This window comes from Brassica napus, chromosome C2 (genome assembly GCF_020379485.1).
Source record: "Brassica napus cultivar Da-Ae chromosome C2, Da-Ae, whole genome shotgun sequence".
NCBI classification, from domain to species: domain Eukaryota; kingdom Viridiplantae; phylum Streptophyta; class Magnoliopsida; order Brassicales; family Brassicaceae; genus Brassica; species Brassica napus.
In genome coordinates, this window is record NC_063445.1 from 56,580,773 (window position 1) to 56,693,409 (window position 112,637).

Here is a 112,637-nt window from a genome sequence, read left to right on the forward strand (position 1 = left end):
TTCAATCAGAACAGTAACAGCTCAAAGCCTCAAAACACGTAAGAGATATTTGATTCGGTTTTATGTGCGGTTCGTTTCGGTTTAATTAGTTCAATTTCAACCTTTTTTGTCTTTTTGCGCTTCTGTTAGGGTCAATTTAATTTTTTTTTTTTTGCAGTTCGGTTCGGTTCAATTTCATTTTTTGTCTTTTTCGGTTAGTTTCGGCTCGGTTCAATCAATTCAATTTCAAATTTTTGTTTCATAGAAATTAGATATATAAATCAAAACCGTTTCAAAATCGGTTCGACCAAAAATTAAATATTTGAATCCGGCTTTTCTCTTTAACATTTTGCTTTTGTTTGTACATATTTCACTTCTATGAAACACTAGATTTTTTAACCGCGCTACGCGCGGATAAGATATTATATGTATTTCTCAATTCAAAAAAAATATAATGTATAATACTGTATTACATTATTTAAAGAATATAAAATAAGACTACATAACATAAATATATTTTTTAAATTTTCTTTGTGGAAATCATTATGTTGTTTGATTGTTGTACTTGATTCACATATTTGCATAGTTATTTGTGATAGATGAATAACTATATTTTTATTATCAGTAAATAATATATATTTATTATATAATATAAGAAAAATAAAATTATATTCTTCTAAAACAAACTTGTCTGATGTAGGGACTCGGTTATAGACATATCATATTCAAATGAGACATTTTACAGTTATCAATCTTCTTAACAGTCAAGAAACAAATCTGAATATCAAAACAATATCTCATACGATCTCTTTGTGGAATAACTGCTATGAAGAAATTGAATTTAAGCATCAAAAAGGACTGAAAATGGATGTGCATATGTGTTATCTAAGTCAGTTTTACAAAGTACTATTCATAATTCATATATCATTTATGTCCATCCTATTTTTTGTCCATATTTTCTTAAACATCTTGAAATAACTGATGCTAATTAATAATAAACTTTTGGCTGGCAAAAAAAGAGTCAAAATTGTCTAATTATTGCTTAATTTGTCTAACTGATATATATGTATTTCTCAATTCTAAAAAAATAATGTATAATATTGTATTACATTATTTAAAGAATATAAAATAAGACTACATAACATAAATATATTTTTTAAATTTTCTTTGTGGAAATCATTATGTTGTTTGATTGTAGTATTTGATTCACATATTTGCATAGATATTTGTGATAGATGAATAATTATATTTTTATTATCAGTAAATAATATATATTTATTATATAATATAAGAAAAATAAAATTATTTACTTTTTAAACAAAGTTGTCTCATGTTGGAGATTCGGTTATAGACATATAATATTCGAAGGAGACATTTTTACAGTTATCAATCTTCTTAACATTCAAGAAACAAATCTGAATATCAAAACAATATCTCATACGATCTCTTTGTGGAATAACTGCTCTGAAGAAATTGAATTTAGGCATCAAAAAGGATTGGAAATGATGTGCAGATGTGTTATCTAAGTCAGCTTTACAAAGTACTACTATTCATAGTTCATATATCATTTAAGTCCATCCTTTCTTAAACATCTTGAAATAACTGATGCTAATTAATAATACACTTTTGGCTGGCAAAAAAAAATTAAATTTGTCTAATTATCGTTTAAATATTTTATTAATATTGTCTAAGAAGCTTTCAATTGATATCATAGTTTAATTTTTATTAGTTTTTTTTGTTAATTTAAGGATTTTTTGTATTTAAGATTTTTTTCCATATTAAGCTTATATTTCTTTCACATAATATATATATATATGTGTCATAAAAATTACCATCAAATCAGTTTTACTTTTTTATTATTTTATTTTTAATGAAAATACACTTTTAAATAATTTAATTTAAAATAAAATTATATATTAATTTATTGTATTCTAACAATTTGATTGATTTAATTAATTTGCTTTGGTGGATAACTTAAAAAGTTTTCATATGAATCGGGGAAAGCAAGCTTATGTTGTTATATTATATTTATTTGTGTATATAGAATCTTGTGTATATAGAATCGGGGAAAGCAAGCTTATGTAAACTTACTTTTACAAAAGTCTTAACTTTGTCACGAAAACAAAAATCTATGCTTTTTCATATTTGTCAATGTTCTCACACTTTCAAAGAATATATTAGCTTAGTCACTTTCTTATTTTTTTTACAAAACAAAATATCGAAGGCTTGAAAGTTGAATCCATATTATTGTAAATGTACATAAGAGTTTGTGATTATATATTTAGTGATTCTTGTATATGTGTTCAAGAAAGTTTCAATGGCTTAGCGGTATATGCTCTATATTTATGTCATACTAACCTGGGTTCGATCCTGTCCTTTGCATTTTTTTTTCATTTTTTACGAAAAAATAAATGAGATGACGTGGCAACTTCGGGCTCTCTGATTGGATGATTATATATGCTGATGTGGACACTCTAAGAGGGGTTTATATCTCCCTTTTAGTATAGTATAGATTTTAACCGGCACTTATATATTTGGCTCGTCTAGCTTTGAAATCCTCTATAAACAATCTTTGTTCTCAAGCTTCTGTGCTTGACTATACAACATGTCTTGGATTTCAGGAGCTAAATTCTATATTGGGAGAGAATTAGCAGAATATGAAAACCTAGAAAATTAGGTATATTTCATGTGTCAAATTAATTAAAACAAACTTTTTTATAGTCTCATCTTTAATACAGAGATAGAGACTGATGATGATGTCTGTTTTGTTGGAAGCTTGTTGTTAATGAGATGCCTGACGTGCCCACAACTCAAGACATGTGTTTGGTTGGTTCTTTCCTTGAGCTACAAGAAACTGTTCAGCAAAACTATTTTATCATTTTTTTAGCACTTTTTCTTTACTGCTCTTAAAGTTTACTGTGCAATCTTGACGTCTCTGCCATTTGTAAAGAACATAGTATTTGCGGGATCCCACTGTGTTCGTCACTAACTCCTATACTCTTTTGGTTCAATGATCTTAGTTTTTCAGCGGAAACGGTCCAGATTTTGGTAATGAATATCCAAATCATGACAAGAGTATTACAACACCACTTGTATTATATCATCAAACAATCTAAAGAAACCAAATTCGATAAAATTACCAATCAAAGATAACCAACTATCCCTCTTTATTCTAGTTCGATAGAGGCAACAGTAACCTAGTAGCAGCTACGGTGGTGGTGCTACTTCGTTATGTAGAGGTTGAAAAAGGTCGTGAAGAATTCTATTCTTTATCACTTTCAGAGTCTGTGTTGCTTCATTATTAGTTTCTTTATTAAATAGAGACTTCCACAAGCCGAAAAAGCTAGGCTCTATCACTTCCCTTCTAAACCCATTGGCCTCTGAAACAACCTTCCCACACCTCAACTTCTCTTCTACCTTCTTCAGTTGTTCTTCCATACTAGACATAATGTTTCGGCCACATGCACATCTTCCTTCTTGTCTGAGAACCAGTACAAGGACATTCAGAGATAAGATCACATCATCAAAATTCTCCCATGTTGGTATAGCAAGTCTGATTTGGACCGACAAGCCACCATTACGATATACTCCATTCTTCGGTTCGATATATTTGAAGTAGACATAATGAATGACACGAAGCACTCTTTCCAGTACGAGACTATTAGGATAAATGTACCTTCGTCCCGCATCTCTCCATAACTTATAGCAAAGCCATAACATACTACGAATGTCATCACATAACAAAAACATCGCTTGAGCTATATATAATGAAAGCTCAACTCCTAGTCGCACAACCTCGTCTTTGAGCTCCTGCTTTGCAAAATTTCTTCCTAAAATGTAAGGAGAATGTAAAGGCAGTGACTTTATCTCTATATCCCTAGTCTCACCATCAAGAGGCTTAAACAATTCCCTAAGCATCCTATTTTTTATCTCTCTTGGTATTTCTTCTTTACCTTGTTCATCAAAGAGAGACTTCCAAAAGGGAAAAATGTTAGACTTTATTGTCTCCCTGGCAAACCCATTGGCCTCTGAAACATCTTTAGCAGACCTCAATTTACCCTCTAGATTCTTCAGCTCTTGCTTGTATTTTGCAATAGCTGACAATAGTAGCCTATCATCATAAGAGCAATCTTTTACTCTGAGAACCAAAACAAGGCGATTCAAAACTATGATACCGCAAACGAAATCATTCCACGTTGTCTTGATAAGATTCCATTGTGCTGACTTTCCTTCACCGTTCTGATATAATACTCCATTTTTCGGTTTGATATCTTTTGAGTAGATGTAATGAATAAGGAGAAACAACCTTTCTACCACAGGATTCCCTTCTGGTAGTACATATTTCCACAACGTCAAGGAGATGAACAACATAGTACGTATATCATCACACAACAGGAACATCGATTCAGCTACAGAGACAGAGAACTCAACTCCTAATCTTATAACCTCATCTTTCATGTCCTTCTTTCCAGAGGCGCTCCTAGAAAACAAAAATATTAAATATTGTATGACTGAGCAAGCTAAGTAGGCTCTCAAGTGGAACTAAGTAACATCACTGACCCTGAAGTGTATGGATAAAATCTGAACGACGGTGGCTTGCGACTGACAACGCCGGAGGTAGATTTTGATTCCATTTAGGGCTTTATCAATGATCAAAACAATATAATAATACACAATTCAGAACTATATAATCAAATACAAATTTTAACAGTTTCCCAACTATAGAATCATAAAAACGTTCACTAGAAAGGCAACTCACGTCGTTGTGATGTAGACAGCAAAATATCTGGAGAATCGTTTCAAATACCTATTAGGGCTGATTTTTTGTTTTTTGCCGGAACTTAGGGAATGGATGGATATACAAGAAAAGGACTTTCTTTGTAGTCGGCAAAATTTGTAAATATAATGATGTTGGGTTTGATTTTATTCTATTCGCATGTTTCGGCCCATTTAGTTATGGCCACTTGGTGATAGACATCATCTAGCATTCTATTCTACTGATGTGGCCGAGTGAAGGGGAGATTGTTATCGGAGAGATAACCGGGTTGAGCCTTTTGACCAAAACCAATTATCCAAACTGGAATCAACCAAGTGGTCTGGTTCGGCTCGTTTTACGACCTAGGATCTAAGATATTTACCTATCAGTTCTCAATATTAGGTATCATAGATATCAATTTGGTTTCGGGTTCAGTTTTGGTTTTGGTTTTTATATAAACCGATTATGAATATTTTTAGAAGATGCTATTACTACTCAAAGTCTCAAACTTGGGTTGAATAAGGAAAAGTGATAACCACATTAATAATGAACCACTTCAACTTACATTAAAAGCTTTTAAAGTTGTATAAATACATATAATTCCAATACTAAACAGTTACAAAATTGATATTGTCGCAACTCGAACTTAGATTGGATAGGCGAATAAATAACCACATTACATTATACCACTTCATTTTAAATGTAATCATTATCTTATTGTATAAACATTATCGACCAAAAACCGTAGTACCCGATCCATAACCGAACCAAAACTACTAATTACCTATATGGTATATAGAGACTCAAATCCGACCCTAATATCTTAATGTCTAGTCTTACAAAAGATATTCATTTTAGTCCATGAGTTGACTTTCTCTCTCTCACTTACCAGTTCTTAATTATAGTCTTAAACCATGTTGTATATGATTAATTAATATTTTTAGTTAATTACATTTTCTAATTACTAATACTAGATTAAGATCTGCCTTTTTGTACGGGATGAAACATTGCAAAAATAGATAACACAAAAGATAACTAATTATTGGACCAAGCTTAATGATGATCTAATTTGTTGGGCCAATAACAAAACTGACTCTCTAACATGATGATTCTAAACCACTTAATGATGATTTACATTCCTTTTATCTTCGGATGGAGTAATGAGATATTAATTAACTTATAGACTCCTTTTCAAAAAAAAATTAACTTATAGACTTGGATGCAAAGACATATATTGACAAATATTTGTTATTTAATATATATATAATCTTTTTAATTTTATGGAAATTTTACAAACCTGCCAAATATAGATTACGAAAACTTATTTATCAAGTATAGTTAAGACTAATGATATTGCTAATTCTGCATTAACATCACCTTTTGCTAATTCTGCATTAACATCACCTAGAGCAACAACTTTTACCTCTAAAAATATGATACCATGAGATTAAAAACGTTTAATAAAATCTTATCCGGCATATCATCTAGAGAGCAAAAACGTTTGTTTATAGATTAAACTATATCAAAAACTCACGCAACACCTAGCTTACTATTTTAGTACGGGTCACTAACAGTCTAATATACAACTTTATATAATTCAATTACATTGGTATGAAAATAATAAGGCATCAAGATACTGACAAAAAATAATGAGAAAGTTAGAGTTTTCGTTGGTGTGTCTACGTACCGTCTACGTGCAGGCCAGATGAAGCTTTGAAGTTAGCTTTCATGCTTTACATTTGTGAAGCTTTGAAATTATCTTTGAAAGGATCAGTCTTGAGTCTACGATGGATTTTGTGTTTAATTTTATGATAGTCATACGACAATATGGTATATTGCCAGTGTTGTCGAGGATGATACAATTTGTGTAACAGGTCTTACAAAAAAATTTGGATTTATAATAATGTATAAACGTAGACAGCTATTAAGTTAGGTAATAAATTTCCCTATAAAAAAATATTAGTCTAAAGTTTGTCCAAATTTATTCCAAGACTGCCACCTAAGCATTAAAAAAATGTAAGGTGATGACAACTCAACAGATTTAAAATTTAATTATTACAAATTTGAAGGTTATATCTTTTTAAAATATCTTCAAATAATATATAACTAGGATAAGACTTGCGTATAGTGAATTAATTATTTGCATACAATATTTTTTGTTGTTATTATATAATTTTTTTTGATAGACTGGATCAATTTTTATTAAAAATGGTGGAACTAAATTATAACTAATATATCATGGGTTAATTGGATTGGACATTAAACAAATTATGACACAAAAACCTTATTTTTTTCCACGGAACACATTCTTGAAAAAAAGTTAACAATATTGTTTCTACAGTTGAATTATTTTGACCTTAATCTTCCATATGGTTTTGAAAGGTTTCAGATCAACCATCGAATTGATGTCATTTTAATGCTTTTAGTTGTATGCTTAAGGAAAACTTACATTTTTGTAATTTAAAATTGTTTAAAAAAATTCAAAATATAACATATAAGAAAAAATCTAATATATAATAAAAATATAACATATAAGGTTTCCTCCTCCTTTTTGTAATTTAAGTCGTTTTAAAAAAATTTAAAACATAATATATAATGTTTCTCCATTTTTGTAATTTAAAGTCATTTTTAAAAATTCAAAATATAACAAATCTAATTTTTTATTATATGGTTAATGTGATTGTTTATTTTTTTTAATAATATAAAATTAAACAAAAAAGAAGAAGGATGCAAAAATTGTTATCGAATATTTATTACTCATAGTCATTAATTGCTATACGTATGTTAATTATATTAGGTAATTCTGTAGTTTTATTTTAAAAAAATAATACACGTTTTTCATATTTTGCATTAATATAATGTTTTTACTAATTTGATTTAGAACAAAATTTTTTATTTGATTCTTAAACTGCATGTATGCTAAATCTTATATATTAAAAGAGAAGTCACAACATTGATTCATGTGTGATTTTTTTAAAAATGGACCTAATGGATTTATTACTAGAAAATCATGTTACATTTAATTTCTAATCATATCATTTAAATTTTGGGCCTACTAGAAATTTTGATTGGGCTATCAATAATTGAATTTAAACAATAGATAATCCATTAAATTTATATATATATATATATATTATAAATTAAATAGATATAATTTAATATTGTAATACTATACCTCCATATGTTAATTATTTAAATATTTTTTGATGTTAACTTTTAAAATTATAAAGATTTTTTTAAATAACAAAAATTATATTATCTAATAATGATTAATCTTTACTACCTTAAACCAATGAAATTTTTTTAAAATTATAGAGTTTATTTTAAAAATTAAACAAAAACTAATTATTTAATTATTTACTCGATAATATAAATCTACGAAGCGAAAAATTTACTTTTTTAAAAACTTTCTAAATTTGTGAAATGTTACAATATTTTTGAATATGACAATAAAACAATATTTTACTAATCCTTACATATATAGTTACGATTTTAATAATGAAATAATAATCCGAAAATATATATATAGAAGAAGATACAAATACATGTGAAAGTTTAAAACAATCTATTTAACGAAAAAATTATACCGTAAACTAATTATGTTTTAAAAATTGATAGACACATATATATTATCATATATACCAATTTAGAATTAAAAACAAAATATTTATATAAAAATAAATGAAAACAAAAACCCGCGCGGTTGCGCGGATGGAAATCTAGTCTATCTTATTAAAACTCAAGTACAAAATTAGAGTGTTTGGAGACTTGAATAGGACTATTAAAAAATTTGGAGTGTTTGGAAACATGGATTGCAGTCTTTTAAAAAAAAATATTTTTGTTTGAAAACAAGGATAGTAGTTTTAAGAAAAAAAATAATTGGCTTATGTTTTTTTAAAAAAATTGAAAGTTATCTAGGCCACTTTTAAAATATACCAAAATGGGTCAATCTAATTGCCTAAATTTTTTTTTTCTAAACTAACCATAAAACAAAATTTAAACTTTATATACATATTTTAAATCAAAATAATAATTCAAATTTGATTTATATCAAAAATTGATTCAAAAATATACATATATTCAAAAATGGATTTTTACTAAACTATTTTTCAATAACCATTATAAAAAATATTGTCAATATATATAAGAAAAATATAATACAAAGCCCAATTTGTAATACCAACTCAAATTATGGTTTTTATATTTCATATTAAGTTTTAAAAATATAATATACGTAATTATTTATATGATGGTATGTATAAAATACTATTAATTATATGATTACTTATATGATGGTATATATAAAATACGATTAATTATATGATGATAAAATACAATATATAATAATGACTAGGGATGGGCTTTTGGGTACCCATACGGGTTTGGTTCTGATCGGTTTGTATTTCGAGTTTTCGGGGTCAAAGATTTCAGCCTTATTAGAATGTTTCTAAATTTTGGTTTGAGTTCGATTTGGATCTTTGCGGGTTTGGTTTGGGTTTGGATAACTAATTTAAATTATTTTTAAAGTCTTAAATCATTATATATTTTAAATTTCTCAAAATGTATAAATAAAATAATATATTACATATAAATTTGAATAACATATGTCATAATACTTAAGCTTAACATATCAATTGGCTTGATTTAAAATTTTGGATACGGAATTAATAATTATTTTAAGTATTTTTGGTGATTTGAGTATACTTTAACTATTTCAGATATTTACTTTTGACTATCTATATATATTTTCAAGTATTTAAACCAATTTAAAAGTATCATTTTTGATGTTTTATATACGTTAAATCTAAAAATAATTAATATATATAAGTATATAAATCTATTTTTAGATAAATTCGGATACCCAAATACTTCGGTTCAGATCAGATTCGGTTCTCTAAATAACAAAATTTTGAATAATTAGAATATTTAATCAATTTATGTTCGGGTTTGGTACTATATTTTTGGATCGGTATCGGTTATGTTCATTGGATTCATTTTTCCAAATCCTAATAATTACATGAAAAACAAATATTAACATATTTTTCAAAATATACAACCGCGCGCCTGCGCAGGTCAAAATCTAGTTGACATGCATTATAATTAAGTTATAATTAATGTTACAACTTTTCAAACGATCATCGATAAATATACATGCCACATGGGGATATATAGGAGATTCAGAAAACACCATTTAAAAATTTGGGTCTTTCATAAAAGGAAAAACTTTGGGCCGGGCCGTAAATAATATATCAAAACCCCAAATGGGTTTATTTGTAATTTGGTAAAATCTCCGTTAAATATCGTAAATTAAGACCTTGTGTTGATCAAAGTGACGTCCCGCTAGTAGAACCTCAAGGGCGGGAAAATTCGCCTCCTAAAAAAAATCGAAATTATTAACCGTTTAGGGCTTTTCTCCGGCGATGTCGCGGCGAGGCGGTGGTCCCGTGACGGTACTGAATGTGGCGGAGAAGCCGTCGGTGGCGAAGTCAGTGGCCGGGATTCTATCCCGTGGAAGTTTCCGGACTCGGGAAGGTAGGTCTCGGTACAACAAAATCTTCGAGTTCGATTACGCAATCAACGGCCAGCCGTGCCGTATGATGATGACCTCCGTCATCGGTCACCTGATGGAGCTTGAGTTCGCCGATCGCTTCCGCAAGTGGCACTCCTGCGACCCGGCGGATCTGTACCAAGCTCCGGTCATGAAACACGTCCCCGAGGTATTCGATGCCACGTCGGATGTAGCTAGATTTGATTCGATCTTATGTTGAAGTTAGATTTTGCTGGATTTCAATTTTTTGATTGATTCTGGTTTTGAGTGGTTTAGGATAAGAAGGATATTAAGAAGACATTGGAGGAGGAAGCAAGGAGGAGCGATTGGCTTGTGCTGTGGCTTGATTGTGATAGGGAAGGTGAGAACATTGCGTTTGAAGTTGTGGATGTTTGTAGAGCTGTGAAGCAGAATCTTTATATACGGAGGGCTCATTTCTCTGCGTTAATTGACAGGTTAGTGAGTGATCTCTGCTTACTCTACTTCAATCCACTAAACCTAGTTTAATGGTGTGTTTGGCATTTTGAAATTTCTAGGGAAATTCATGAGGCAGTTCAGAATCTCAGAGAGCCTAATCAACTGTTTGCTCAGGCTGTTGATGCTAGACAAGTAAACTCCTGTAACTTAGTATTCTCTAGAAAATTTGTTAAGCTAATATTTAATTTTGAATAATTCAGGAGATAGACCTACGCATTGGAGCTTCTTTCACTAGGTTTCAGACTATGCTTCTGAAAGATAGGTTCGCTATTGACTCCACGGGTGATGAAGAGAGGAGTCGTGTAATAAGTTATGGTCCTTGTCAGGTAATTTTTCAGATCTATCAGTCTCATTATGTATATCAGAGTCAGGGTAAAAGTGGGTAACCCTTGTTTTTATGCTTCAACTGCAGTTTCCTACACTTGGCTTTATTGTAGAGAGATACTGGGAGATACAGGCGCATGAACCAGAAGAGTTTTGGACAATCAACTGTTCTCACGAATCAGAAGAAGGCCTTGCCACCTTTAATTGGATGTACTTTTACCAACTTCAATGCGTATTGTTGTTTCCAGGTCTATTGTCCTTGAATGTGCCGTTGATGTAATTTTTCTATTGCAGGCGTGGTCATCTCTTTGATTATGCTTCAGCTGCGATATTATATGAGATGTGTGTCCTGGAACCTACTGCCACCGTGAGTAAAACAAGACATATCTTTGTTATCTGATAATTCATACTCTACTTAATATTGTGTGTCCTTTCAGGTTATGAATGTCCCGCATCCAAGGGAAAAATTCAAATATCCTCCTTATCCATTGAACACAATTGAACTTGAAAAACGCGCTTCAAGATACTTCCGCCTGAGTTCGGAGCATACCATGAAGGTGAGAACGAGTATTACACTGGTTCACTTAAGTTTCACATGCTTTTTTTTGCCTATTAGGACTGCATGTTTTCCAAAATTATCTAAATCCTACTGTATGTCGGTAGAGTTTTCTGCTTTCGCCTAGATTGATTGTCTTTCTGAAGTGCTTAATAACATCAACAATGTCTGGATAGGTGGCAGAAGAGTTATATCAGGCTGGTTTCATCAGCTATCCTCGTACAGAGACAGATTCTTTTTCAAGCAGGACTGATTTACGTGTGGGTATTTTTTTCTCATGAGGAGTTTATGATTTATTTTGTTGCTTTGATTGTAGTTTTAGTCTCTTAGGATCTCTAGCTGTGTCTAGGCCATGGTGGAGGAACAAACAAGACATCCTGCATGGGGTCCATATGCACAAAGACTATTAGAGCCGGAGGGGGGACTCTGGAGAAACCCGGGGAATGGTGGTCATGATGACAAGGCTCACCCACCCATTCACCCAACAAAGTTTTCTAGCGGAGAGTCTAACTGGAGTAGAGATCACCTTGTAAGTATGGATGTCTATTTTTTTAACATATCCAAGGAAAGGTATGAAATTGTTTAATTTCTTTGGAGTTAAAGGTATTTTTTTTTCACTTTTCCAGAACGTTTATGAGCTTGTTGTCCGCCATTACCTGGCGTGTGTTTCCCAGCCAGCAGTTGCTGCTGAAACTACAGTAGAAATTGATATTGCTGGTGAGCGTTTTTCTGCATCTGGGAGAGCAATATTAGCTGTAAGACTCGCTCCTCACTACTTCTGTCTCGGTACTTTTCGCTTCAGAAATTAATTGGATACTGACATTATTTTTCTTTATGTGACTAGAAAAATTACCTTGAGGTGTACCGCTTTGAATCTTGGGGAGGTTCAGTGATTCCAGTATATGATAAAGGGCAGCAGGTTTGTGCTTCTCTTAATATCTCTCGGATTTGCTTTTAGGAGGTTTTTTATTTCTATCTCTCAGCCTAGCCTCATTTAAACTACGTTGTCCTTGTGTGCAAGTCGCATTCCTTAACTACTAAAGTATAAGGCAATGAAGGGCATAACTTTCCACATTGTGATTTCTAGTTAGAAGTGAAAGGGCATAACTACTAAATTGGACTATTTCTCATTCATGATAGAATCTATTTAAGTGGTTTACCTTCAATTTAAAACAGGAGGCTACCTGAACTGCTGGAAATTATGTTTTAGCGTTCACTCCTTTGATGTTTTTTGTGTACCTTTCTACTTAGTTCTTACAGCCAGGACGATTGACGATGATTCTGAATGTCTTGGTATTGTGCAGTTTATCCCAACACGTTTGACTCTGGATTCAGCGGTAACAAGGCCACCACCGCTATTGTGTGAAGCTGACTTACTGAGTTGTATGGACAAGGTGAGTAAAACTGTCTTCCCCTCTTTTCATGGTGGTGATTGCATATTCTTGTTCACCAATCCCTAAATTTCTCATCTAATCATGTTTTTGCATATTATGTGTTCTTGTGAATAATAGGCAGGCATTGGCACTGATGCGACAATGCACGACCATATAAAGAAACTCCTTGATCGGGGTTATGCTACAAAGGATGCTAATACGCGCTTTTCTCCAACCAACCTGGTAGTTGATAATACTTGCTTTCTAAGAATTTCCCCACTGTTTTTCTCAAATAAAGTTTCATAATCACCTTACTGTTCTAATCTGATTTTACAGGGTGAGGCGCTTGTTATGGGATATGATGACATGGGGTATGTGTAAACTTAGAGACTCCTTATATTTGTGGCTTTCAATCATATTTTCCCTTGTAGGTAGAGGAAACCTGATGTGTTTATGTTAAAGGCTTATCTATTTGGAGAGACCTAATTTGTGTCAATACCATGCTGAAGAGCCCCCTAACAATTTGATGTGTTCGTGTTACCAACCTTTTAATATCAGGTATGAACTTTGGAAACCAAACCTCAGAGCCATCATGGAACATGATATGAATGAAGTTAGTGTTGGCAACAAGACTAAAGCTGAAGTTCTTGAAACTTGTTTGCAGCAAATGAAAGCTTGTTTCTTAGATGTGAGTGAGCTTTATCATATATATTATGTGTCTTCTCTCTGTGGCTGTTGGGCTGAAACTGAAGTCCATGATTTTATATTTGTATTTCGCAGGCAAGAGTCAAAAAAACAAAGCTCCTAGAAGCAATGACAATTTTCTTTGAAAGGTGTTATCATTACTTTGCTCAAGTACTGTGTCACTTAAGCCTTTTCTGTCATAATATAATATATGATACTGTATGTGCAGATCTAATAACGCCGATGAAGGTGAAAATCAGACAGCTGGTGAAGTTGTCCGACGATGCAACCTTTGCCATGAATCAGATATGGCGCTCAGGAAGAACCAGGTACTTATATGATCCATCCAAATCATTTTCCATGTTGGATATGAATTGATCTTCTCCCTCTTGTTAATGAGAGCAACTATTTAAACAGTCTAATCCATTTTCTTTGCAGGATGGCAATTTTATGGTTGGATGCATGAGCTATCCTCAGGTCAGAATCTCACAGCTCTGTGAAATATACTTTTTCTAACGTTATTTCTGATAATTATTTTCTAATAGTTTGACATTTCAGTATTTCTTCCTTGCTTGCAACTATTAATCTAACACATTCGCCCATTATTCAGTGTCGGAATGCAGTTTGGCTTCCCGGACCTACATTGGAAGCATCTGTCACTACTGACACTTGTCAATCTTGTGGTCCAGGTAGCGCCCACGCCCCAGTAACACAGTGAATAGAAAAATCTAATAACTATACGTGAAACGTTCCTCTTTATTGTTTAATGATGTTTTTTTTTTGTGATGTAGGTCCTGTCTACAAGATACGTTTCAAGTTCCGTCAGATCAGAATTCCACCAGGCTTTGATGTTAATCACTTAGGTATGCAAATTCTTTCAAACATGTGCAACCAACTCTGTGCTTATCTTTCAATACTTCACCATGCAGAATCGCTGCTGATTTCCAGTTTGTTTCATCGTGTTCAGGCTGTGTTGGTGGCTGTGATGACGTTCTTAAACAGCTGATAGACATATGTGGAACTGGATCCCGTTCTCAAGGTTAGTGCTCGTAGTTACACAATACGTAGTTCGACCAAACAGTCAGATGAACTTAGTGTGGCTTGGCTTGTGTATTGGACATTATACAATTATTAATTTCTCCTGTCCTAAGTAAGAATACAAGAATTTTTATTGTGGCTTGGTTTGTGAATAGATAACATTGAACTAACAAGAAACGAACATTTGTTCTTGTAGCAAGGGCAGCCCCGGGTGCAACCCCAAACAATGTCCGAGGAAGCAACATAAGACAGAACAACGTGTGCATACACTGTCAACAAGGAGGGCATACTTCTGCCAATTGTCCCACGCGAGCTTCAGGATATCGAAATCCTCGTGCTACTGGAACAGCAAATCCGAGAAACAGTAATTGGACCCTTTCTTTGAATGTTTTAGCAAACAAACATCATCTCATTTCTCAATGACATCGTTGTCAATAATGCAGATGAAACTACAGTTTCATGTACCACTTGTGGAACACCATGTGCTATTCGTACAGCCAACACAGAAGCTAACAGGGGAAGGAAGTTCTACTCATGTCCATCACAAGGCTGCAACTTCTTCACGTAAGCAGCATCCATCACCGTCGGTTACCCTTTGATTATTCCATTGTTGTTCTTTTTAATCACTAAATTCGCATAATGTTTTGTGACAGATGGGAAGATAGCATCAGCAACGGTACTGGGAATGCAACAACAGGTTCTAATAGCGGCGGAAGCGGTAGGCGCGGCCGTGGTGGTGGCCGGGGAAATAGAGGCGGTGGCCAAAGAGGTGGAGGGCGTGGCGGCGGTGGAACAAGCTTTGTTTCTGCAACTGGAGAGCCAGTGAGTGGTAGAAGGTGCTTCTCATGTGGTGATCCTTCACATTTTGCCAACGCTTGCCCTAACCGTAACTCTTAAACGGTAACTTCTAGTAAGCAAGCTAATTTACTTTCTATATTTAGCATGGTTGATTAGTGAGTACAATAATTATCCATGAATTATAAATGATTTTTCCTAGTGATTAGGTTCATAATGACCACTACAGTAGTAATTAACGGCCACTTCTGCTCTGGAATTCATTATTTGCGTTAATCACGGTTAGCTGGATTACTCAAATATAATTTTTCACGTGCTATCGTGTCCACAAAATTATATCTAAACTCTAATGATTTTTTTTTTTAAATTTAGCTATGATGTAGTGAGTTAATGTGGATCCTTTTTCTTGGTTCTTTTTTGTTTAATATATATCTCCTCTTGGTCTTCTTCACCCTTTAGGGATATGATTTTAAATAAAAGATTCGAGTCATGTTAGTACACCATGAAAGTTTGAAAGGGTATATTATTTCTTTTCGCCCAACTCGATTTCAAAATAAAGAATCGAAAATGTAATCGAGAAGATCATCTTAAAGACGGCTCTTTTCTGAAAAGAAAAAACGATGACTCGTCTTGTGAAAATATATGTTTAAGTATTCTAGCTTTTGAATCAAGAGGGTAACGTATAGCGATACTAATGACATGCATATGCTAATCACACCTAAACTTCAAGATTTACAAATCTATCTAGTGATATCTTAGTGGAAGGCTGATATGAAAGATTTTACACGTAACTCGACCGTACACTTTTAAATGCATTGGAAACAACTAGTTAATGTGAATTAGTAATAATTAAGTAATGATTTTACGACACAATCTAAAGAATTATTCGTTCTGCTTTGTTTTGTTGTTCCCAAATCCCAATGTTAACTGAGATAATACATTACTATAGTCGACATTTGATTACAATATAATTCAAACTTGTGGTAGTTCCAAAGAACCTCTTTGTACCCTGTAAACCCATCCAAATCTATAGTACAAAAGTATTTGTTTTTTTCTTTCAATGTGATTTGCTCAGTTCTTCTAGAAAACAATTCTCAAACAATTTCTTTATTTCTCTAAAAAAAATTTTAAAAAAGATTTTGATATCCTGTACTAACTAAATAGAAACATTCTTCACATGATTTGGCAAGACCTACCAAAATGGTGGGGCAAGGTTATAGAGCAAGATCAAATTAAAACCATATAAGAAAGACATTTTTGGTCCTCACCGACGGATCTATTACGTCCTCTACTTTAAACTGCTTTTTATATATAGAAATAAAAAGAGTTGGCTACACCTTTACTGAAAATGAATCATGCATGAATTTTTTGGTGGATGAGATTGTATGATAATGACATTTAATGCAGTTAACTACTCTAATGTTTAAAGAATTTTATTTTGTTGCAAAAAAAGTGATATTTTTATGATTAGGTAAAAAGTTAATGATGTTTCAAATTAGTGACTAATCACATAATATTACATTTTTCTTATTGGTTGATTTAGTTTTATTTAATGATGTTTTTATTTAATCAAGATAAATTATATAAAAACCTGTATTTTGTCTATGTGTATTTTACTTTAATCACAACTAAAAATGAGAAGATTGAATATAACTAAAAAATAAAAAAAATAGTATAGCGTTACTTTACTGAATTACAAATTCAAAGAACGAAGTTAATGCAAAAAAGTGGGGGGATCAATAAAGAGAAGAGATTCTTTAGTCCTGCGTGAAAGAGAATGAATGATAGCGATGTACATGCTCCATTCATAATTGTTCCCCTCGTGCTTATTTAATTATTTTCCTTTTTGTCATAATTATTAACACATAAAATAAAAGGAATAGTCATTATGATCGGATCATCAACGGCCGAGATTCATTCAAACCAGAGGACACAAAACATCGCCTTCTCTCTCACTTTTCTCCCGGAGACAGTTAACGTGATTCTCTCTCTCCTCTTCCCCCAAGAGCTAAACGACAAACCACGCGAGAGAGCTAGTGCCAGCGATTAGCTACTATGAGAGCTTGAAAGAGATATAGAGTGTGTGTGTGGATCGCAAGTTTTCACCGCGGAGAGATGAAACCTACCGGAGGAGGTGAGAAACCGGCGACGGAAGGTTCGGCGTTAGTAATCGTCGGTGTAAATCCCGACGAATGGAGCAGAGAGGTGCTTACGTGGTCTTTGGTGAATGTAACTCGCCCTGGAGATCGAATCATCGCTCTCCACGTCCTCGATTACTCTCTCGGTTCGTTAAACCCTAGTCTTGCTTCTCCTCTTCCTTCCTTACGATCTAAACATCTTTTGTTTCTTAATGTCGTTTTAATTTATCTTTAATTTCGTTTTAATAGAAGGCTCCACGTCGCTTATCTCGCTGGTTAAGACCTTCGACACGATGCTTGGTGTATACGAAAGCTTCTGCAACTTAAAACAGGCAAGTTTCACAACATCCTTTAATTTAATGTTTTAATATTAAGTTTCAAAAAAATAAAGTTGATGAAATTCGATGATTGTTGTGAACAGGTTGATTTGAAGTTGAAGTTCTTAAGAGGGAAGTCAGCTAGGAAACTTCTTGTACAGGAAGTGAAATCGTGTGGAGCTACGAGTTTGATCGTTGGTTCTTCTAAGAGACATCATACAATCCGTTCCTCAGCTTCTTTAGCTAAGTATTGTGCTAGGAATCTTGCCAAGGATGTCTCGGTTTTTGCTGTTAAGAGTGGGAAGATTATGTTCCGGAGAGTACCTAGTAACAATGGTATGTTACTGATTAGCTTCTGATAGTTGATTGCAATGTTCAAAAAAAAAACGATAGGCCTTAACTAGTTGTTTAGTAAAAGATTAGCGACTAGTCGGATTATTCAGGTTTAGTAGCTACATTTTTATTAGATATTATAAAGTTATTTGATAAATTATAAAAATTACATATAGAGAAATGAAATAAATTAGACAAATTTGTGGATTTGAACCAACATTATTGTTAATTTTAGAGATTTAGACTAATTTAGATTTGATTTAAACGGAATTAAATTGTTTTTAACTGATTTAGAACGGTTTAAACCCACTGATTCGAATGCATGAATCGAAAGAAAATTGTTTCTAACATTGGTTGAATGTGTGTTGTTCTCTGTTAAATGTATTGTAGTTTTGTGCTTTGCAGGTGCAGAAGGTTCACATATGAAGCTTCCCTCTTTAGTGAGCGCATCCCCCAACGTTGCTATTGAAGCGGCAAAGATTGGTAACACATTTAGCCCTGCAAGAACTAGCTCACGCTGGACAAGAACTAGCCGCACTTCCTCAGTACAGTCTCCCGAGAGTTTAGGTGTAGACAATTCATTGGCTTTAGTGCCCGTACCAACGAACAAGACTGATTCAGGTTCCCCTGAGTCAGGACCAGGTTGGCATTTTCTTCGGAGAAACTGGACCAAAGTGTCTGCTAAGAAGGCTGTACTTCAGTGGGTTTCGAAGCTCCGTGGCCGGGACTCAGCAGCTGTAGCTTATCTGGATAGGAAGCGGAGTGACTCTGGCTGTGATGAAGATTGCTCTTCTAGCATCGATGGTTCTGAGCTTATGCAGTCTCCTCTCTCTCCCTGCGTTGGATCAAACAACGTTCCGGAGGAGCTGGAGGGTCTACATGAAAAATACTCTTCCACGTGTAGATTATTCACATACAAAGAAGTTTTGTCAATTACCTCAAACTTTGCATCTGGTATAGTAATCCCTTTCCATGTTCTAACATAGGTTTGGGTTTGGTCTGATTCTTTAGCTTATGGAAACATCCTTCTTTTTCTGTTTCTAGATAACTTGATTGGAGAAGGTGGTAATAGTTATGTTTACAGAGGAGACCTACCAGATGGAAGGGAGCTAGCTGTCAAACTATTAAAGCCTTGTCTTGACGTGATGAAGGAGTTCAAACAGGAAATCGAAGTCATTACAAGTGTTAATCACAAGAACATAGTGTCTCTCTTTGGTTTCTGCTTTGAGAATAATAATTTGATGCTGGTGTATGACTATCTACCAAGAGGAAGCCTCGAAGAAAACCTTCACGGTATATAAAAACTACCATCTGATATTCATTCTCTCTGGATAATTCTCTCATGTCTAATATTGAATGTACTCGTTTCTTGACTACAGGTAATAGAAAGGATGCAGCAAGTTTTGGCTGGCTGGAGAGATATAGAGTGGCGGTGGGTGTTGCTGAGGCGTTAGACTATCTACATAATACTCATGACCCAGAAGTGATTCACCGAGATGTGAAGTCTTCTAATGTTCTTTTGGCAGATGATTTTGAAGCACAGGTACAGCTACAGTTCATCCATAGATGCAATGCAATGAAGCAATCTTCTAATGTTTTTTTGTGATTGTTCAGCTCTCAGATTTCGGATTTGCTAGCCTTGCTTCAAGCGCTTCACAGCATGTGACGTGTGGGGATATTGCCGGAACATTTGGGTATATAACTTGTTCCTTTTCCCTTAGAACCATTATCACTCCATCGATCATCCATTAACTTTTTTTTTTTTTTTTTTTGCAGTTACCTAGCACCGGAGTACTTCATGCACGGTAAAGTAACCGACAGGATTGATGTCTATGCTTTTGGCGTTGTGTTACTCGAGCTCCTATCTGGTAGAAAACCAATCTGCGTCGACCAGAGTAAAGGCCAGGAGAGCCTTGTCTTGTGGGTAAGCAAGCATGATCTGTCCTGTCCATAACTTCACATATTTTCCATGTCTAACATGAAATGACTTTAAGTTGTATCTCTTTCACAGGCAAACCCAATTCTAGAGAGTGGAAAGTTTACTCATTTACTGGATCCAAGCCTAGAAACTGATAACAGTAACGATCTAATCGAGAAACTGTTGTTAGCTGCCACTCTATGCATCAAACGGTCACCTAATGACCGTCCACAAATGAGCCTCGTAAGCTATATATTATCTTTATCTTCTCAACCTTTCCCTTAGTCTTTGCTTCTAATTCATTAATTTCACAGGTGGTAAAGATACTACAAGGGGACGAAGAAGCAACAGAATGGGGAAAGCAACAAGTAAGAGCGTCACAAGATGCAAGGGAGTACTTGACAAACATAGAGTCGCATATAAACCTAGCGTTGCTTGATTTGGAAGATGATGCAGCTTCTGATAGTAGTCCGGAAGCTAATAGTATCTCCGTTGAGGATTACTTGAAAGGTCGATGGAGCCGCACTGCTAGCTTCAACTTCAACTAATATATTAGTTATATATTAGTTTTAGCTGTAAATTGGAATCGAGTTTCTGATGAGGTTTTCAAGCTTTTTAGATGTGTTCTTGTAAGGTGTAACGTTCTTTCCAATTTGGTTGGTCTTAGCTTTAAATTGTAAGCGGTTCGGTTTGGTCTAAGATTCGGTTTCCATAGATATTGTAATTTTTTTTGTTTTGCTTTTGAAACAGTATATAGTAATAATACATTTTGTTTCCAAGTAAATAATAAAATTAAATATGAAGATAAATTCTCTTAAATGTAACGGTTATATCAAATTACATATGAAAGACTTGGGTATCATTATTCTTTTGTTTGGACTGTACAATATGCTACAGGAAGCTTAAGTTCTTTAACACCATATGGTCTTTCCCTCATCAAGTGTACAGCCTTATCCTCGTTGTTATAGGTTCTCTGCACATTGGGCATATCTTGACAACCACACCACATTCCTTGCACGTCTTCATTATGAAAAACAAAAGCAACAAAAAGATATCAGAAAACCAATCTTGTTCCATGGGAGCAAGCAAAGAGTTTTCTATATATTTCACTTACCGTGTGACCGCAGCTAAACGCCATGTCCTTTGGGTTCGTCAAGCAAATGGGACATACAGGTTGTGTTACTGGAGCCGTTCTGTCACTTTTCTCTGCAGTTTCTGTAACTGGATTCGGCATTTTTCTAACAGCATTGTCACGCTCTATCACCTCTGGTGGTGGTGGTAGCGGCTTGTGACGCAAACGGGAACCACTCACTTGTTTTCTACTGCTCACACAACACACAATCAAAAGTCCGTTTCAAGAAGTCTATTCAACAGTGTGATACAAGAAGTTTCACCACTTACTCGAGACTTAATGTGGCTTTGTACTGAAAAGGAATCTCCATGAGAGCTGCTAATGCGAAAGCAGCCTCCTTCTTAGCTGCATCTTTGTGCTGTGACATTATCTCTGTGAAGTTCACAAACTGTGGAAAGGAAACAGAGTTCTTCACTGATCCATCATATCCAATAGAAAAGAAAACAATAAAACTGTTATCTTATTTACCTGGAAGTTATCGAATTCGCGGTGAGGAATATTGTCATCAAATTGTTTCATTGTGTCCCATGGTCCATCTCCTACTCCAACCAAGACTATAGACAATGGGTAATGGCTGCATTAAACAACATCAGAACCGGTCATGAGCATAAACTAGTGAAGCATCAAACATAAATTAAATATATATATATAGACCCATAAATTTGTAAAAATATTAACATAAATTGTCTATATCCCCCAAAATCTTATAACCGGTCAGACAATATTAGTATGATGAAACCAAGACCATGAAGTTGAGCTTGTTGACTAGTTTTGTGTTTTACCTAGCTGCCATTATGGAGTTGATAGTAGCTTCTTCCTGTGGACTGAGCCTACCAGGTGGAACATCTGGATTCCTTGTCACCTGACCATCTGCTATAATGACAAGAACATGGTACTGCATATTGTTCTGCTCCACTATGTCGATGGCTGCATCGATAACCGGGGCAAAAGAGGTGGGCCCAGACAACTTCAAATGAGGAACAATCTCTCTGTATCTTTTCACAGCTTTGTCTAATCCCTCGCAGCTTTTGTTGTCAGGGTAAAAGCTGAACACATACTGATCTCTTGTTGTTGCTGTAAGAAGAAGAGTAGAACACATTTAGAGTTTTTATCGATCTTCATCTTGAAAATGAAGGTAAAGTTAAAGAAACTAACCATCGCCAAAACCGAAACAAGGTATAAGATCATCTTCATCAAAGGGAGACAAAGTGCGGCCAATGATGGATATAGCTTGTTCATAAGGGTTCTGTCTTTTACCAATGGCGTGAAGGCTTTTTCTATTGAATGAGTATCTTCCTGCAACGAGATTCATAACATTAAAACACTAAAAACCAATTGAAATAGTCTTTTATTGATAATGAATTCATAAGAAATCACCTGTCCACTCATTGCTCTTGGTGAAGTCAATTCCTAGTATCAAGTTTGAAGATTCAAGTCCAGCTTCCCTTAGAGAAGTTATCACCTAAACAAATCACAATAAGACCGTTCTTCTTATGATAAACAAATAAATAAAAATAATCAAATCAAGAAAGTCATGAAAAAGTTGGTGAAAGTTTTTTTGGAAAACCTGATCTAAGCTGTTGAAGTGATCAGCAATATACGAAGGTTGCGGATTACGTTTATTGCATCTACTCATTGCTCCACACTAGAAGATCCAATATTTGAGGATATATATAATATGAACCTTGACTTTTTTTTTTTCAAGAACAAGAAGAGTTTCAGAAATATTGTTGTAGAGAAAAGGAGATTCTCTCTGATGTGAAATGACGAGAGACTATAAAAGAAGAAAAAAAAAACAGAAAGGTATAGATTAGTTGAATAATGAAAGGTATAGTGGAACGTGACCCTTTCTAGTTTCTTTGCTTGCGGCGGAAATTAATCAAATGCGTATTTTGCTCTTACACGCCTGATCTATTATCTCGTTGTCGTCATTAATGATGATATATATCCACAAAGACCAAAACCCAAATTCTGTAACCAATGTCCACAAGAAGTATTATTTATACATGTGGACAACGTGGCAGAGCACGTATTGGTGTAATGGTCTCTGAAGATTTGATTTTTTGGGCTTTTGACCCCCTAAAAATGTTTAAATCTCTAGACACCATTTTCTTGGGCTTCATAATCAAGAAGCATTTTCGATACCTATAATTTCACACCACGTTCGGTAGCTATCAGCCCAAACTCAACTTCTCAATCTATCAACTTTGAAGTTGAGTTTTGAGTTTGGTCATTCTGGTCTTTGTTGATAGGAAATAAACTTTAGGGGGTTCATTCAAAATAATAAATAACTCTTGATGCCAAGTTACACAGTAACATTCTTCATTTTTATTTGATTAACAAAAATAAAATCAAAATAGTAATAAATAAACTTTAAGATAATAATATTGTGTTAATTTTAGATATTTCTGATGTCTATTTAAGTTTTGGATTAAAATATTTTGGTTTGTACCTTATTTAGTGAGATAATAGTTATCAATATATTTGATTTTTATCATGTAACTCTTATAAATAATTATTTCATATAAACACTTATGTGACATCTAATCTTTATGTTGTCTCTCATGAAATCATGATAAATATAAATGCAATATAAAATAGTATAGAAAATATTTAGATGAATTATGGTTATTACTCAAATGGAATATCTAAATATAAAAAAATGGCATATATAATAGGGAACCATTTTAGTAACTAAATTATAATAAATATATTTACAAATGTTTCATATATTGTTACATGTCTTGTTAGACCATTTAAAATAATTTTATCAGTAGATAAAGATAGGATTCCAAATTAATAGAGTACTAGATTCTAATCTGTCCTTAAAAAGACGGATATATTTTTTTGCTTTACATTTTTTTCAAAAAATTAATTTTTATATTTTTGTGTTTTTAGTCATACTTTTATAATATTTTTCTTAAATGACTAGTAAAATATTTTAATAATTATATTAAAATAGTTGAACCACATCTATATCAATAGGTCATGTTCATGTTTTAATAGAATATATATATATATATGCATAAAAAATTATTTAAATATAATATAAATTTATTAATATAAATATAAAATACACTGTAACTATAGTTTCATTATATACAACATAAAATATTAACAAATAAGAAAGCTAATTTCATTATATACAACATAAAATATTAACAAATTAAAAAGTTTTATTTACAAAATTGTAAACGAAACCAGTACAAACGCGCAAATCCAACTATAGTTTTACTTATTTTCAATATTTTACTAAAAATGTATATATAACACGTAACAAAAAACACTTAAGAAGCTATTTTTACAAAAAAATTATCATATAAAAAATTTAGGAAAATATAAGAAAAATATAACAAAAAAGGTAAAGTTACCATGCTATCTTTTGATATTCTCTTAAATTTAGCGTTCAAAATAAAAAAAAACCTAGACATTTTTGCTTTTGATCTTAAAACATAATCTATGAAGACCATTTTCTTGAGCTTCATAGTCAAAAAACCTTTTCTATCTTCATTACCTATAATTTCAGACATAACAAGAGTAAAATGGTGGGTCTTAACTCTTATTTGATCTGATCTTGTTGTGTTGTGTCCCCTGCAGATGGATTACATCATTGGTCGAAACCCACAAAACATGAGCTATGTTGTGGTGACGCATACTACCTTGAGCGTGTAACCAGTTACGATTTGGCTGATAGAGCTGGTGTTGAAACTGATTCTGTAACCTCTGTTTTTGTTGAAACTGATATATTTGTTGTTTTTTTTTGTTAAAACTGATACTGGATTTGATTATGTGTGTGTTGTAGTTGTTGTTGACGAGGTTGAGGATCTTCCCAGGCCCAGGGTATCTGTATGAAGAGATGCTAAGCGAATTCCATAACCAAATAGGAGTGGTTGTGTGCTCTTATCTGCCCTATTTCAGAAATTTTAGGAGAAGCAAAGGTAAAGGAACACTAAAGTTTTATTACATTCTTACTTTGTGTTTGATGGTGGAGCCTTGGATTTTGATTTATTGTTGATATCATCTATCTCTATCTATACAACCACTACAGGATAATGCTGCTTTCTTAGCGTCTCTAATACTTACGTGATTTCTCCAGATCACAAGTAAATCATCTCATGCTTAAAACAAAAACATGAGTAAAATGGTGGGTCTTAACTCTTACATGATTTTTGTTTTGTCTCTGCAACAGGTGAATTACATTCTTGGTCGAAACCCACGGAACATGAGCTATGTTGTGGGTTTCGGTGAGAGGTAGCCGACACACGTGCATCATCGTGGAGCTTCCATTCCGATGAACAAGAAAGAGACTTGCAAAGGAGACTGGAGATGGAAAGACTTGAAAATGCATAATCCCAACATAATCCAAGGAGCCATGGTTTCTGCAACAGACAAGGATGACGGGTTCCAAGATGTCCGGACAAGCTCCAACTACACCGAGCCCACTCTAGTTGGAAATGTTTGTCTGGTCGCGGATCTTGTTGCCCTGGGAGAAGGAGGATCTTTGGACCATGAGCGGATCCACATGCATCAAGGAGGAGGCAACTGCCCCCAGTAAAATCAGATTTGAAGATTCAAGTCCAGCTTCTCTCAGAGAAGTTATCACCTAACGAAAATCACAATAAGACTGTTCTTCTTATGATAAACAAATATACAAAACCAATCAAATCAAGAAAATCAAGAAAAAGTTGGTGGAAATTTTTGGAAACCTGATCCAAGCTGTTGAAGTGATCAGCAATATACGAATGTTGCTGATTACGTTTATTGCATCTACTCATTGCTCCACATAAGGAAGATCCAATCTTTGAGGATATATAATATGAACAACCTTGACCAAACTTTTTTTTTTTGCATTTTCGTGTGTAGTTGGTGCATTGCCAAAGGACAACAATGTTACATGGAGAGGTATGTCTTGCATGCAAGACGGTATTTGGCCAGCGAATTTTCACGCAAACCTTCCATTGTTAAATAAGTTCCGATAACAAGAAACCATCATTATACTAATTATAGAAGAAGCTTAACATTTAGATGAAGAAAAAAGAAACCATCAAAATGTAAACTATTTGTTTTTAAATGTTTCATTGATATATCATTATACTAATTTTTTTTAATAATTGGTTTCTCAACTAAATTTAAATTTTGTCTTTTTAAAGATGAAAGATACCCAAGTATGATAAGTATATGCATAAAATAACAAAATTAATATAAGAACAATTTTTAACAAACCAAGTATATTATATATAAAATATATGGAAAATATAAGCAAAATATAACAAAAACAATTAAAATTATCAAGTTCTCTTTTGATGTCCTCTTAAAATTGGGGGTTCATAGATTTATTTTATGCAAATGAATCCAACAAAAGAGATGACGTAATCAATATGAATAACTATGTTTCAGAATTTTAATATCACATCAAATATATTTATAATATCTTTAAAATATTTTTATTTTATCAAAAAATGACATCAAAATAATAAGACATAGGATATGCCATTCTCTTCCAACGTCTTAAAAATAGTTAAAGTTTATAGAGAAAATTTTTAACTGTTTTTATTAGATTATTGATGTGTTTTATTTATGATGATTACATATCATAGAATATAAATTTACTTTTATATGTAATTCGATAAAACTATAAATAAAATTATAGACTCTAATAAAATATATTTTGAAGAAAGATAAACAACAAATAGTTTTGTGTATGTTTATAAAAATTACATATGATAATTATTAATTTATTATTTTAATGGGACCATATATTTACTTAAAAGTTTTCAATATATTATTATCTTATTATCTTATTGAATTATGTCATATTTTACACTGGTCAATTTGGAACCAAATTTTTTTTATTAATTTATCGTGTTTATTAGTATAAATGATATTAATTTATAGATTTTCTACTGTATATATTTTATAAATAGTAATATTTGATATAGAATTACTATATACTTTATAAATAGTAATTATCTGATCAAATGTTGGATAGTACTATTGACCCAAACCAACATTATCTGATCAAATGTTAGTAATTTTCTGGATCCAACATATAATATCCAACAAAACTGAACCTATATTTTCTGACTGGTTCAAGGTAAAATTTTCAAATCTACTTTATCCCAATCAGGATAAATTGCTGATACCAGGTTTCTTATTGCAATTATCTCTTGTTTATTGGCCTTATGATCAATTCCCTTACATACACAAAAATGTTCAAATGTTATATTGGTTTTCTATTTAAGCAATTTAAATCGTTTTTAATTATTAGTTCTAAGCAAATAGTGAACTAGGGTTTAGAGACTCTTGTATAAATATCCTTGTTCACTCGTGTAAAATCTTCAAGCCGAAAGTAATAAAGAAATTATTCAAAGTTCTTTTGTCTTCAACAAAATTTGTGTTATGCGTACAGCTTTATGTAGAGGAGATGGAGAGGTGTACTTGAGGTTTACACGCAAACCAAGACCTGAATCAATATGGAATCACGCCGCTGGATCCATCCTAGTTTCAGGTATTCACCCGTTGTTAAACTCTTATCTACATATCTTTTGGTCTAATCTTCTTGAATGATCACACAAATGCTTGTCTGATGTTGTGTCTTTCAGAAGCTGGAGGCAAAGTGACTAGCGCAGAGGGGAATCCATTGGACTTTTCTAAAGGGAAGTATCTTGATTACAAGAGAGGTATCGTTGTTACAACTTACAACACATAAACTACTGCCAAGGCTTTTGAAAGCGGTAAGAGAATCCATTAAAGAAGAAGAAGAGGAAGCTGATTCTTTGAAACTTCACTGACACGCAGCTGTAATATACAATACTCTGTTTCTGTGTTTTCTTTACACAGTGAGACTATTGTCATTTAAAAAAAAAAATTCAACTTTGATATTATAAAAAACACTAATTCTCTTTGAAGATTGTTGAAACATAATCATAAAGTACACGTTGATCATCTGAAATACTACGTGAATGTAATTTGGAAACTTTTGGCTAAATTTTGGGGAGAAAACAACAAATGTTTACGTAACTAATTGATTGCTACGCATAATAATCTACTTTAAACTCGACAATATAAAAAAAGATAAATGCTTCTTTCTCTATCATATATAAAAGAAAGACCAATGGAAAAGACTTTTCTCATAAAAGAAAGAAAAAGAATAATTGACAATCATGACAAAAAGATTACAAACTTCTGCGAAACTTCTTATACAAATGTTATCTCATATAGAGAAGATTAGTGGATTGATTAGGTGAAATATTATTTATACCTGATTTGTTTAGTGTTTAACGATTAATGATAACTCTTGTCTTGTTAAGAGTAATACTTTAGTGTTTAATAATACTTTAGTGTTTAACGACTAATGATAACTCTTGTCTTGTTAATAGTAACACTTTAGTGTTTAACGGCTAATGATAACTCTTATCTTTGTTAAGAGTAATATTAATATATGATGACTGATAACAAAAGTCCCTTAATATTATATCTTTTCTTGACGGACACTGGAACATATTCAATTAATTCTTATTCTTTTAATTTTCTTTCGTAAACGTCAACTTGAAACGTGAAAAATGGTCTGCACCATCTGCCACGAAACCACCTCTAAAATATACAGTCAAAAAAACAAATATGCAGTTGAATAAACAAAGAATGCATACGTAAACTCTATATATATGTAACAAACGTCTATGTATTGGTGCACTAAAAACTATATAGTCTAAGGATATATATATATATTCTTGGAGCTTTGTAATGTCTTACGAGAAGGAGCTAGGCGCTGCAAAGAAAGCTGTTTCTCTAGCTGCTCGTCTCAGCCAAGTAAGAAGTGCAACCATCTTTTTTTTTGTCATCTGTTGTTATATTGATTCGAAACGGATAAGCCAAAATGCAAGTTACAAAGGCTGTCGTGCAACCATCTATACTCCTATATGTTGGACATAATATTCTCTTTTTGAATCATAAACTAATAAAATGAATATTTTTCAAAAAAAAAAAAACTAATAAAATGAATACTATCTTACATAGGGAGTTCAGAAGACTCTCTTGCAATCCGAAGTATGGACAAAATCCGACAAAACTCCTGTCACTGCAGCTGATTATGGTTTGTACCTCAACGTTTGCTTACCATCGAGTTCACTTACCTTCTAACACTAATGGATTATTTCTTCAGGATCACAAGCTGTTGTTAGTCTTGTGTTAGAGAGGGAGCTCAAACCTGCAACCCTGTCATTAGTAGCAGAAGAGGTGGTAATAACTCTAAAAGCTTATTGACGAAAAGGTCTTGTTTATCGAGTTTTCACATGAATGTTTTTACAGGATACTAGAGATCTACGGAAGAAAGGAAGTGAGGAGTTTCTAGAAGATATAACAAAGCTTGTGAGAGATACTCTAGCTTCTGATGAATCATACGCAGGCTCTTCTATAACCACAGAGGATGTGTTGAATGCCATAGACTGTGGTAAATCACAAGGAGGAAGCAGTGGTTGTCACTGGGTTCTTGATCCTATAGATGGAACCAGAGGGTAACAAATTAGCTTTCCTAGCACTTAGATAACAACATAGTACTAAACTTCTCTGCTTGTTTTAGATTTGTAAGAGGAGAGCAATACGCTGTGGGATTAGCGTTGCTTGTGGAAGGCAAAGTGGTGGTCGGCGTTATGGCTTGTCCTAATCTTCCTTTGTCTTCTGCGGTTGTTGAGAAAGACGACAAGTCTTGCCAGGATAATGTTGGATGTCTTTTCTTTGCTGCAACTGGTTCAGGAGCTTATGTGCAACCGCTCAATGGCAATTCTCCACCACAGGAGGTATCTATCTTTTATCTTATCCAAAGCTAAACTGTTGATATGTGGGGTAAGAGAGTGAAAGAACTGTGTTGACAGGTGAGAGTGAGTAGCAATGAGAATCTTGAAGAAGCAAAGTTCTTAGAATCATACCATATGCCAATTCCCCTCCATAGTTCCATTGCTAAGGTAAGATATTGCTTAGTGTATTACAGTGTGCTCTCATGTTGCCATAACCCGGCTCAATAATTTCATGGACCTTAGGACAAAAAGATTTGAACCTTTAAATTTTATATTTATTTAGAATTGGTAATAAATATTTTTTTATAAAATTTATATTGAAAAATGTTTATATAAAATATTTTTGGACTCTTTTTTAATTTGTTGCATAAAAATACATATCTCTTTTCTTTAAAAAAATTCGGATAATTAACTATTAAAAATCGGAGGATCCGGAACGATCTTACTGCTTGTCCCCATCTAAGCTGGAACTGGCATAACCAAGTGGGATTCTTACGATTTTACGCAGAAACTTGGGATCACAGCGTTACCTGTAAGGATCGATAGCCAAGCAAAGTATGCAGCTGTGTCAAGAGGAGATGCAGAGATGTACTTGCGCTTCACTCTTGTTGGATACCGTGAGTGGATATGGGACCATGCAGCTGGTTCAATCATCACAACAGGTTTATAATTATATATACAGTACGTAAACACTCTTTAAACACTGACAACTGTTGGCTCTAAATGCACGTCCATTGCAGAAGCTGGAGGCGTCGTTTGCGATGCTGAAGGGATACCTCTGGACTTCTCAAAGGGAAAGCGTCTTGATCACAACAGAGGGATCATAGTTACCACCAAGAAACTCAAGCCATTGATTCTGAAAGCTGTTAGAGAATCCATGGAAGAAGAGAATATTCGTGTCTGAGACTGAGACACAACTGAGAAGCTACTGTATTTGTATTTGTATTTTGTCTGAACTGGTAACTTGTGTGTGTATTGCCTAGTTCTTTGTATTGTCTACGTGTTAGATGTGTAATATATGTGTGCTTGGAGGTCAAGATTCTACTTTGTTTCTTTGAGAAAGCGATTGATGATCACTTTTGTCTTCTTGCGAATATTACTAGAAGGTGATGATGACTTCGACATATATTGTATTACTAAACCTCACTTTATGCCATTACGTGAAAGACGGTCTGCACCAAACCCGACTCACACGTAAACTTTTATTTCGATGTTTCTTGTACAACCCAGTTGTAACCATTACATAAATAGTGTTTCAATTCAAAAAAAAAAGGTGTTTCAAAAAAAAAAAAACCATTACATAAATATAAACTGTGTAATCATATGAATCAATCATCTGTAAATGTATATCAGTCGAAATGTCAGTAAAAGACAAACAAACTCAACTGTAGCCTTTTGTTTTTCTCCGAGAAAGAATGTAAAAGAACAAAACCAAAACCTTTTCTATAACAAAGAATCAAACAGAGCCAATCCACTGAACTACCTATAAATGGTGTTTGAGTATTTTTTTAAATCTGAGCAATGAAAAGTTCATTCCAAGTATCTGGGACCCCAGGTAAGCACCAATGCAAACAATCATTAATCACTGGAGCCGTGGATGTCACGTTACTCTTCACTTTTTTAGGTTTTCTAGGTTTGAGTTTAGACCCTGAGATATGAGCTTCATCTCTCAGCTCAGAAAGCGCAGTTATGTCAAGAATCTTGATCCTCGTCCCATTCACAGCACTCTCCACCGTTGCATCAACCGACCCATCATCACCATTGATTTCACTTCCTCTAGACAGAGGGACAGTATTGTTACAGTTCCCACCTGTGTTCCAATCTCCGTTCCTAAAATGCCTCGGAGATATCGTCCTAAAGAAAGCTCTCAACCGCGGATGCAACGGAAGCTGCGCGTCTAGCCACTTCGCAACGCTGCGTATTGTAAAAACCTTAGCGTGACTTATATCTTTAAGAAACTCGCCTTCTACCTTTGTGCCGTTCACGTGCATCACCCAGTGATTGCCTTCGATCTTGCCCCTGTTCCAGTGGTGGCCCGTGTTAAGAACCAACACATCGAAACGGTGAAGGTACTTCCTCATAAACGCTGGTGGACGGTCCAGATGCATTGCGGTGAGACGAGGTGAGTCAGTGTTCTTCATGGGGACCAAATCTGATAAACTAGCTGACCAATAATACAAGATGGTTGTGTTTGTGGTGGGGAAACGATACGCCCAACCATCAGGACGGAGAGCTCCTTTGGGTTTGACTAAACCGTACTCCCATCCCACGTTTTGAACCTCTGGGCTGTCTTCACCACCAGTGGCCATACACATCAGAGACTGAAACTGTTGCCGTCCCAATGAGTCTCCTATAAACGCTATCGTCTTATTCTGCATTCTAAAAGAAACAAAGTTGCAGTAAGCAATATGAGAGACGTTTAAGAACTTGCTTCACTACAACCAGGGGCCGGTCTGAGATTTTGAGAGCTAACTCAAGTAAAAATTTATATAATTTTTTAAAAACAAATTTGGAGGCTTATATATATATATACGCGCACTGACTACAACATATTCTTTTTTTTTAAATTATATACATGGATATGATGGCTCCCACGGAAGTGGGTCCACACTAGCCACGTTATTAGCCCACGTGTCGGTCCCATATCCTTGGCAATGCCAAAATTTTAATTCTTCAGTGACCGGAACTCGATTCTAGGTGGCCGGGACTCAAACCGAGGTGGCTTCACCGTATTGGGCTTCGCCACAAGCCCCGGTTGACTACAACATATTCATACAGTAACCCAATCTATGTACATCACATTAAGTAAGAAGGCCAAGTGAATCACTAATGGTTCAATAAAATTGGGTACATACCTTGTCAAGAAGGTGAACCTGTCAAACTGTGGCATGTTGCAACCTTGCGGTTGCCACCGGTAACCTTCAAATGAGAAGTCAGGTCTGCCCATTACTCTACAGGCCCACATGGATGATAGCCACTGCTTACATTCAGAACCAGAGTACAACGGTCGCTTCTTGTCTTTAACCCATTTTCCTTTTGCATAGTTACAAACTGAACAAGAAACCAAAACGTATCACAAAACCAGACTACAAGATTGCACAAAACAAAACAAAAACTGAATACTAAAAGATGGGAAAAGTAATGAAAGTACCTGAAAAAGAAGAAGAAGGAGGAGGAGGAGGAGGAGGAGGAGGAGGAGGAGAAGCTGAGAACTGAAGTTGTACATCAAAGAGAGAAGAACGAAGTGGGTTTTCCTCAGAAACCAGGAGTGTTAGCATCAAAAAGATGAGGATAACCAAGGCAAGTGATACACTTCCTCCTCTGAGTATGCAACTTTTCCCACCAAACATTTTAGATTAAGTGCCAGGAGGTATAACATCAAACTCTTTAGCAACAAAGAAAAGCTCCTATGCTCTGCTGTCAAAGTTCAAGAATCAAGATCACAGAGTGTTATAATACATTAGTCAGGCATTCATTAAAAAAAAAACATAACAACTTATTAAAAAAAGCTTAGTCAGGCATTGAATCAAAGAACATAGAAAACAAGAAAAGTTATTCCGCAAATCGAGCTGGTGAGGATAGAATCGTTACCTGAGAACAAGAATAAATGGATTGATGATGATGATGATGATCGGAGCAGTGTGAAACCTCTGTTGGATCTGGAGAGAGGGAGAGAGCGATTTATAATATCGAATTTGGATCCTTTCACATGTTCGTGGTCAATAAACAATTATCCATTGCAGCGAGCACAGTGACTCAACGTTTTGATGCGTTTTGTTTGATTTTTCGGCGCAATAAAGTAATTGCTTCGTTAAAAGTTAAAACACAGTTAGCTACCGTTTAATTCTCTTAATGACGTAATTAAAGTCTTTTTTTTTACAAATTTAATTAATTTTCGACCGACATTGGTTCATGGTTCACTTTCCTAAAATGCGGTACGTACTAAAATATAATTATTTTGTTTATAAGCAAAACATATACTTATTCTCTCTCTTTTAGTAGTAGTAGTAGTTGACAAGTCTCTTTTTTTTTATGGGTTTAGTAGTGAAGATGAGAGAAACAGCGCACATGCCTTTCATGGGCTTTAAGTTTTAACATATAAAACAAGCAAAGACGTAGATACTGGGCCACTGCTATTTGGGGAAAATTATAGGGCCTCAACTGTATCTTACAATTTACTACTTTTCATTCCAAATTCCAAATTTTATAGTATCTATAATTCGAATGATTACATTCATAACCTCATCTAATTGATTTTATGGTTTTTTTCACTCATCTAATGATTTTATGATTACCTTCAGCTTTTTTTTTCTATGGCTATGCTGTCCAAAAAGAAAAAAAAAATTGATTTTATGGCTATATGCCACTTGTAATAAGTAGTACAACAGGGAAATAACCAATAACAAAATTTGTCACATGTGAACGGAAAAGAGTCAAGTGTGCGAAAGAGTTTAAAGTTTTAAAAAGTGTGATTTTGCTTTTAGCTAAAATCATGCTATGTAAGTAACCACCCCCACGCGGAGAGAGAAAATAGATCCGCTTTTGGCTCCGGCGGACGGTCAGCGCGTCAGCGCGCGTGCCGTCGTCGGAGACCATAGTCCTTCCGTTTAAGTTGTCCCTTTTGCTTCTCCATCGTCTCCTCTCTCAGATCGTCTTGTCTGAGCCCTGGTCCAGGCTATATATCGTCGTTTATCTCCGGGAGGTAACGGTCTCAACGGTGGCTCCGTTTCTGGTGTGAAGGCGCGGTCGTGTGGAGAGGATGGTGTGGTGAAGTTGTCTGGTAGTTCCAGTTTCGTTTTCGGGAGACAGAGGCTCAATAAGCTCTATCGCCGCCGGCTCTTGCTTCCGGGAGGAGGAGGCTTCCTCAGCTCCTCTTTCGCTGACTTTGTTTCCGGGGTGCCAAGGCTTCTATAGCTCGGCGCCGTCGGCTCTAGGTGTTTTATGTCCGTCGTAGACTAGGGTTTGTGGTCCGATTTTGGGTCGGATTTGGTTCTGAGGTTATGTGGTTCATGGCTTTGATCTTTTGGAGGAGCTCTTGAATAGATCGAGAAGGCGATCCATGGAGAAGATAAAGCGGGGACAAAAAGAGGTGGTTCGGTGGAGGCTCGCGAGTGAATCGAGCTCCGGCGTTACTAGGGTGCGATGGATGGTGCCGGCGGCGCTTCAGTGAGCACTCGGTCAGGTTGAGGCGGATGGGACGCGTGTCGTCCCCGAGGAGAAAGTTCTCATCACGTGTTTGGGCCTCTTTGATGCGGGCCTGCTTAAGTCGTCCGGGCCTCTATCTGTTTGGGGCGTAGGCTTATGTAGTTGGGAGTAGTTGGCCATGTGTTGTTTGGGCCTTAAGTGTTATATCGTTTGGGCTTTTGCCTTTGTATTTGCTGGGCTTGGATCCTTAATTTCTAAAAATAAAATCTTGACGGAAAAAAAAAAAAAGTAACCACCCCTCAACAAATTTCATATCATGATGATATATAATTCTAATTAATAAACAAAAAACATGGATTAAGGTCGTTAGTAATTGACTAAACTAGACTTAACCTAACTAGAAATAATTTTAAACATATTTTATATATAAAAAAAAAATTAACAGATTTTATAAGAAAAAAATCTACCACTAAATTCACGCCAGCTCCGTAGTTCCCTCTTTCTCTCCGCTTATTGATGAATTATCATCAAAAATTAAAAAAAAAATGATTTTAACCCCCAAATTAAAATTAATTAATACTAATAAATAAATACCAACTTATGTTCATTTAAAAAGTGTAAATTAAATTAAATCAAGAGCTAATTTGCTGAATATACTAAAAATGGTAAGATATCATAGAATGGGGGGAAAATGGTAATGATAGAGGGAAGAAAATTGGAGGGATATAGTGTATGGAGTGCAAATATGAGATATTTGGTGGGTAAGGAATACAAATTCTCTTAAATCAATATCTATGATTCTATCACACATATATATATATATACATTTATCTCGCAATCGCAGACCTCTCTTATCCCGTGCCATTCGAATTTTCTCGAGAAAGTGACGACTGAGAAAGAAAATGGCTCCGTAGCTGCAACTCTCGCGATTTCGATTCTCCCTTCCTCTCGCCTTCTCGTATTTGCTCATCGCCTGTATCAAGGTATACGCCTCACGCACATTCCTCTCTATCTCTTCTCGCTATGGCGATTGTTGCTTTTAAATCTTACGTTACTCAGTGATGATCGCGACGATGTTCAAAACTAGTTCCTCTACCTAGATCTGCTTCCGATCTGCTATTTTCTCATCGTTATTAAGCTCATAGATGACTTCGTTTGTTGATTATATCATGTGGATGTCACCACTAGCCACTCGATAATCTCGTTGTTCGTCTGGTTTACACTGTAATCGCTAGGGTTTAAGCAGATCTGGTGACATTACCTTCGTCTAGTTACATTGAGAATTTAACTAAGCAAACATGAACAAGGCCTCGCCAATATGATTTTAGAGTTTCATTAGTGATTTCGCGGCGCCGTTTGTTCATTTGATTGTATTTTCTCGAGATTCTAGCCACTCGATATAACTCGTTGTTCGTTCTGTATCTGGTTTGAACTGTAATCGCTAGGGGTTTAAGCAGATCTGGTGACATAGCCTTTTGTTTATATCTCTGTTGCATCTTCAGAATTTCAATTAAACAAACATGCGCAAGGCCTCGTCAATGCTTGCCTAACATCTGTTTTCATTGATTCTCTATCTGTGTAGGTGTGAAAACGTTTTGTTATCTGTGAATTGTTGGATTAGGAGTGTCATGGCACAGCCAAGGTACACTAGGATAGACAACACCAGGAGGCCGGCGTCGAGCTATTGCTCTACGGTGACTATAGTTGTGTTCGTGGCGCTATGCTTAGTCGGGATTTGGATGATGACGTCATCCTCTCTTGGACCAGATCAGAGTGTTGATGTGGTTCCTCTTGACAACAAAGATGGGATCAAGAACCAGATGACCCCTCCTGAAGACGCAGCTGGTGAAACACCCAAGGAGGAGAAAAAAGGAGATGGTGATGAGAGCTCAAGCAAGGAAGAGAAGACTAAAGAAGAGTCTACTTCATCTGGTGAGACGAAAAGTGAGACTGAAGGTTTGAAAGACAACCCGGAAGAAGAGAATCCTGACTCTAATGAAAAGCAAACTAAGCCGGAGACGGAGGATAATGAGTCCGGTGAGGATGGTGAGAACCAAAAGAAGTTCGAGGCTGATGGAATTGAGAAAAAGTCCAGTGACGATGAGACAGGCAATGAAGGTGCTGAAACAAAGCCTGAGAAAGAAAACTCCAAGACAAATGTGGAGCAAGAGAGTCAACCTAAAAACGAGACCTCAGGTGGGGCACAGTTAGAGCTAGTGAATGAAACTATTGCGCAAAACGGTTCGTTTTCAACTCAGGCCACAGAATCCAAAAAGGAGAAAGAAGCTCAGAAGAGTTCTGGTGATCAAATTGATTTCAAATGGAAGGTCTGCAATACAACCGCCGGGCCGGATTACATCCCCTGTCTTGATAATGTGCAAGCCATTAGGAGTCTTAAGAGTACTAAACATTATGAGCATCGTGAGAGGCATTGCCCAGACAGCCCACCCACCTGTCTCGTTCCTTTGCCTGAAGGATATAAGCGGCCAATTGAGTGGCCGAAAAGTCGAGAAAAAGTCTGCTGACTTTCACCCCTCTATCATATATATATATATATATATATATTTGTGTGTGTGTGTTAAAAATCTAATACTATTTTCGTTTATGCAGATCTGGTACACCAACGTCCCTCATACCAAGCTTGCTGAGTATAAAGGGCATCAAAATTGGGTTAAAGTGACCGGTGAGTATCTAACATTTCCCGGAGGAGGAACCCAATTCAAGCATGGTGCTCTTCATTACATCGATTTCATACAGGAGGTTGGTAGTCAGATGTAGTTCTTTTGTTAGAAAGTTTGAACTGGTTTGTACTTTGATCACTTTAAAAGTAATATTTGTGCTGATGAAAAATATGCTTTACAGTCTGTCTCTGATATCGCTTGGGGTAAACGCTCGCGTGTGGTCTTGGATGTTGGGTGTGGTGTTGCAAGCTTTGGAGGTTTCCTCTTCGACAGAGACGTGATCACAATGTCCCTTGCACCTAAAGACGAACATGAAGCTCAAGTGCAGTTTGCTCTTGAGAGAGGCATTCCTGCTATTTCTGCAGTGATGGGCACTACGAGGCTACCTTTCCCTGGCAGAGTTTTCGACATTGTTCACTGTGCTCGCTGTAGAGTGCCATGGCACATAGAAGGTAAGTTGCATATAACCGACATAGTCTCATAGATGTAGTCTTTGGATAGAAAACTCCTCCTGGATCCTTACCATCTATCTATTTCTGTTGATTGGTCAAAATCTTTGTTAGCTTTCTGATGTTTGTGTGCACTATACATGGATAGGTGGAAAACTCCTTCTGGAGCTTAACCGTGTATTGAGACCCGGAGGCTTCTTTGTGTGGTCTGCTACTCCTGTTTATCAGAAGAAGACAGAAGATGTTGGAATCTGGAAAGGTAGTACAAAGCGTTATCCTCCATATATAATTGCTCTGGAACATCCTTTTTCTCACACCTCATGTTGGCGAATTTGGCAGCTATGAGTGAACTCACTAAGAAAATGTGTTGGGAACTCATATCTATTAACAAGGACAAGATCAACGGAATCGGTGTAGCTACTTACAAAAAGCCTACTTCAAATGAATGCTACACAAGCAGATCAGAACAAAATCCTCCAATTTGTGCCGAATCTGATGACCCAAATGCATCTTGGTATGATCTTTTTTCTTTATAATTGTTTTGGAATTGGGCTCTAAAAATCAGACAGTTTACATTTTTATCATATACATGTTTCTGGATGTGGATTTTAACAGGAAAGTCCCACTTCAAGCATGCATGCACACAGCACCAGAAGACAAAACGCAGCGTGGATCTCAGTGGCCGGAGCAATGGCCAGCGAGATTAGATAAACCACCGTACTGGTTATCGAGTTCGCAGACCGGAGTTTATGGAAAAGCGGCACCAGAGGATTTCAGCGCTGATTATGAGCACTGGAAACGAGTAGTGACCAAATCATACCTTAAAGGCTTAGGAATCAACTGGGGAACTGTTAGAAATGTCATGGACATGAAAGCCGTTTATGGAGGGTAAGTAAAAAAAAAAAAAACACAGAGGTTCTAAAGGATACCTACTTAATGTTTGTGTGTTTGTGTTCATTTTGCAGATTTGCAGCGGCTCTAAGAGAAATGAAAGTGTGGGTGATGAACGTGGTTCCAATAGATTCACCAGACACGTTAGCAATAATCTATGAGCGAGGACTGTTTGGTATCTACCACGATTGGTGTGAATCTTTCAGTACTTACCCGAGATCATATGATCTTCTTCACGCCGATCATCTTTTCTCCAAACTCAAACAAAGGTATGTCTGTTGTCTCTGAAAGAGTTTCTCTGTTTCCAACAGAAACATGATAAATAACTAATACAAACTCTGTTTTTCAGGTGCAATCTGACGGCGGTTGTTGCGGAGGTGGATAGGGTACTGAGACCGGAAGGGAAGCTGATAGTGAGGGACGACGCGGAGACGATACAAGAGGTGGAAGCGATAGTGAAAGCGATGAAATGGGAAGTGCGTATGACTTACTCGAAGGAAAAAGAAGGTTTGCTTTCTGTTCAAAAGTCAATTTGGCGACCCGAAGAGGTAGAGACTCTCACTTACGCTATCGCCACTTGAGATTAAAAAAAACTTAGTTCGAGTCGGTCTCTTTTTGTACGTAAACACACGCTCTTGTCTTAACTCCTTGTTATGATCATCATCATCATCATTTCTTTTTCAATCTTTAGGAAATTCCTTTTATTTTTTAAGGGTCGAGTATGAGTTTAGTTATGTGTTTGTACTATTCAAATTTTTTTCTTCGTAACGTTCTTGAGGTTGTTCTATGGTAAAGTTAGAATAATGTGAGATGTAATTCCTAATGGCTCTTATTAGTGTTTAACACGGTAGATTCAAATGGATATGAGAACTTTGATGAACAGCTAGATAGATAGATAGATACATTGTTGGGTTTACATAAGAATGGATACAAACATGATCACCATTTCCAGAAAACATTGGAACCACACTTGAACTTGTCTTTGCCTTCGCATTCCAACGCCAAATCTTCTGAGATAAATAGTACCTTCTGCATATATTAAAAAAAAAAACATGAAGAAGAACATCATAATCTATTGAATCGTCTATCTCTCAAAGAACGAAAAGGTTGAGTTTTAAGAATAACCTTTTGCTTGGCAAGATCTTGACATCCTGTGAAATTCTCAGGGAACTTGCAGCTTCCGAACTGAACGGTGAATGCTCTCGCAAAGTTTGCCCCACTTGTTGCCAATCTCTTCTTATCATTCAGTTCTTATTAACCATAATTTTCAAAAAATAAAACCATTAATTTGCATTCTTAGAGATTTCAAGATTCAGAACGTTTCAAGACTTTACTTTGTTGGCTTTGCTCTTCTCGAGGTATTCATCGAAGACGCTAGCATTAGCAGAAGCAGAGACAGCAGCGGTGGAGAAGAGTGTAGCAGCTAAGAACATCATGGCGGATCTTCTTCCATTAACATCATCACCACCACCAACTCGTTGAGCTGCTTTGATCACAGGAACAGTCTGTTTCTTCTGGCCAAACCCAACCGATGAATTCACCAAACCCACTTTTTGGTTTAGCTCTGATGAGCTAGCACCAGAGATTGCGTAGCTGCAGGTGAGAACACTCGAGTTCATGGCCGCCATTAAATCTGTCTCTGTTGCTTCTTCAGAAAGTCAAGAGCGTTTGAGTTTTTGATTGGTGGCTGAAGGATAAAGGAGATTAGAATTTAGTATTAGAGATGAAAGAGGATGATGATGACGTGGACGTGTGAATGTAATAAAGGATTGTGGTTGGAGAGTGGTGGATAAGGTGAGTTTTCACTTATGTCCTAATTGGCAAAAAGTCCAAATCTTTTCTTACTACTTAAAGAAAGTTTTAGGTCTTTCATATTCTCTGAGTGTTTATGTGGTTAGCTTTTCTTTAGTCTCTACACCTCAGATCCATAATCTCTGCTTCAAACTCAGTTATATCATGTTATCATGAGCCTGATCAGGATTAGCCCACTGACTCCATTTGGCATGTCTATCTTTCATACAAAGAACAATGTGTGCTTCTAAAAAACAGAGCTTCCATCATTGTAAGATTGTCTTAATAGAATAAAAAGAAATGAACAACAAGAAAATGTACAGAGCATAGAAAGCAAATTAAAAAAAAAAACTGGCTTTATGATGTTCTTGCTCCCTGTGGCTTCCATCAATGTGTTTTCTGTTTTAAAATTTTAACATTTTTATTAAAAGATATTTTTCTGTAAACAACACAGTATATATAAGAATTATCTATTTAATTTAAAATATATTTTTAGATTTTGGATAATTTTATTATTATTAATTTTAATGATTTATTTGGCAAAATAGTTTAAATCCATTTTTATTTTGTAGTTAATATATATATTTAATCTATTAAAGGTATAAACGATATTACCGTGAAAACTCGAATGAAAAAAAATATTTCAGAAATAATAGTAACTTTTGTTACCTTGACTTTATATCATGTATTTTGTCTTTGATACATATAGACACCCATTCTAACGCAGAGTTAAGTAACTGTGGCATTTGTAATCGTTGACTTTACTCTTGTATCCTTTGATTAGAGACTAATAATAATGACAGTATCATTTCAAAGGGAAGAATCCATGGAAATACACAACTTCAAAGGAATGTATCTTATATGTTCCACAAATTTCTTTTGGGTGCTCAGATTCTAATTTAACAAAAGATAATACATGATTTATACAATAATATCACATCATCAGTTGTCATCTCTATAAAAGGGTTTTTGTTTTGGGAAGAGTAAGAAAATTGAGGCATTTGCCCTTTTTTCTTTTCTCTCTAGTAAGCAAAGTAAAAGATAAAACAATCAAACCTCTGCAAAAGTAAAATCTCTCTGTACACAAACTGTAGTGTGCGACTGGTTTGTTCACCCACTCACACTGATCTACTTCTCTTCAGGTTAAAGGCTTTTTTCTTTCTTCTGCCTTTTGGGAGGATTCTGCTTTGCTAGTATAGCTATGAGAAAAGGGTTTCCTCAAAACGCATGGTTTTTAGCCGTTTGAACCCAAGGGTTAGCCCTTTATTATGTTGGTTACCTCTGTAAAAATCGCTGATGGAACATCACAAGATTCCATTTAAGACCCTTTGGTAGTAATCATACTGCCGTGTTCGCCATGCATCTAAGCTACTGCTGATGAGAGATAGCACCAACGAGACACATTGCTGGTTTCGTGACCCCAACCAAATCAAAAGAAAAGAAAGACCGTTACCAACAGTGGATCATGCGAGAAGTTGAATTTAACAGACATAAAACAAAAGGCTTTACCTCTTCGGTTAGGCTTAGATGGAACCGTTTTCTTAGGTTTTGAATGGTTCTTGGACCACCTTTGAAGCAAGGATAACCCGAGTCCTGATCAAGATGTTACCAGAATATGTAATTTCACACGGAAAATAACTAGGCTTGTTACCATATTATAAGTATGTAGGATTCCATGTTCATATAAAGAAGGCAAGAGATTATGATGATACCTGTAACATTTCAACTAAGAGAATAATTCGCTCAGCGTGCTTTCTACATGTAAGGAATCCTTGAATACATAGCACCTAAAAACAATCGACAATTAGATGCTCTTCTTCAACATAATTAGCTATACGCAGAAAAGGTTAAGAGACTTAAGAGATAGAATTAAGAGACAAGAGGGAGAGAGCAACGTGGATACCTTGAAATAGTCAAAGAACTCACTTGGAACCCCATCGGCATCAGAGTCCATGACCTAGTTGTGACGAGAGTGTTTTTTTGGGTATAAATTTGGACTAAAGGATTCAATGAAATTTAAGCACAAAGGAGTTTGAAGGGACGAAAACCAATCTGTTATTAAGAGAAAGAATGAATCTCTTACCTCAAGAAGTTCACGAGTTAACTTAAACGGAGCACTCTCAAAGTTTACACCACCAGGAGAATTCGAAAGCATAAACCCGAAATCAATGTGTATGATATGACCCTCTTCATCCAAGAGAAGATTCCCATTATGACGATCTTTTACCTACAACCAATTGAAAACCATGGGCAAATGAGCCTTTAAAACCACCTTAACATGCTATTCATGAAACATAAAAACGGCACCAGGACATGTAAAACCTATAAATCCCTTTGTTTACAACGCACTAATATGCCCGTATAGGTGAATAAACATTGTACTCAGAGAAGGGGCCGCTAAGAGATGTACCTGCAGAAGGTAACAGACCAAAGAGTATCCGGCCATACTCTCAACAAAATTCCTCTGCAAAAGAAGCCATCTCGGAAGGTTATATACATAAAATGGCATACGGCACAAGAAGCTAAGAATTGGTCAATTATTATATGAAACAAAATAACCAACATCCTGGTTGAATTGAACTATTACGATCTACCTCAACAGTACATTTACCTGGGCGAACTTAAAGCTAGGAGAGTTTTCTTTATACTTCGCAGCAAAGAAATCACGTAGGCTAGTGATGTTGGGGTATCTACTTTTGATAGAATGAATAGAAGCCTGCAGGAATGGAAAATGGCACTTATTACATACGCTTCCATTGTAAGAAAATGATGAAAGAAAATGATGACAGGATACAACGTAGCAACTAAACAGGGCTCTGGTTTCAAAATTACCGTGTCTGGAATTGTTTCTATAAGGGCAGTATACGAAGAAGTAACCAAGACCTCATAAGGACGTAACCAGAGGGGTAGACCTGCTTCCTGGAATATATCTAGCACATGGACAAGACAATTCTCTATAAGGTGGAAATGTAATCGTCTTTAACGGAATAAGAAGACATAAAAACAAAAATGAGGAACCATACCCTAGGAAATAGGATATTAACAGACACTAGTAGATATAAGAAAGTATCACCCACCATAGAAGTGAGAAATGAGTTGCACAGCAAGATGTTCCTGCCGACAGTCATCACCGCTCTTCACAATGATCTGCGAAGATCTACAGCCTTTTAAAAACAGAGGTAGAAAGAAGTATCGTATGGCAAAATGGTCAGCACACAAGGACACAATTAAGTAAAGATTACGCAAGGAAAGTATCTAAATCCTTTGACATCAGCTTTTCAATGTTAGCAAATAAAAATAACATCAAATGCAGCTTTACAGAGAATCGAAAGCAGAAGCCTATCATGGGCCTCTCAAAGAGTCGTCGAAGACTCATGCATCAGTCAATACTTTGATGTCTACACTGTTGCAGGTTTAAAAGAGAAAAATGATATGGTCAGGAACTTAATATCCTTTTAAAAATCTGGAATCACGAGTTATGCTCCTCTACATATGGAAGATCAACAGTATCAACCCCAATAACAGAAAACTTCGGTTGCTATATCACGTTAGTTGACACAAATACCTATTCTAGTCATCATCAACGAACTTAATTTAGAGGAATATACTTGATAGGGAACCCCATGTACTAATACTAAAGATAAAAGGGTATGGTTTTATGCAGCACTTACAGAACGCAGGTCCCAACCAGGTAAATTTCCATATATTGAAGCTTTACGAATTCTCTCTCGCTTTCCATCCCAAAGTTCACCAGATAAGGCATCACCCTCCTTTAGCATTCCACCATTGGCCTGTGAACATCACAAAAAATAGATAGACGGTTCAAAATTCAGAACAAGAAAAGGAAGATCTGTTAAACATGCATTTACCCTTGGTTGTGCATCTGAAGAATCCTGACCAGCCCCTTTGAGAGGAAGGCCTGGAGGTGCCTCACCCTTTGCTGCAGCAGCCTGCATAAATTATTAAACTGAGGATTAATGACGGGTAGAGGAAGAATAACAAATAGAACACATGCAACAATTTCAAACTGTAAGTAATTGAAGTGCACAAGACAAGAACAAGTACATGCACTAAAATAACGACTCAATTGAGTATCAGAGTTAATTCCACCACTAGAAAAAGTACATCATGTATCATAGAATTTAAATGGCAAAAGCATACAAGCAATTGCCTTCTACAAGTTATCGATCCAGAAATACTCACCCTTACTTCCTCCATGGCAACAGTACTTGGAACACGGCGATGTTCCTTTTTACGTGGGACTGCTGGATCAGGAATGCTTTCCATTCGAAGTCCTGGGTCAGCCGTCACGACCACCCTTACCCACTCAAGATCAGAGTTTAGCCCAGTTTTTGGGGCCTCAGCCAGGACATCATCAAATGGATCACTCAGTGATTCAAGAGATGCAGTACAACTCTCCACTGAGAAGCTTACACTGACAAGTTTCACCTTCACGTCGGGCTTAGGAGTCATTGCCTGGTCAATTGCTTGGGCAGTGGATAGCGACATTCGGTCAGCACTGTTGCGATAAGCCTCCTGAGTAGTCCATAGTGGATAAGCCCATGCAGGTTGCTTTTGAAAAAATGCGTCCCCGTTGGCCAATGGTATGCCCCCTCTAGAAAGCTTCTGGGAGATCGATGTATCTTTAGCACTGCTTCAGAAAACAAAAAAAGAACAATGAGAGATGGCTATCATATAAATTTTTACACTCGGTATGACAAACAGGACATAAAAAGAATAACTTCCCAGTAGAGGTACTAGATAAGTATTACTCTTAAGAAGCAGTGGATAAGTATTACTTTTGAGAAATTTTAACTTTCTCAAATTTACCTGGGTGTTGCCGCTTTCAAAACTTCTACGGAGATCATGTACGGCGCCTTTTCCCTAGAATTCAAAAGAGTGGATTCATCTTCAGGAATATGAACGACACGATAAACTCCTCTTCCCATTGGAAAACAAATTCCTGGAAGGTTATTGAGGAAAAAAAATTAGTATCTGGTAAAAAAAACAGTTACACAACAGAATTAACGTAGATGGAAAAAAAAGGAATCTAAACTGCTTCTAAAAGCTGAAATCATAAGATTGTAAAAGAGAAATCAAGAGTGTGAGAAAAATCTCCAAACAAGAGTGGAAAGATTGCAATATGTTCTGAAAATCTAATCAGCCAAAACAAGGACCAACATCTACCAGACATTGGACTTATATAAGCAGCAGAAACATGATAAAAAGGATATACTACTTTTTTTAAGACAAGATACATGATTTAGATCTCAGTAACATTAGAACGGGGTAAATTTTTCACATACTCTCTCAGAGAAAATCATACGTGACTGAGATAAAGCATTCCGGCTAAGTAGATATGAGCTACACAAATAAAGTAAACCTCTAAATAATATCTCCTCGTAAGATCCAGTTTCAGAAAATACCTCCGGTGGTTTCAGCTTCAGATAAATGAAAATTGATCTCTGCGAGAGACTAAAACCAAACAGAAGAAACATGAAGTCTGGTCAGTTGCTACAAAGCTATAATTTTAACAGTCTAAAATTATTCATCCAGACGGAAAGTCAAGTGTAATAATCACCTCCCGAAGCGCAATTTTCCGATCTTCGATGGGAAAGACATCTACCAAACCATACGATGTTTCACATAACGCTTGTACAAATTCTAATGACTCATGGTAAGCCCCTTTCCTGAACTGTGAAGCGGTATTTTTTGGTAGTGGGGGCTTACCAGCTGTAGTATCATCCTGCTGCTTAGGTGAACCTGGCCGCTTCTGCAATGGTTATAATAAGAAAGATTGGTATGCGCAGAATCAAGAACACATAACAGTAAAGAATGTCCAGTATAAGATAAGTAATTAATTGCAGTCGACAACCACCCTGTTTCAGCCAACATTTGCGTCAAGCAAATTTCACAAGAAGCAGATATTTATGATTATATCCTACAAAAATCTTGGCAAATGAATCTAAAGATATGAATCGAAAGAAACTCGAATATCAAACAGTGCAGCTAAACCCAGTATTTGCAATAAGATAGAAACACAAAGGACAAGTCAAATGAGAGCAGACCTCTTTGTGCTTCTTTGATCCAAATAGTTCAGAATCTTCAACAGACTGGTCACGATCTCTGAACAATTTACGGAAAAAGTTCTCTGTCCCAGGACTGCTTTCAACTATGCCATTGCTCGTATTTTCAATTTCTGAAGTAGGTTTCGCGTCTTCTGAATGTGTACGGAATAATCTTTTGAACAGAGAAAATTCTGGAGATTCGTCACCCTCGCTTTCACTCCCGTCATCGGCTTTGCCAATATCTTTCTTGTCGTCAGGCTTTTCCTTAAATAACTTTTTGAAAAACCCCTCCCTTTCATCCTCTTCACCAGATTTATCATCAGCAAGCACTGCTCCATCCGTATCATTCTTTTCATCAGCATGTCGTTTGTCATCAACTTTATCCTTGAAAAGTTTCTTAAAGAATCCATCTTTGTCCTCATCATCAATTGCCTTAGGAACTTTATCTTCCTCAGTTTTGCTGTCACGGAATAGTTTCTTGAAGAACCCTTCTGAGTTTGCATTTGACTCTTCATCATCCTTTTTATTCTCTCGCAATAACCTCTTGAAGAAACTCTCCGAATTTGCACTCAAATCCTCTTCATCACCCTTATTATCTCGTAACAACCTCTTAAACATCCCATTCCCATCTGAACTCGATGTCAATTCCTCGTTTTCTCCTTTACTACTTAACAGCCTCTTGAAGAACCCCTCGGAACTGTTCGTCATCTCCTCGTCTTCTGATTTATTATCTTTCATGAGGCGCTTAAAGAAGCCCTCAGAGTTAGACGTTGCTTCATCCCCCTCACCTTTGCTGTCCCTCCTCAGCCTCTTGAAAAACCCTTCCTTCTCACTCTCTTCATCATCTCTCTCACCCGACTTTCTAAACATCAAAGCATCTCTGACTTTAGGACTCGGGATAAGCTTCTTAAAAATCTTACTGTCCTCAGCAGGAAACTGACTACCATCATCCTGAACGCTGCTCCCCGGTGAAGGCGAGAATGACAAAGACTTCTGCATCGGAGGAGACAACTTCAACGAGAAGAGCTTCTGTTTCGACGACAAAAGCCTACTCAAAACCTGATTCTTACTCCCAGGGGTCGAAACCTCACTCTGCACACGCATAAGAGGAGACCACTCACCCATAATAGTAGCAGCAATCTGACACTTCTCTTGAATCCTACCAATCCCTTCACTATCCTCCGAATCCTCCAACTCAGCCAACAAAAACCAATGCACTTTCAACGCAATCTTCAACGACTTAGCGCAGATATCTATCACAAACTTATCAAGCGAGGGGCTCGGCTTGTGCACCATCATATAACAAATCTGGAAGAGATAACTCTCGATGCCTGATAAAGGAAGCGTATACATCCTATTGCATAAGTAATCCCTAACTCCAGCGTGAGGATGCTTGTAGAGGTAACTAACAGCGATCCACTCACAGAAGAAAGCTGAATCGAAGAACCTAATGAGCCAACCATTGGAGCCAGCGGACTCGCCGATGAGGTTACTCGGTGAGGTGATCTCACGAGGCGACTCGGATGAGTCGCCTCGGACGAGTGATAGAAACCGTCCCATCGTCATTCTGATCAGCTTAGCGTAATCATCCGAGAGACGGATCTAAACGAATCGAGTCTCTAAACCCTAGGATGATTCTCAGTAAACCTTCACTCATAAAACCTAATCGCTTCTCTGTAACCAACTCAAAGCTCAATCGAAGGCCTTAGGCTAACCTAACCGAGATAAACCGGATGGAAATAGAGATTACTCGTATCTTACTCGATCGAATCGCCGTAAACCGGAGGCGATCGGGAGTTTGAACCGGAGATTGAACTGATCTCACGGAGAAGGAACGTAGCGATCAGCTGATTCTAGCGATGATCTGGTCTTCGTCGTCTCCGAGATTGTCAGCTTGGAGAGAGATCAATTCGAAAGAAGTAGCTGAAACGGCGAGAAGCGATCGCCGTTGACTCTGCCGGAAGCGGTTATCGTCGTCGTCGTCTGTTGGTGGGAGAGAGAGAGAGAGAGAGAGAGAGAGAGAGAAAAGTAATTATTGTTTGCAATACTTTTAAATTATTTTTTAACTTCTTCTGGTTGTTTAATTATTTTTTTAATTATTATTTTTTTTTTTTTGTCTTGGTGAAGGAAGGGAACTAACGTGCGCTGGAAAGTTCGCGCGAGCAGAGTTGAAAATTTACGTGGGAAATAATCGTGTGATTACGGACAGTTGATTAATCATTACATGCTTTTGAATTTCGAATCTGATAAGCTATTATTAAACTAATCACTGCAGTTAGATTAAAAAGTTCTGCAGCCCAGAAAATGAAAGATTAATGTTTCCATTTATGCTTATTGAATTATTTGAACATGGTGCACAATGCTACAAACCAATTATAATATATAAGCAAATTTAACCAAAGAAATTGTTTTAGGAAAACTAAAAATTTAACAAGTAACCATCAATATAAGACCAATGTGAAACATAATTAAAGAGTAAAACTACGAACATAAACCCGACATGGTCTGAAACAAAATACTCAAAAGACACGCAAAACTAAAGTCATGAAAACCCAAACCCAAAGCCATTTCACACAACCAAATCGGGCTGGTGAATAAGGCTTTCTTAGACACGAGACAAGAACAATACTAAGAACATAGCACTGAGTGCGGTGGTGAAGGAGATGGGAAGCAAGGAAGATCCGTGGTTCCCTGGAGATGGGTTTGGAGCTAGAAAACTTAAGTCGGGTCCAGCAGCTACAGCAGCTCCTCCTGGAGCAAGACCTGGTCAAAATAATGATTCCAGGTTAAGAAACTTTAATTAACTAATCACATAAACACCTTGAAATAAAATTATGACGACTAGTTATAATTGTGGTCTCATGTTTACAAGTCTATTAAAGATTTTTTATATATCCACACAATCCTTCGTCATGTCATGGTCACATGTATAAGCTAGCGACTGTAGGTGTTCTAAAATATAAACGGAAGTACAGAACCCAGATGGTCTCAAAAGAATCAACTAATAAAATAAAATAAAAATTCATTTAGCATTTAATAACAGAAAACAACATTGCATGAGACAAAAATTAAGAGTAAAAAATAATCAAAATCAAACAAAGGAGAAATATAAAATACCTGGTGCCATAGTAGGAGCGGCGGACACTGCCAACAAAATAAAAAACAAATGAAAAAAACAGTATCAGTACAAATTCACAAAAAAAATATTCTTAAATAAACTAAAAATGATGAAAAAATAAGGATACAGAACATAGATCTATAAAATCAGTTGAACAAAAAAAAAAGATCTATAAAATCAAAAAGAATCTAAGAAATGAAAAATGTTAATAAATTAATAGATCTTACATCCACAAGCAGCCATAGAAGGAGCGTGAAGCTTGCATGCAGCGGGGAGTGTTGCTGCTTTAGTCATGTTCAAAGTAACGCCTAGAGAAGCACTACTTTTAAACCCCTCACATAGACACTCTGCGTCGGTCTTAAGCACCGTCTTAAGCCCGTTACAACAAGAACTAGCCGGCTTAGCCTCCGTGCCTCCAGCGGAAACAAAGGACAAACAATCAGCCATGTTGAGTATGAGCATCGAACAGTCTACAGCCGGAGCTGGAGCCGCCGTGTGGTGATGAGCTGCTTCGAGAACGGAGGAGACGGAGAGAAGGAGGATGAAAAGAAAAGGTGTCAAGGTAGAGAATGAAGTGGCCATTGTAGGTGTTTATGTGAAAGATGTGAGGAGTTTCAATGGAGAGAAGTGTGTGGCGGAGACTTTGAAGAGTAAAGAGGAGGAGGAGGAGGAGGAGGAGAAGAAAGGACAAGGGGGTATTTGTAGGTCGGTTGCTTTGGGTGTTGCTGTTGCACATTAACGATGACGTTTTGTATATGTGTCATGCATTTTCATATGGATGCGTGATCGTGGGGTCTATACGAAGAGAGATCTGGCCTTTCATATTTCCTTTCTTGTTTTCTTACTACTGTATGTCACTTTATTTTTTGGTATATTTCAAGAAACTTGATTAGCTTTTTTTCTTACTACAAAAATATAAATGGATTAATTAAAGATTTCAAACCCAAATCCAGTATACTTTTTGCCAAAATTTCCATCTGTGTGTACACTATTTTATAATTGAAGTTAAAGTGCAAAATAATAATTAACCATTATGAAGAAAATTTTGATTAGTTTGTGTTTCTTCATACTTTCTTGAAAATGTCAAACTTCATTGGAGGAAAGGTTTTATTTTCAAAACTCTGAATTCAGTTGAGATTAGATACTTTCAATTTTTATGTGGTTGCGGGTGGATATTACGTGATTCCATGTAATGGTGAATTATTGTGTCATTTATACTTAATCATTTATTATAGACAATTTACTGTTACTTTAGTGGCTGAAACAAATGTACTTACTAAGTTCTCAAATGGGTATTGGACACTGGACTAGTGGAGATTTTCATGACTTTCCACCTCCCTTAACCCCTATAGTTCAATTCAGGGCCGGAAAATAGGTTGATTTACTCATCGAGATAATCACAAACCAGCTTCTAAAGACAAATTAAACCCATGGGCGGTTTTAATGGATAGGCTATTGCAAACACTGGTTTATGATCCTCAAAATTTAAGAAAAGTTATATAAATATATATATATATATATGTAAATATCCAAATTTATAAAAAAAAAATGTATATAATTTTTCACTAAATTGTTTACAATCCCTAAAATTTTAGAACCGGCCATCACTACACTCCAAAAATAACAAATAGAGGTATACGTTACTTAATTTGCACGATTCACCTAAATAGAAAAGCAATTTAATTTGGAAGGTGGAGGATAATAAATGTGACATATGTATTGCGTTACTCTTTACTCTTTACCTCAACACATGCATCTGTACACATACTTGTATAGGATGATTTTCCATTGTATGTTAAAAGCATCAGATCTTATTTCCCAAAGTAAGAGATTCTTGTTGGTGATCTGGTCGACGTGTAAAGGTTACAGTATCGAAACTATGCGGATCTGTAAGAAGAATATCAACGGCTGAAATAAAAAAACAAATGTTCCTTCACTTTTTTTCCATGAAGTCAAGCTATTCTTAAATATAGTTGTGTTAACCTTTGAGTACTAGTATCTAAACTTGGTACACATTAGTTACATCTTCAGTGAGTCTCTTTGAAGTTTCTTCCTATGTGATTATGTTTTGAGCTAATATAAGTTCATTACAGCTCTTTCACAACCTACATAATATCGAAAAGATAGTAGACATTGATTAATAGGTACATTTATATCACTTAGTACTAACCGAATTTTACCTTCAGTTGTTATGTTTAGATTAGTAAATCGCTGAAATTTTTTATCCATATGTTTTCCAGATTTCGTGTGCGAACATGATCACTCTCTTTTTAAATCTACATATAAACTAAACAATTTTGTAAAAAAGTCTTCATATAAGTTTTGCTATGGGATTTTCTGGTTATAAAAAGTTTATAGCATTATCAATAGTATCATTAATAACGTCTTGGCGGAACCTTTTTCCATGTTTGGATGGTTTCATTTTCTTAAAGAATGTTTTGTTTGTATCTATCAAATTTAAAGTGCAATGAAGTTATTATGTGAAAATAATGATTATTATTATCTTGATTGGGCCGTATGTCGGAAGATCACTTAAATTGTAACTCCCTTCGTGGCCCGTTGAAAAGAATACAGAAAACAAATCCACCCCATAACTTCCATCATCTTTCCAAACTGCCCCATAATAAACAAATTGTTAGTTCTGAGATTCTTTTGGTTTACGTAGGTTTATGTGTATATGAATTAGAGACAAGCAATGTAGAATCGTTGTGGTTTTACACTGTTGTATGATGGTTGAGTACGTTGATCATATATAATGACCGATCACAGGCTTGATTGTTTGGAGTTAGGACTTTCCGGGTTCCAAAAGTCTAAAAGAGACTACAATATAAGGAAGCTGTTAACTTTGAAAGTTAATTATGAATTGATAATCATTGCTAAGCTTAGTTTCCATTAATCTAACGTAATCAAAATGTTCATTCCTTTGATAATTCGTTCATGCAAACCACCTTACGTTATAGAGTGAAAAAAAAAACAAATGACAATTTTATTTATTTCATTCATGTTACATAATATAAATCTTACACTTGAATAATTATAACGTAACCATCAACCACAAAATGCCAATCACAAGCTTATTGTATCAAACAAATTATTATTAAGCAACCAAATCATTAATTAAAACCAAACCACACATGCATGTTGTGCTTTAATTCACTTTCTTAGTTGATCGCAGAGCAAACCCTACGAATCTCCCCATCTGATCCTGTCTTAACTTCTATAAGACTCATCTTGACCATCGAGTTCCCGAACTCTGTTCCGAACCTCAAGGGTGGTCGGCGTAAGCCTAAGAAGCGTTCTATGATGGCTCGAGTCTCGGTGTCATTCCACAAGACGAGATCGGACTGGAGAACCACGCGGCTTGACCTCACTTTACTTAGGAACGATGTGTCAAAGCTGCCTGCACTACCTTCGTCTAAGTCGACTCGGGCTGATGCGTCTCCGGTTTGAGGGCATCTAGCCTGAACCAATGGTACAAAACTTGGATCGATTGATGGGTCGGGTTGTCCTGTACCGTTGAAGTTGAAGAATCTGCCTCTTACCAAACCGCAACCAGCAGTTCCTATTGTGTGCCCGCCTAGTGAAACCAAAACTCGTTAAATTAGCATGAGCTAGTTGGAATTTGAATGCGTCCAAATCAACATGAAATTTATTTACGATTTGATACGTACCAAATGTTTTATAACGATTCAGAACTTGTTAATTATGAAGTGACTTATATCTTGGTACATTCGTTCGATCGAACGAGTATAGATTTTTCTAAAAGCTTACACGGTATAATATATCTTTTACGATAAGGAAAACCTTTTATATTAGATCAAAAAAAAATTCGTAAAAGTATAAACTAATGAATTTTGAAACTATATAAATATGGATCTAAGAGATTTAAAATTATTTATTCACATAATTTAAATATGCATTTGTCTCAATCATGTTTTTTCTCTAAGTATTTTTGCTTTGTCAGTGTCAATTCATGTTTGTTGGCAACAGAACTGCATTAAAAATTGAATGTAATGACAACATACCAACAAGGGTTACGAGATCTAGCGTGTTGAGAGTTTTAGCAGCAAAGTCTCGCTTCTGCTTGTCCACGGCATCGTTTGGTCCGGGTAAGATCACGTCCGAGGCTTGCGAAATTCGGCCGTCTAGACGTCCCAATGGCACTCGCCAGCCTTGTCCACCAGTCTGCATCACCCAAGTTTCAATACGTTAGATATTTATATATTTATACGTGCGTGTAACTATTTAAACCAAAATAACTAATTTAAAAATGTGTTACCAAAACAACGGCCTCACGAGCAGCAAGGGTAAGGATATCAGCACAAGAAACCATTCCAGGACACTCAGCCTCAAGCCTAGTCTTAGCCTCTTCAATAGCTTCAAACCCTCTCAATGAACGGTTTGGACCGGCGGTTCTCTCCGTGTTGTTACCAGCGAGAAGAACCGAACCATCGCAGCCACGGACAAAGCAATCGTGAAAATGCATACGCAAAATCCCGGGTGCATTAGCAGGGTTAGACTGGACATGTTTGCGAACCACCGATGCCACAATGGACTCTACGTTTCGGCATCCATTTCCATAGAACCCAACACGCGGTCTCTGACCAACACCACGTCTCGAGCCACTGTTTCCTTGTGCAGCTACTGCTGCAACCAATACTAAAAACGTTACTAGAATGAATAGTAGATTATAACCACGACCCATTTTGTGTTATATTACTAATCAAGAAAGTGTTTAAGCTTTGTTAAAGTTGTTATTGTTTGTTGTGTGTTGTGTGTTTTGAATTTCGGATTAAAGGGTTGTATATATAGGCCAGAAAGTCTTGGGAATAAGAATTCTGACGAGCAAGTTCGGCACACGACGCCGGAATTTATGGAAATTATATTAGTATTATAAGTTGATATAGTTAATCATTAAATAACAGTTAGTTGCATTATGATGTAGACGAGTCGGTCCATTGAACAATACATATTTTCATTGTTCTCTTGTATCCTTGTGAGCGAAGCTATCTTCGTTATAATCAGATGATATGTAGCTAAGTAAAGAACTCGGTTAGTGTTTTTTCTGATTCATTTAGTGAGATTTGCAAATTTTGTAGCTGATTAATGGATTTACAATTAACCTAAAATGTGACTTAAAAAAATGTGACTTTTGTTATTAAAGAGCAACTAATTTATTGAAAATATATAAGCGAATTGGCTTAAAATGCAAATCTCCTAGACCCGTTGGTACTACAGTGAGATGTTTTATTTGGGTCAATGCAAATAATATATAGATTAGCTCGATCAATTGTGTGAGGATAATATTGGATTTAAATCTTTTTTGGGTCAGAAGTTCAAAACATTTCTATAGTTAAAAGGATAATGAAATTATATACTAGGCATAGTTGACCTTTTAAAATGATTAATTTTGTCTGGTATGTTAGTTTTAAAATAATATTTGCGTAATTTTGGATTAGCACGTATACTATTAAGAGTGTGATGAAGAATTAAAAATTTAAAAGTATTCACCGCCACGGAATCTTTGAACTATCGGACAAGAGGCTTGTGCATGAGGAAGGTGCAAAACAAAGAGGATAGGGTTAACGTTGGCTTTAGTTAGTTAACCACTTCCATTTAAATAAAGTCATTACGAGGATAGGGTTAACGTTGGCTTTAGTTAGTTTTTTTTTTTTTTTTTTTTTTTTTTTTTTTTTTGACGTCGAACGGCCATTCTATTACTCAAGCTTGAGGTGGTCTGGGTAACCAGACCGGAATAGAACAACCAATGAAAAGTAACTCTCTACGAAAGGTCTGGCTTTAGTTAGTTAATCACTTCCATTTAAATAAAGTAATTACGAGTAATACCATTACATTATATCATTATATTATACTGACAGCCGGCTGCATTTATATATGTAGATTTTCTGCTGACGAAATTCCTTTTTTCTGCTGATGAAAAAACGTGTTTGGCCGTATATTACAAGTTGTATGGATATTTAATTTGTATTTTTAAATGAAATTGTGGTCTTTGATTTGCTTTTATATCAACAGAGTATTTTTCTAAAATATATATTTTATTTAATTGAAAAACGTAAGAAATTAACTTGAATTTGAATATGTTAATGTCGGTCGCAATATCAGGCTTTTGTTATTTAAATCATTCAAACAAACCGCATTTGGACTATCTTCGGACCTGTACTCTATATACTAGCACACACTATTCATATTTACAAACCTGTTTTTTTAACTAGGCTTATTTACAAAACTTCCGATTCCAACTTTTTTTATTTCTCTTGTTATTTTAAGATTTGAACTTTAAAATTTCTCATGGTATATATAGTTAGATTAGAAAAGTTTTACACATTATTTTAAATAGTTTGAAACATTATATATCATTTTCAAAATATAGTTTAACCTATCATTCAAATTCACCAATTGTTTGTATTATTTTCTAATCGTTAATTTGGACTATCTTCGGAACTGTACTCTATATATTAGCATACACTATTCATATTTACAAACCTTTTTTTTTAACTGGGCTTATTTACAAAACTTCCGATTCCAATTTTATTTTATTTCTCTTGTTATTTTAAGATTTGAACTTTAAAATTTCTCACAATGGTATATATAGTTAGATTAGAAAAGTTTTACACATATTATTTTAAATAGTTTGAAACATTATATATCATTTTCAAAATATAGTTTAACCTATCATTCAAATTCACCAATTGTTTGTATTATTTTCTAATTATTAATAAATCTTTATAATAAATTAAGTATTCAGGATAATAAAAATAAAATAAATCAACTTTATATATTTATTATTTAATAATGATCTTTGATGTAATTAAAGATAATATTTGTATGTAAAAAGAAGATATTTGTAAGTTATGAACTAAAAGACCACTAGTTATGGTAAGTCAGTTGGTTTAAGCGCATGTATTGGTGATGTTGTGTTTTTATTCAAAATCCGGTAAAAAATAATTTATGCTATAAATGGTATCAGTAAAGACCGGTTTCGGATTGTGGAAGAGATTATGATCTAAGGTCCAAACTCCCTGTAATTAACAGGTAAGAAAAGAAGTTATGGATAATGGACTACATGTTAAATGTAATACGTTGAGGATGAATAAGTGTTGATTTTTTTTTTTGAGAAAATATAAGTGTTGAAATTATGAATGGAATAAAAAACCGACTATACTGTTATGCATACTTTTTCAAAGGATAATCAAACGGGAGAGCAAGATAACGATGCTTATGGGTTTAAACTTGGTCCCTTTCAACAAAAGAATTTACTGACCACACAATAGTATTAGTCATAGACTCATAGCATTTACAAAATGTATACAAATGACACTACAAGAAAACGTAAGTTTAACGAGGATAATTAACGAGGAAAAATAATCCTCGTAAAAGTACGTTGATTTTACGAGGAAAGTACGTGGAAAAAGAGAAGCATCGTTATTTCGTCGTAAGGTAACGACAAAACAATTTCGTCGTAAAGACGATGTAAATTGACGTGGCTTTTACGAGGAAACACTATTTCCTTGTAAATACCACGTAAACTTCGCGAGTTCTTTACGACGAAATACTTTACGTGTACTTAACGAGGAAATTTTGAATCCACCAACTTGGTAGGTAGCTCACGTTTTTTTTGGCCATCCAATTAATTTTCGTCGTAATTTCACACGAGGCTATACTTTTCACACATATGAGTATGGTAGACAGCGGACGACTAGTAACTATGGAATATGTGTGAAAGGGGAAATAGATTTCTACGGGATCTTGACGGAGATTATTGAAGTCGAATTTCCAGGGATATTGAAGCTGAAATGCGTCCTCTTCAAATGTGAATGGTTCGATTCCGTCGTCAACAGAGGTGTTCGGTCTAACAAATTCGGTGTAGTTGATGTCAACGGTGGACGAAGGTACAACAAATTCGAGCCTTTCATCTTAGCTTCACAAGCAGACCAAGTTAGCTTCCTTCCATACCCTCGAATGAGAGATTCGGGTATAAATTGGTTAGCTGTGATCAAAGTTACACCTCGAAGACGAATTATCAGTGGAGAAGAACCACCATTGCAAGAAGAACAGATAAATGAAGTCGAGGAACCTGAACAAGAAATTGATGACATCCTTCTCATTGATCCGCGTAATCACGAGTACGAAGATCTTACCGACGATGCCACAGACGAAGCTGTTGAAGACGAGTTTAATGAAAATAATGATGTTTCTAGTGATGACGAGAATGTTGATGTATCCGATTGATGTATTTGATTTTATGTAGTTTGTTTTGTGAATAAGATAATGTGGGAGTTTGATTTATGAATAAGGTAATGTGAAAGTTTATTTTAATTATGAATAAGGACTTGTGGTTTGGGGTTTGGAATATTTTATAAATAGGGTTTGAGGTGAAAGAATAGATTGAGGTTCAAGGGTAGATGGGTTTGGGGTTTGGAATATATGAAGTAGAAGATAAGGAAGATGGGGTTTGGAGTTTCGGATTTTAGGGATTTATACGTAATACTCGTTAATTCCTCGTAAGCCAAAATCGTCGTAAGGTTGTCGTAAGGCCACGAGGAGTTTACGACGAAATTAAAAAAATAAAGAAAGCAGGGCACGCTAATTCCACGCAAGCCAAAATCGTCGTAAGGTTGTCGTAAGGCCACGAGGAGTTTACGACGAAATTAAAAAAATAAAGAAAGCGGGGCACGCTAATTCCACGTAAGACTCTCTGAGTGAATGAAAATAAGGAATTGTGGTTTGGAATGAAAATAAAGATATGGTTTGGAATATATAAAGTAGAAGATAAGGAATATGGGGTTTGGGGTTTTGGGTTTCGGGTTTTAGGGATTTAAATGGAATACTCGTTAATTCCTCGTATGTTAACGTCGAACTTACGACGAATTCCTCGTAAATACCACGTAGGACAGATTCGTCGTAAATACCACGTAGGACAGATTCGTCGTAAATTACACGTAGGACAGATTCGTCGTAAATACCACGTAGGACAGTTTCGTCGTAAATACCACGTAGGAGAGATTCGTTGTAAATACCACGTAAAGTAAATGATGAACGCGGCCCACTTTAATTCCACGTAGGACGGAATCGTCATAAACACCTCGTAACCAAAATCGTCGTAAACACCTCGTACCGTAAAAACTAGAAAAAAAAAAAAGAAGAAATATACTGGATTTACATGTGGCAAGACTTCCAGCAATTATATTACTTAAGTCTCACCAACATAAATTCCAATATCTTCTTCTCTTCCTTTTTTTTCAAATTTTTATAATTTGAATAGGATTGGATTTGAGAGTATGAAGTGAGATAGGGTGTGATTTGGGAGTTTGGGTGTGGGTTGAGAAGGAGAGTTACGGGTATATTTATAGGGAAGCTTTCCTCGGTAATTCCACGTAAGCAAAATCGTCGTAACGTCCTCGTACCTAAAAAACACGGGCCTTTGTAATTCCTCGTAACTTCCTCGTATAATAAAACGCGGGCCTTTGTAATCTCTCGCTGTTTCGTCGTAAAAAAAAACACGGGCCTCTGTAATTCGTCGTAAAATTACGAGGAATTTGCGACAGAATGTAATCTTATATATACACCCCGAGCGCTCACTCTTTCTTTCCTCTCTACTTCCTCTCCACTTCCTCTCCACTTCCTCCCTGTTTCGTTGCAATGGTAAGCCTCTCTAATTCCTCTCTAATTTGGTTAGTTTAGGTAGATTAGGTGGTTAGTATAGGGAATTTAGATAATTTTACGGATCTTATGTTATTTAGTGTTGATTAGGTGGATAATGTTGGAAAATATACTGTTGACGGAAATTTAAAAAATTAAATTTTTTTCTCAGGTTCGAAAAGGTAGACTTACTGCCCATTACAGAGAGATGTTCGGTGAGCCAGGTAGTCACCAACCGACGACTCACATGCCGAGGCGGATGTAACGGCGAGGAGTGATGAATTCTACCGGGCGATTAACGACCCTTAGTTCTTTTTAATTTCGGTTCTTGTATTATGAATTCAAAACTTATTTATATATAAAATATTTTGGTTTTGATTTTTTTAGAATTTTAATTTTATTAATAATTTAAATAATTTTTTTAATTATAATTTTTTTTATTTCTGTAAAATAACGAAACGAAGTAATTTCGTAGCTATTTTGCGACTTCTTTACGTGGAAGCTTAACGAGGTTTTTACGAGAAAATGTTTACAAGGAAATGACGTGGAAAATTCACGTGGTCTTTACGAGAAAAGCTATCAAGATATTTACGTTTACTTTACGAGTATTTACTTTCGAGTTATTTACGTGGCTTTAACGAGGAATGGCTTTCGAGGTATTTACGAGGAAATTTAGCGACGTCCTTACGTGGAAGCTTTACGTGGTCTTTACGACGAAATATTCTTCTTCGCTTTTACGACGAAATTATTTCCTCGCTACGTTACGACGAATTAGCGAGGATATATGCGTTACGACAAACGTATAACGACGAAACGGGTTTCCTCGCTAATTCCTCGTAACACTGCTTTTACGACGAAATCACGAGGAAAACTGCCCTCGTAAAACTTGTGTTTTCTTGTAGTGTGAGTATTTTCACCCAAAAATGTATACAATTAGGAATATTTTATTTGATGATTTGAAAAAAATATGATGTCATATTTTAACATGCTGAAAATAACTCCACTTCTCGATTGTAAATTTCAAACAAATCACCCAAATTCAGACAGAAAGATAACAAAATTTTAAATAAACCGAGTTTGAATGCACATCAACACAATTCGTGCTACATGGATATGAAACAATGTTTTATGTTTCATTTGAATATTTAGAGAAAGAGTTTGACTGATGTCTTTTTAGAAATTAGTTTGGGTTCTTTTATGAATCTGAAATACAATATAAAAAAGGGAAATTGCACCCTATATACATAAAAAAAACATAAATACACTAACTAACCAAAATTTTCCCCTCTCTCCTACTTTTTCTTCCTATCTCTCTCTACTCTCTCTCCCAAAATCTAATTTTCATTTTTTTTGGTTATTTGGCAAATAAGCCCTATAAAAAATTCTTACCAAATAGATAATTTTGTTATTATAATTTTAACTTGATAAGAAATTATAATTATTTAAAAGTTTATTAATGAAAAAAAGATTACGACAAAAGTACAAAAATCTTAACAACGTTTGTAATATTTAGTTGTGAAATAAAGAGTGAATGAAAAATTATACTGAAAACAGATAGCTAAATTATTGTTTGTAAGATCATTGACTCGCTTTTTATTTTATTTATTGTCAAAGTCCACAACAATGTTATTATTATTATTTCACTAATCATTTCCACCAATGATTAGATTCATTTTTGAACAGTGTATTCAAAGTCAAACTGATTCTTTGAGCCTTTTTTGACTTTCACAATTTTTTATTTCGTTTGTGGAAGTCATATTCAACTTCATTTACAATTTTATTACTCAAATGTTATAAATTAAGCTTCGTTTTATTTTTTTGTTAACGGCAAGTATGCTCCGTTATTTCAAGATATTTTTTTGCATAATTGTACTATATACCTTTTTAGCTATAGAAGACGATTAAACATAAATAAGCAAAGAGAATTATACATAGCTTAGTTTTATTTTAAACACTTGTTACATTCGACACTTATATAATCAAGCATAAAATCGAATGATCATAGAAGATGTGCGGACTATCGGGATCATTCCATATTTCCACAGCATACTATATATTATCGACCTTTTTAGACCGCATTGATTCTGACTCCTAAAACAACTTTTAAGATATTATATCAAAACTAAACTAGTGTAAATAATACGCATTTTTGTATAATTGTCTTGATATGATTATACTCATACATTAAGAACATCATAATCGTCCACCGAAGATTTATGGATCTATGGTTACATTGCTTAATTAATAGTCACTATGCGTTAATTTAAACGCAACGCAAGAGAATGAAGAACTAATGTTTGTTTGTTAATAGTCACTAATGTTTGTTATGAATATTTGACTACGAGAGTGGTACAGCTCTATCTGTCTTGTTAGCTAATGTTTGTTTACGGAATAATACTACGTACTTTTACGTTCTGTCAGTAAAATATTTGTTCATAAACTCTTACAATACCGTAATAAAAACAATCAATTGCATTTGAAGATGTATAAATTAAAAAAAAACAGGAGCATATGAATAAGACGATTTTTTTTGCCATTTTCTCTGGTAATTACTTCAAAACTACATCTTCCACGACAGTCGTCACTGGTCAACATCAATTATTCAATCACTTGCATAATTATTGATGGCACAATTATTGTTTAGAAGAAGTTACCCAAAAAGTAATCTTTCTGGATAATCTTCTCAATTACCATTGTCCTTTCTAGTCTTGAAATCTTACTAAAAACATACGAGTGAAAGGAATTTCTTGTTTGGTTAGTCGATAGAGATTTCAAACATATTACTAAATAAACATAGTTATCTTTGAAAATAAGTTAACTGATTTGTTTTGCTTCCTAAGTAAATGTATTATAGATTAAATGAACTTTTATCAAAAAATGGTCGAAATCAAATGATAATGTTTAAAGCCGTAAACTATACTTCATGAGCATGACTCTAGAACTGCTCTGGTATATTACTATTTAATCGGTAAAGATAATACTATATGGCTCTGTGGATTAATTATGTTTTATTGTATCAATTGCCAGTATTAATGTTGGTACAAATCAAGAGAAGTACTAATCAAAATTAGAAAATATTTACCAAGATATTTATGATAAAATATTAGGTTAACGATAATAAGTACTCCTATTCATAATAAACTGTTGCCACAAAATAATAGGAAATAAATTTATGGAGTAGCTCATAGCAATTTGATTGAAACACATGAACGCATGGTTTTTTGGATATTTTTGGAATTCTGTTTTTCAAGAATTTCATAATTTCTAGCGACTTCTATATTTTAGATGATAAAAATACTTAAACAAATATATATATATATTTTGGCAACAACGGAGTAGGGTTCAGTGGCTTCAGTGTGGAGATAGAAACACCGGTTTTTTCCATGCAGCAACAAGGGGGAGACGTGCTTTAAATAAGTTTGCTGTTATTGAAGATTCTTTAGATAAAGCTGTTTATAAGGAGGAGGAGATCGTCCACTGCATCGCAGACTACTACTCCCGCATTTTCTCGACCCAAATGACTGACTCCTCTCAGGCGGTTTCCGATGGGATCTCCCCCTTAGTAACCGCAGAGATGAATCAAACATTAGTGGCTCCGCCTTCCACCCTTGAAATCAGAGAAGCCCTTTTCTCTATCAATCCCGATAAAGCGCCGGGACCTGATGGCTTTTCGGCGAGTTTTTACCAATCCTTTTGGGATATTATTGGAGATGATGTAGTTAAGGATATCAAGTCCTTCTTCTCCTCTGGCGAATTGGACCAGCGACAAAACGAGACGCATGTGAGGCTCATACCGAAGATCACCGGACCGTGGAAAGTTGCAGATTATCGTCCGATCGCCCTCTGCAACACCCACTACAAGATTATTGCCAAGTTACTGACCAGAAGACTTCAGCCGCTTCTCCCGGAGTTGATCTCAGACCATCAGTCTGCCTTCGTTAAAGGCCGAGCGATTTCGGATAATGTGCTTATAACAAAATGAGATTCTCCACTATCTCCAACACTCCGGGGCAAAAGTGCGTTGTGGTATGGCAATTAAGACAGATATGAGCAAGGCGTATGACCGGATGGAGTGGGAGTTTCTACGACAGGTTCTTGCTCGTTTCGGTTTTCATGAGACTTGGATCTCGTGGATCATGACTTGTGTTACTTCCGTGTCCTATTCGTACCTGATCAACGGGTCTGCTCAAGGCAGAGTGGTTCCGTCTAGAGGGATCCGGCAAGGCGATCCTCTCTCTCCCTACCTCTTCATCCTGTGTACGGAAGTTTTGTCCGGACTCTGCAAGAAGGCGCAAAGGCAAGGGGATGTGGTCGGCGTTAAGGTGGCACGGAACTGTCCTACCATAAACCATTTATTGTTTGCTGATGATACAATGTTTTTCAGTTGAACTGACCCTCGCAGCTGTGCGGCACTAGTGGCGATCCTAAGAAAGTATGAAGGCGCTTCGGGACAGTTCATAAATTTGGATAAATCCGCTATCACCTTTTCGGCAAAGACACCAGGAGCTACGAAAAGAAGAGTCCGCGAGCAACTCCACATTCTCAATGAGGGTGGTTTGGGGAAGTATTTGGGTTTACCGGAGAACTTTGGCCGTAAAAAACGTGATATTTTTGCCTCCCTTGTAGATCGTATCCGGCAAAGAAGCCATAGCTGGACGGCCAGATTTCTTTCGGGAGCTGGAAAGATGGTTCTATTGAAGTCGGTGCTGGCTGCAATGCCGACATATGCAATGTCGTGCTTCAAACTACCCATGTCGCTCTGTAAGCAACTGCAATCTATCCTTACGAGGTTTTAGTGGGACGCTTCACCGGACGTTAGAAAGATTTGTTGGGTTTCATGGCAAACACTTACAAAACCAAAGAACTCGGGGGGCCTTGGATTTCGAGAGATTGCCCAGTTTAACGATGCCCTGTTAGCGAAACTTTCTTGGAGAGTTTTGAAGGATCCATCATCACTCCTCGCTCGAACCCTCTTAGGGAAATATTGTGTGCACACCTCCTTCTTAGAGGTCCAACCTCCATCATGTGCCTCTCATGGTTGGCGTGGACTGTTGGTGGGGAGAGATCTCATTTCTAGAGGTCTTGGCTGGGCACTTGGATCCGGAAAGGAGGTTGGAGTTTGGACCGAACCTTGGTTATCAACGTCTGAACCTTTAGCCCCAATGGGTCCGCCAACAGAAACTACACGATTTTGGAAAGTGAGCGATCTCCTCAGGCCAGGAACAAATGAATGGGATGTTGAAAGAATCAGAAACACATTACCTCAGTATGAGGAAAAGATCCGAAGCCTCATCCCTAGCTCGTCTCTGCTACAGGATGTTAGAGTCTGGTTGTTTAATGCGTCAGGAGAGTATTCTACAAAGTCTGGTTATGCAGTGGCAAAACTCAACAATGGTGATCCGCACATCCAAGAGCTCAATTGGAAAAAGTGTATATGGCAAGTAGCCACATCACCTAAGATTCGCCACTTCATGTGGAAGGCGACCAGCAGAGCTTTGCCAGTTGGTTCTGCTCTAGAAGCCAGAGGCATTGCGATCTCCCCGCTTTGTAAGCGCTGTGGAGAACGGGAAACTGAGATACATGTTCTTCTGCAGTGCCCTTTCGCGAGGAAAGTATGGGAACTAGTCCCCTGTTTGTTCAAGCCATTTGCGCAGAGTATCAACTCAGTTGCAGCGCTACTAACTCAATGCCAAAGGATGGTTTCTTTACCACCAATAGGACTAGGAAGCACTCAGCTGTTTCCCTGGCTCCTTTGGATCCTTTGGACTAATAGGAACCAACTTGTGTTTGAAAATAATTTTTTCTCAGAGGAAAGTACAGTTCTTAAAGCTGTACGAGATGCAAAAGAATGGAAGGCTGCTCAGACGTGTAGCATTAAGCATTCCCTACTACAGTATGTGGGCGTTTCCTCACTTCCACCTGCTGATAATTCGTTTACTTGGTCTTCTTTTTCTGATGCAGCATGGGATCAAGCAACAGGAAACTGTGGACTTGGATGGCAACTTAGAGATTCTGAAAATTCCATTACAGAATGCTCCTCTTCATACCGGCGTTTTGTTCCTTCGGCTCTTGTGGCTGAAGCGTTGGCGGTTAAAGCTGCAGTCACAGCTGCAGTCTCTTCACATGTTTGCTGTCTCTCGGTGAACTCTGATTCAAAGAACCTCATTTTGCTCTTGAAGACTCAAGGACAGGATGTTGCTCTGCGAGGGGTGCTGCATGATATTCATGTTATGTCCCGCTCTCTCGCGTCTATCTCGTTTACTTTTATTCCGCGTTTATTGAATGTTCAAGCTGACTCCTTAGCTAAAGCAGCTTTGTCTTCTATGTCTTCCCCTGCCTTTGTTGCTGTAGACAGAAATTCTATTTCTTAATCAATCTTTATTTGCTCAAAAAAAAAAAAACAAATGTATTTTAGGGGTGGTGGTGGAGATATGCAATTTCGATAGACTATTGTGACTCGATTGGATTGTGGCGTTCTTTTAAATTATTATCAAAAATAATTGGACAAAAAACTGTAGAATATAAATGGAATCGTTGAAATAAGTGACCTTTTACACGGAAAAATGTTTTGGAGTTTTTAGTTTCGAATCAAAATATTGAGTTGACACAAGACGCGTGAAGCAGCCAACCAGGCCATCTTACCGTTTCTTTTTAAAATAAATTGCTAGGACTAAAATAGAATTACAGTCATATGCAAAATCACTGTTACATATAGAAAAAGTTAACACACACATACGAGTTTTGAATATCAAATTATCTAAAATAATCTCGTTCTTCTCCAAGTCACTTTTATTGAACATGGTGATAAGCATCAGTTCAAAAATGTAATAAATGATTAGAAGTGTGAAAAGAATTGCTTGCTCGGTCTTATCTCAATACAGCTAATACATTCATTTAATATATGTCAAACTTAATACGCGTACATATACCATACTAAGTTATTAATTATAATAACCTATATAGGATTGACAAAGTTTATCAAAACATCTGCATGGGAAAAATGTCAGTGACAAAGATGAAGATAAAGCCTAAACTGCCTGATCATATACATGATTTAAAAACATCTCTTCTTTGGCTCTTTTTGTTGTTGTTATTGCATTGACTTATTATGCTTTAGTATTTACCTTAGTGAATGAATTCATAAAGTTAAACTTCTTTTGTTAGCAAAAACAGTATTCTCTATTTATTTTATTTTCAACCATACATATATATATAACCTAAATCAGAAATCCTTGACTGGTTAACACGAGAGTTTAACGAATCATTTGATATTATGCACGGGTTTCATTTCTGACTATGGTATATGCATGTGCACCACCGTAAATGTAATGATATTTTATACAAATTTCTAACAGCCGTGCACAAAATTGCATCAAAGCAACCACGGCAGAATTTATGCGTATGCATCGATGTGGAGTACTAAGACCGCATAAATTTTTAATGCAACAAATAATTGGGGTTTAAAATTATAGAGATCGTGGAAATTTGACCAACAAATATGTTTTGTAAATTTATAAGAGACTAGAATATTTGACCAGATTTAATGATCGTTGATTATTTCTTTTTCTCCCAACAACATTTTATACAAAATTAAGTTTGGATAGTACGTAACACAAAAGGGACATTCAAAATTTTCTTAAAATATTTATGAGAATACATAGTTAAGAACGCATCATTCTGAAATATATATATACATCGAATGTGACTATACATTCAATACAAATGCCATTTCGTAGTAGTCCAAAATTCTGTTTAATTCAGCTCATTTTTTCTTTACCCTTAGCCTTTTACTTCTCCAAAATATAAGAGAACATGTAATCAAAAGAGACACAATCTAATGAAGTAAGTTTCATAAGCTTAGCGAAGTTTGAAAAAGAGGTACATGAACATTACCATCGGAAGTCTACTCGTTGTTAACATAAATTATAAAATACTAGGGTCGGCCCGCCCTACGGGCGGGATATACTTTATTTGTGATCTAGATTATTATTGTTTATATGATTTTACCGTTTGTATTTTAAGTTTACATTTGCAAGATATGTATATGAAGTATACTATTTTATTAATTTAAGTGTTTCGTTAGTTTGTTTGTAAGTAAATTTTGTTTTGAATTTTTGCTTCTATGGCATCATCATGATTGAGTTGTTATGTCATTCTCAGTTGAATAATTTGTATCTAACAACTAATGTATATGACTCTTTTTGAGGTTCTCACCTATGCATAATTTTCCAAAAAAAAAATATCAACTTTGGTGAGAAACTGGCAATCAAAAAGTTAGCCATCCAATTGGGTTGGAAATGGTGTTCCTAGGTTGGGAATGCGGTTCCTGGTGTTCATTGGTCTCATTTCTTAAGTTTATTGTTGGGTGATACTCGGTTTTGGTAAAATAAGCTCTATTGTTTATTAGGAACAAATATGAGCATATCTGGATCATTTTTTGCTTGGTCTTAACTCTTAAGCATATGATTTCAGTCGCTGCATATGATTTGAGAAATGAAGTTGGCCAATCATATATAAAAAAGATTAACAAAGCGACAAAAAATACTCTAAGAGCACAATACTTTGTATCTATTAACTCCATCTTATACAGATATTCCAAGGTCGTTATGCCATATGTCCTGCAATTTCGTGAGTAAGAAACATGTGTATCATAGTAACTTTTGCCGATATAGGGGTGGAAAAGAATCAGAACATGTCATGCCCATATATTCAATACTTGGCACCATCGAAAGGAAAACATAAGGTCGTGGAATCCTTAGCTTTTTTTGGAGTGGAAGAAGAATTTTGAACCTTGAGAATTTTGTTTGAAGCTTGAGAATTTTGTTTGAATAAAAACAATAATCGAAAAGGTGGAGCTCAAGACCATAACCAACATCCGTGTAGCTATTTAAAGCTGATTCTTATGTTTCAAGTCGGAGATGATGGAATAGAAAATCAAATTAAAAATGGCAGCAGCAGCAACAACGTCCGGCCTTCAAATCAGCAAGTAGAACAGAAGAGTTAACTATTATACTATTGGAATTGTAAGGATGATTTTCAAGAGATGGGGCCTTATCTTTTTATAGGTGGAGTTCCACTGATTTGATGAGGGATAAGGATTATTGAATGAGTGATCGGATTGCATTCATTGAATCAAAGAAACTTGTAATGTTTATGAGGCGAAAGTTTTCACTTCTGTGAAAGCCTATTTAAAACCAAAATGAAAACATAGTATTTGAATGTGAGAGAAACACGTGGCAGCGTCTGGTAACCATATTTAATGACGTGGCAACATGAAGAATAAGGAAATGCCTCTTTTAAATATATAGATGTGATTACCGGGTGATCTATATCAGTCGGTCCTCGCTTCGCATAAAAATTTTACTTTTAAAATATTTATTTATAATAATTATATTTATTTTGAAAATATGTAAATATATTTTTCATAAATCATAATGTTGTTATTGTTTTTCTTTGTTTCTATTTTGGTGCGGTAAAGTAATTTTTAATATGATTATTGTGTTTTTTTTTCCTCTGTTAAATTTTTAACATATATTTTATGAATTTTTGCTAAATTATTTTATATTATCTCTTACACAGTGAAATTATATATATTTTCTTTTCATATCAATATTAGATTTATGTTTTCTTAATCAGTTTTAGATTTATGTTCAAGATTTGTTTTGGAATTTGTGACACTAACTTTTAAAAATCTATTACATTTAATTTTATATATGTTTCTTGTTTTATTTTATATTTGTTATATATTTTGTGATTCTCTATTAATTTGGTTGTGATTTTGTATCAATATTTTGTTAACTTCATTTAATTTGAGTTTAGTGATTAAAAGAGAAAAAGCTATCAGATTAAATTTTATAGTTTGATTAACTTGATGAAATGTGGAAAATATTGTGAATGGATTATATTTGTTATTTTTATGATTATTTCTTATATGTGTTTGAAATTTATGCTTTTTATATTACTTATTTCGGGTTATCTTATAAGTTTTTAATAAATTTATGTTTTCTATTTCTGTTTGCATAATCTTTATGATTCAGATGACCCGAAATATTAAAAAGGTCTATGAGAAAATAACAAAAATAATAAAAATTTATCTATGAATAAGTAAAACATATATAAAAAACTGATAATTAAAATAATTACTTAGTTTTGTGCTTTTCTTCCCGAGTCTTGAAAATTTGAGGGAACATGTGCTTTTTATTTTTATATATAAATCGTTTGTATATATATTAAAAACGTTGAGCAGAAAGCAGGGGGCTCTCTTAACTAAACCATAAAGAAACACACATAAGTAATGCTTCCATGGTGACAACTGGATCCACAAAAGGCTCTCTGCATATGAAGCAGATAAAAGGGCTATGTATCTTTGTCCATGTTGATGTTGATGTCAGTACTGTCATAATTCTCATCTTAAACTCCTATAGCTGTATTTATCTTCCCACTCTTTCTCTATGTTCATCCCACTTTGTAACACCCACGGTCATGTGAGGCTAATCCGCAGTATCCAGTATCTTTGTAATCCTTGCACATATCTGGCTTGTGTGAGCCTCCAACATTCTCGCTAGATATTGTTTCCTCTCTTCTCAGCCCAACTCTTTGATCCCCTGAAGCAACTCATAAGACCGGTTGAATACATAAAGAGACCCACATGAAATGTATAACATTAACTGGTTATGTAGATAAATCATAGTGTTAATCAGAAAAAGACATTGTACCTTCGAAGAACTGTGGTAATCTATCACTCCAAACCATTAAAAACCTTAGTAAGTAGCATGCATAGAGTTTTCAGTTTTCTGCATTTCTCATTTCAAACACAACCCACTTACATCATAACGAATGTAATAAATGAAATGTGTGAAACACCTTTCAGCTGTAAGGAGGTCATTGGGGTTAGAAGACAATATTTTCTGGTAGGTGAAGAGAAAGGGGTTCAGCACGTGGAAACTCATGTGAGAAAGGAATAGGCTTCTTCTTCCACATGTTCCTCAGGTACCTTTGAGCTTTACTATTCCCAACCTGTCACATTGAGGGCACACATTTCAGCCAAGAAAAGTAACAATGCAACTGTGAAAACTGAAAAGGGACACTGGACCTTCCAATGGCTTATGCAGAAGGAGTTCCTCTCCTTCTCCTTTTCATCTTCTCTAACTTTCTCTCCAAGCTTCTTTATTTCCTCTTCTTTTCTCTCTATCTCTTGCTTCATCTTCTCCTTCTCGTGATTCCTCTCTATCACCAGTGTGTTGCAACCCATAGTAATTTAGATGCCTCCATTACCGTTTTCTCGTAACATTTTCTGTCTCACTCGGGATGTTTGTTCTGTCTCAAATCCGAGTGTATCATAATCAAAGATTCTACAATAAAAAAAAAAGACTCTACAATAAAAAATTATTTGAACAAAAACTATAAAAGGAATCCAAAGATATACTTACCATAGTCAAAATCCAGTTCACTGCAACTCATCCAAAAGTCTCATAACTCATTAGTCATAGTTACCTGATTCATGTTGTTCACCACTACTGCTGACGTTCTTATAGTGTAAATATAGTATATAATGCAGATGGAAGAAGAATGCAAGAGATGAGAAACTAAACTCTGCTTTCTTTGTACTATTTCCTTTATGTCTTGATGCCATCAAATTTGAGTAAATGCGTCATGAGAAGCTATGCAGTCATGTCAGACTTCTCGACCGCAAGTTTCATTCATCCATTTACAAATACTTCGGAAGAAACAATCTAATTCTTACAAAATAAAATCAACTTTAACACAGTCCTACATTCCCCTTTTCTTATAAACAAAAAACATATGAATGATAAAAAATGAAGTGTGAGCGAGATAAAATCTTGAAATTTGGGGAAAGACCTGTAGATGAAGCGTTAATATGCCTTGCACGATCATTGCAGCTTCCCAACAAAGCCTGAGGCAGACCTTCCCAATGTCTGAACTTCAAGCAGAATCTGTTTTCTGCACGATCAAGTTTCAAGTAAAAAAAAAAACGATTGATCAAAAACTCATTATGCACATAAACAACACTGATAGAAAATTCCTAGAACATAACATCTGTGTTTTTGTATATTCAAACGATCTAGATCAATTTTAAAAAGAATTTTACGCATTGAGTTTGATTCCAGTTGATAGGATTTCACTTTCTGTGTCTTTCTTCATTAATATACTTGCAGCTCTTATAAACTCACCCTGTCTGAGAGCCGATCAACCTCCCTTGTGCCAGATAGAACTGTAACAATTACCTTTGCTATCTCTCGTCACATTCTCCGCTACTTTTTCCGTCGTTCTCCGCCGAGTGCTCCGTTGCTCTCCGTCGATCTCCTTTGCTTGCTCTGTCAATTCACTGACAACAATAATACAGTGTTTGCTTTATATTAGAATCACAAAAAAGAATTGGCCAACTGTGAGAAAAATATCAACGAAGAACAATTGCAATATCTGAGAAAAGGGCGTATTGCGATTTTGTTTTAAGAACAACCTTAATTTTGGGAAAGTCTCAATTCTTCATCTTCATCTTCCTCAGTTTCAGATTTTGTGTCTAAATATTCGTGTAGACGTCTCGTTTCGAAGTCGAACTTGAAATTGGAAAATAAGTTTCTAATGTTTTTAGAAATTGAGAGGATGATGCTCATGAGATGAGTACTGAACTTTTTATAGGTGATATACACCACCTAGAGGAGGAGTAATGATGGTTCTTAATGTCGATGAATCATTGAATCTGTAACGTTTTGGAGTAGAATATTGTCAGACGAACGGACGCGAACAAAAATCTGACCTAAAGATTCTTCACGAAGATTCGTCTCACCTAACTTCATGAAACTCTATTAATGGCGAAGGTTGTAGCGTAGATGGATTCGTCTGATAATGAATAGGTGAATCCTATATGAGGAAGTCAGATCGAGAAAGACGATGAATCCAAAGGTCGTGAAAAATCAGTTGTTTACCTTTCATTCGGGCTGGGCTCTTATTTTTCAGAAAACATAAATAACAAAATATGAAGCCCAAATAATGTAAATGCAAAACCTAAATTCAATGGAACAAAAACGTACGTGTGATGAATTAAAGCCCAACTCACCGGAATACTTGAATTAACGAAACACTGAGTACTTAGGAGGGACACGTGTCAGAACGGGAGAAAGTCATTTGATGACGTGGCTCTCTCTGGAGAGAGACCAACATTACTTTATATAATATACTAGGGTAAACCCGCCCTACGGGCGGGTAAGCAAATGAACATAAAATATAAATATTTTAAATTTTGATGAGTATTTATAACATAAGTGTATTCTTGTAACATTATTTTTTCCTATTTTTAATTATTTTTAATATCATAAATATACCTTACAGTTTTTAAAAATCATTAAAACATAATTTATAAAATAATCTATTTTATTATGAGATTAAGTAGAATATTATTTTTGAAACTGCAAGCATTAAAAAACGAAAAATATATAATATTTTCAATTTTGTATTCCATTGAATTTACTGATATTTTTATTTTTTTTATAACTATTATTAACAAAAAATATAAATTAATTTTCAATTTTGTGTACCAATGGATTTTTGAACAATTGACACGAAAATAAAATAGCAATTATTTGATGATCTAATATTTTGAAAGCTGTTCACTAATTCAAATAAATTATTTTAAAATCGAAATAGCTGAATTAATCAATTGGAAATTGTTGTTTTAGTTACACTGTAGTGATATAATACTAACTTATATTTCTTTACTTAACTTATTCTAATAGCTGAGTTTTTAATATATTTTTAACATATGAGGTACTCCTATCAAAAGTCATTGATATAAAGGTGTGAATATTTGGTGAGATAATGTATAAGTTAACATATATTGATTGTGGTTCTTTTGACAAATGCGAGAAATGGAATTGTTTCGACTTTCAAGATTCATTGTTTCAGCTCTTAAAGACAAATGTTCTGTTATGATTTCATCGGGTTTTCCACTTGGTCTCCGTCTTGCTAATTTCTGGTTTGATCCTCCATAAAATAGTGAAAAATACGGAAGTGACTTCCTGTCCCGTCACTGTTTCTCTTCAAAGACTTGGCTTGCTGTTGTTGCTGTCGTCATCTCTTTGTTCTGTCATCGTGTTCTGTCGATGTGTTGATGCTGTTCACCGTTGCTGATAACAAACATTCGAGTGATGATGGGTCTATCCAAGTAGACCTCTTTCCAACATGTTGAATCTCACCAATGACTCCAAGATCAGACATGAAACAAATGCTAAGATTTGTGTTAATGAGTTGGTGAGAATAAGACAGATTTCTTGAGCCATAAGCTCATTTTCTCCCCACATCAAATCTGATCGTTCCATTGGATCAAACACAGCTCTGAGAAAACTAACAAAACCAATGCGAGGAAGAAAGTTTTGAAAAGAGAAATGATCACCTCATGGAACTTCCCCCCATCTAGATTCATGTTCATCTGTCCACAAAAACCAAAATTTTCAGGATCAAAGTTATTAGTAAGATTAATGTACGTCTTGCATACATGTATACACCGTTTGTACTCATACCTTATTTGCAGTCAAGATAGGAGGGAGTAATGGTAAGGGAATCATCACCAGCATGCTTGAACTCCTGCAACTCCTTGAAGTTCAACCTTGGTTTCACCCACACTTTTTGCTTCATGAAGCTCCTTCTTCCCAAGCCGAATTATCTCCAGCTTGAGATGATTTGCTACAACTTTTTCTTTCGTGTTCACCACCCACACAAACTCGACTGCTGCATTCTATGATTTTGAAAAACCAAGAACCCAAAACTTTCACTCAATTATCAGATCACATCCAAAACATAGCCATACAGATCAATTCCCAAGATCTACGCTTACCCATTGAAAACACTAAACGTGCGAATGGGTGTCAGTAACTGAAAGTAAGATAAATAATTATAAATAACACTAAATCACACTCTGGATCAAACGAACATCAAAGCGATATGAGTTTGATAACAAAATCTCTTATAACAAAAATTGGTGTAAGTATAAGAATCGAAAACTGAAACTTAAAGCTTAAAACAACTTTCATGAAACAATGACCAAAGCTTTCATGCCAAATCCAGTCACAAAAAGCATAAACTGATATAAGATCTTACCTTCAAGCCTTTCCACTGCTTTGGGAGCTTCGTTTTTATACTTAAATCGAACAAATGCAAAACCACGCGAATTACCAATCCTAAAACAACAAAACAACACGTATCAACGAAGAGAAACAATAGTTGTTTCAATTACAAAGACTTGAGACCATTGTTTCTCACGTACCTACGCAACACATAAAAAACATAAATCTCTCAGAAGAAGATAATCATGACCACTGTTACAACGGGGAATTTTTTTTTAAAGAAAAACATCTATTCTAAAGTATTTAACCGGTTAAATATCTATGCTCATGAACAAAACTGTAAAAAAAAATTCTAAAGAATTTAACAGGTAAAATCACTACCCTTATGAACAAAACGTCAAAAATAAAAAATCAACTTTGTAATCTGGATTTAGGACGGTAGAAATGGCAGAAAAAAATATATCGGTGAAAGAACTCTGTCCATGAACAAAAGGCGTACTTAATTAAGCTACCTGAGAATCTAGTAGCAGCATATCCACTCCCAGGACCAGGAGCTCTCCACCACGGCGGACATTCCTAGTCTCCCAGAAACGGATCCGGACTTGACCAGTGCAGGAGGAGCGGCCAGCCTGCATATCGGAGAGGAAAACGGAAACGTTAGCCATAAATCACAGATTTAACTGGTTGGGTTAAAGGAAAGAGAAGATGATTATCAAAGCAGGAGCGCTCACCTTTTTATATTAGAACCTCCACCGCCTTGGAGAAGCAGAACTCTCTTAAATGTAGATCGTGAATGAAATATTAATTGAAGGTTTTAAGGGTATTAATCTGTAACTGGTATCTTTGTGATGAAGAAGATGGAAGATTGCTTGACGCAGAAGAGGCGAAGAAGAACACGGGAATAACCCTAGACGACAACGCTGCGTTTAGTTCCAGACTCAATATTAAATGAAACGCCGAGTTTCGATTTTCTTGGACACGTGTCCGCGCGAAAACGAACGAATTATCTACGTGTAATCCAACGTGTATTGCTCAGGAGAGATTCAAACTCTTCTTTATATATAAAGATAAGAAGATAAAATAGATTCAAACTCATTCTATTATTCTTTTCTCTAAAAGACATTTTAATAATATTACCAAGTAAAAACAAAAGAAATCGAATGCGGACATCTTATAGTGCGCACTTTTTCATCAATCCACTTTAGGTTTAATTATGTCGTTTTCTATTGATTTATTTATTATGAAACCAGCCACACTCGAAACAAGTACTTATCCAGCTATGAACTTTTATCATAAGATTCATACCACTGAGTTTAATTGTTTAATTAATTAATTGCGGAGCAAACCCTACGAATTTCACCATTAGCCCCGGTAAGCACACCAATATTACTCATCCTGACCATAGCCCTAGCAAACTCAGCGTTGAATGTGCTTCTTGGACTCATCAACTGTTGCACAATGGGTCTAGTTGCTGGATCGGACCAGAGGACTTGATCGGATTGGAGGACTCCACGGCCACGGCTTAGGTTGTTGTAGTATGAGGTGTCGAAAGTGGTACCACTTCCAGTGTCGAGATCAACACGTACCGATGCATCGCCGTTTTGGGGGCATTGTGTCTGAAGCTGCGCCAACAATGTCGGGTCAATGGTTGGATCCGCTGGGCCTGTAGTGCTGTTGTATAGCCTGTTCCTGAATGCACCGCAACCTGCTTGTCCTATCGTGTGTCCTCCTGTTAATAACATGATGTAACTTATTTAGTATATTTTGTTAATAAAAGCTGCGAATTAAAAAAAAAGGTTTGCGAATTTATTTTTTCCTATATTTTCCGATTAAGGTTTCATTATCTATATTTTCAGAGAAAATTGGTCTAAAAGGAGTCGGTTAAAAAGTAGTTTGAAGTATTCAACGAACACTGTTGAACACATGAAAGAGTTTTTTAATATTAAGAATGCATTTGGATTACAAGTTTTTGGAATAAAATTGTTTGGAATAATTTATTCCTACAGATTCTAATTTTTTTTACCATTTGAATGGAACAAAAAACAAATCTCATTCCAATGATCCCTTTTGGAATGTCTGAAAAAAATGGAATGTAATTATAAAACATTCATGATTAAAAAAGCTCATGAATAAATCGAATGAGTGGAATGTACTTCAATTTTTTTTATTCCATAACTTCTTTTATTCCATTCATCAACGTTCCATTTTTTTGAATTTGATATTCTTTAAATTGGTAACCAGTTACATCCCAAATTATCGAATTAATGGTAATTTATACGTCTTGTATTGCGTAAATGTAAAGTACTAACCGACGAGGACGACGAGTTCGCGTGTACTCAGTCTCACAGCGGAGAACTTCTGTTGTTGAACGGCAACGGAGTCACCGGCCCCAGGGAGATTGTTAGCGTTCGAAGCCAAAGAAACGCGACCATCTCTACGTCCTGTTGGTACTTGCCAACTAATTCCTCTTGTCTACATGCAAATTAACCCATGCACGTAAAAACGTTACTTACACGTTACAAATAAATAAATAAAAAATGCATGCAACGGTACTAAAACTAAGTAAAACTTACGAGGACGACAGAGTCACGAGCGGCTAAAGCTAAAATATCAGCACAAGAGACGACTCCAGGGCACGCAGCTTCGAGCTGTGTTTTGGCGTTTTCAATGACGTCAAATCCACGGAGGTTGACGTTCGAACGGGCTGTTTGCTCGGTGTTAGCTCCCGAGATAAGGATCGAACCATCACAGCCTAGGACGAAGCAGTCGTGGAAATGCATTCTTAATATCCCGGGTGCGATTCTCGGGTTAGAGTTGAATCCAGCTGTCACGGCGTTTCGGACAATGGTTTCGGCGGTAGGACAAGTGGTCGAGTAAAACCCAACCCTCGTGCCAGAACCAGCACCGGGCCTTGCAGTGGCTTGTCCATGGACCGAGATGACTATATAGAGGAAGGTAACCAATAAGCATACTGATCTAACCAAACCCATCTTGAATATTTTTTTTTTAGGGTTTTAGAAGATCTAAGTGTGTTTTTAGTTGTAGTGAGTTGAGTTAGTATATTAGAATATAGTTCTATTTATAGAGGGAGAATGACGTGTGAGTCAACTAAGCCGGCTATAGTCTTTGTATGGATTAAATGAAACGACGTGTTTTTGAGAGATTCAGTCTCCGAAAGCGCGTGTTGTATTGGTCAGTGCAATGTGAGCTGGTCGGGTCGTTGACTTTAAATGCATTCGGTTATGGATTTGTTCTTTTGATCGTTAGCTTGATTGATTGAATATGTAGTGATAGGAATACTGTTTACGTAGGAGTATTTTCTTTTTTTTCTTTTGAGAAAAAAAAAAAAAGAGTATTTTCTTTTGTAACATCGTGTAGGAGTTTTGTTTTGTTAAGGTCTACTTATTTTTAGAAAATAAATATGTATTTAGAGATGAGAGCAAGTTGTTTGGATTATAAGTATACATATCCATTTTTAGAACGCAGATTTAAATTAGAGGATTGGAACCCTATATTTCTTAGCAAAGTGAACCAGCTGCCAAATGGAGTCCAATACGAAAATATCCAAAGGGTTTCCATTTTCATAGAAACAATAAATAATGTGAGACCTTTTCGTTAAAAGACATAATAACTTAAGTTATGTAAGACCTTTTCGTTAAAAGACATAATAACTTAAGTTATGCATGTGAGACCTTTGTGTAATGTAAGACTTTCATATTGGTTATGTATTGTAGAACTTGTAGGTTTTGGAAATACACAATTTAGGTTATACTATATGTTTTAGCTAGTTATTAATATCTGTTCTTCACGTTGATTTTATTAGTTTTGAAATTAAGAAAGAATTGTTTTAGGAAGATGAAAATTTTAGATTATGTATAGTATACTGACCTTATATAACCAAATAAAGAAACAAAGATCGGGATCATGACCATGATGTTTCAAACTATTATTGTTTTACGTTTGTAGTTACATACTAATTAAGCTCATTACGATTATCATCTAAAATGTTGAACATGCAAACTTTCAATATGTAAAATACAAAATGCAACTTGTGTATCTTTCCCGAGCAATCTGTGGGCATAAAGTTTTACCAATACATGTGATAATGTTTCGAGAAGCTGACTTTTGAGCAAAATCATCAGTAAGATAAGTCGATAACCGACTGAAGAATCTGGCAATTAGTGAGACAGGTTTGGAAGTATCTTCCGGTTAAACTATCTCCGACTTCCATATCCAACAAATTATCTTCCTTATCTTCCGGAATCTATATCTTTCGTTGATCTCATGCGTTTGAAGTTTCAATGAACACAGACGATCGTGTATTAATATATTTTGAAATTACTAGTAATATTTTTCTAGGTGGGTTACATTGGTTAGTAACATATTTTGATCGAAGAGAAGTTTGACTTTATTTTGTGCGCGGGGTAAATGTTGCAGGCTTTCATTCAGCCAATCTATCAAGAAAACTGACTTTCGTTTTTGAGAAAAGAAGAAGATATTGGTTCAATATGCGTCATGTTCCATGCATGTTAGTTCTATTGTAAATGATGTATTGTATACACTTCTTTTGTTAAAAGTTTCGCATATAAGCAAAATATAACAAAAAAATTAAAATAACTGAAATTACTTGCTTTAAGAAAAAAAGAGGAAGAGAAAGATTAGAGATCTAGATATAGAGGAGTGAGCTAGTGTGGGCAAATCAAATTTAGTGGGCACGGCAGAATATTATACCCCAAGATTAATCAAAAAGAGATCCAACAGAAATTTTCAGTTTAATTAGTTTGAAATTTTGTTGGGAAATTTTTCTTTAGAGCAAAAAAATGATAACTATGTCCCTTTAGACTAATCTCATATATTTTATGTCTCATTAGGTTAATTATTTTCAAAATGACAATAATACCCTTAAAATTGTAATTTTTAAATATAATAAATAATGAATTCATTTTTTTGTTTTTTTTTCAATAGTTTTTTTTTTTAAATATGAAAGTGAATATTCCCAAATATTTTGTTTCCATATTTTTAGGAACTGATTTCTTATCCGTTGAATACAACTAATCTGTAGAAATCGGTTTCTACAGGTTTTTAGAATTATAGTAATGTGTAGATTTTTATTTCTACATGTTTTAGATTTATAGTAAATCTGTAGAAGTCGGTTTCTACGTGTTTTAGACTTATAATAATGTGTAGATTTTGATTTCTAAAGATCTTAGATCGGTAGGTTAAGCGTGGAATGTGTATTCTAAATATTTTTAGAATATTCTTATTTACGTAGATCACATATTCTAAACATTGTAGATTCAATGAAAAAAGTGGATTTTGTTTTCTACTTCGTAGAATGTCATTTCTACTTTGTTTAGAACATAATCTGAAATTTATGACTTAAACTTTTTTTAGAACTGAAAAAAATACCACTAAGTTCATATAGGTATTTTATCAATAGTTATCATTTTTCCAAAAAAAATTGTTTGTAAAACTATTTATTAAATTTATTTTCAAAAATATTAAAGGGTATTATAGACAAAACTTGCACAAAATAGATATTAGTTTAAAAAGACATAGTTATCATTTTTTTGCTCTAAAAAAAACAATTTTTCCAATTTTGTTTTAAATTGTTCTAATTAAAACTAATTTAACAAAGAAAAATACATATTTATATATTTGAACATGGTTCAACTTTCCAGTGGATTTGTACTTTGAGATGTACTCGATCACGCTCCAGCTGATCAGTGTCATGTCAAAAGACGTCGGGAAGTTGGATTTGATCATAACGTCTCCCCCATTGAAATATCCTCCTAAGATTGAAGTTAAGATTCGCTGGCCAAATCCCATCTTGCATACAATATTATATTTGTCCTAAACTAGTGATTTGTTTATGGTAAATGTAATTTTGTTTCATAAGGTTATATTTGTCTTAAGTGCACGATAAGGTGGTCATTACAATAAATAATAATTAATTGACCGATTTTACATTTGATTACGAAGGTGGTCATTTGGTTATATATATTTATATAGTTTTTTTTGGAATACAATTTGTATTATCTATTAAACATTCGGACACAATTAAGTGGAGAGTCAACAAAATTCTACAAATACAAGACAATAAATTATATAAGTAGATGTAGAAAGAACTCTAAGATGATAACTAATTGGAGCAAGATTCGAATGTGTCAAAACAAGATTTACAGTAACGCCAAAAAACTTGAAAATTAGTCACTTGGAAATGTGACGTTAACATAATTGAACATCGTCAGAAACGGAATTAGTTGTATCTTCAGACCTCAAACGGACCATTATGCAGTATAGCAAATCGGTTATGGAAATGGGTAAGCTCTTCAACATTAGATCAGGAGGGAAAGCGCTTATTAACTCTGTTTTAACTCAACTCACAAAGTAAAATATTTCATAAGTTCAACTCATTTATCAAGTATAATTCAATATGATAAAAGTCAAAAGTATCGTTATCTTAGTAGAGTTTTCATGATTAGTTGAGAGAGAGGTAATACTACCACATTTTTCTCCATTTTACACGGGGAAGAAGTCTACTACTTCGCCTTCTGGCTCCACTGTCATTACACCATTTTGACTAAAACGACAATCTTTTCAATTAGGAGTGCAATTAACTTATAAACCATGTGAATACTACCCTGTCCGATGAAAGTTTAGCTACATCTATCAGTCTATCAGATAGATACCTAGGTCTTCCAAATATACTTTTTATTAAGGTATAATAATGTCTGGAACTTGGAGACGCTATGCGATGAAGTTAAGATATAATGAAAACAATATAGGTTGTTTCAAATGGACAGACAATATCCGATTATAACAAAGTTCTTACACAAGAGTTTTCCTTATCTTTCCCTCCCTCTCTCTACTTCTCGTTGTTGCCGGGAAGTCATTCGCCCTGAGCAGCTCCTCCTCCATCTGTAATAGTAATAATAGAGTAACGAGATGGATCAACAAGTCATTAAATCGCTTTGAATATTATAAGAGGAAGAAATAAAATTACCTTCACCGGATGGAGCACATGGAGACTTCCTGTAACGTGTCTGCTGCTGCGTTGGCTGCAGAAGTGGGGACAAGATCTAAGATTAGAAACAACCCTCAGAAAGGAAAAGAACAGCTGAAACGTGTGTTCATGCTCACTTACCTGTAACTTGGGACGAAGAGCTTCAAGAGGTCCCTTTGGTTTGGCAACACCTTGCTGTTTTACAAGACAATAATCATTAACACCATGAGAGAGGAACCATTATAGAGAGAGAGAGAGATTATCTTTGAATCAAAGTTATACCTTTCCAAGAGCCCAATCAGCTGAGTCAAAGTAAGCTCGCTCATGATCCTGATATAAAACAAAACACCTCAGAGAAACACACAAAACAATCTCTTTAAAAGTATAGATAAATTAAAACCTACCTTGGAAATGAGAGGTGGTTTCTTTGGCATGAGCCCTCCATACTTGCTCTTTACAGCAGCCTCCTACCACACAAATGCAAATCAAAGAAAGAGTTAGATCACCCGGCGTTTTGAACATTATCTAGTAGTGAGTGAGAGAGTACAGACACAAACCTCCTGCTGTGGTGATGGCATTGACTTTTCTGCTTCATTAGCTTTCAAATCCTCTACGCTAGACATTATTATGATCTCTTAACAACACCACCAAAACAACCCCAAAAATTGCTGCAATAATGTATAATAACACACAATGATTACTTTAACTAAGAACACACGAACCAGTAAAGGAAGCTAATAACTGAACTTGAAAAGCAAAAGGAAGATAATTTTTGTATCAATGCCATGAAGAGGAACATTAACTTCTTTACCATTCCTATAAATTTACACCATTTGTATCGAATAATAGAACAAACATTATTCCTCGCCAAACTTGGGAAGGAACAATCATTCCTATTATTTTATTCTTTTATATTATTTTTTCTATTCGTTTTCAGTGTTCCTATTTTGGTTACCAGTTTGATCTGACGTAAATGATCTGTTCTGAAAAGTGTATAGTTAATGCTCAACAACACTCAATATTCAAGAAATCGCTAGACGGTAACAAGGCGGATTATTGATTAGGTGGCTCCTAGACCGATTTTTCGATTTTTTTAAAAAATCATTCCGTTTACGTCGGATTTGCTGCCGCTTATACCGTTTTTTAGAACGGTATAGGCGGCAGCATTCTTTTACATTTTTTTTCCTATTCGTTCTCAGTGTTCCTATTTTGGTTACCAGTTTGATTCGACATAAATGATCTGTTCTGAAAAGTGTATAGTTAATGCTTAACAGCACTCAATATTCAAGAAATCGCTAGACGGTAACAAGGCGGATTATTGATTAGGTGGCTCCTAGACCGATTTTTCGATTTTTTTTTAAAAAAATCATTCCGTTTATGTCCGATTTGCTGCCGCCTATACCGTTTTTTAGAACACTGACAACGCCAATGAGAGTAACTATGAACAACCTGTAAGAACTATATATGATTGAGTTTCTTAATCAAAGCATCATCTACATTCTCCAAGGATCAGAAGAAGCTTAAGAGTTTGATGGATTCTCAATCTCCAGAATGAGAATCAAAATCAACAATGTGATAGTGAGTCAGATCTCCACAATGCTCAAAGAGTTTCAACTAATCGGAGCTAATACGATCAGATCACCACGCGAAGGCGAATCAGATACAATCAACCCCGATCGAAAAATCAAAATTTCGAATCAGAGAGAGCTAACAACAAAACAATTCCCCTAACGATAACTACTCAGATTCGATGTTAGAGATTATTATCTGATAATCTCAAACGAAGAAACGAAATGGAGAAGCGAAGGCTAACCAGGAGGAAGGATTCGTGATGGCTCTTGGGGGCGTTTCTTTCTTCTTCTTCTTTGTTGTCAAAGAGATCTTTAGAAATTGAAATGTAAAGAGATGATCGAAGAGAGGAATAACGATACGGGGAGATAAGGGTAACTTGGTAATTACAATCAAACAGACCGGGCCGCTTTCAAATGGCCCAGTTCAATTCGATTTCTCAACTATGGCCCAAATCAATTATATTTAAGAAAATTTCAATTGAACTGGAAAAAAATGTGTTCCATATTTTCTTAGTGCAGAGGAAGGAAAAGGAAAAGGAAAAAGAAAAATAAACATCTTATAATACATATATTTATATATAATCAGTTTCAAGTTAACATATATTAATAAAATTTGTGAAAGTTGATTTGTATGATTAAAATGAAATGAAATTACCTAATTTTTTTTAAAAATAAGAAACTATATATAACTTGAAGCAACTTAGAATTCTAATCATAGTTTTCTATTTGATGTGACGCGAATAATAAGCATGTAAGCTCAACAAAGAATATAATAATAAAATATTATAGAAATCTAATAAAATAGAATATTATTTGGGTGAATCCGATTCTGATAAAAAAACATTCCTGGAGAGATAAGCCAGCGAACAACATACATGTTCCTAGAATCAAAGAAATGAAAATTATATGTGGCCACCATATCTTTCATGAAATTCTATTTGTAATTAATAAATTTTTATTATGTAAAAAATAAGCATCAATTTGTAATTAAAAAGTTTGTTTTATGTAAAAAAATAAAGCAAGATAAGGCCCAAATACAAATACGATCCAATCGGTTATCGACAGAGAATTACAGTCCACGGGGAAGTTCACCGTCATTATATACACGGAGCGCATGCATGTATGTAAAACTAAACTACGACTTGAACAGAAACAAAAAAAAAACTAACAAAGAAAAAAAACTAAAAGCGCGTTTATATAAATGGAAATAGTTAAATTAATTAAATAAATGAAAACGGAAACTCAAATATAAGACAGCTGTTCGGTCATATATAACCATCGAAATAAAAGTTTTGTAACCACACAAAAAAAATAGAAGAATGGAAAAGCTGTCGTCATCCGCCGTAGTTCCTCAGCTTCTCCGCAACGTAATCATCGCCGTCTTAGTTTTCGCCGACGAATCTCTCCTCCAAATCTCCGCAAACTCCAAGCTCCTCGAGAAGCTCCGCCTGTTCCTCGTCGCATGCTTCCTCTTCTTCCTACGCTCGATTCCTTCCGTCGTCTCCTTCGCAAACACCAATCCGACGAGAGGCTACACCTTCCCGGAGAAGAAGAAGAAGCTCGAGATCGGCGACTGCGCGTCGGAATCGGGAATCGGTCGAGCGATATGGCAGCTGCTGTCGGCGATGAACGACATCCCGGTGAATTCTAGAAAGTACGAAGTCGTTAGATCCTTGGCGGAGAGACTAATCGACGAGAATCACGGACAAAACTCGTTGGCCGTGTTTGACTTGAACCGCAGGGTGTTAAACGCGTCGTTTCGTAGAACTCTAGGCCGGTTAGAGGCGGCGGTTGAGAAGAACCGGAGCGGACCGGTACGGAGTGGGTTAAACCGGGTGGTGAGAGCTGCGGTTAGAGCGGTTGGAGATGGGTTTAATAGTTGGGGTGGGGAGGAGACGGTGGATCAGTCGGCGGAAACGGCGGAGAAGCTGGCGGCGGAGCTGCTTTGGTTGGCGGAGAAGATGTCGGTTTATGGATTCGTTGATGAAGCGGTTGAGAGATGGGCTTCGGCTTCGAACTTGGCTTGGCTTGCGCTTTGGTCTGAACCAAGACTTCAATGTTCTATGGTCCAAATTTCAGGTAATTATTGTTACTGTCTTTTTTTATTTAAATTCGCTGTCTGAAAACAAATTACGTAGTTCTCAATTCGTTAATTATTTTCAGTTTTCGTATTATAAAAAAATCGTAAATATGGTAAATAGAATAATATCTTGCCCATTTAAGAAAATAAAAATAAGAAACAAGATGACACTCTTTCAATTCAGAATATTCTTTTCGGGGTTATATATTTGACTTTCCAGAATATAATAATATTGATCACATTTCATAAATAATTTTACCAGTTTTGTATTGTGTTGTACTTTAACGGTCGAAGTAGGGGACCACAAAACGCTAACTTGTTCTGATGGTTTGGACCATTGACTTTTCTTTTGTGGACTTTCTCTGTGTGAAGCCTTGTTGTTTAAGGAAGCTGCAGCAGGAGGAGAGAAATGGGGAGAGATAAAGAAGAAGATGCTTACTTCGTGGCTTCCATTGCTGTGTCGGGCAAGCAACGGAGCGGATAAACCGGTTTTGAGAGGTGCGGAAAGAGCCGAGCTAGAGAAAGTGTTGGAGAAGATGATATCAGAGCTGGAGGAAGAGGAGCAAGAACAAGTTCTATCACTTTGGCTTCACCATTACACAGCCTGCTCTTCCTCTGACTGGCCTGACCTCAATGGCTCGTATGTTCGTTGGTGTCATTCTTCTCGCCAGCTTTTGCTTTTGGACTGTGATGATTCACAAACCAAAAGCCTAACTAATTAGATTTATCATGTGTAGTTTGCTCAAGATTTCAATACCACTTGTTGTTCGTAGGTAAGAAAAACGTATGATACTTTTATGTGCATTTGAAATAGTCTACATAGTTTTATTATGCTCAAGCAAACTTTAGTAAGGAGCAATATCCAAATAAATAAAAACATGCACCACAACCATTCTTTTATATGATTCAGCTAGTGTTCTCGACTTTGTTTCACTCCATTTTCCTCTTTTCCAAGTGAATTATATGGGGACATGTCCTGCATTAGTTTTTTTAAAGTATTTGTGTAGTTTCATCAATCTGTTAAAAAGATTTATAAACTGCATAGCTTAGGAAAATCTTGCATATTAGATATGTGTAAAGTTGATAAAGCATCTACAGGAAAACAACTATAGTCACATGTTGATAAAGCATCTACTTGTATAGCAAAACAGAGAATCCGTTTCTCTATTTATTGAATCACTCTATTTGAGAGTTTCCATTCCCTACGTACTAGGGATTATTACTTGGTTGCATGAGTTAGACCAAGTCACATGTCGTTGATTTCTATTAGTATTCACTTGACTTGAAAATCCAAAAATCAAACAAAACACAGAGGGAAGCATATGATTTTTCTTAACAATAAATGAATTGGTTTTGAATATTCACGAGTATTCATCTATTTTAAGAATAGTCTCTAACAAAATTTAGGCAACTTACTTACGGATCAACTGCCCTTGGATACAAGCATGTAATAGTCACCATCAAGAGTATTATCAGAGTATTCAAAATACTAAAGTATCTCATACTAAATTCACTATTTATTTCTAGAAACATATCTATCATAACACAAATCATTATTAAACGAAAGTCATATTCAAATTAAACCGTGTGGAACTGCTTAGAACTTAGATAAGAACATCAGTTGTATGAAAAGAACGTAAAACATTATTCTTAGCGAAAATGAAAGTAAAACATACAAAACGAAACAAGATTCTTTTTTTAACTATTTTTTATTTAGCAAAAGAATTTACATTTTCATATTATTCAAAGGAAAGATTTATACATTACAAAAAGCACCAACCTTCTGTTTCTTCCATCTAATGGCAGCTTCGAGAATCTTGAGGTTAGAAGCCTCCAACTCTTCAGGGAAGAGATAATCAGTGTACTCAACATACTCTACCGAACCGTCTTCTCCAGTTATTGCCTTTCTCTTCTTGAGCTTCTTAGGGAGCTTTGACTTTACAATGCTAACATCCCCGAGCATACCAAAACTCATCTCCATATTTAGCCACTCCTCTAACAACGTTGATCTTTCTTCCTTCATCTCCGGTATAACTTCTTTGTAATACACGTAGGCTCGGTCAAAAACCGCTCTAGTGCGTCTGATGCACTCTTGTTTGCGTTCAATACCATCTTCTTCCTCATCTTCATCTTGTTCACCAGCTTCAAACTTTGCAAAACTAACCCACACCTTGTAGTGCTTCGTACGTTCCAAGAGTCGCTCATACAAAGCACGCGTCCTCTCTACCTCCCCTTGTGACATCTCAAAGTCAATGTAACCTTTCCATAACACCTCAGGCAAGTCAAGTGTAGTCTGAGATACCGCAAGCTCGAATATACCTCTTGCTCTTTCCGTTTCCTCGAGTGAAATCTCAAACTCAGCATACTTGCACCACACGTAGCAATTATCAGGAGACCATTCGAGATACTTCTCGTATAGTCTCCGACATCTATCAATCTCTCCCAACTCAAGTTCTATCTCGATATACTTCTTGAAGATCTTGTCCTTGTTTGTAGCTTTCCCAATCCCGTTCCCTAGAATCTTCCGAGCAGCGGTGAGATTCAGTTGTCTTATCTCAAACTGTGCAGCCAACAGCCATATTTTAGCAAAAGAGAAGCTTGCGTGCGGGACAAGCTTCAGACATTCTCTGTATACTTGACGTGCACGATCCACATCCTCAGCTTCAATCTCTTCAAACAACGCATAGTTAATCCATAGATAAATGTATCTCCTCCAGTAACGTTTCTCATTAGCCGGTGGGACATTACCAACAGCCCTCTCGTAAACTTCTCTGACCCTTTCCTTGTCTCCAACGGAAGAAGCCTCCTCTTCCTCTAACCTAACGTAATCAAACCACGCATCATAGTTCAGAGGGCTCTTCCTCACTTGCTCCTCGTACTCAACCCTTCTCCTCCCGACAATGACGTCATCGATCCTTTCCTTGTCCCCGTGCTGTTTCTCAAACGCTACAAACTTTTTGTACAGCTCCTCTCCTCTTCCGACACGATCGAGACCAAACTTGTAGATAACCCTAGCTCGTTCAACTTCTTTGCAACGCTCTTCAAACTCAGCAAAGGCTACAAAGAGCTCTTCATCGTCTCCAAGATTCTTAACGGCGCGTTCGTACACGTCCCTCGCACGTGCGACTTCACCTCCCTTAACCTCAAACTTTGCGTATTGGATGTAAGAAGAAGGTTTGGGGTGGCAAAGAACAAACCTCTCGTAGATATCTCTCGCACGTGCGGTTTCTTGATAACGAAGCTCGAAGTTGATGAACGAGAGCCAGCCTTGTTGATCAGGTGACCACTTCATCCACCGCTCGAACACCTCTCTAGCTCCGGAGATGTTCCCAAGCATCTCCTCCATGTGTATGTACTTGTACCAAAGCTGGTCCACGCGCGGGAGAACCGTGACGGCTCGGTCCCAAACGTTTCTAGCTGAGTTGACAAACATGTTCCTCATCTCAAACTCTGCGTACTTGACCCAAACCGCATGGTTACGATAATCTGCTTGCAAGGCACGTTCCCACACGCTTCTAGCACGTGCGTAATCTTTTTGAGACTCTTCCCAACGCGCGTAGTTTAACCATACTTGTGTAGATGGTCCTGGGCGGCGGATACGGTCCTCAAAGTCCTTACGAAGGCGGAGTCTGTAGTCGGAAAGCTCTGTTGGATCGGTGATGTTCTGATGAGGTGGCAGGATCTGAGACTCTTGTCTCTCTCGAGCTTCTCTTAGGAGCTGCTCGGCGGTGATTTGGAGCGGTGCTGGAGTCTTGTTCTTGACTCGGGTTGGTCTTGGTAGCTTCACTTGTGTGATGTCTTTAGCGAAAGAAGCCATCGTGTTTTGTTTTTCTTTATTCTTCTTTGAAGTTTTCTGATATAAGAAACAAAGAGTGAATGAAGAAGAAAGAGATCGAACTATCTTCTTATATAGACAATCATGTGAATGATTATTTCCATTTATAATTTGATTTTGGTTGAGAAAAAAGGAAAAACGTATTCGCGCGTTGTTTGTTATTTCCTTTTTTTAAATGCTTTTCCCTTTAGAAATTGGAAATAATAATAGCCCGTTGATAAAAGTCATTAAATATATAATCCTACACCCAATAGGGAGTTTAAACTTTTGGGGTCAATTTTGTTATCTTTATGGGTCTCGGCCCATTCAGTATATTTGCTGAAAGCGGAGGGGCTTCACCATTACACAAGTTGCTCTTCCTCTGCTGGCCTAAACCTGACCTCAACTGCTCTTGTGTTCATTGGTGTCATTCTTCTCGCCAGCTTGGCTCTTAAACTGTGAAGATCCACAAACAAAAACCCTAATTAGATATGTGATATGGGGGTTTCTCAAGATTCCAACATCACATGTTGTTGGTAGGAGGTAAAGAAAACACATTATAATTTGTGTGCACTGAAAATAGTCTATATAGTTTATTATGATCAAGCTAAACCAAAAATATATATATGCAACACCAACCATTCTATTCAAATGATTCAGCTAGTGTTCTTGACTTGACTTTGTTGCAATCCCTTTTCTACTTTCGAAAAGAATATATATGGGGACATGTCGTACATTTAGATGACTTTGGTATATTATGCGTGTAGATTAATCAATTTTCAAAAAGAAAAAGTGAAAATAGAATCAACTTGCAAGCAAATTCACAAGGAAGCGATATTGATTGTATATATGTGATAGAGATCAGTCCGATAATTTTTTTCTTTGAGAGAATCATATTCCGTTTGATTTTTTCCAAACATTGTTTCCGAATTTATTCACGTAACATGTGGTAGCGTAATTGAATATATAATTACGTGGACGAATACACGTTCCACATTTCTTATTTTCAATGCGAATATATACAACAACGTTGTAATCTTTCTATAAAACCTCATCACTTGAGTGCATTTGATGTAATAAATTAAACACAAAAACAAAACCTCAACTCATGTCTAGCCAGAGAGAAGTACGATGCCGTTGCGGTAGATGGATGTGGGCTCCACCGGGCGCCGGTGCTATCCAATGCTCAACTTGCCATACCGTAACGCAGCTCCACTCGCTCGTTGATGCACTGCGTGGTGCGCACCGCATGATTTATGGGCTTCAACAGCTACGTAGACAATATCAACAACCGCCACAGATGATGATGGCTCAACGTTCACCACCACAGATGATGGTGGCTCAACGGTCACCACCACAGATGATGGTGGCTCAACGGTCACCACCACAGATGATGGTGGCCCAACTGTCACCACCACCACCGCCTAGGTTGCTCGAGGCTCTTCCCTCGCCGTTTGGGAAGAAGAGAGCGGTTCTATGCGGCGTGAACTATAGAGGGAAAAGCTATAGCTTGAAAGGTTGCATTAGTGATGCAAAGTCCATGAGATGTTTCTTGGTTCAGCATATGGGTTTCCCTGTTGAATCTATTCTCATGCTCACAGGTTCGTTTCTTTTTTCACTTTTCTAAAGCCACTTTTATTTCCCTAAAAGTTCATGATGATAAGTCTGAGGACCAACTCAATAACTTCATGGACCCTTAAACAAAAGAAAAAAATTTAGACCCGATATTTGTTTAAATTTATAATAATTTTAATTTTTTTTATAAACAATACTTTTTATAATATTGGTGATGAAAAAAATACATTCACAGAAAATAGTTTTGTGAGGTCTTTTTCATTATTTGTGTATAAAAATATATCTTTATGAAATAGCTAAACTCTCTTAAGTATCAAATAAAATAGTTTTTAGGTTCTTTCATTATATTTTTGAAAAATATCCCTTTTATAAAAAAATTGAACTTTTAACTATTAAGATGCTCATATGGTTGCACCGCTTGTCCCCTATTTAAACGGGCACTGATGAGTGTTTGCTGTTGTTGCAGAAGATGAAGCCTGTCCGCAGAAAATACCAACTAAAAGAAACATGAGAAAGGCGATGAGATGGTTAGTTGAAGGAAACAGAGCAAGAGACTCACTTTTCTTCCACTACTCTGGTCATGGAGCTCAGCAAAAGGACTACGATGGAGATGAAATCGACGGTCAAGATGAAGCCTTGATCCCTTTAGACCATGAGACAGAAGGAAAAATCATCGATGACGAGATTAACGAGATACTCGTGAGGCCATTAGTCCATGGAGCTAAGCTTCACGCTGTGATAGACGCATGTAACAGTGGGACTGTCCTTGATTTACCCTTCGTTTGTAGGATGGAGACCAATGGTTCTTATGACTGGGAGCATCAAGGATTTGGGAGAATTTACAAAGGAACAGATGGTGGAGGAGCCTTCTGTTTCAGTGCTTGTGATGATGATGAAGCCAGTGGTTACACTCCTGTATGTTTTCAAAGACTTCTTCTTTTTTTTCTTTTTTTTTTTTTGGTCAAACTTTTCAAAGACTTCTAACATCATATCATAATACTAATATATATCTGTATATTATCTTTTTTGAATACCAAGAGATTGGGACCGAATCACGTAACCCCCTAGGTCCAAAACCACTGTACATAATATTAGTTTCATCACAGCGGTCATTCGACAATAGCCAACATGTTTTCCATTTGAGTTAACGACCTGTGGTTCCATCTATATATTGTTAACTAGATCATTGTCCTTGTTGTAGGTGTTCACGGGGAAGAACGCAGGAGCCATGACTTATAGCTTCATAAATGCGGTGAAAACAGCTGGACCAGCACCAACGTATGGTCAGCTGCTTAACCTTATGTGTTCTGCGATACTCGAGGCCCAGTCTCGACTCACCTACACAGACTCCGATGAGTCCTCGGTATGTGATTAAACTTGTATCATTCACAAACTTGCATTGTTGTGAATGACTGAACATTTTTTCCTTTGCTTGCAGGAGCCACTACTAACATCATCAGAGAAATTCAACATATACGCGACAAAGTTTGCGCTCTGAAGGCAAAAATACAAATCCCTTAATCTGCAAATAACTCGGAACGTTGTCCACATTTACACCTACCTTCTATATGTCTGAAGCAAACTTGTGAAAGCTTCGAAAACCTCTTCTTTGTATTATGAAGCTATGATTAGTAATATATAAGGGAATAACTGATTCATTATATTCACTGAATACAAAATGAAGGTGTATAGAGAAGAATCTAATAGTTATGAGCTTCAGTATATTAGGCCCATTATGTGCCAACTTCTCTTTCTTTCTTTTTAATAGACTGGCATATTATTGAACCTCTCGATATCTGTAGACATGAATTAGACGCATGCTAGACAATAGATTGCTTTTTTTAATCGAACTATTGCCTAACTTTTGTAAATTACGTCGCAGAGGATAGGGAAGATTCCAGGAAAGTGGACTCTTAGTCTTGGGGATAACGTATAATACATGCTAATTAAGAATGGTCGTATACTAAGACTAGTACATGTAGTTTGTAAGGGGTTGGTCTAGTGACCAAATCAACACGAAAAACTGGTCGGTCGATCCACGGCAGAATAACCTCTATGTTCGTAACAATATCTGATTGATTATTAAAAAATTAGCATATCTATTATTAAATATATCAACTTGATAACTTTGTTGGTTGTTAATTATTTTCTTCTCCATAGGACTTTATTATGCAGGTATAGACGGATAGACCCATATCGTAATGATACCACGACAATACTGTCACTAAATTTTTATAATATAATAAATATGTTATATTCTTGTTTTTTTTTTCTGTTTGGTTTAAAACTTTAAATCCTTGTCTGCGTAAAACACACCACAGTATAATATATATTCACCATGGTTACGTGCGTTTAGCTAGGTTTGGATTATTTCCGTAATAAGATGCCCGAGAAAATCTTTGGTTTGAATTTTGTTGGTTAAGAGTACGAGAGTTTATCTAAAATTAATACGAGTCGGATGGTCCATGTTTTCTTATATGCTACATTGAATTTCATTTTACAAAAAAAAAACGAAAAATTCATTTTATAATTTGTTTGGTTACTTATAATATCCGCTACATCCAAATAAGCTGAGGCTGTCAGGTGAGTGATATGAAAGACAAAAAATGTTAAGGACTTTTACAATCGTTTGAAATTGTTCATATAAATCCAAATTCAGTTATGAAACTATAATGTTTAATTATTGCTTTGTTATTTTTCGCTATTGAGCATGCCATTAACGTATGAAGCAAGTAAATAATTGATTTCCCCAGTTGGCATACATAACACTTACCATGACTGTTGACCAGAAAAAAACTGACCATGATTTTAGTCCAATAAATTATACTATTAGTCATCTAAATATTATGGTATATTATTATTACTCGATCGACATCATAAACAAAACAAATCCATGTTTTATAATACAAACTATACCTTACTTCTTATTGCATGTCATAAAATTAATACCCTTAATTAATCAAAATATATACTCTTTAATACAAAAAATCATATATAGGTTAGCCATAATGTGTAATTTAATAGGTTTGTGTCGATAAAAGTCAAATACCTAGTTTTAACATCATTAGGACTTCTCCAATAGGTCTCTATATTTCACTCTAAAATAGAGTAACTTTATTATAGAGTTGAATTTGCTCCAATGGTTCATTTTATAATAGAATTACTCTATAATAGAGTGAAATATAAAGCAATTTTGTTTTTTTACTCTAAATATAGAGTAAAAAAGTAAGATTACTATATATTTTACTTTATTATAGAGTGAACTATTAGAGCAAATCTAACTTTATAATAGAGTTAATCTATTTTAGAATGAAATATAGAATAAATTTTAGTATGCCATTGGAGATGATCTTATCTACTTATACTTTGTTATGGTTCGTTCCGTAAACCTTCACTGCTTTTGATGATACTGATCATGTTATACAATTGGATTTTTTTCTATTACGTAAAAGAATAAAAGGAAAATATTAAAAGACACGATTAGCGAAAGTGGGTCGGTCGACCAACAAAACTCCCTCCCCTAAAGTCAAAAGTTAGGAACTAGAGGGGAATGTGCGTTTTTAACACTTGTAAATTTTTTGTAGAATCATGTAAAATAAGCAATAATTATAGATCGAGTCGGCCAACTTTGTTGACTAATTCCCCATATATACGGCATGCATGGTCCCTTATTAAAAACTTAAATCGAATTAGCTTTGCTTACATGCACCAGGTAGACATCAATATTAACAAACTCGTTTTATTTATGATCTAGCAACTAGTGGTCTAGTAGGCTACGTTACGGGTCAAATTATTTTCCAAATTCATGAAAGTTGAACTCCTTAACTTTGTTGTAGATTTGACAATGTAGATCAATTGCAATAAATGAGTGTGTAAGGTATAGGTCACGACATCACGTCCAGAAACAGAGACGCCCTACTGAGAGATGTTTCAGACAAGCTGATATAAAAATAATTAGGACAACATCAATATCTCGGAAAATAGTACACGTACAACACAAGATCGTGTTCGAAAGAATGACGTTGCACGATATGTTCACCGTTTTATTTTTGTGTGTGGCTTTCCGTGCCGACTACTCAATCTCCCATCCGCACGTGAGACTCCTTTGCCTTCTCTTTTACACCTTTTCACTTATTTAAATCTTTTCCTTTTCCATTACTTCTTTGATTAGATTGATTAGATATTTCGTTCTTGTTTGTTTCCATTCTATTAATAGTTTTGTCGTAAGAGCACGTTCAACGCTGTCTCTTAAGTGCGTATAAAACGCTTAAAAACGATTAAAAGAAATAAAAAGAAGACAAAACCCGAAGCCACGTCCCTTAATTAGGGGCGCTATGATACCGTATGTTACGGGCACGTGTCACATAATAATTGGAAAAGGCAATGGTGGAGACGCGTCTTCGTTTCATCTTCGTTCTTTTCTCTGTTTTGGTTTCTCCGTCTCGACGACGAGAAAGGCGATTCATGTGGCTCTCGGTGGCGATACGGCGACATCTCAAACGGTGGGTCTCATCGACGCAGGGAAGCCACGATCTGACCATTGGTGTCTCTCAGACACGCAGATAAACGCTGCCGAGTGTTAATCTTGGTTTTGGTTGTTGATCAAAAGGTAAAAATCTTTTCACTTGATTCTGTCTTAAATTAAGCATGTCTTAATCTTTGTTTTGGTTGTTGATTTGGTTTTTAATTTGTTTCTGTGTTTCAGTCGGTCCATGTCTGGATCAAGACGCACGATCCAGGTTCAAGAGGAAGATAAACGGCGTCTGTTGGTCAGGCTTATGAAACGGTACGCCTTTGTTCATTTGGTTATGTCTTTGAGTCTTCCAATTATCCATGATCCCTTTTGTTCATTCATTTTCTAATTTTTTTTTCTTTCTGTCTTTGAGTCGGGAGATTGATGGATGAAGACGCGTGATCCAGGTCAGAACAAAGGCGTACTCTTGTTGATAGAGGTAAACATTAATCTCGTTCTGTCCAATAGAGTAAAGCATTGTCTTAGGTGATTGTTAGGTAAAGCATTGAAATGAATTGAGGCCTCTGTGGTAAATGCGTTGGTTAGGTTTGCGTTGTGTTTAGGTAATAAATAGGAGGCTTTGTGTAGTTAATAAACATTTATCTTTGCTCTCTCCAAGACGCATGGTGGTTGTGAATTGTGATCAATGCGTTGCTTCCCCTTTCTCCTCATTCTTCTATTAAACGCTTCCCCTTTCTCCTCTTTTGATAGATAGAAATAGTGTAGTGTAATTAATATGTTAGGAATATGTCAACTCGGTTTAATAAATATAGATGGTGGTTGTGAATTGTGATCAATGCGTTGCTTCCCCTTTCTCCTCATTCTTCTATTAAACGCTTCCCCTTTCTCCTCTTTTCTTCACTTCTCAATTCGTTGCTTCTGTTCTTTTATCTTCTCTCTTCTTTGATCAACAGAAATGGATTACAATCCGTTTACGCAGTCATCAAACTTTGTTGGACTACTTACTAGCCAACAAAGTATTTCCTTTGGTTCATCTCAAGTTCCAACTCCAGTCTCTGAGGATGTTGGTGAGCGTCGGGAACGAAAGAAGTGGACGCCCAGTGATGATATTCTGCTGATCAGCTCGTGGCTCAACACGAGCAAAGATCCAATTGTTGGCAACGAGCAAAGGTCAGGCACATTCTGGACGAGAATTGCAGCGTACTATGCCGCTAGTCAGAAGGTTGCTGGCTGCGAAGAGAGAGAGGCTGGTCACTGTAAACAACGCTGGCATAGGATCAACGACTTGGTCTGCAAATTCTGTGGCTCCTACGAAGCTGCTAAAAGAGAGAAGACTAGTGGCTGCAATGAGAATGATGTGCTCAAAAAAGCACATGAAATATTCTACAATAACTATAACAAGAAATTTAATCTCGAGCACGCTTGGAAAGAGCTGAGGAACGACCAGAAGTGGAGTGACCAATCTTCTGCAAAAAACGAGGGAAACTCTAGCAAGAGGAAGGGTGATGATGGTGGAGAAACATCGAACTCCCAAGGTACTGAACCCAAGCGTCCCGCGGGTGTTAAGGCGTCAAAGGCCTCTGGGAAGAAGAATATGGTGGAGGAGAAAGCGCTTAAAGAGTTTGAAAGTATGTGGGCTATTAAACAACAGGACTTGGCCGCCAAGGATAAGTTGTCGAGGATGAGACTACTTGAATCTCTGGTTTCAAAAAAGGAGCCTTTAGCCGAGTATGAAGAAGCCTTAAAGAAGAAGATCATCAGTGACATTATGTTTAATTAGCGTAGGTGTAGTTATGTTTCTTGTTCTTGTTAGAAAATGCTTCTTATTCTTGTTAAGCCTGATTATTGTTCTTGTTTAACTCTCTGTTTCAGGTCAGGACAGTGTGAAAAGATGGAGCAATGGGAGTGGAATAATCACGGAGTCTCTGTGGTCTTGCGGTCTTGGCGTCTTGTGTCACGGAGTGAAAGTGTAGTAGGTCTTGCGGTCTTGGAGTCTTGTGGTCTTGAAGTCTTGTTGTCTTGGAGTCTAGTGGTCTTGGAGTGTTGTAGTACTTGTAGTACTTGTGTCACGGAGTAAAAGTTTCTAGTGGAGTCTAGTAGTCTTGTAGTGTTGTTGTAGTCTTCTACTACTTGTGTCACGGGTCTTGTATCAGACTTTGGTCCCAATCTCTATATATTAAGTCATGTTGCGTTAATGTTTTATTCACAATCTCTCTATCTCACTCTCTCACTTTCGAACCAAGGTTGCAAATATCACAAACCAATCTCATTCTCTGTCTCTTTCTATACCAATCTCACTCTCTGTTTCTCAGCAATCTCATTCTCTCGTTCTCACTAATCACCTTAAACCAAACACATTATCTCGTTCTCACCGATCACCTTAAACCAAACACTATAACCAAAACCTTAAACCAAACACATTCTCTCGTTCTCACCAAAAACCTTAAACCAAACACTATAACTCGTTCTCACCATTCCCATTAAACCAAACACATTCACTGCCAAAAAAAAATTAACCAATTCCTAATCTCTCGTCCTCACCAAACAAAACTCAAAAAATGGCATCTTCTTCTAATAACACATTTGATGGATCAATTGATGATACTTTTGATCAACAATTTGATCAACATTTTGATCAACAATTTGATCAATATTTTGATCAAACGTTTGAAAATTTTCCCACCAATCATGGTAATCAAGAAAGCGAGAAAAAAAAGAAGAAAAAAAGAATTTATATCGAAAGGAATCGTGAAGAAGGTGATAGACGTTTGTGGGATGATTATTTCAGCGAAACCCCAACATATCCTCATAATCTATTCCGACGACGCTTTCGAATGAACAAGGGATTGTTCATGCGTATCGTTAATCGACTCTCCAATGAAGTTGAATTCTTTCAACAAAAGAGAGATGCTCTCGGCAGGCTTAGTCTCTCTCCACTTCAAAAGAGTACAGCAGCCATTCGTGTTTTGGCATATGGTAATGCGGCTGATGGGGTCGACGAATACCTCCGTCTCGGTGCATCTACTACTCTCTCATGTTTGGAAAATTTTGTGGACGGAATAATTTCTTTATTCAGCGAAGAGTACCTAAGAAGACCAACACCTGCCGATCTTCAACGTCTACTTGATATTGGTGAGTACCGTGGCTTTCCCGGGATGATAGGAAGCATTGATTGTATGCATTGGGAATGGAAGAATTGTCCCACCGCTTGGAAAGGGCAATATTCTCGGGGTTCGGGCAAACCAACAATTGTTTTAGAGGCGGTTGCTTCATATGATCTCTGGATATGGCATGCGTTTTTCGGACCGCCAGGTACGTTAAATGATATCAATGTTCTTGATCGCTCACCTGTTTTTGATGACGTAATCCAAGGTCAAGCTCCGCAAGTGACATACTATGTCAATGGAAGAGAGTATCGTATGGGTTACTATCTCACCGATGGTATTTATCCGAAATGGTCAACATTTATCCAATCAATTCCATTACCACAAAGTCCGCAAGCAGTTTTATTTGCTCAACAACAAGAAGCTGCCCGAAAAGATGTCGAGCGTGCTTTTGGAGTCCTGCAAGCTCGCTTTGCCATTGTTAAAAATCCAGCACTTTTTTGGGATAAAGCTAAAATTGGAAAGATTATGAGAGCTTGTATCATACTCCATAATATGATAGTAGAGGATGAAAGAGATGGATACTCTCTATTTAACGTTACAGAGTTCCAAGAAGCAGAAGATAACGGGAGTTCACATGTCGATCTTTCGTATTCTACAAATATGCCATCAAATATCAGCAATATGATGGATGCTCGAAGAAGAATTCGTGATAGACAATTGCATCAACAATTGAAAGATGATTTGGTTGAACATATATGGCAAAAATTCGGACAAAGCAACAACTAAGCTGTGATGCTTCTCTCAAATTATCCCACTTTATTTGAATAATGTTTGTTTCATGTTTTATTTACAAATCAATGTTTAAAATGTTATCTTTTAATATGTTTTGTTTAATTTTTTTTTTTTTATAAATATTAATTTTTAATTTCTAAGAATCTTTATTTAAGAGACTAGCATTGGAACACATTAAATGCTGTCGTCTCTTAACCAGATCTCTTAGTACACAATTACTATTAAATATTAGTTATGATACTCATAATGGGTTTTTGGGTTGTACATGCTCTAAATGTGGTGTGATTTTCATTCACTCCTCGTTAGCCTTTTATGAAAATATTGTAATACTGTGAAATTATATCTAAAACTCGTGACACCGGTTTATAGGTTAGATGTATTTTATCTTATCCAGCGACATAAACAGGATATCTTGACATGATGAGATAAGAAAATGTACTGGTCCTTGTAAATTTGGACCGCATGTCGGCCAAAAAATCGTTTTGACTGATATATTAAGCTCAACTTTTTTTTGTACCCGCAAATTTAAAACGCTCAAATATTTGTTATAACGCCATCAAAACAGTGATCATTATTCAAAATTTAACTTATATGTGATATTTCCACTCGACTCAATTAAAATAGAAATAAGCCAAGCTAAAAAAACAAATGGTGACATCAGAAGAAGGAAAATCAAAATGATGAATAAAGGGTGGTCATGATCCTATGAGTCCCATTAATATTTATATATATACACTTGATATTTGTTGCTTCTACAGTTTACTATTCATTTTTCACATACAGCAAGAGTAAAATTTTAAACGTGTCAAAATAAATCGTTGAGGTAGCACTCAGCAGATCTAATAAGTGGATTGCCTCGAATCATATTAACCCTGGGTTACTCTCGAGTACTGACAAGTAGATAACGCCAAAGAAAATGATGTAAAAGGCCAATAATGGACTGTAATAAAGGTGTGGTTCAGTACTCATCGTGAAGGCGTATCTAATATCTTCTTTCCCCAGCTACACGACTAATTTACTCAAGTGCACCGTATTTTTCTTGTACACGTAAACTATTTATAAGTCTACATAGTTGTACAATTGTATAGTATTTTATACACTGTGCGTAGGTAAATACGTATGGCTCGTGTGGTGGTCCCCGCAGAAACCAAAGGTAGAGCCGTGTGGAGGGACCTCCCCCAAGTAAAACGATAACCACACGGTATCAGATCCCTTGTCACTTTCTTGAATTCAGTGGCGCCCTTTAACTCTAAAGGAACCTCCCCTAAATAGATACAGAACTAATATTCATTTGTTTTTAATAAAAAGTTGATTTAATCTTTTTGATTGTGTTTCAAAAAAAAAAAAAAAAAAATCTTTTTGATTATTGACTAGGTTTCGAAACGCGTAATGACTTCTTCTTCTAGTACAGCCAAACAAGTATGGTGTCTATGTATTTGCTGCGTATAAGATCGTAAAGCCCGTCTTTGGGTCAAGTCGATGGAACCTATACTTTAAGTGAATATTTTCTTAACTTTTCTTGACAGAATTTCAGATTTGAAGATTCAAATTATCATGTTTATAATATTTCCATTTTAACGAAGCGGCCATTCTTTCTTTAGCCTTTGAAATTTCGGAACCAATACAAACCATGACCCATGATGTCATTATACTTTTACCAAAAAAATGATGTCATTATACTGAAAAATAGCTAAAGCTTTTAATAGTGATATTAAACTTAGTTGTTGGCTGCTGATCCATAAGAAATTGTTGGCATATGATTTGCTTAAAGAAAAACCAGTGAATAATATACGAATTCGTTCATTTTAATTCATCTGTACTTAACACTATTATATAGAAAGGTAAGGGTGGATGAGACTGATGCTGGTTAAATAACATAATGATATATAATTTTTTTGCAATTTTTTAAATAGAAGTTTTAGTTTTTATCCATTTCTTATACTTTTTTTTCGTCAACACAATTCTATTGATTTATACAAGGAGTTCATGATCTTTTTATTTTTGAACAGAGGAGGAGTTCATGATCTAAACTCTGGTTTTTGACTATATACAAGTTGAATGAATGTATGTATCAAAATCAGATAAGCTACATCCACTTTTTAAAACAACTAGTTGATGTAATTTATAGCCACCTTTTAATACTAGTTTTTGAGCTAGCTGTATTTTATACTAAGTTCCTTGCATTTGAATTTAGAATGGGCTTTTGCATTAAAACTATACTCGATTTGTATTCATAAACTTCAAAAAAAGTTTTAATAGCTATGACTTTTGAGTCTACGACAGCTCGAACATAGAAAATTAAAAAACTATGAAATGTACCTATCCAATTTAATTTATTTTTCAAGATTCATATATGTATATATTTACATATTTAATTGTATTACATTGTCTATACTCATTAAAACTTTACGCAAATGCGCATGGACGAGCATGTCTCTCCGCATGGCGTAAGATTTAAGTTTAAAACTTCTATAAAATAACAGACTAATAACAAAATTATCGGCTAAGCATCACTTAAATTTAATACACGTTATGGAGACTACCACGTCACATTTGAGCACCTTCCAGGCTGTCAAAGACTCCTATCACCCATTCAAATCATTCCACGTGGCACTTTCGGACAGTGACACCTATGCTACAACAGCTGTCTCACTCGTCTACATTGGTATAAATACCTCCGTATCACACTTCATTCTATAAACCTCAAATAAAACCTCTGTTCTATCTCTTACAATAACCAACTTCTCAAATGGCTTATAATTACCGTTTTGCCTTTTTCCTCACCGTCCTCACCGCCCTCGCCGGGATCTCCTCCGCCGCGTTGGTCAAGGAGCAGCCGCTTGTTCTGAAATACCACAACGGCGCTCTCTTGAAAGGAAACATCAACGTCAATCTCGTTTGGTACGGGAAGTTCACTCCCACCCAACGGTCCGTGATCGTCGACTTCATCCGCTCGCTCAACTCCAAAGAAGCCACAACCTCCGCCGCTCCCTCCGTCGCCTCGTGGTGGAAGACGACGGAGAAATACAAAGGCGGAGCTTCGACTCTCGTCGTCGGGAAACAGCTCCTCCTCGAGAACTACCCCCTCGGAAAATCTCTCAAGAATCCTAACCTCCGTGCTCTATCCACCAAACTTAACGGCGGTCTCCGTTCGATAACCGTCGTCTTAACGGCGAAAGACGTTTCCGTCGAGGGGTTCTGTATGAACCGGTGCGGGTCCCACGGATCGTCCGTCTCGACTTCGCGCCGCGCGGCTAACGGCGAGGCTTACGTCTGGGTCGGAAACGCCGAGACGATGTGCCCAGGGTACTGCGCGTGGCCGTTTCACCAGCCCATTTACGGCCCACAAGGGCCGCCGTTAGTTGCGCCTAACGGTGACGTCGGAGTCGACGGGATGATTATAAACCTCGCTACGCTTCTAGCTAACACCGTCACGAATCCGTTTAAGAACGGGTATTACCAGGGCCCACCAACTGCTCCACTTGAAGCTGTCTCCGCTTGTACCGGCATGTTCGGGTCGGGTTCTTACCCGGGTTACGCGGGTCTAGTGCTGGTTGACAAAACTACCGGGTCTAGTTACAACGCTCGTGGACTCGCCGGGAGGAAATATCTATTGCCGGCGATGTGGGATCCACAGACGTCGACTTGCAAGACTCTGGTTTGATCCAAGGGATGTGAGTATGACACGTGTCATGTTCTGGAAGGAATGAGGAGATCTAGATGACATCTATAGTCAAAACAAGTTGTAACTCGCGCTTGTATAATATATGCTTTCGGGTTTGGACTGTGGATAAGAGTCTTTGCTTTTGTCGTTTTGTTGTGACGTGTAAATTATGTTTCTTGAATGTGAAGATATATGAATAGTATAAAATAAAATGATTTTGTTTCTGTTGACAAAAAAAATGATTTTGTTTCTACTGCTTTTTATAAAAGTTAATGCACTTATTAAAGATAATGAACTATAATGATTGAAGCTTATAATACAAATTTTATACATTTAAAGGCATCTAGCTTTTATATTAGTGGGTAGTATAAGATAATCATAATTTTATTGTTTATATTAAATTCGATGATAAAAGTAGATAACACTACAAAGAAAGATGAGTATAAAATATAAATTGCTCTCGGTGATGTTGGGGCCAAAGAGACCAAATCGATTGCTTAATAAAATACTCGTTTCTTCCTACTTTTTTTTCATGTCAGCCATAGTGTGCTTAAAATGCTTCCTCGCAATTGTGTTTTGCTTTTACAGATCCCTCATTATTTGTATCATTGTATGACTATGATTAAAACTAAGTTAACAAAGATAAGGTCTGTAATAACACCAGAATTCATTGTGTCAGAGGTTCTGTGGAACAAAATTATTTATATTGTATGTAGTTTTAGGATACGGAGAAATTGAGAAGTTTTTAAAAATGATATAAGAACATAATTATATGATGACAAAAAAAAAAGAATATAATTATATATGTTATAAAGGAAAAAGAAATTATCAGAAAAAAAAGAGGGAAGGAAATGATCAGAAAACGAGGAAAACATTGTTTAGGATGCTAAACCTCAAACACGATGGTCAGTGGGTTCTAAACCTCTTCGACATTTATCATATGTTTGTGCAGGATGCAACTATGTATTAAAACAATATTTTTATATTTCTAAATTTTTTATCTAAATCTATGTGCTAACCCATATGAAAATATTGAGTTTTTCGGTAAATCGTCCTTATATTGAAGCTTATGATCTTTAGTGTTGTTTTAAAATTTCTAAACACATTTTATATTTGTATTAATTTATATTAAACTCTATTTCATGGAAAATGGACATTGTTTTAATATTTTATCAATAAATTTAGTAAAACTTCATAACACTCCATAAACATGTAGTTTAACCACAATAAAATCGCTATTCTTTAGAGAAACGGAGACAACAAAGGTTCCAAACCTCTTTGAAATTCATCATATATGTGTGCAGGATACAACTATGAATTAAAACAATATTTTTTGATTTTTTTTCAAAATCTATGTGTTAACCCCTACGAAAATAATGAGTTTTGGGTAAATGGTCTATATACTGAAGATTATGATCTTTAGTGTTGTTTTAAATTTCTAAACATATTTTATATTTGTATTAATGTATATTAAACTCTATTTCATGGAACATGGGCATCGTTTTAATTTTTTATCAATTAATTTTGTAAATTTCATAATACTCCCTAAATTGGTAGATTAACCACAATAGAATTGTTATTCTTTGGAAAAACGGATACAAAAAAAGTTCCAAACCTCTTTGACATTGATAATATGTGTGTGCAGGATGCAACTATGAATTAAAACAATATTGTCATATTATTTGAATTTTTCTCAAAATCTATGTGTTCCCTACGAAAATATTGAGTTTTTCTGTAAATGCTCTATATACTGAAGCCAATGATCTTTAGTGTTGTTTTAAAATTTCTAAACACATTCTATATTTGTATTAATGTGTATTAAACTCTATTTCATGGTACATGAGCATCATTTTATTTTTTTATCAATTAAATTAGTAAACCTTCATAACACTCCCTAAACATGTAGATTAACCACAATAAAATCGCTATTCTTTAGAGAAACGGAGACAACAAAGGTTCTTAACCTCTTTGAAATTCATCATATATGTGTGCAGGATGCAACTATGAATTAAAACAATATTTTCATATTTTTTGAATTTTTCTCAAAATCTATGTGTTAACCCCTACGAAAATATTGAGTTTTGGGTAAATGGTCTATATACTGAAGCTTATGATCGTTAGTGTTGTTTTAAATTTCTAAACAAATTTTATATTTGTATTAATGTATATCAAACTCTATTTTATCGAACATTAGCATCGTTTTAATTTTTTATCAATTAATTTTGTAAACTTCATAATACTTCCTAAATTGGTAGATTAACCACGATAGAATTGTTATTCTTTGGAGAAACGGAGACAATAAAGGTTCCAAACCTCTTTGACATTCATCATATGTTTGTGCAGGATGCAACTATGCATTAAAACAATATTTTCATATTTTTAAATTTTCTATCCAAATCTATGTGCTAACCCTTACGAAAATATTGAGTTTTTCGGTAAATCGTCCATATATTGAAGTTTATGATCTTTAGTATTGTTTTAAAATTTCTAAACACATTTTATATTTGTATTAATTTATATTAAACTCTCTTTCATGGTACATGAGCATTGTTTTATTTTTTTATCAATTAATTTAGTAAAACTTCATAACACTCCCTAAACAGGTAGATTAACCACAATAAAATCGCTATTCTTTAGAGAAACGGAGACAACAAAGGTTCCAAACCTCTTTGAAATTCACTATATATGTGTGCAGGATGCAACTATGAATTAAAGCAATATTTTTATATTTTTGAATTTTTCTCAAAATCTATGTGTTAACCCCTACGAAAATATTGAGTTTTGGGTAAATGGTCTATATACTGAAGCTTATGATCTTTAGTTTTGTTTTAAATTTCTAAACATATTTTCTATTTGCATTAATGTATATTAAACTCTATTTCATGGAACATGGGCATCGTTTTAATTTTTTATAAATTAATTTTGTAAAATTCATAATACTCCCTAAATTGGTAGATTAACCACAATAGAATTGTTATTCTTTGGAGAAACGGAGACAACAAAGGTTCCAAACCTCTTTCACATTCATAATATTTGTGTGCAGGATACAACTATGAATTAAAGAAATATTGTCATATTTTTTGAATTTTTCTGAAAATCTATGTGCTAACCCCTACGAAAATATTGAGTTTTTCGGTAAATGCTCTATATACTGAAGCCAATGATCTTTAGTGTTGTATTAAAATTTCTAAACACATTATATATTTGTATTAATGTGTATTAAACTCTATTTCATGGTACATGAGAATCGTTTTATTTTTTTATCAATTAAATTAGAAAACCTTCATAACACTCCCTAAACAGGTAGATTAACCACAATAAAATCGCTATTCTTTAGAGAAACGGAGACAACAAAGGTTCCAAACCTCTTTGAAATTCATCATATATGTGTGCAGGATGCAACTATGAATTAAAACAATATTTTCATATTTTTTGAATTTTTCTCAAAATCTATGTGTTAACCCCTACGAAAATATTGAGTGTTGGGTAAATGGTATACATACTGAAGCTTATGATCTTTAGTGTTGTTTTAAATTTCTAAACATATTTCATATTTGTATTAATGTATATTAAACTCTATTTTTTGGAGAAACAGAGAAAACAAAGGTTTCAAACCTCTTTGACATTCATAATATGTGTGAACAGGATGCAACTATGAATTAAAGCAATATTGTCATATTTTTTGAATTTTTCTCAAAATCTATGTGTTACCCTACGAAAATATTGAGTTTTTCGGTAAATGGTCTATATATTGAAGCCAATGATCTTTAGTGTTGTTTTAAAATTTCTAAACACATTTTATATTTGTATTAATTTATATTAAGCTCTCTTTCATGGTACATGAGCATTGTTTTAATTTTTTATCAATTAATTTGTAAAACTTCATAACACTCATTAAACAGGTAGATTAACCACAATAAAATCGTTATTCTTTAGAGAAACGGAGACAACAAAGGTTCCAAACCTCTTTGAAATTCATCATATATGTGTGCAGGATGCAACTATGAATTAAAACAATATTTTCATATTTTTTGAATTTTTCTCAAAATCTATGTGTTAACCCCTACGAAAATATTGAGTTTTGGGTAAATGGACTATATACTACAGCTTATGATCTTTAGTGTTGTTTTAAATTTCTAAACATATTTTATATTTGTATTAATGTATATTAAACCCTATTTCATGGAACATGGACATCATTTTAATTTTTTTATCAGTTAATTTTGTAAAACTTCATAATACTCCCTAAATTGGTAGATTAACCACGATAAAATCGCTATTCCCTACAAAAATGGAGAGAACAAAATTTCCAAACCTCTTTGACATTCATCATATGTTTGTGCAGGATGCAACTATGCATTAAAACAATATTTTCATATTTTTAAATTTTTTATCCAAATCTATGTGCTAACCCCTACGAAAATATTGAGTTTTTCGGTAAATCGTCCTTATATTGAAGCTTATGATCTTTAGTGTTGTTTTAAAATTTCTAAACACATTTTATATTTGTATTAATTTATATTAAACTCTATTTCATGGAAAATGGGCATTGTTTTAATATTTTATCAATAAATTTAGTAAAACTTCATAACACTCCATAAACATGTAGTTTAACCACAATAAAATCGCTATTCTTTAGAGAAACGGAGACAACAATGGTTCCAAACCTCTTTGAAATTCATCATATATGTGTGCAGGATACAACTATGAATTAAAGCAATATTTTTATATTTTTGAATTTTTCTCAAAATCTATGTGTTAACCCCTACGAAAATATTGAGTTTTGGGTAAATGGTCTATATACTGAAGCTTATGATCTTTAGTTTTGTTTTAAATTTCTAAACATATTTTCTATTTGCATTAATGTATATTAAACTCTATTTCATGGAACATGGGCATCGTTTTAATTTTTTATAAATTAATTTTGTAAAATTCATAATACTCCCTAAATTGGTAGATTAACCACAATAGAATTGTTATTCTTTGGAGAAACGGAGACAACAAAGGTTCCAAACCTCTTTCACATTCATAATATTTGTGTGCAGGATACAATTATGAATTAAAGAAATATTGTCATATTTTTTGAATTTTTCTCAAAATCTATGTGCTAACCCCTACGAAAATATTGAGTTTTTCGGTAAATGCTCTATATACTGAAGCCAATGATCTTTAGTGTTGTTTTAAAATTTCTAAACACATTATATATTTGTATTAATGTGTATTAAACTCTATTTCATGGTACATGAGAATCGTTTTATTTTTTTATCAATTAAATTAGAAAACCTTCATAACACTCCCTAAACAGGTAGATTTACCACAATAAAATCGCTATTCTTTAGAGAAACGGAGACAAAAAAGGTTCCAAACCTCTTTAAAATTCATCATATATGTGTGCAGGATGCAACTATGAATTAAAACAATATTTTCATATTTTTTGAATTTTTCTCAAAATCTATGTGTTAACCCCTACAAAAATATTGAGTGTTGGGTAAATGGTATACATACTGAAGCTTATGATCTTTAGTGTTGTTTTAAATTTCTAAACATATTTTATATTTGTATTAATGTATATTAAACTCTATTTCATGGAACATGGGCATCGTTTTAATTTTTTATCAATTAATTTTGTAAACTTTATAATACTCTCTAAATTGGTAGATTAACCACGATAGAATTGTTATTTTTTGGAGAAACAGAGAAAACAAAGGTTTCAAACCTCTTTGACATTTATAATATGTGTGAACAGGATGCAACTATGAATTAAAGCAATATTGTCATATTTTTTGAATTTTTCTCAAAATCTGTGTTAACCCCTACGAAAATATTGAGTTTTTCGGTAAATGGTCTATATATTGAAGCCAATGATCTTTAGTGTTGTTTTAAAATTTCTAAACACATTTTATATTTGTATTAATTTATATTAAGCTCTCTTTCATGGTACATGAGCATTGTTTTATTTTTTTATCAATTAATTTAGTAAAACTTCATAACACTCATTAAACAGGTAGATTAACCACAATAAAATCGTTATTCTTTAGAGAAACGGAGACAACAAAGGTTCCAAACCTCTTTGAAATTCATCATATATGTGTGCAGGATGCAACTATGAATTAAAACAATATTTTCATATTTTTTGAATTTTTCTCAAAATCTATGTGTTAACCCCTATGAAAATATTGAGTTTTGGGTAAATGGACTATATACTACAGCTTATGATCTTTAGTGTTGTTTTAAATTTCTAAACATATTTTATATTTGTATTAATGTATATTAAACCCTATTTCATGGAACATGGACATCATTTTAATTTTTTTATCAGTTAATTTTGTAAAACTTCATAATACTCCCTAAATTGGTAGATTAACCATGATAAAAGCGCTATTCCTTACAAAAATAGAGAGAACAAAGGTTCCAAACCTCTTTGACATTCATCATATGTTTGTGCAGGATGCAACTATGCATTAAAACAATATTTTCATATTTTTAATTTTTTTATCCAAATCTATGTGCTAACCCCTACGAAAATATTGAGTTTTTCGGTAAATCGTCCATATATTGAAGCTTATGATCTTGAGTGTTGTTTTAAAATTTCTAAACATATTTTATATTTGTATTAATTTATATTATACTCTCTTTCATGGTACATAAGCATTGTTTTAATATTTTATCAATTAATTTAGTAAAACTTCATAAAACTCCCTAAACAAATAGATTAACCACAATAAAATCGCTAATCTTTAGAGAAACGGAGACAACAAAGTTACCAAAACTCTTTGAAATTCATCATATATGTGTGCAGGATGCAACTATGAATTAAAACAATATTTTCATATTTTTTGAATTTTTTTCAAAATCTATGTGTTAACCCCTACGAAAATATTGAGTTTTGGGTAATGGACTATATACTGAAGCTTATGATCTTTAGTGTTGTTTTAAATTTCTAAACATATTTTATATTTGTATTAATGTATATTAAACTCTATTCCATGGAACATGGACATCGTTTTAATTTTTTATCAATTAACTTTGTAAATTTCATAATACTCACTAAATTGGTAGATTAACCACAATAAAATTGTTATTCTTTGGAGAAACGGAGACAACAAAGGTTCCAAACCTCTTTGACATTGATAATATATGTGTGCAGGATGCAACTATGAATTAAAGCAATATTGTCATATTTTTTGAATTTTTCTCAAAATCTATGTGTTAACCCCTACGAAAATATTAATTTTTTCTGTAAATGCTCTATATACTGAAGCCAATGATCTTTAGTGTTGTTTTAAAAATTCTAAACACATTCTATATTTGTATTAATGTGTATTAAACTCTATTTCATGGTACATGAGCATCATTTTATTTTTTTATCAATTAAATTAGAAAACCTTCATAACACTCCCTAAACAGGTAGATTAACCACAATAAAATCGCTATTCTTTAGAGAAACAGAGACAACTAAGGTTCCAAACCTCTTTGAAATTCATCATATATGTGTGCAGGATGCAAATATGAATTAAAGCAATATTGTCATATTTTTTGAATTTTTCTCAAAATCTATGTGTTAACCCTACGAAAATATTGAGTTTTGGGTAAATGGTCTATATACTAAAGCTTATGATTTTTAGTGTTGTTTTAAATTTCTAAACATATTTTTTATTTGTATTAATTTATATTAAATTTTCTTTCATGGTACATGAGCATTGTTTTAATTTTTTTATCAATTAATTTAGTAAAACTTCTTAATACTCCCTAAACCGGTAGATTAACCACAATAAAATTGCTATTCCTTAGAGAAACAGAGACAACAAAGGTTCCAAACCTCTTTGAAATTCATCATATATGTGTGCAAGATGCAAATATCAATTAAAACAATATTTTCATATTTTTTGAATTTTTCTCAAAATCTATGTGTCCCCTACGAAAATATTAAATTTTTGGTAAATGGTTTATATACTGAAGCTTATGATCTTTCGTTTTATTTTAAAATTTCTAAACAAATTTTATATTGGATTAATGTATATTAAACTCTATTTCATGGAACATGGGCATCGTTTTAATTTTTATCAATTAATTTAGTAAAACTTCATAATACTCCATAAATTGGTAGATTAACCACGATAGAATTGCTATTTTCTACAGAAACGAAGATAACAAAGGTTCCAAACCTCTTTGACATTCATCATATGTTTGTGCAGGATGCAACTATGCGTTAAAACAATATTTTCATATTTTAAATTTTTTTATCCAAATTTATGTGCTAACCCCTACGAAAATATTGAGTTTTTCGGTAAATCGTCCATATATTGAAGCTTATGATCTTTAGTGTTGTTTTAAAATTTCTAAACACATTTTACATTTGTATTAATATATATTAAACTCTCTTTCATTGAACATGGGCATCGTTTTAATTTTTTATCAATTAATTTAGTAAAATTTCATAACACTCTCTAAACAGGTAGATTAACCACAATAAAATCGCTATTCTTTAGAGAAACAGAGACAACAAAGGTTCCAAGCCTCTTTGACATTCATCATAAGTTTGGGCATGATCCAAATATGCATTAAAACAATATTTTCATATTTTTAAATTTTTTTATCAAAATCTATGTGCTAACCCCTACGAAAATATTGAGTTTTTCGGTAAATGGTCTATATATTGAAGCCAATGATTTTTAGTGTTGTTTTAAAATTTCTAAATACATTTTATATTTGTATTAATTTATATTAAACTCTCTTTCATGGTACATGAGCATTGTTTTAAATTTTTATCAATTAATTTAGTAAAACTTCATAATACTCCATAAGTCGGTAGATTAACCATAATAAAATCGCTATTCTTTAGAGAAACGGAGACAACTAAGGTTCCAAACCTCTTTAACATTCACCATATGTGTGTGCAGGATGCAACTATGAATTAAAACAATATTGTCATATTTTTTAAATTTTTCTCAAAATCTATGTGTTAATCCCTACAAAAATATTAAATTTCCGGTAAATGGTTTATATACTGAAGCTTATGATCTTTAGTGTTGTTTTAAAATTTCTAAACACATTTTATATTTGTATTAATGTATATTAAACTCTCCTTCATGGAACATGGGCATCGTTTTAATTTTTTATCAATTAATTTAGTAAAATTTCATAACACTCCCTAAACAGCTAGATTAACCACAATAAAATCGCTATTCTTTAGAGAAACAGAGACAACAAAGGTTCCAAGCCTCTTTGACATTCATCATAAGTTTGGGCATGATCCAAATATGCATTAAAACATTATTTTCATATTTTTAAATTTTTTATCAAAATCTATGTGCTAACCCCTACGAAAATATTGAGTTTTTCGGTAAATGGTATATATATTAAAGCCTATGATCTTTAGTCTTGTTTTAAAATTTCTAAACACATTTTATATTTGTATTAATTTATATTAAACTCTCTTTCATGGTACATGAGCATTGCTTTAATTTATTATCAATTAATTTAGTAAAACTTCATAATACTCCCTAAATTG

At 35.0% G+C, this 112,637-nt stretch overlaps 18 protein-coding genes and 1 long non-coding RNA gene across 34 annotated transcripts; 9 read left to right on the forward strand and 10 right to left on the reverse strand.

Moving 5' to 3' along the window:
- The first annotated feature begins 10,078 nt into the window (after positions 1-10,078).
- On the forward strand, positions 10,079-16,030 carry LOC106405079 (DNA topoisomerase 3-alpha). Its single transcript, XM_013845688.3, has 24 exons — positions 10,079-10,452; positions 10,560-10,738; positions 10,820-10,892; positions 10,961-11,086; positions 11,173-11,294; positions 11,379-11,451; positions 11,522-11,641; positions 11,817-11,900; positions 11,990-12,169; positions 12,267-12,395; positions 12,485-12,559; positions 12,945-13,034; positions 13,152-13,256; positions 13,350-13,384; positions 13,572-13,701; positions 13,794-13,846; positions 13,927-14,026; positions 14,136-14,174; positions 14,308-14,386; positions 14,489-14,560; positions 14,665-14,736; positions 14,932-15,099; positions 15,179-15,299; positions 15,389-16,030. The coding sequence occupies exons 1-24, from the start codon at positions 10,156-10,158 to the stop codon at positions 15,630-15,632; spliced, it is 2,766 nt and encodes a 921-aa protein (XP_013701142.2). The 5' UTR covers positions 10,079-10,155; the 3' UTR covers positions 15,633-16,030.
- Positions 16,031-17,371: 1,341 nt separating this feature from the next.
- On the forward strand, positions 17,372-21,028 carry LOC106405068 (protein kinase STUNTED). Of its 4 annotated transcripts, none has more exons than XM_013845681.3 (10): positions 17,372-17,814; positions 17,918-18,000; positions 18,090-18,321; positions 18,724-19,272; positions 19,363-19,611; positions 19,698-19,861; positions 19,933-20,012; positions 20,095-20,242; positions 20,330-20,479; positions 20,551-21,028. In XM_013845681.3, the coding sequence occupies exons 1-10, from the start codon at positions 17,646-17,648 to the stop codon at positions 20,782-20,784; spliced, it is 2,058 nt and encodes a 685-aa protein (XP_013701135.2). In that variant the 5' UTR covers positions 17,372-17,645; the 3' UTR covers positions 20,785-21,028. The 4 variants fall into 4 exon arrangements, with proteins under 4 accessions (XP_013701135.2, XP_048603238.1, XP_022562165.2 ...); XM_048747281.1 differs by having other exon boundaries at positions 17,419-17,814; positions 17,921-18,000; positions 18,709-19,272; XM_022706444.2 differs by having other exon boundaries at positions 17,421-17,814; positions 18,709-19,272.
- Positions 21,009-23,275, reverse strand: LOC106405059 (E3 ubiquitin-protein ligase RGLG3). 2 transcript variants are annotated; one of them, XM_022706448.2, is made up of 8 exons: positions 22,936-23,275; positions 22,746-22,830; positions 22,524-22,664; positions 22,151-22,442; positions 21,837-21,942; positions 21,638-21,756; positions 21,351-21,555; positions 21,009-21,256 (listed from the first exon to the last, which is right to left on the reverse strand). In XM_022706448.2, exons 1-8 carry the CDS (start codon positions 23,002-23,004, stop codon positions 21,173-21,175), a joined length of 1,101 nt encoding a protein of 366 aa, XP_022562169.2. In that variant the 5' UTR covers positions 23,005-23,275; the 3' UTR covers positions 21,009-21,172. The 2 variants fall into 2 exon arrangements, with proteins under 2 accessions (XP_022562169.2, XP_013701127.2); XM_013845673.3 differs by having other exon boundaries at positions 21,351-21,558.
- A 2,384-nt stretch (positions 23,276-25,659) lies between these two features.
- Positions 25,660-28,077, forward strand: LOC111209541 (probable SAL4 phosphatase). Its single transcript, XM_048749263.1, has 4 exons — positions 25,660-25,906; positions 26,232-26,270; positions 27,778-27,876; positions 27,971-28,077. Exons 1-4 carry the CDS (start codon positions 25,660-25,662, stop codon positions 28,075-28,077), a joined length of 492 nt encoding a protein of 163 aa, XP_048605220.1.
- An 846-nt stretch (positions 28,078-28,923) lies between these two features.
- On the forward strand, positions 28,924-31,246 carry LOC125581587 (SAL2 phosphatase-like). 2 transcript variants are annotated; one of them, XM_048747285.1, is made up of 8 exons: positions 28,924-29,177; positions 29,385-29,460; positions 29,530-29,606; positions 29,676-29,881; positions 29,947-30,163; positions 30,239-30,328; positions 30,669-30,822; positions 30,901-31,246. In XM_048747285.1, exons 1-8 carry the CDS (start codon positions 29,112-29,114, stop codon positions 31,062-31,064), a joined length of 1,050 nt encoding a protein of 349 aa, XP_048603242.1. In that variant the 5' UTR covers positions 28,924-29,111; the 3' UTR covers positions 31,065-31,246. The 2 variants fall into 2 exon arrangements, with proteins under 2 accessions (XP_048603242.1, XP_048603243.1); XM_048747286.1 differs by having other exon boundaries at positions 29,530-29,603.
- A 210-nt stretch (positions 31,247-31,456) lies between these two features.
- LOC125575570 (protein trichome birefringence-like 14) lies at positions 31,457-33,965 on the reverse strand. 2 transcript variants are annotated; one of them, XM_048747284.1, is made up of 4 exons: positions 33,752-33,965; positions 33,312-33,574; positions 33,016-33,211; positions 31,457-32,539 (listed from the first exon to the last, which is right to left on the reverse strand). In XM_048747284.1, the coding sequence occupies exons 2-4, from the start codon at positions 33,508-33,510 to the stop codon at positions 31,669-31,671; spliced, it is 1,266 nt and encodes a 421-aa protein (XP_048603241.1). In that variant the 5' UTR covers positions 33,511-33,574; positions 33,752-33,965; the 3' UTR covers positions 31,457-31,668. The 2 variants fall into 2 exon arrangements, with proteins under 2 accessions (XP_048603241.1, XP_048603240.1); XM_048747283.1 differs by having other exon boundaries at positions 33,312-33,577; positions 33,752-33,964.
- A 2,127-nt stretch (positions 33,966-36,092) lies between these two features.
- Positions 36,093-40,149, forward strand: LOC106404976 (probable methyltransferase PMT26). Its single transcript, XM_048747287.1, has 9 exons — positions 36,093-36,288; positions 36,888-37,821; positions 37,916-38,065; positions 38,168-38,438; positions 38,584-38,694; positions 38,775-38,949; positions 39,051-39,323; positions 39,401-39,595; positions 39,676-40,149. Exons 2-9 carry the CDS (start codon positions 36,934-36,936, stop codon positions 39,905-39,907), a joined length of 2,295 nt encoding a protein of 764 aa, XP_048603244.1. The 5' UTR covers positions 36,093-36,288; positions 36,888-36,933; the 3' UTR covers positions 39,908-40,149.
- On the reverse strand, positions 40,133-41,054 carry LOC106405040 (photosystem I reaction center subunit N, chloroplastic-like). The gene is made up of 3 exons (XM_048747288.1): positions 40,661-41,054; positions 40,452-40,577; positions 40,133-40,355 (listed from the first exon to the last, which is right to left on the reverse strand). Exons 1-3 carry the CDS (start codon positions 40,952-40,954, stop codon positions 40,266-40,268), a joined length of 510 nt encoding a protein of 169 aa, XP_048603245.1. The 5' UTR covers positions 40,955-41,054; the 3' UTR covers positions 40,133-40,265.
- A 961-nt stretch (positions 41,055-42,015) lies between these two features.
- Positions 42,016-49,222, reverse strand: LOC106404958 (phosphatidylinositol 4-kinase beta 1-like). 2 transcript variants are annotated; one of them, XM_013845599.3, is made up of 16 exons: positions 47,186-49,222; positions 46,699-46,890; positions 46,544-46,592; positions 45,948-46,080; positions 45,321-45,768; positions 44,987-45,067; positions 44,789-44,908; positions 44,195-44,264; positions 43,950-44,047; positions 43,729-43,833; positions 43,528-43,581; positions 43,201-43,344; positions 43,021-43,074; positions 42,830-42,904; positions 42,627-42,710; positions 42,016-42,523 (listed from the first exon to the last, which is right to left on the reverse strand). In XM_013845599.3, exons 1-16 carry the CDS (start codon positions 48,749-48,751, stop codon positions 42,422-42,424), a joined length of 3,375 nt encoding a protein of 1,124 aa, XP_013701053.2. In that variant the 5' UTR covers positions 48,752-49,222; the 3' UTR covers positions 42,016-42,421. The 2 variants fall into 2 exon arrangements, with proteins under 2 accessions (XP_013701053.2, XP_013701048.2); XM_013845594.3 differs by having other exon boundaries at positions 45,321-45,771.
- Positions 49,223-49,490: 268 nt separating this feature from the next.
- Positions 49,491-51,004, reverse strand: LOC106404948 (non-specific lipid transfer protein GPI-anchored 31-like). Its single transcript, XM_013845585.3, has 3 exons — positions 50,531-51,004; positions 50,303-50,329; positions 49,491-49,948 (listed from the first exon to the last, which is right to left on the reverse strand). Exons 1-3 carry the CDS (start codon positions 50,883-50,885, stop codon positions 49,791-49,793), a joined length of 540 nt encoding a protein of 179 aa, XP_013701039.2. The 5' UTR covers positions 50,886-51,004; the 3' UTR covers positions 49,491-49,790.
- A 2,264-nt stretch (positions 51,005-53,268) lies between these two features.
- On the reverse strand, positions 53,269-55,032 carry LOC106351888 (peroxidase 69-like). The gene is made up of 3 exons (XM_013791607.3): positions 54,583-55,032; positions 54,329-54,488; positions 53,269-53,880 (listed from the first exon to the last, which is right to left on the reverse strand). The coding sequence occupies exons 1-3, from the start codon at positions 55,006-55,008 to the stop codon at positions 53,465-53,467; spliced, it is 1,002 nt and encodes a 333-aa protein (XP_013647061.2). The 5' UTR covers positions 55,009-55,032; the 3' UTR covers positions 53,269-53,464.
- A 14,989-nt stretch (positions 55,033-70,021) lies between these two features.
- Positions 70,022-72,981, reverse strand: LOC125581588. Of its 6 annotated transcripts, none has more exons than XR_007319191.1 (7): positions 72,445-72,978; positions 72,155-72,309; positions 71,823-71,924; positions 71,393-71,456; positions 71,056-71,279; positions 70,679-70,979; positions 70,022-70,567 (listed from the first exon to the last, which is right to left on the reverse strand). It is a non-coding gene; the product is annotated as an uncharacterized LOC125581588 (long non-coding RNA). The 6 variants fall into 6 exon arrangements; XR_007319193.1 differs by having other exon boundaries at positions 71,056-71,314; XR_007319195.1 differs by having other exon boundaries at positions 71,393-71,924; positions 72,445-72,981.
- Positions 72,982-74,193: 1,212 nt separating this feature from the next.
- Positions 74,194-78,104, reverse strand: LOC106379638 (peroxidase 71-like). Of its 2 annotated transcripts, XM_048747290.1 has the most exons (8): positions 77,617-78,104; positions 77,353-77,515; positions 75,775-76,772; positions 75,556-75,672; positions 75,078-75,157; positions 74,501-74,715; positions 74,374-74,409; positions 74,194-74,286 (listed from the first exon to the last, which is right to left on the reverse strand). In XM_048747290.1, the coding sequence occupies exons 1-3, from the start codon at positions 78,031-78,033 to the stop codon at positions 76,369-76,371; spliced, it is 984 nt and encodes a 327-aa protein (XP_048603247.1). In that variant the 5' UTR covers positions 78,034-78,104; the 3' UTR covers positions 74,194-74,286; positions 74,374-74,409; positions 74,501-74,715; positions 75,078-75,157; positions 75,556-75,672; positions 75,775-76,368. The 2 variants fall into 2 exon arrangements, with proteins under 2 accessions (XP_048603247.1, XP_048603246.1); XM_048747289.1 differs by having other exon boundaries at positions 74,194-74,409.
- Positions 78,105-81,738: 3,634 nt separating this feature from the next.
- LOC106404924 lies at positions 81,739-83,998 on the reverse strand. The gene is made up of 7 exons (XM_013845571.3): positions 83,863-83,998; positions 82,607-82,717; positions 82,454-82,516; positions 82,332-82,379; positions 82,191-82,244; positions 82,050-82,104; positions 81,739-81,964 (listed from the first exon to the last, which is right to left on the reverse strand). Exons 2-7 carry the CDS (start codon positions 82,670-82,672, stop codon positions 81,936-81,938), a joined length of 315 nt encoding a protein of 104 aa, XP_013701025.2. The 5' UTR covers positions 82,673-82,717; positions 83,863-83,998; the 3' UTR covers positions 81,739-81,935.
- Positions 83,999-84,799: 801 nt separating this feature from the next.
- On the forward strand, positions 84,800-86,600 carry LOC106347964. The gene is made up of 2 exons (XM_013787601.3): positions 84,800-85,699; positions 86,073-86,600. Exons 1-2 carry the CDS (start codon positions 84,940-84,942, stop codon positions 86,420-86,422), a joined length of 1,110 nt encoding a protein of 369 aa, XP_013643055.2. The 5' UTR covers positions 84,800-84,939; the 3' UTR covers positions 86,423-86,600.
- A 234-nt stretch (positions 86,601-86,834) lies between these two features.
- On the reverse strand, positions 86,835-89,550 carry LOC125581589 (crooked neck-like protein 1). Its single transcript, XM_048747291.1, has one exon. It carries the CDS (start codon positions 89,515-89,517, stop codon positions 87,457-87,459), a length of 2,061 nt encoding a protein of 686 aa, XP_048603248.1. The 5' UTR covers positions 89,518-89,550; the 3' UTR covers positions 86,835-87,456.
- Positions 89,551-90,473: 923 nt separating this feature from the next.
- Positions 90,474-92,877, forward strand: LOC106350416 (metacaspase-3-like). The gene is made up of 4 exons (XM_048747292.1): positions 90,474-91,115; positions 91,556-92,004; positions 92,291-92,452; positions 92,528-92,877. Exons 1-4 carry the CDS (start codon positions 90,623-90,625, stop codon positions 92,585-92,587), a joined length of 1,164 nt encoding a protein of 387 aa, XP_048603249.1. The 5' UTR covers positions 90,474-90,622; the 3' UTR covers positions 92,588-92,877.
- Positions 92,878-95,559: 2,682 nt separating this feature from the next.
- On the forward strand, positions 95,560-101,564 carry LOC111211814 (glutathione S-transferase T2-like). 3 transcript variants are annotated; one of them, XM_048747293.1, is made up of 4 exons: positions 95,560-95,698; positions 95,795-95,875; positions 95,976-96,041; positions 97,436-101,564. In XM_048747293.1, exon 4 carries the CDS (start codon positions 98,122-98,124, stop codon positions 99,454-99,456), a length of 1,335 nt encoding a protein of 444 aa, XP_048603250.1. In that variant the 5' UTR covers positions 95,560-95,698; positions 95,795-95,875; positions 95,976-96,041; positions 97,436-98,121; the 3' UTR covers positions 99,457-101,564. The 3 variants fall into 3 exon arrangements, with proteins under 3 accessions (XP_048603250.1, XP_048603251.1, XP_048603252.1); XM_048747294.1 differs by lacking the exons at positions 95,560-95,698; positions 95,795-95,875; positions 95,976-96,041 and adding an exon at positions 96,060-97,344; XM_048747295.1 differs by lacking the exons at positions 95,560-95,698; positions 95,795-95,875; positions 95,976-96,041 and adding an exon at positions 96,060-97,344 and having other exon boundaries at positions 97,436-97,765.
- Positions 101,565-101,780: 216 nt separating this feature from the next.
- Positions 101,781-103,351, forward strand: LOC106347965 (protein EXORDIUM-like 2). Its single transcript, XM_013787602.3, has one exon. It carries the CDS (start codon positions 102,212-102,214, stop codon positions 103,124-103,126), a length of 915 nt encoding a protein of 304 aa, XP_013643056.2. The 5' UTR covers positions 101,781-102,211; the 3' UTR covers positions 103,127-103,351.
- The last annotated feature ends 9,286 nt before the right edge of the window (positions 103,352-112,637 follow it).

Coding starts and splice junctions, on each gene's coding strand:
- LOC106405079 (XM_013845688.3), top strand. CDS start 10,156: ATGTCGCGGCGAGGCGGTGGTCCCGTGACGGTACTGAATGTGGCGGAG. Junction 11,901..11,989: donor CAAGCAGGACTGATTTACGT/GTGGGTATTTTT, acceptor AGCTGTGTCTAG/GCCATGGTGGAGGAACAAAC. Junction 13,847..13,926: donor ATGACAATTTTCTTTGAAAG/GTGTTATCATTA, acceptor CTGTATGTGCAG/ATCTAATAACGCCGATGAAG.
- LOC106405068 (XM_022706444.2), top strand. CDS start 17,646: ATGAAACCTACCGGAGGAGGTGAGAAACCGGCGACGGAAGGTTCGGCG. Junction 17,815..17,917: donor CGTCCTCGATTACTCTCTCG/GTTCGTTAAACC, acceptor TCGTTTTAATAG/AAGGCTCCACGTCGCTTATC. Junction 18,001..18,089: donor GCTTCTGCAACTTAAAACAG/GCAAGTTTCACA, acceptor TGTTGTGAACAG/GTTGATTTGAAGTTGAAGTT.
- LOC106405059 (XM_013845673.3), bottom strand. CDS start 23,004: ATGAGTAGATGCAATAAACGTAATCCGCAACCTTCGTATATTGCTGAT. Junction 22,443..22,523: donor TTGTTTCGGTTTTGGCGATG/GTTAGTTTCTTT, acceptor TTCTTCTTACAG/CAACAACAAGAGATCAGTAT. Junction 21,559..21,637: donor AAAGCCACATTAAGTCTCGA/GTAAGTGGTGAA, acceptor TTGTGTGAGCAG/TAGAAAACAAGTGAGTGGTT.
- LOC111209541 (XM_048749263.1), top strand. CDS start 25,660: ATGAACAAGAAAGAGACTTGCAAAGGAGACTGGAGATGGAAAGACTTG. Junction 25,907..26,231: donor CCACATGCATCAAGGAGGAG/GCAACTGCCCCC, acceptor TTTCGTGTGTAG/TTGGTGCATTGCCAAAGGAC. Junction 26,271..27,777: donor CAACAATGTTACATGGAGAG/GTATGTCTTGCA, acceptor TTATGCGTACAG/CTTTATGTAGAGGAGATGGA.
- LOC125581587 (XM_048747285.1), top strand. CDS start 29,112: ATGTCTTACGAGAAGGAGCTAGGCGCTGCAAAGAAAGCTGTTTCTCTA. Junction 29,178..29,384: donor TAGCTGCTCGTCTCAGCCAA/GTAAGAAGTGCA, acceptor TATCTTACATAG/GGAGTTCAGAAGACTCTCTT. Junction 29,461..29,529: donor TGTCACTGCAGCTGATTATG/GTTTGTACCTCA, acceptor TTATTTCTTCAG/GATCACAAGCTGTTGTTAGT.
- LOC125575570 (XM_048747284.1), bottom strand. CDS start 33,510: ATGTTTGGTGGGAAAAGTTGCATACTCAGAGGAGGAAGTGTATCACTT. Junction 33,212..33,311: donor TCCTTCTTCTTCTTTTTCAG/GTACTTTCATTA, acceptor TTTCTTGTTCAG/TTTGTAACTATGCAAAAGGA. Junction 32,540..33,015: donor AGGTTCACCTTCTTGACAAG/GTATGTACCCAA, acceptor TGTTTCTTTTAG/AATGCAGAATAAGACGATAG.
- LOC106404976 (XM_048747287.1), top strand. CDS start 36,934: ATGGCACAGCCAAGGTACACTAGGATAGACAACACCAGGAGGCCGGCG. Junction 37,822..37,915: donor GGCCGAAAAGTCGAGAAAAA/GTCTGCTGACTT, acceptor TCGTTTATGCAG/ATCTGGTACACCAACGTCCC. Junction 39,324..39,400: donor ATGAAAGCCGTTTATGGAGG/GTAAGTAAAAAA, acceptor TTCATTTTGCAG/ATTTGCAGCGGCTCTAAGAG.
- LOC106405040 (XM_048747288.1), bottom strand. CDS start 40,954: ATGGCGGCCATGAACTCGAGTGTTCTCACCTGCAGCTACGCAATCTCT. Junction 40,578..40,660: donor AGAAGAGCAAAGCCAACAAA/GTAAAGTCTTGA, acceptor TATGGTTAATAA/GAACTGAATGATAAGAAGAG. Junction 40,356..40,451: donor AAGATCTTGCCAAGCAAAAG/GTTATTCTTAAA, acceptor TAATATATGCAG/AAGGTACTATTTATCTCAGA.
- LOC106404958 (XM_013845594.3), bottom strand. CDS start 48,751: ATGACGATGGGACGGTTTCTATCACTCGTCCGAGGCGACTCATCCGAG. Junction 42,711..42,829: donor TCTTAGTTGAAATGTTACAG/GTATCATCATAA, acceptor CATCTTGATCAG/GACTCGGGTTATCCTTGCTT. Junction 42,524..42,626: donor ATCTAAGCCTAACCGAAGAG/GTAAAGCCTTTT, acceptor TCACGAAACCAG/CAATGTGTCTCGTTGGTGCT.
- LOC106404948 (XM_013845585.3), bottom strand. CDS start 50,885: ATGGCCACTTCATTCTCTACCTTGACACCTTTTCTTTTCATCCTCCTT. Junction 50,330..50,530: donor TTCTATGGCTGCTTGTGGAT/GTAAGATCTATT, acceptor TTTTGTTGGCAG/TGTCCGCCGCTCCTACTATG. Junction 49,949..50,302: donor CGCTCCTACTATGGCACCAG/GTATTTTATATT, acceptor TATTTTGACCAG/GTCTTGCTCCAGGAGGAGCT.
- LOC106351888 (XM_013791607.3), bottom strand. CDS start 55,008: ATGGGTCGTGGTTATAATCTACTATTCATTCTAGTAACGTTTTTAGTA. Junction 54,489..54,582: donor CTCGTGAGGCCGTTGTTTTG/GTAACACATTTT, acceptor TGGGTGATGCAG/ACTGGTGGACAAGGCTGGCG. Junction 53,881..54,328: donor AGATCTCGTAACCCTTGTTG/GTATGTTGTCAT, acceptor TGGTTTCACTAG/GCGGGCACACAATAGGAACT.
- LOC106379638 (XM_048747290.1), bottom strand. CDS start 78,033: ATGGGTTTGGTTAGATCAGTATGCTTATTGGTTACCTTCCTCTATATA. Junction 77,516..77,616: donor CTCGTGACTCTGTCGTCCTC/GTAAGTTTTACT, acceptor ATTTGCATGTAG/ACAAGAGGAATTAGTTGGCA. Junction 76,773..77,352: donor CGAACTCGTCGTCCTCGTCG/GTTAGTACTTTA, acceptor TGTTATTAACAG/GAGGACACACGATAGGACAA.
- LOC106404924 (XM_013845571.3), bottom strand. CDS start 82,672: ATGTCTAGCGTAGAGGATTTGAAAGCTAATGAAGCAGAAAAGTCAATG. Junction 82,380..82,453: donor AACCACCTCTCATTTCCAAG/GTAGGTTTTAAT, acceptor GTTTTATATCAG/GATCATGAGCGAGCTTACTT. Junction 82,105..82,190: donor CTCTTCGTCCCAAGTTACAG/GTAAGTGAGCAT, acceptor CCACTTCTGCAG/CCAACGCAGCAGCAGACACG.
- LOC106347964 (XM_013787601.3), top strand. CDS start 84,940: ATGGAAAAGCTGTCGTCATCCGCCGTAGTTCCTCAGCTTCTCCGCAAC. Junction 85,700..86,072: donor TTCTATGGTCCAAATTTCAG/GTAATTATTGTT, acceptor CTCTGTGTGAAG/CCTTGTTGTTTAAGGAAGCT.
- LOC125581589 (XM_048747291.1), bottom strand. CDS start 89,517: ATGGCTTCTTTCGCTAAAGACATCACACAAGTGAAGCTACCAAGACCA.
- LOC106350416 (XM_048747292.1), top strand. CDS start 90,623: ATGTCTAGCCAGAGAGAAGTACGATGCCGTTGCGGTAGATGGATGTGG. Junction 91,116..91,555: donor ATCTATTCTCATGCTCACAG/GTTCGTTTCTTT, acceptor CTGTTGTTGCAG/AAGATGAAGCCTGTCCGCAG. Junction 92,453..92,527: donor CAGACTCCGATGAGTCCTCG/GTATGTGATTAA, acceptor CTTTGCTTGCAG/GAGCCACTACTAACATCATC.
- LOC111211814 (XM_048747293.1), top strand. CDS start 98,122: ATGGCATCTTCTTCTAATAACACATTTGATGGATCAATTGATGATACT.
- LOC106347965 (XM_013787602.3), top strand. CDS start 102,212: ATGGCTTATAATTACCGTTTTGCCTTTTTCCTCACCGTCCTCACCGCC.